The sequence below is a fragment of the Platalea leucorodia genome, assembly GCF_965183815.1.
Source record: "Platalea leucorodia genome assembly, chromosome: 5".
NCBI lineage: Eukaryota > Metazoa > Chordata > Aves > Pelecaniformes > Threskiornithidae > Platalea > Platalea leucorodia.
The window spans coordinates 34,058,755-34,165,491 of NC_138827.1; the positions used below are offsets into that span (position 1 = coordinate 34,058,755).

Genomic DNA, 106,737 nt, shown 5'->3' on the forward strand with positions numbered 1-106,737 from the left:
CTGATTTATCAGACACAAAGTATTCAAATACCTGGTAAAGTTGGTAACATCTTAGTTTCTCACTGTCCTGGTGTACTCTGAGAGCTGTGAAAAACATTTTTAAGACTGCAAACTTCGAGACAGACATAATTTCAATTTTTTTAATAAACCAGGACAAGGAACATATTAGTGATTCCAGTTTTATAAGATAACTTGAATAAAAGGAAAGAAAAAATACTGTCAAGGCTTGTTTGATGAACCCACTAAGATCCAGAATATACAAGGAAAAATATTTGAAGCAAGTGATCGCATTTTCAAATACACAAGAATCAAAATAATATTAAAATTTTATTTTCCTGAACATTTATGAATAAATATGAAAGCTGCAGCCACAGAGTTTGTCGCTTGTACAGCTGTGTCACTGTATAGTAACCTGTCTCTTGAGACAACGAGTTCACATAGGAGCAGAACTTTGTAAGAAGTTCTCCTGAAAACAGCTATCCTTAACAAGCTTCTCCTGAACCCTGCCTTGTGTCATGACTCCAACAGCCAGCCAGGGTGTATTTGCTTTCCAGACCACAACTGCCTCATCTCTGTAGAGAAATTAGTAAGGCAGGGCCAAGCGTCCTGTTCAGCACTGCAGTTGAACAACTACTTAGTTTTATTGGACAGCACGACAGGAAAAAATATGTCTGGGTGATTCAAGAAGTGCTGATGATTATTAGTCATTTTAAACCTTAAAAAGTATTCGGTACCGGGCTCTATCCAATATCAGGCTAAACTGTTTTCTTCCATTTAGCCAAAAGTTTTCAACCCATGCTTTGTTGAATCTGAGTTCAAGTTCAACCATCATATGACAGTTTCATCAACTGCTCTGTTATCTTTGCTAATAAGCCATCTGGCAGGGTGTCATCTTCTACGGAAAACAGGTGTTTGATCCAATTCTCATTTGTTATACTGTCAAGAAAGCATACACTGAAGTTGGTGACTAAATTCAGGCAACGTTCTTGTACGTCAGCAGAAAGTCAGGATGAATTTCGAATTAACATTAAAACATTTCCATGGTTCAAACATTTCCCAGTTCCTCTCATGTTGTCTTTCAACTAATCTTGTGTCTTAAGATGCAATTTCTTTATCTTGTCCTTGTTCTAGATTCTGATTTTATCTAATTATTATGTAATGTGCATATTTTAATCTCTATATATTGCATTCTATTCATTGCGATGCAAGAACAAAAAGTTAAATGGATGAGTTCAAGAACCTTATATCATTGAAAAAGTACTTACTTCAAGCAAAATTAAAATTCTTCCCACAAAAAAAATTGTTCCTTACAATAGAATTCAGAGTTGTGAGCCAATACCTGCCTAAGTTACAGCCTTCCTGGGTTTAGAAAAGTGGGTTTGGACAGTCACGTCCCACTTTATTACGAAATGTGAAAACCAAACAGAGCTTTAGCTGTAAAGAAGCTAAGTTCTTTAACAACAAAACAACAAACACCAGTGGCTGACTGACGTTTTGACAGCTACTGCTTCGTGGCGAACACTGAATACACACTGAATCTGGCCATAGGTGACTCTTCACTTTTTACCCGACCACTACAGTTATTGCCATGATCGCTCTCAACAAGAGCATCTGCCAACATTATTCCATTGTGAATCCTAATTGTAAAAAAATTGCCATGTCACAAAACAAGATTTTTTTTTCTTAACTTCTATTTTATTCTTTGGCATACATGTACAACCTGACCAAAAGGAACAGTACTTTTGTTTGACTACAGTGAAACAAATATCTGTAGTTGTAAATGTCCTATGGGCCCTTTCCTACTTGAAAAAAGCCCAGTCGGGAACCCTTCTTGACTCTAGGTAAAAAAAAAAAAAAAATTATATCAAACTAACTTGCACCTTTTTCCCTATGACTTGACATCACAATGTGTTGCGCCACTATAAAGATGTAAGTATCAAAAAATGTGAAGGTTTCTCAGTGTGAGCAATCCCCGAAATCATGATACGACTCTTTGAAGCCCTTCATATAGGAAGTTGGTATTACTGTCAATTCATTTAGCTTTCTATTAAATAAAAAAATCAAGAGGCTTATCTTTTCAAGAGCTGTACTTTGTATCAAGGTGATCTTCAAGTAGGGAAGATTTTCACTGTATGATTAAATAACAGGTTATAGAAATAGTGTTGTGAGGCACTGGTCCATTATACCACTGAAACAAACCCCAAATGGTAAGTAGCAGAGACTCACACTTACTAACAATCTTATGCTCCCTAGTGTTCCCAGGGCGAGGTCTAACAGCTGTGCTTGAATTCTTTTCTGTTCTCACCACCACCACCCACAAGTCATTATTCAGTTCAAGCCTATTTTATTAACTGAATTTTGCTTTGTTTCTTTGTGTTTTTTTTTTGTTGTTTTTCTTTTTTTCTTACAGCTCCCCAGATTTCCTTAGTTCATAAAGAGTAAACAAGATGAACTGAAATTGCTTTATTGTCAGTATCTATTTGGGGACAATTCATAGATTAGAACCTTAAAATCTGTGGTTGGATCCTTAGGACAAAAAGGCAAGAAAATTAAGACTATATTGGAAAAAAAATAGCACAGCATTTCTAAGTCATTGAAAATTCAGTATCAAATTATTTGGAGTGTTTATTAATCAGTTACTAAGGAAAATAAAATCCTCCCAAAAAGCAATTTCGATAACATTGGGGGGGGGTGTTTGTGTGTGTGTATGCGTGTGTATAGTTTCAGTTTAAGTGGCATAAAACAAAAGCAAAAAGCATCAAGAAGCTGTACTGGATCAGACTGAAAGCCTGTGTAAGCCCCCAGTCCGTGTTCTCACCAGTAGCGACCAGCCGTCTTAGGGACTGAGTTAAGAACAAGGAAAACCTCTACAGGTTCTCCTGCCTTCCATTTCGCTGAGGCCTAAGGACTTCCTGAGGTGGTAACCTTGAATTTATTAAGTTGCATAATGCATGTACAATATCCTCATATTATCTAATTATTAGGAGCCAGATCAAGGATAAGGACTTAAATAGAAAAATATGCATGATAATTGGGAATTATTTAAGAAATGTTGACAGAACAGCCAAAACACTAGCAACCTATGACTGAAAAAAAAAGAAGACAGCACTAATTAAAAAGCAATTTGGCTTGAAAATAAAGATACATAAGAATAAGAAAAACATCTATAACAAATACTAGAAGCTGCAAGAAATATATGTGAGAGATTTAAGAACTGTAAAAAAAATGAGAAGGGAAACAAAATGACATAAAACCCAATGGTCAGACAGGTGGAACAGCATTTGAAAGAGCTGTTTTTCTGAATAGAAGAAAGAAAAGGATCCTAACAATATTATTGGAATATGCTGGCGTAGATATAGCAAAAGCAACTGGAAGCCTTCACTAAATATTTCTGTTCTGTATATAGAGAAATAATCAGATGATGTAATTATACCATAGGAGGATGACGAAATATTCTCCATTCCAGTTGTAGTCAGGTAAGTTTTATAAATCTGATCTGAATTCTCTCAGTGCCAGGAGGCACACAAGGCGCGAACATCGTTCTTCCACTTCGATCGGTCCGCTGCTGCGTGCTCTGGAGTCCCAAGGGCCACAGCGCAGTCTTCCGTCGGTTTCCCCCTCAGGACACGACCGATCCAGCTCCATCTCCTCCTCCTCACTTCGTTACCGATTTTCTCCATCCCCGCCATTTCTGATGCTCGTCGTTTCTGCAACTTTTTTTTTTTTTTTTTTTTCCGGGAGGAGGTAGTTGGCCTCCTGCCCAACCCCCATGACTTGGAGGGCCAGTGGTTTTTCTGTCAGGGTGGCCTTCCCTTAGGCTGCGTTGGTTCGCGGCACCTTCTTCAATTTTATCCGGTGCACCCTCCAGAGAGGGATCCCCTGTCCACCACCCAGGGGACGCGCCTTCCAGCCGTGCAGCCCCAGCCGAAGGAAGTTTTATAAATAGTAGGCACTAAAAACAACTGAGTAAATCTGCATATTTGGATAACTTGTATCGGAGTTTTAAAGCAGCTGGAAAGGACATTTCGGGCCTCTAAGAACCCTTGAAATATTTGCGTTCTGGGAACATGTTAGACCAGTACTTTAAAAGGGTGGTGGCGTAGGGAATTATAGGCCTGTCCATCTAACATGGAACTTAGTAAAATACAGAACTGCTAAGAACATAACAGAATATAGTTTATATGGAATTTAATTAATGGTAGTGAATGCCAGTTTTTGAAAAATAGATCCTCTCAGATCTATCCACAGATACTTGTTCAAGGTTTGTTTTTGCTGATGAAGAAACAAGTGCTGGTCTGAAGGCATTTATGTAGTGCTGCAGGATCATTTGTTTAGGAAACCTGAATGAATCAAAATTAATGCACATGTATTTAATGACTAATTGACTGGTCTCAAAGGTGTAGTGTAAATGGGAAATATTAAGTGAGTTTCTGGTTTGGTCCCATGGGAACTGTGTTTTGGCCATGTGCTGTATAACATTTTTATTGATTACCAAAAAAAAAAACCCCAAAGAAAAGCACTGGTACCACTGGCAGATGACAAAGGCTAGGGAAGTGGTAACTCACAAAGGGAACAGCTCATTGGTACTGAGCAAGCTGATTTCTTGATAAATTGGCTGCAAGCAAATATATGAAGTTATACATCAAAGAATAAAGAGCAGGTGCTGATCCTAGAGTGGAGGAATCTATGTGAGCGAATAGAGTGGAAAGCAGAGCTGCTGGGAGCCTGCTAGATAACCTGCTAGGTAAAGGTGAACCCCATTGCGACCCCAAGGCCAGTGCACAAATTCAGTCCCTCAGTGTGAAAACAACAGAAACTGTGAGGATGTTACAGGCAGGCTGAATCACATCAGTACCTGGCACTGGTGCGACCGTTTCTGGAACAGTGTGTCCTGGTTGATGCCTTGCTGAAGATGCCTGTTGATAAATTGGAAAGAGTTCAGGGAAGGGTCACAGGAATGATTACACTGTAATTGGAAAATAAAAGCTACAGCTATTTAGTTTATCAAACAAAGGTTAAGGAGTGAGTTGATCATAGCATCTTTTTAATTATTTTTTTTCTCAGCAGATTGAAATATGCATCCTCAAACTTTTAAGCAGCACAACCTTCTTTCTTCCCTCCCAGGTTTTATTCATCTTGGCGTCCACAAAAGTTACATAAAATGGCAGTTCTGGGACTCAGTGAAAATTAGATCCAGAGGTTAGATTTTTCTAGGTAGAATTTTCACTACCTTTCAATTAGTGATTTAATTCACTTAAGTAACTTGTTTAGATATCGGTAGAAAAGAAAAAAACGTTTAGTAAAGTGGGAAAGAAAGGGGAGGGAAAAGAGCAGGTTTTAAAAAAATGTTAACAACACTGTAGCAAAAGAGTTCAGAAACAGGTTTCTCATTAAAATGAAAAGGTCGTTTTAGCAATCTTGGATTAATTTACACCACACTAGGCACAATATGAGGCCGCAAGTAACTTCTGCGTTTACATTAAAATGCATATTATTTCTGGATCAGGAGCATATAATTCAGCATATTCTATTAAAAAGGCTGCACATAATTGTTCTGCTTACAGAATCTACAAATTCAAACTATCGACATATCTTGCACCAGCCTGTATAAGCACATCAATCCAAGGACATCAGTTCTGATTTAATAAAGACATCTAGCAGAGCAGCAGCTTCCATGAAAAATGACAGCCACTAGTGCTTGAACAGGCACTAGACAAAAAACTAGAAGACTCTCATAAAATACTGGGGGATTCTGAAGCGATTTTTGAAAACATAGAACCTAATTAAACTTTGACTGAAGGCTATGGGTGTTAGGCAATTGGTTTAACCAAGAAGAAGAGAAGGCCCAGAACAGCATATTCCAGCTGATCCCATACTAATTTCATATTAGTTCAGCTTCCTGTATTTACTGGAGAAACCAATGAGAATGAGAATGGAATCAGCCCAATGGTACAGGATCCACAAGAAGTCTTCAAGATGAATTGCCAGAACTGTTATCATATTGATAGCAAAATTTTGTTCTTTCTACTGTAGCTTCTTCCCCTCCAGAAGAGGTAGGAAGTGGCAGAAGGGTAACCAAAGCAAGCCTTCAGCCTCACCCCAGTACCATGAAGAGCTGCCCGTACCTTCAGGAATGGGCAGTGCTCTGGAGTTCAAATCCATGTTCCCATTTCTGTGAACTTTCTTTGCATCCTGTGTTGTTTTCTAAGGCAGTAAGATCACTTGATTTCCATCCACACTCTTGATCAGGTACTGTTAAATGACAAACAGCTAACGTTCTAACAGCTGCCTTTACGTTACTTGCATACCTGAAATGACAAATAACCCAGCTTTGTATTTGATGTATTCTTAATCCTTTGCTGCCGATGTTCTTCAGAGGCTTTGAGAAGCATCCACCTGTGACCCTGTTTCAATATGGGGATTTTGCCAAAGGCAAACGCGTAACAAATTACTTCTAGAAGGAGGCACCATGTTATTAGATCCAAAAATATCCTTTCCAGATACATTTCACACATTCAGTCTGACAGATTTCCTAAACGGCCATATTTTTTCTGAGGTGGTAGTTTCTGCAACATAGAATTTGATTTTGTGCAACAAAAATCAGATTAGCTCAGAATCACTTTTTTTGTGAACAATAATTTAGATGTGCATAATGATAATAGTTTTACGGCAGAAGAGTCAGAATTTGTATTTTCTGTTAGCATTATCTAACTGAGCAAAATGCCTGGGAGCCTACAGTAAAAACCAAACATCTCAGACAAGACTTTACACAAAAATTTTTCACATTCCCAAGGAAGATGCCATGGAAAGCATGTGAAAGTGAGCATTTTTCCCTATCAATCCAGTACATTGGATGAGCTACTAATTTATCCACAAATGTTGAATATATAAAAATATATACGCTGAAAGCCTATAAATGGAATTTGTCTGAGACAGTGATAACACAGCTGAATTTTTTTTATATAAACTAAAAAAAAATAAAACAACAAACCACAAAATGCCAAACCCACAGCTCTGTCTTCCTAAATAGAATGGCATCTTCCATTAGCCCTCTTTAGGAAAGAGCTTATTTTAAGAAAATACCTATTTAATTTAATTCAGTCTTCCTCTTGTCAAGCTTCATTTAAGGTCTTTTAAAAGCAGTTATATCTCGTATCTTTTCATTAGGAGCCTACTCTATTTTTTACTCAATCAATCAAAATTAAGGTACTGTGCTTTTCAATGTATTTACATTTGGATGTATTAAAATCTTAGCAAGAGAAAGTAGGATTAAAGCCACATCCAGAGTTCATGGGAAGACAGACTGCAGATAAATGCTGATCAAACTCTCCAGCGAAGACTAAGGTCTTCCTTAAACATATGAGAAGTGCCAATTCAGTGACATTACTGCAGCTTCCCTAAACGGCCACCACTGCGTTAATAGAAAATGGAGCTGGAAAGGATCGTAAGCTGTCTAATCTAAACTTCTTTCCAGAGATACTTCAGTTGAAGTGGAGAGCAGGCCATCCATCAGTGGGCTGCTGCAAAGGGACGTTAGTGGCTGCCCTTCAAGTAGAAGCTGCTGGGAGCAACCGGATGACTTGGAAAACCTTCCAGGCCAGTTCATCAGAAGAAGATTATGGGCCTGCCCCTGGGGCAGCGTTTAGCAGTTTGGGGAATGAACAAGGACTGGAAGCCTCTCCAGGAGAAAGGAAAGTGTCTACATAAAAAGCAGGAGGCAGGGCAGAGGAAAAAGAGGGCAGTTTAACTACAGAAGCAACAAAACAAGGAACATGGCCGCAGCTGAGAAAGAGAAGCTTGTCAAACTGATATTGATCCGCAAATCACAGACAAGGGGGAGAACCTTCTTAAAAGACTCCTGAGAAGACCCATCCTATGTCTGAAAAATACTGCGATACGGAAAGCAGTTGCTCGCTGTTGTTCATAAGCTTGCACTTACATAACCTACTTCTGTTAGGGCGTGCGTCAGTGAAACGACATGGATGTTGCATTAGAAAAGATAATCAACAAAATTAAAATCTAATTGGAACATCTGACTTGATATAGGACAATTAAGCAACTGAAATAATCTACTCCGACTTCCAGTATGCTACGGAATATCACAGAAGCTACCCCCTACTTAGCACTCCTCAGAGCACATCTAGAATAATGCATCCCGTTTGGGGCTCCCCAGTAAAAGAGAGATGTTGATAGACTGGAGTGAGTTGAGTGGAGAGCCACAAAGATGGTTGGGGATGAGAGCACCTGCCCTTGAGGAGAGGTTGAGGGAGCTGGGCTTGTTCAGCCTGTGGCAGGCTTAGAGGGGACATAATAGCAGCTCTCCAACGCTTGTGAGGAGGTTATCATAAAGATGGAGCCAGGGTCTTCACAAGGGCGCAATGGCGGGCAAGAGACAAACTGAGACAAGGGAGGTGCTAACCGAATAGAAGAAAACCCTTTTTCACCAGGAGGCCATCCAAACACAGGTTGCCCTCTGAGGCTATGCAGTCTCCATCCCTGGAGGTTTTGCAAGATGAGACTAGATAAAGCCCTGAGCAACCTGGTCTGACCTCAAGAGCTGCCCTTGCTCTGAGCAGGAGTTTGGACCAGAGATGTCTTCAGGTCTCTTCCTGTGACCCGACGATCAGAGATGCTCCCGAGTCATCACAGTTCCTAGCCCAAAGCGCATGAAATGCCTCGCTCTTCGAAACGCCAGAAGACGATGCCAAGGGCAGAGACGGCGGTACAGCGGGAAGCCTCCCCCACCTCTGCGCTCACCCGCGCACAGCCCGCCCCGCACTCGCTGCCACAGCCCTCCCAGCGTGCGGGGCGCGCCTGAGGACGGCAAAGGCAGCCGGTGCCTCCCGGGCAGCCGGGGTCCCGTCTCTCCCGGGGCCCCTGCCCGCGGCTCGCAGCCTGGCACAACCCCTCACCGCCTCCGCGCGGGCGCCTCACCCCAGGCACCCCCGAAACTTTCCTCGGCAGCCTGCGCACGCTCTTCCTCCCCGCCGGGGGAAAAACGTGCTCCCGCTCGCTCCGTGCAGCGGGGACGGGGAGGCGGGCAGCCGGCAGCCGGCAGCCTGCCTCCTGCCTCCCGCCTCCCCCCCGCCCCGGCGCGCCCGCCCGCGGAAGCCTCGCCGAGGCTCCCGCATTGCACCGCCGCGCCGTGCCGTGCGCGGGGCTCGGCGCTGCCCACCCGCGCCCCGCCGGCGCCCCCGTCCCCGGCTGGCGGTATGAGCGCCGGCGAGGCCAAGGAGTATCTGGCCCGCAGGGAGATCCCGCAGCTTTTCGAGGTAGGCGAGGCGGGGGCCGGGAGGGGAGCGTTTTCCGCCCCGTCGGGGGGGGGTGCTCCGCGCTGGGACCCCGCGGCGGGCCGCGGGCTGAAGGTGGCTGGAAGGACGGCGGCTGGGAGGCGCGTACCTTGCGCGGGGAGCCGCGCCGCGGAGGGCCGGCCCCCGCCCCGGGCCGGGAGGCGCTGCCGGCCGAGCGGCGCTCCCGGGGCGGGAGGTGCCGGCCGCGGAGCCGGCGGGGGAGCGGCCGCCCCCGCTGCCCACCTGCCCTCAGCCTCCGCGGGCGCGCAGGCGGCCGGGCGGCCGCGCCCCGCCGCGGCGCTGCGCTGCGGGCGGCCGCGTCTGCCCTCCTGCAGCCGCCGGCGGAGGGAGCGAACTTGGGTGTCCGCAGGGCAGAGCAGCCCCGGGGCCGCTCTGCCGAGGAATTCAGGCGGGGGGGTCTTCCAGGTTCTCATCGGTCTGGGAGGAAGAAAAACCCCGCAACTGTTTAGTGAGGTTTTGTTTAGCTTCCTACAAGTTACCCGCTGCTAAGGGTTGATAATTACTTCTCTGTGAAATGTGGGTTTTCGTTTTTTTTTTTTTCCCGAATCAGACATCCTGCCATCTGTATAAAACACACACACACACAGAGACACATATGTATTTTCCCTGGTCTGTTCTGAAGCTAGGCATTTTTCTAATGTATTTGAAAATTACAGGACATAGACCATGCTAAATGTTTTACTAACGCATTTGTAATGTGAATGGTTTAACAAGAGATGCAAACAAAACTGTTCAGCTGTAGAGGCTCAAAGCTTGAGCTAGCAATTTTTAAAAAATGGTGCATATCTTCTGCAAAAATATATGGCTAGTTGCTGTGATCTGTTAAGTAGTATAAGAAGGGCATAGATGCATATAAATTATAGCCTATTTTATAAATGCAAATGTGTGTAAATACCAATTATCATATAAACTGTAGATAACAAATAACTGAGCAAATCCTGAACTGGAGCTATTTATGTTTATTACTAATATCAACTGTGACCCTCAAGTTTGTTTGCACAAAAATTAGGAAAAGCACAAAGGACCAGAAATCAACCTGAGAGACATTTATTGTTAAGAGAAGGTTGGGTGCAGTTGTCTTGTGGAGAGGTGAAATGATGACTTATGTATCACTTTGTCAAGGAAAATCAATTACCATGCGTCAGAGGAGGGCCTGCCATTCCTTCTTCCACGCTCCCCATAATGCCCGTCGGTACGATGGGTGCAGAATTAATGCTGCAGATAGGGGGTTTCTAATGGCCGGGAATTTCTGAGCAGTTAGATCTGGAAGCACCTAGGAACTTTGGGGTTGGTTTTTTTTTTATTTCCCAATAGTGATCAAGATGATATTTGAGAATTTCTCGTGATTTTTAAAAATCTTTTTTTCATTATTTGTGTAAGCGTTGACTCAAGAATATGAATAAGATACTTGTGGGTGCACTGGTCTGTAAGGAAAAGATACGTTTCAGTGATCTAATAGGCTACACAGAATATGTAACTTGCGGGGCTATCTAGCTTGTGTGTTGCTCTGCGTATATTGGCCAGTGGTAGCTCTAAGAAAAATGTAGGGAACTTTTTTACTATTTTCAGTTTTTATTACCGTGCAAGCAGACAAATATAAAGGCATAGCCACGAGCTTCGTGTTCTGAATCATTTTTGTGACACCGGCAAACCAAAATCATACAATTTTTGCAGGCCTCACTTTCATGCATTGGCTTGAAATGGAGAGTCTGAGTATACAAGGAATATGGGGTTTCTCTGTGTAAAGTAAAATTCAAAGTAAAAGTGCTTGGTTTTTCCTGTCATCTATCATTATAGTGTGTATTTCTGAACTTACGTTGCAGAGCCTGTTGAATGGATTAATGTGTTACAAACCTGATGACCCAATTGAGTATTTGGAAAGCTGTTTGCAGAAAGTGAAAGAGCTTGGAGGGTCAGAAAAAGTGAAATGGGACACTTTTGTCAGCCCAGAAAAGAAGACCCTGCCTCCACTCAATGGAGGCCAATCCAGGAGGTCTTTTTTCAGGAATGGTAATGTATTAAGTATAAAAAGTATTGCATTTCTTGTGCTACGGGTGGTTTTACATCCACTACTGAATTATTTTATACTTACTTCTATAGCAGATCGTGCCTCATTCTGATTTTCCTTAGGCAAAGGACTCAAGGTTTGTTTCCTTGCGTTTTGGCATTTGTTTTTCTCCTTCCATAACGGATACTATGCAGGAGAGGAAATTGTGATCATTTTGCAGCCTAATGACGGATGTTTGCTGTGTAAATGTTTAACACATTAGTGGAGAGATTTCTCGTATCCTACCTAAAACATTTGCAAAGATAGGGGCAAAGTTGCCTCAGTGCACTTGGTTTATATTTTTAGTGGGTCCTTATTGGTAACGTACATAATAACTTCAATGCAGTTACGCTAGGTTGTTTTTCTAGTTTATATTGGAGCTATATGCTAATTTACTAAATACAATGTAAATTATAAACACTTAGAAAAAGGTGCGTCTCATAAAATCTAAGCAAATATCATACCAATACTTGTAATTATTTTATTTGTAATGTTAACAAAGAGTAATTAGCTCATCTTTCAGTTGCTATAGTTATTCTTCCTTGCCATCCAGCATTTCATTAAACTAATTAGCAAGAATACTATCTCTCCGTGTACAACAAACGTGTATCACCAAAAGAGTTCTGCTTAATAGTACAAGTTACCTGCACAATACAACGCTTTTCTTCTCGGAGGCCGCTGCTGAACTCTGGGTGCTATGGGCAGATTCTCACAGAAAAGCTGATGTGCTTGTAAAGAAACACCAAAGAAAACTGACTCCTAGTGGTTCCAATTTAAGAAATCAGCTAACTAGAGGCAAGGACTATTTAATATAGTAACAGCGAGCACATTTTAAAATTAGGAGATATTTATACTTTATTTATTATACTTACTTAAATCTGTGTACACAATAGATTCTGAGTTTTCTGTGCATTTCCACAATTCCCAGTTTATCTTACTATTTTACAGTGATGCCTGATAATTCTAACTTCCCATACCGACGGTATGACCGACTCCCTCCAATCCAACAGTTTTCGATAGAAAGTGACACCGACCTCTCTGAAACTGCTGAGCTAATTGAGGAGTATGATGTATTTGATCCTGCAAGACCTCGACCAAAAATTATCCTTGTCATAGGTATGAAGGCAGAGGCATTTTGACAAGATTTTATCTTCGTTACTTTGCCTTTTTATTTTTACTGCAAATGCACTGAATGCCTGTTTGTATTTAAATATGATTTTTCTATCTGCTGTAGCAAGTGGTGCAGCCCAATTAGAGGGGATCAGAAAGTGAAAATGTTAGTGCTGAGGATATAGCAACCCAACTGTAAGCATTTTAGGAGTTACAGTGAGCACCTGTGATCATGTTCTGTAGACTGGATGCCCGTTAGCAGCTGGAGAGCTCATGGTTTGCTTATGGAGCACATCTGCCAGTTTGATTTCATCTAAAACGAACCCGACTCATGCATTTCAAAACTGCTTCACCATGTGAACCAAAGTGCTCTTCCAAAGCGTGCGCTGGATCTGAACTAAAACGCTATCGTAGATGTACTCAAAACTGCTCACAAAAAAGGATATTTAAAAATATTGGATAAGCCAGCTTAAGAAGGTGAGAGGGAACTGTTGTCCTCTGTATTTAGAACCTTGAAAACGGATCAGTATGCCCAGCTGGAGTGAACGTACACGGTCACTAGTCCCTTGCATTGATAAATTAATCCCTAGATCTATTTGGTGAATGAACCTTGTGCTATCTTCAGGGAGAATGAGTGATCAGTTAGCATTAGTTAATTGTGCTCTCTCCCCAAGTTCTCTCTTGTGTGTTGTTTAGTGTCCTTTCTAAGCAACTTGTACTTTTCAGCCTCAGACAAGCATACTGTTTATTAAGAAACAGCTGCAGTTTAAGTCTAAATCAATGTTTTATTCTGTTTCTGAGTTCAAGTTCTTTGAATTAGTTTCCTTGCCATGTGGGATAGTTGTCTTTTGAAATTTTACCACCAAGCTTAATTCTCTGCTTCTCTGGACTGTTTAAATAGTTACAGCACAGGTGCCAGGTGATGGAGAATCACATTTTGAGTCTATAAAGCCTTATTCATACTCAAGAGAGATATTGCTTCCATAACAGAGATTAGTATGTAGTACAGTGAAAGAGAATAGAAATGTCTTCTCTGTATTATAGAGTGGGATCTCTGAGAACAGCATGTCCTCTAGGCTCTGCATCCAGCAGGTCTCAGAAATGTGATACTGGAATATATTGAAAACAGAAAACCAGGCATTTTTCTAGATATTTGTGGTATGCCAAAAGAATTGCTTAGGCATTTGAATTTTCTTAATCTTTTGTTTCGGAATGACAAATCTCAACATGCAAATCTCTCCACACACTGTTGAACTATAAAGCTTGCATTAGATAGAGAAATAACACACACCTTCCTTTCACCTTAATTAATTAGCTAGCCTTCCTTTTCATAAAGGAGAAAAAATGGCTCCTTTTCAGTGACCACAGCAGGCTCTTAATGCATTGAAATCCATGTAGCTCTATTGCGGTAGAGTGATGAATGAAGGTTTGATCTAGGTGAAATAAAGAGAGACTGACTTACACCTCTGGAACTGAGTGCAGGGGTATTTGAAGTGAAATCCTTGAACACCAGCATATAGTGAAGAGACCATGGATTTTACAGAGCTTTGCTTTTCCCTAATTTGTATAGGGAACATTGTAAACATTCCACAAAGGCTATTTCAGGTTTATTTTCCAACTGAGTTCCTCTGAATCTGCCTATTATAGTGGGATCTGATAGAAACACAATACTGTATGTAGCTCAGCAGCTATTGTCTAATTTTGTACAGTATCAGGAACATTTCTCCCAAATTCAACTTTCTATTGAGAAAGCACATAAAAACACACACTGGAAAGAATAAAGAATAGCTAATATACTGAATGAAAGAGAGAAAATGAAAAAAAAAATGTACTATTCATTTCAAGAGACAAATCTTGTACACAAAAAATGTGTTGCATATTTTTCAGTTTGCATAAAATGCGAAAACTTTGGTTAAGCAAGCTGTTTATGGCTAACTAGTGGTAACTAACCATACTGTGTAGCTCAGATGGTACTGGTCCCATTCATTGTTGGGGACTGAAATGAACAGAAGTTAAAGACCTGTCTTCTGCTTCGCATATTAGGTGAACTTTTCTTTAATAATACATTAGCCCGAGATCTTTTTAATGCTTCCATAAAGGTTTTTACAACTTCTTTGCTTTATGAAATCTATCATCCTCACAATGAACCAGGGAGCTCCAAGGCAAAAGAGAACTCGCTTATAAAGGTGGGGGTTTTGTTCTTTTTCTGTGTTTGCAGAAAAGTCTACCAGTGAAATGTAAAGCTACAAAGCTGCAAAGTGAGTATGTGACTGGATTTTAGAAAAATCAGATGGAACCAGCCAGGATGGCACACATCTGAATCACTGGAAAATTAAGTTTCTAAGGCATTATAACGCTAGGAAACTAGATTGTGTTTAAAAATGTGCTTCCTAACATATTTTGACAAACACATTTTTACTATTGATACAGCCTGAATGATCTTAAAAAATTAATTACCTGGTGTCATTAGCTCCATAGTTCAGTATGTTTTTAAACTGCACTTAATTAAAAATATTAGTTAATATTTAAAGAATACATTTTCCTTTTATAATCAAAGTTTAAAGGATAGATCAAAGATAGTGCTGTCAGCAGTCAGCTGGCCCATTGATTTGTTAAATCCAGTCCACATGTAGATTTTAAAATCATAAGGCTTTTCAGAAATCTTATTATTACATTAATTCGTTTTGAATTTACAACAATATAAGCAAAATTGAAATTTTGAACTTCCATTGACAAAACTAGATTAAAACAACTGCTTTGGTAAAACTTTTTGGGCATACAAATCTTCACTTGAAACCAGTTAGCAAACATAATTTTAGATGCAACAAATGTTCCCTAGTCTAGACATCTTCTAAGAAATATGTAAAATGATCACGCTTTTCTTGAATAATGTATAATCTCAGAATAAGTGAAAAGAATGAAAAACAAAAGTGATTTGATTTTCCTTTCTTGTGAACAGTTTGTCAGTATGATTTATCAGAGAGTCAGGAATAGATACATAGTTCAGTAAATTATAATGATTTTCTGTGGGAAGTAATTTTGTCCTATCACTTTTCTCTTATTTTATTACCTGAATGTTTCCCCTTAGATTGTAAATGGGTAATCCCAGTTTGCTATAAAGGGATATTTTTGGATTGAGAAAAAACAAAATGTATGAGAAGTTTATCAACATTAAAGCAAGTACTTTATTAGTTTTTTTCTGCTTGCAAATCTAAATTGAAAGAACAGAAGTGCCAAACTACGCATTTTTTTTTTCTGCTTCTCTTTAATGGCAAAGTAAAGCTCTCCCTAACAGGAGTGTAAAGTCTATCTACTTTGTTTCAGAAAGGTTTTTTCAGCTGTTTTATGGTTTTACAGAGACTGATGTGTTTTCAAGTAACAGTTCTGTTTTTCTGGCATCGTTTTTATCTCTGCTGGAATAGGGATACTATTTTCCTTGTCAAATTTCCTGTTTCTAATTTTCTACATGTTACCTATATATGTTTTGCATCTTTATTGTTTCTGGGGTGCAAGATAGTCTGTTGCAAACTTGTCTCGAGTATCCAGGGAAATAAACTGAATTTCCTTTCTTGGAAGTTTTATATCTGCAGGAATTAAGCACAGCATTGGCTCCAGTATGTTTTATAAACCCTGTGCTCCGAAGCACAGTCACAACCTACCGCCCCTTTTTTCCAGTAGCTAGGATTATTGCCAGTAAATAAAGCCACATAAATTCATAGTAATAAATGTTACACAGATATATAAACAGACACATATGTAGGATATATTGGTTATATATTATGCTCATTAGATTGCAATATGTGGTTTTATATATAGAGAGAGGGTTGCTTATGGAAATCTTTACACAGAGGGAGTAGACATTCCAGTAACAAGTAATAATCCTATTCATTCACCTGGCAAAATCTGCTCCGTACAAACTGGCAGCAATCATCAAACAATTAGCTGCACTTCTTTATGCTGTTGTTTTCATCTATGTAAGAAAAAAGACACTGGGAATCAGTTACTCCAAACCTACTATCATTCCAGATTCCCAAGAGCCTGTAATAAACTGTAAACTACATGGAATGATCTTGTTTGAACATTTGTATCAGGTACGTTTTTCATACAGGAGTGAAACACAATATAGGGTTTGGTGACGTGCATTTGTCACGGGGAAGGCTGAGCGCGCCATCAAAGGGAGTGGGGAGAGCCGAAGCAGAATTGCTTTGTAGCCGCTTTGGTGGAGGAGATGATTCCTAGTATATCAGATGCTTGCATACCTACAAAAGGGAAACATCCTTTATTCTAACGAAGAGGATAGCTAAACTGAAAGAAAGAGTTCAAGCTGAAAAAACTTAAGCCCATCTAGATCACGTAGAAGAACTGAAATGGAAGAATAGCTGTAAAACCTAACATAATCTGCCGAAAGAAGAAAACGTGCCTTTTTAGGAGAGAAACAGCAAGTGAACTGAATGAGGGAAAAATATTTTTCAGTTGTAACCTTACTATACAGAGATAAGATATAGTTTTTCTTTCATTTCTTTGCTTGTGTGTTTTATGAACCTCTGTGGCTGTATTGACTAGCCGGATATTACAGATAAATGCTTATATTTGGCTTGATTTAAGCATTATTTAAACTAATTGGATAATGGCAAAACCTTTTTTTTTCCCAAGGGTATAACTCAAGTGTGGGCAGGGTATGGGAACACCTTAACAATACGCACGTTTCCCTGTGCATTCTCTTCAAATGGGTCCCGATCTGAGTTGCAAAGGCCAGGTGGAGAGTTACCATCATAGCGTCATGGGTACAGAAGAGTTCCTAGTGACTACTGGTGACACTGACAGCTCTCCGATATGTAATACTGGGGCACAGGTTTGACCTTGGGTACACAGAGAGTGTCATAACCATGTATGTAGCAATATTGTAAAGCTTATCCTGCAGTCAAATCTGTATTAATTATATAAATGCCTAAAAGCTGTTTATGGGAATAACACAGATAATATAAGAAAGAGTTACACGATTACTAATGAGAAGGTTATTGTATTCATATTTACTTTCATTGCATTGCTGTGTTTTTTAAAGTTCATAGAAAATGTGTATTTTTAATAAATCTTAATTCTTTGTCTGTTGAAATAAAATTCAATGTTCTCACACACAATTCCCCAAAATATAGCTACTTAGTGTTGGTAATTAATATCAAAACATTTGTTTTGGTTTTGCTTTGTTATGCTAGTCAGTAACATACACTTTTCTATATATAAACATTTATTTTTATCAAAACAATTCCCTGTTTTTACATATTGGATTCCAGTTTCTCTGTTCTTCGCATCATAATGTGGCCTTTTAGTTCAGACATAGTCTGATTTTTTTTTTTACATGCATTCTTGTTTCTGCTGTCCAGCTGACCTTCACTTCAGCATTCCCTGCTATGTAATGCAGCTGTTTTCTGTGGTTTTGACACCTGTTCTGCCTGTGCTGTATTGAAGGGTCTGTTTATTCTTCAAGTTGTCCGGCAAGCTGAACCTAACAAATTGCTTCTCTATCAGATGCTTCAAGCATCAATACCAGAAGTATGCGTGGTTCAATAAAAGTCCTTGTACCAAATCACTATGGAAACGTCTCAGCTCATTATTTAATATTTTTCTGTATTTTAAAATTAGAAAACCTCAGAAACTCATGCAAGCATATTTAGGAGCAGATTTTATTAGTTCCATTTCATGACTAGTCCATTGATTTCACTGGCTTATTTAACCAAGTATGATTCTTTCTGACGTGAATACACTTCAGACTATCTGGCTCTATCTTTGGATTCACAGAGTTCAAGAAAGGACCAGTTCATTTGTCTCTTCCTCTACTACAAATCAAGAAAAATTCCTGCCCAGGAACAGCTTTAGAATGAGGTCAAGCCTAAAAGAACATGTTTATTTTTAATTCGCAAGTAGATTTGTATGCTTTTTTTTTTTTTACTTCATTTTACAAACTGCTACCTTTATGGTCAGGTAGATGAGACCCATCTGAATGGCTGGTAACAAGTCATGCAACTGCAAGATTTGTTCTAATAATGGTTGGAAAATTGGTGCCGATAGCAAAGATTTCACACAGGATTGGGTACTTCAGATGAGAGGTTAATTTAATGTTTTGCTTATAATTACCAATAGGTGGCCCAGGAAGTGGTAAAGGAACACAGAGTTTGAAAATAGCAGAACGTTATGGATTTAACTACATATCAGTTGGTGAATTGTTAAGGAAGAAGATCCACAGCACAAGCAGCAATAGAAAATGGAGTCTAATTGCCAAAATAATTACTACTGGAGAACTGGCCCCTCAGGTACAGCGTATCCTGTTTTAATGTTTACTTTCAAAGGATTTGTGCATGCGGTATTAATGTGCACGATCAAGAAAACCTCCTTTACAATATTAAAGAAATAACTTCTTTTCTCTGTGAAAGGAAACAACCATAACTGAGATAAAGCAGAGATTAATGCAGATCCCTGATGAAGAGGGCATAGTGATTGATGGATTTCCCAGAGATGTTGCCCAGGCAATCTCCTTTGAGGACCAAGTAAGAGATTGTTTTTATTCTTAAAATAACTTACATATCTCCACAATAGTTAAGCTTCTTGAAATCATCAGTAAGATTCCGAGAGAGATTAGATATTATTTCTAACTGAGCATTGCTCTTTAAATCTTTGCAAGTACATAATTACAGGTTGACAAAAGGTTATTCTTTTGGTTTACGTTATATTATGTTTTGTCTGAAGACAGAATATTTTGTAAAAAGACAATGTGATAATATAACCAATAATCCAAGCCTTTTGTCTCAGTAATGAAAATCCTCTCAAGATGAAGATAACCTCAAATGTAACAATTAATATTTTTCGTATCTTAGTGATCTGGAAAGGGGGAAGACGTTATATTTCCATATCTATTTGTTCAATTTGATCTACTTTAAGAGAAACATACTTAAATCAATGCGTATCTTCGCAACGCTTTTAATCTCAAGTTTATTGCAGTGCATTGAAAAGACTGGAATAAAATAAGCGTTAAAACTGCCCGTGTTTTGCAAGTTTTTGTAAACGAGAAATGATGCTCTTTTTTTAGAAATTTAGATCATTTTGGTTATTCTATAAACTACAATTCTACGGTTTAGTCAGCTAAAACTGTATTCCCGAGTTCTATTCACGTGTTGTTTTCATATGTTGTATATTTTAAACTCATCTAAAAATACTTAAATTCAGTGGAAAAACAAACAGCTTATGTCATTTTCTGATCAAGCGCTGTTAACATAACAGTTATGGTCACAAGTAAAGGTTGCAGTTTCAGTGCTGAATTTTTAGAGCACCCTTCATGCAGAGTGTTTCAAAGTCCTTCACAATTGCTGGTGTACTACCATTTCAGTACTTTGAATTCTAAGTGGCATTGCCAAGACAGAAGTAACAAAAGAAAGCAGCTAATGAGGCATTTCATTAGTGTGCTTTTATAAGGTATTATTCTGGGCAAGATTTAGAAGACTGAATTGAGGAAATTAAAGGAAACAGACAAAATAGTTATTACAGAAAATAGCCAATGACTGCCAGCTATGTCTCCTTATAATTAACAAAAGAGAAGATTAACTATTTTATAAATGAAACAGCAGAAATTTAGGCTTAATGGTCATTTCCTTGCCTCATTTTTTTGTCCAGTATATTGTGTGATAGTGTGACTGAAGTGCATTTCTTGGTGCCATAATTTTGTGCTGATGTTGTGTTTGATGAAAGAATGGGGGATGTGAAACTGGAAGAATTGAGAGGAGTTAAATTGAGAGCTTTGAGTTATTCTAGGGTCAGATTCTCCTACAAAGGAAAACCAGTTAAACAACACTTGAGCACCCATCATAGGGTCCATTAGTAATACCTCTAAGAACAGGAGTCCAGGAGTCCAGCTCAGGCAATACCGTGCTGTAGAAGGAGAGAAAGATGTTCCATGTATGTTTGAACCCTCCCTTTGCACCATTCTAATATGCTTTTGCAGTATTTCCTCATTTAACTTGAAATATTCCCCTCTGCCAGCCTGGTTAGCTCTTGTTGACTATAGAAAACTACATGTAAAAAGACTGACAGAATGACAGATGAGAGAAATCCTAACTTTGACTCCTTTTTAGTATGCGCTGTTGCTTCAAGGATGCTGTAGATTGGTCTCTCTCTCTTTTTTTTTTTTTTTAGAGAAAAGAGAGGATGGATTTAGTAATTTTAGACCTGACTATATTCTCAGAGAGTTCCTTTGTTTTCAGTCTGATGGGATTTGCTAAATCATACTCCTCAAGGCCTGATTCTGCCTGAAAGATAGATGTTTATCTGAGTCTCTCAAAAAATCCTGGAGCACTTCATATAGGGCCGCCTTTCAATCTGATCTGTTTGAAAATAAATATGGGAAAGGAAAGAAGGAATCATAGAGCTTTTATAGGAGCACAGGAAATAAAATTAGATCTGTTTAAGCTCCTGGTTTTTTCACCTTTTTTTGCAGCTGACCTCTTATATGAGCATATCTACGGCCATGGAAATAAATGTACAAAGGATGTACATATTTCAACATACAACATCTGTTTAATCTAGTGGGATATGTTGTGGTTTCTTTAAAATTCTCTATTTAGTAAGCCATAATGCTACACACGTAAGTAGGAAGGTCTTGTGGTAAGGTAAGGGGGCTATCAGCAGACGTGGCACCCATCTTCCTTCACAGGATGAGGCTGACCGTAATCCATAGCATGTCAGGTTATTTACATTAAACATGCTAACAGAACAGAATTGTTCTCATGAGCCAAAAGTAACAAGATGAGAAATAATGAGTTGAAATTTCAGCGAAGAAAGTTCTGATTAAATAGTAAGACACTTTGTAATTAGAAGATCTATTAAGCAATGGAACATTCTTCTGAAGAAAATGGTGAAATCCCACAAAATGCAAATAGTCAAATCACGTTATTCTGTATGCCTTATTCTTACAAAGACATCCCCTGTAGAACACTGAGATCTGTTGATAAAAAGTTCTGACTAAGAACTAATTCTTATTGTTATCATTAATTTTGTCATGGGTGAATACTTATTCTTACAGATGGTCCCTTTAAGACCATTACATGCTTATGTACCTGAGAACAGCAGCAACGGTTGTATGACACAAGCCATTTAAAAGGTTACATTTAGGGGAACTGCCAAAAGATGCATGAAGTAGGAGTTACTATTTATTTAACTGTTTTCCCTCACTCATGATCCCTTCACAGCTGTTAATTGTTTTGATTACAAGTGGTCTAAAAAGCAATTGTGTGCTTTCAACCAGTGACTTTACATTATTATTTGTTCCATAAAGCAGCTAGAACGCTTTTGGGTTTTATGATGTAAATTAAAATAATGATGGTGAGTTTGTATAAGGGTAAATAGAATATGCTGGCTTTCTCAGTTCTTTCAGCCATATAGGATATAGAGTAGATGCCAGTGGGAGGAATGAGCAGAAGGGACAAGGCTGACTGTTCACTTATCCTTCATCATTCGAGTGTGTTGGGACGGGTATTCATCTGTAACCCCATGGAAGCTTGAAATAAAAAAAGCAGCATTCATTTTAAAAGTAGCATTTTCCACTGTATAGCCTTCCTCCTTTGCCCCTTGTTTACACAGACAGAAACAAACTCCAAGGATATATGTAATAATACCAAAAATAAATTGGGGGGGGAGAATGTGAAGGACAAGTTATTAAACTGAGTGGTAATAGAGATGAGTAATATGAGATATTGAGCGAGTATAGGTAAGGCTGGAACAGAGACTGAACAAATGTGAGGAAAATAGGAGGTCTATAAACAAAACAAGCTACGAAAACCTAACGTCACTGTAGGTCAAGAAAGCATGTCTGGTCTTTATTAATCGTAAGAAGTCTGTATTGCTTTGTTACCCATATGTCGTTCCTCTTTGTGAGGCATGATACAGTGGCGTCAAGAAAGTATCTGGACCCAATGTCACATAAAGGACCAGGAAGTCAAAACTTGGACTAAATGTGAGCTGGCCACAGTGGTCAGTGAAAGGTGGACCAGGAGAGAGCCTGTATGGTTTTTAGTCTAAGCCACGTCATCTCCCCTTTCTCCACTAGTGCACGTCGTGGACAGTAGATGACGAACAACTGAAAGGCAAGGCAGAAAAGGCATAAAATCTGTCTTGCTGCCAAACACTAACACTATAGTTCCCTGAACACTGTTTACTGAACCTTTTTGTATATATTATTATATGGCTTCAGTAAGAACTGTGCTGAGTTATTGTAAAGATAAACTAATTTATATTGGAAATGGTTCACCATATTAGTAGAGGAAAAGGAAAAGGTCAGCTAAGGTGGCTGGTTTCTCTTGCAAGCACATGTAAAATCTAACACTGCTGTGTTTGCAGACATCTTTAATGTAACAAATCATTTATGCTAAAATAATCCCTTCATTTTTATGGCTCACATAGCTGTTACTGAGACTTGACATTATTTGAGGTTTCATAATATCTTCATTTTGTGAAAAAAATCAAATGGATACATATATGTCTGAACTCTAGTTACAATATCTGTCCTGCATAATGTTCTGGTATAGAAATACACGAGGATAATGAATTCTTGTTGAAATTTGCTTGTAATTGCTCTTGGTACTACCAGCACATTTTTATCCCTTTGACTAACCCAGAAGCTGAGCTTTTCTCTGGGAAAAAATGTTATTTTTAGTAAACGAGTTAAAGCAAACCAACTTATGCTAACATTCCCAAACATAGGTATAGCTAAAAGATGACTATTTCTTCCTTATTATGTTACCAGGCTCTTGTGTGGACAGTAAGTTCTCAACGTGTTGCTAGGCAGAATTGTCTTAAAACACATTGCATCTCAATGACTAAACTGCCTAAGATAAAGCAATGTATCATTTGCAGCACTCACAGTATTTCTGGTCAGAGCTAGAAACCAGAAGTAACAAACACTGCTTCCAAGCAATAATGTCAATCTGGAATAAGTGGATTAAAAAGCACTTTATGCATCTGAGGAATTTTACATTTGAATTAAAGCTTTTTTCCCCTTTCTTTTATTGAGTTTTGTTAATATGACTGTTCCTATCACCCATATATTTTGAGCAGTAAAGAAGTCTTTAAGATGTCATCAGTGATGTTTTCAGATTTTCAGCAGTGCTTGCCAACCAGCAGCAACTCTGCCATTCTGGTCACTTACTTAGACCAGCTTCATTTCTTAATGGTCAGCTACTCATTGCAGCCTGTAAGAACTCACAGCCATGAGCACTGCACTTCTCTCTGAACTTCTTATCTAAGTTGAAATAAGGCCTCTATTTTTCTCTTTGAAGACTGAATACATGACATATAACATGTCTCACTGGAAGTCTTGGATTGTTGCCAAATCCTGACTCTCCCATTTCTTAATTCCAGAAAGCAGAGTCAATACTGCCAACGCTTTTGACAGGGGTACTTCTAATAAAGCCCTGAAGTCATGCGACTATGAGAATCTCAGCTCTCACTTTAAAACAAAGTTTCGGGCAGTCATGGTTGTGGAGAAAAAATGAAAGCACAAATTTTAATGTCTCAAAAGTAAATAGAACTTCCAGTTTATATATTTGGTTTAAATATATGATAATTTCAGGATTATGATAATTTTGAAATCCTTCTGCGTAGTAGCGCATATTTAATACTGATTTATTTAGCCTTTCAGTTTGAGCCTAGGCATAAAGCTATCCTAAACCACAAATTTCTAAGGTATCCGTGATCTCTGCTGAGTACAAATAGTAGAAGGATGTTTAGATTCCAAGCACACATTTGAAAATGCCAAGGAGAAAATGGTTTATTTACCATTAACCTGTCAGCTTGAAATTCAGCAAGTCACCTACAGTACCAGCATGCTCAAGCATGCTAAATATATTCCTCCCTGGTAACACTGTAATGAAATGCCTCTGACTGGTGTATTGAACTCAAATGACTTGTGAAGAAGAAACTGCAGTTTGACTTTCTGTGTAATCTCTCACATGGCAGTAAGTTTTTACCCTTCCCAGGAGAAACAATTTCTCACTTCAGTATTTTCCAGTTAATTTCAATTACTGCTTTGGTTTGTTTGTTTTTTTTTTTTTCCCACTTTCAGTCATTCATGCATAACTTTCCTTCTGATTTCAGAAATTCCTTCACCAACATTAACCCTGTTAGTTTCAATAAAAATAATAGGTAAAGTTTGCTTAAAATATATTAATTGTAAGTTTTGTTAATAGTGAAATGTGGAACAGATATTAGAATTAATAAATATTCGTTAGTGAATACAATTTAATTCCTTGACAAAAGAGAAAGGCTATTTTTGTAGAAATTATCTTAAAAATATTTTTGTGTTATATGTCCTAGGTGACATAACTATACTTCAAGAAGTAAAATCTTAATTTAAATAATAAACAGAGGCAGTAAATTTTATCTGATTCTTTGTTTAAAATGTCCTTAGGAATATTCATAAATGCACTACACCTACAAAGAATAACTAGTTCATCTTGGCTGTGATTCAAGTTAACTTTTTAACTCCCAAATATATTCCTTATGAAAATTATTATGAGAATTAATTGTGCTAAAGTAGAACAAACTATGTAGATGGCACAATACAGGATACTGGAAAAACTGATTTGTCCTCTCACAGCCTCACAGGCTAAGGACAGCAGTCCTATTCCTCCAAGTTCAATACTTAAACCTCCAAGCAGAAATGGTGCCTGCAGTCCCCTCAAAGTTTGACATAGGTGTTTGCGGCCAGCTGACCTATGGTGGTCCGACTGCCAAGCTCACGCTCTGCAAAGAGCTTCTCATAGAAAACCTGCTCTGTTACTGGCCAACAGTGTGGGCTCCAGAACAACTAGTAAAATGAATGCAACTTTTCTGTGAATCTTCTTAAGGGGAAAGGCTCTGTTCTTTGCAATAGGTTTTTGTTCTGGTAAAGGTATTTTTTCTGCATCATGGTCTATGTGTCTTCTTCATTTCATTGCCTCCTTAACTTCTATCTTCCTTCTCCCAAATCTCCACTTCATTATTCCAGGCTGATAAGCCTCAGGTACAGTCCCCTACTGGCTATATGTACCCAGTCATGTGTTTGAGGAGTGGGAGAGCACATCATCAGTCTACATTACTGTGATTCCTCTCATTCATTCACTTTAGCCCTGTGAGTTTTACATTGCTTTCTTAAAGCTAAGCCTGAGCAGGAAGCCTGTGGAATCATAGAATTGTTTAGGTTGGAAAAGACCTTTAAGATCATCAAGTCCAACAGTTAACCTGGCAATGCCAAGTCTACCACTAAACCATGTCCTTAAGCACTACATCTACTGGGCTTTTAAATATCTCCAGGGATGGGGACTCAACCACTTCCCTGGGCAGCCTGTTCCAGTGCCTGACTACCCTTTTGGTGAAGAATTTTTTCCTGATGTCCAGCCTAAACCTCCCCTGGAGCAGCTTGAGGCCATTTCTTCTAGGCCTAATGGTCTTATCATTGTCTGTCTTCTTCCCTGGAAGCCAGAGCACTCTCCTGGGAAAGGCAAGCAATGGTTCAATTTTCTGCTGGGTAAGAGACCCTAGACCTCAGGTTTTCTGTTTTTCTGGGCAAGGGCTCTTCTCTGCTAGCCAGACTAGCGAAAGGAGAGCTCATCCGTTGCTGGTCCTTAACCCTCAGGAGAGGATGTGATGTTCTGAACTCACAGTGGATGGAGGTGCCTGCTGAGCAGTTCTGAACCAGAGGTCTGCTTAGACCTTTCTTTGTAGCATTAGTGTTTACAGCTAGGGATTCCTATCAACTAGCTGTCCTACACAGGTGAAAATCTGAATCAGTTCTCCCTAAAGACACTTGCCTCTCTCAATCAATTATTAGGGGGCCTAATTGTGTAGTCTGGGCAAGTTACTGGAAGCTTATTTCTTGGGCAGTGTGAATATGGTTCAAAAGCAGTTCCCAGAAAAAATTCTGTCAGCGGGATTCATTCTTTGACAACATGATTCACGATTTTGCTTTTTTAAAACAAGAAAAAACTATGCAAACAGTCTAGTAACCCAGCAGAGCTGAAACTGTAAAAAACAAATCAGGAAGTACAAGCGAGAGCACCCATACAAGGGACATAAACTAGCTTGTTAATAACCTTTACCAGTTAGAATAAAATGCACTGTTAAATTAATGACAATTATTCACGAGCTGTCAGTTAAGTTTTATCAGGAGTATCTAGTAGAACATACCAGGAATTAAGAAACAGAGCGTTTTCATCTTTTGCCTAATGAGGAATAATGAGAGTGATTGTAATCATCTAATTTCTAGCAAACCACTACACTACTCTCACTAACAAGGGGAGGTGTAGAAAATATCCCCAGAGAGAAGAGAGCATCTTTCCACTTATACTGGTTTACGTCAATAACACCACCGACTTGCGTGGAATTACTCGGTTTATTCCCTGTTCCAGTTTAGGAAGGAGATTCAGACCCAAAGAGAGTAGGATTTACTTACTAGTAAATACTATTCTAAAAAATTAGAGGATGTACCCAGCAGTTTTATTCTGAGTTGATGCCATACGCTCTTTGTCTTATTTAAAATTCAGAAGGTTGTGAATAACCAGAAACCTGTCTGTTCCTGCAGGCAAAGATTCTCCCTTCTGCTGCGTTCCAGTTAGTAAGTAGTCAAATTTACTTCCTTGAGTCCCACAGTCCTTCCTCACATGCACTTCTGGACCTGAATAAGACGCTCTGCCTTCAGCACAAGATGAGCGTGTTATGGGAAATCAGCATGAAGGAATCCAGTTCTTCTGTCTGTGCTGGTTCTGCATGCCTTTTCTACAAGCTGAGTCTCAGAATAAAACTTATTCCCTAGTCATAAAACTCAACAAGTTAGTTCTGAGTTAAAAAAATAGGTTTGTTTTCAAATGAGTCATAAAAAAAACTTTTCCTTTGTTAGAAAAAAGCAACTTGTACTCATATTTACGTAGGAGAACTAGATATGTTTCCAGAGAAGTAATCCCAGATGTCCATATGTTCACACTAGCCTGTTACATTCCAACTTAAAGTATTTATAAGCACGTCTTGCAGGCAGTTGAAGTAAGTGGAAGCAGAATGGTTCATAAAAACAGGAGTGAAATATCAATACCATTTCAAGGGTTTACCCTGAAGGCTGTAAATGCGTGTAGGAAAAATATATTAAGTGCTATTAGGTCTGTATACCTATGGATATAGAAGAGATGTTACCCTTTTGTGCATCTAAAACCAAGCAGAGGCTTGTGTTTATGAAATGGTTTTCAGCTGCTTTGTGATGATAAAGATGCATATTCTGCAGGTAAAAGGTAAATTCATAGAGGCATCACATAATCAGAATCTGCTGTGTATTCCTACCTCAAATATGCTTGAATTACTTCCTTTTCCCACTTCAAAAAGCCTTTCAGACAATACTTCGTTTGAAACTAGGCTTCTTGAACTGAGAATTTTAAGCCATTGTTTTCATTGACATTTTATTTCTGTGAGTGAAATGTATGTCCAATTACAAACTCCAGAGTGTCAGAAAAAATAGTTGTAGTTCCTGGGATTCTGATACTGTCTTTTGTATTGTTGCTGTTACTAGTCAAAAAATTAAGAACAACAACACTACTCAGCTCCTGTAGAGAACTTTTCATTTTAAAAAGCAATAGGAAATAATTAAAACCTAGTTAATTAATTTTCCACAGTAATTAGTGTGTTGTACCTCGTTATTATCCTCATTTTACAACTAGAAAAAAAAAATATTAGGCCCAGGGCATGCTTTTCCATTTTCTTAAAAAGGAACTGACCTCTGAAGCCAGTGCAGTTTGTGGGAATTAAGCAGATGAGAACCTGCACACCTGATGGTGTCATGGTGGCTTTCAGATCCTTCCCTTGCTGTGGGGCTGCACTTACTCAGCCACAGTTTCTTTAAAGAACTGAGATTGACCGTGGAAAGCTGCACTTTCATGTTTGTGTGAAACAGACAGAGACCTTCCCTTTGTCTCCTTCCTCTTCTTCCTTTAGGGCTAATAATTTAATGAGAGAAATATTTATTGTAAGTACTCTCTGTAGGGTTTGATGCTATGCATGAAGTTATGTGATATGCAAAAGCTTAGGTCTTGAGGAGGTCTGGTATGACTTCACAGATCTGAGTACATGGTAGATGCTAGTCCTGAAGATGTTTGGGAGTGAGCATTGAAAGTGAGGAGAAGGCCAGCTACAGCTTGGAGCATCTAAAGATTTCTTACCGACTTTCTTCACTATTATTAGGATCCACAGAAATGGAAATATTAAATAAAACTACTCACTTGTATAAATTCCTTTTGTCCTTCATTTTACTGGATCCCTGATTTGCAGTTATAATTTGTGAGTCCCTGTGCAATGTATGTTAGGAAGCTCTGATCAGCCGGATATCCACACTGGGACTTGAGATGTCGCTGTGCTCAGTCTGCTGCAATGTGCATCAGCCATTCCCTTTCATGAGATAGTGTTCCACGACCTAAAAGGCTTTGAAATCTGTAGCTTTTTTTTTTTTCTGAATCTGTGTTATAATTTGGATTTCTTTACTACTGTATGCTTTTTAAATTCCCAACTTCTGCTTCCTCATTATGCTTCTACTACTAATGAAGCAACCTTAATTTAACAGAGCTACTTTTAATAATGTCCATATTGCATGGAAGTCTAACACAGAAACTTACTTTCGTAGTCTTTCATATGAATAATTATATACCTTAAAGCTATTATGTGCTAGTAAAATTAACTGTCGTAATTAATTCATCCCATGAAAGGACAGAATCATTCTGTCAATTATGTATTTAAAATGGTCTGAAAAGGGGAGGGAGGTTACTCTGTTTTTGTTGACATTAAGGTACATATGTTAGAGGTATGAGAGAGCTTCTCTCCCACTGGCAGTTATTTAAAAAAAAAATATTACAAGGTTAATTGTTTTAAAATCTAATAGATACTCATTAAAAATTACCAGAATTCATATTTTGGGGGTTTGGTTTGTAGTTTGTGTCCTCATGTCTCCAGTCATCTACAACGTGCATGAAAATAATTTGATTTTCTTTAAAACCCTATTTAATTTTCTGTAATGATAAAGAGGCCACCATCCTGCTTGGTCATACTGCGTATCAGACTGTCCTTTATTGTTTGAAAATGGCTCTGCTTTTTAGCTACTTTCTGCTTCCTCATCTCCATATCCTACTCTGTCAGTGACCTCCTTTGGAAAGGCTAATGACCATCACCCCAGTTTTGAAAAGTTGTATTTGTTTCTTTTGACTTCAGAAGAACTGTTTTGTCCTCAGACTGCCAGGAGAAAAGGCCAGACTGTACTTCAGGTTGTATTCCCTCAAATGAGAGAAACCCAGCTAGACGGGATTTTTTTTTTTTTAAACTTGGTTATTAATTTTCCAGATTGTCCACCTGTGAAGTCTTGACTATTCAGTCTAGTATATGGGTGTCTTTAGGCAATTTAACATCCTTGGGTAGAGGGACCTAGATATAGAGAGTATTCAGAGGCATAATTGGTTTGTTCTGGCCCTCAATAGCAATGTATTAATAACAACTGTATAACGAACATAAAGATATAAATCAGTTCCTTCTTTACACAGTAGTAGTTAGATGTAGATATTTTGGTGATACTTCTGTGTAGCTCAAATTTGACTATCAAATTTACATAGTATCAACTGAACAAAATTATTCCGTAGATAGGAGACATCATGAGAAAAGTGTCTATCTAGCATTCTTGAGCATCCACCATCATTTGTAATGTAACTAAATTATATCATTTCTAGAATAATAAGCTAATTTTTTTACCAATATTAGTTAAAGTGTGAACTTTTTTGTTCAGGTAAGTAAAGACAGCGGAAATAACTTTGTGTTTGTATGTGAGAACAAATAAACCCTTTCTAATCTGTAATCAGATAAAAATGTGCACAGTACCGTAGGGTTTGTTTTTATCTCAAATGCTTCTTACAGAGAATTCTAATATGTTTCAAAAGGCAACACTAAGCTAGTGAGAAAAAGATTTTTAGGTGAGTCTTTAAAGAGAGGTAGAATTCTTTATAACAATCAGGTAGAGGAAAGAACGAAATCAGATCTTATGAATATAGTTAATGTATACTTGTAGCCCCGTTTTTAAAATCCTGCGAATTCAGGTGTCTGAGTGACTTCTGTTTTTTCCACCACATGTACTTCAGAGTGGTGACCTCTGAAGATTGCTTGTGAACATTTAGCAGCATTCCTAAGAAAGTGGGGCTATCATTGCTTCCCCCCCTCGAGCACCAGAAGTATCTCTTCTATAACTGTTTGATAGCATGAGTAACCAAAAGTTATGAAGAACACTGAAAGCCATAAGGGCAACTTGAATTTAACTGGGAAAGAGCTAAACTTCAAAAATATTTTTTCTCATTGCCGTAAGGCTGTACTTCATGAACTTTAGTGCAGGGATGGGTATGAGATAAAACAGTACTTACCACACAGACCAAAAAGGACAGGAGAAATTCAAATCCTCTTAGCGGCCACACCCAACCTCTTGAAAAGTGTACTGAAGCTTGGGTGAGATTTAGAGAAACAGAGAAAGTGTTATAAGAAACTGTGGATCTTGGAACAGGTCTGTTTTCACCTGGTCCTAGGCATCAGTTAGCTTCATAGTGGCTGCTGGATTTTAAATACGATCTTACTTAAAGGCTTTTTAGATGGAAACCATACAGCCATTTTCCTGCATAATACGAGACACTTATATTTTGCTCTTTTTAAAGATTTTAATTTTAGCTAAGGGAACATTCTGGTAATAAAAACGATGAACATAGTCTAGAGAAGGTTTCTGGGGTGAGGTAAAAATTTTTCATTAAACTCTTTCCTTAACATTTCAGGTGAAACAAATTGGCTAACCTTCACAAGAGACAAACAAGCCTGTCCTTGAGCCTATGAATTTCCCTTAAAAAAAAAAAAAACAGAAACTGAATGACTTCATCAAGTTACAATTTACGCAAATGTAGCATATCTGAGCCTCACCTAATAATGGAATTACTGAATCCTGTAGTTCTGGATACTCAACTTAATCACAGGCTTCTTGAATTGATCTTTCCACAGATCTGTACCCCAGATTTGGTGGTGTTTCTGGCATGTTCCAGTCAAAGGCTGAAAGAAAGGTTACTGAAGCGTGCTGAACAGCAAGGGAGACCTGATGATAACCTGAAAGCCACTCAAAGAAGACTAATGAATTTCAAGCAGAATGCTGTCCCGTTGGTTAAATATTTCCAGGAAAAAGGGCTAATCATCACAGTAAGTCCTTTAGTATATACCTCTGAAAACTTATTTGTTATCATGCTTACACTTGGCTTCTTGGACCTTTTGCTTTAAGATAGGCCGGATGAGTCAAATTATGTTTTAGGTATACACCGTGGTTACTGAAAGCAAACTTTCAGTTTGCCGAGAGAGTATTTTCTGCAAAATGCAGTAACGCAGAGCAAAATTCATGTGCATGTAGATGGCACAGTAAGCATCCTGTCAGTTCTTTGCTGCAGGCATAAATTGCTTCGCCAACTAGTTGCAAACCCTTTGCTAAGAAATTATTTGCATGAAAGAAGAGCTTGCTTCGAAACACTAGTTGCTATTCCAGTGCCAGCAGTTTCATACCTTGCAAATAGTCATACTTTTTGGATGGTAGTCTTGAGAGGAGAGGAAAGCAGAAAAAAAATTCCATTCTAACAGAAAGTATATCTTGAGTTGGATTAAATCAATACAGGTTTGTCAAGAAATAAATATATCTGGCTGTTGATTGACTCCAGTAAATAAAAAGTCTTTAGATTATCTTATCATGGGTTAAATATGCCTTATTACGTGGTCTCCTACAAGCTTTAAAACTTCAGGTAAAAATTTTGATGACAAGAAAATTACAATGTAAATAGACTACTTGGATATTAGTAAGAATACTGATTTTCTGCAATATTTGGGGCAAGAGAAAATATCTCTAAACACAGAACATACCAAAAGCTGCATTCATAAATAAAGCCAGAAGTACTTTATGGAAGCAGGGCTAGCAAGTACTACTGAAGTATTTAAGTGCCTAATGATGACTAATTCAATGAGCAGTTGACAATGGTTGAATTACTGACATGTTCTAAATGACAGACTGTGTCTAGTTGTAATAGTGCACAGAACTTGGTACCACATATGGTACCACGAGAGCACAGATGGCCTATTTTGTTTCTTTTGGTAGCCTAAATAACCTAGGTAGTTCACATTGGTATGTTCTCCTTGTGGCAAATACAGCTAATTCTGTGTGCTGGTCAGATTCAAGAAGGGCCAAAGCATCCTTAATCGCAAAGTCATCTAATGATGTTAGTAGCCTTAATAATGCACTTCAACATCTTTCTGAATTTCAAAAATTAAAATCCCAGGAAATTATTACGTTGTTTTTTCCAGAGAGTATCTTTTCTGTTTGAGGATTTTGATTATCTCTGTTTGGAAAGATGAGAGGACTGGAATTCTTGGAAGTTGTTCTTCATTATTGAGGAAGTGTCTATTTTGTGACATTTCTAGAGCTTTTACAAGTGCTCCTCCTATAGAAAGCATACTTAGCTCTTCAGGGAAAATGTGCCTTTGTAGATAAAGCATGTGAGGCATCTGGATAGAATTCCTTTTCTGTGATGAGACCTGTAAGACAGAGGATGTTTCTTCTGTTGAGGTTTTGTCTTCTACTTTTTAGCTTTGTTTCTTAAGAGTTCTAAAGATAATTTAAGTTGCAATGTTCACCTTAGATTTCTCTCCTCTTTTTGAAGAAAGCAGATGTTTGTGATGGGTATAGAAATGGTTATTTGGCATGTGAATATTATATTACTGTCCACTACAGGACAAGGAAACAGCATATGCAGAAAATACTGACTTGGCAACATGTCAAAGAAGTCTTTAATATGAAAAAAATCTGTAAGATTTGAATTTACTCCTTAACTATATAGTATCTACTCAAAGTGTGTTAATATCATTTCATAGAGATCCAGAAATTACTCTAGATTTACATCAGCGTAGAAGTGAAGAGAATTACACTTTGGAAGGCAGACTCTCTTCTTCACCTGTCATTAGAGCTGCTACAGCGCAGTTGCTTTTCCCTTGTTGCAAAACCAGGATGCATTAGTAAAGCCAAGCCCTGAGTGTTAGATGTGTGAGTAATTTCATGGCCAGTGGATAAAAGGATCCCTTTCTGCAGATGATAAAAATATTTATGGCAGACCTCATTTCGATAGAATTTCATCGCATATGGAAGATGCATTTTGCAGTTGCTTAAGGCATCTAAGTTAGTGGGGGATAAATGAGAAAGAGGAGTAGCTGGGAAAGGAGTAATAAAAAGAGATTAAGCATGCATACCCAAGCAAGTAAGCAACTGAAGATTTGTACAAAGGGGCATTTTTTAAAACCACGTGACCTTGAAACAGGAAACGTATGCTAAATCCACATAGAAAACTACATACTACTAGAGCAAGTTGTAAATTTTAAAATAGTGTTTCTAAAAAATTGTTATTTTGTCACCATTTGTTCCTTTTCTTAGTGTTCAATTTATACATCAGCATTATCTATAGAGTTTTGACATTCTTCTGACAACATAATTTCTTTTCATATGTTCATTTTGCTGGAAATTCATTTGTCCAATGGAATGTATGTTTCTGCCAACTTCCTGTCCTATTCCTTTAAGTAAACATCAATGGAGATAACAGATGTTTTCTTACTCCAAATGGCTTTGATCCCATTGTCTTCTTCACAGATGAACTTGAGTTTTCTTTTGGTTTTGAAAAAAAAAAAAAACAAATCATATAATTTTTCATAGCCTTCCATGAGTGGAAAAGACAGAGTTTTCTTAGAAAGCCATAGGATCCGAGAACCATTGCAGTCTTCATCACCATCTTCTCCTGGCGGAAGTCTTGTATCTTCAACTTGCCTTTACTAGTATGTATCTGTATAATACACATGTAATATTAACACTTCTACATACATTTGATGCACTTGGGCATGATATTTCCTTACAGAAGAAGGAAGCAAGAAAGAAAATAGCATTTATCCTGCTGATTATAACATTGAACCTGGAAGGCACTGAAATATTACGCGATTGAGAGCAGTGTAAGAACTAGAACAGCATAAAATAGAGCTACACTAGCCTAATTCCTAGAGGAATGAATCCTTGAGGCAAGGTCAGGCAAGGTCAATGTTGACCAGGAGGAAAAAAAAAAAAGATTTACATTTTTCTTAAATCCCTACCTGCACCTTGTCACTGCTATTCAGAGCTCTAAATCTCAGACATTTCTTCTACCCAGCATCACGATTCTACTCAGGGAAAAGAAACAGAACCATTGGTCTTATGGAGAGTTATAATTTTAGAACCACAACTCAAATTTTAAACATCTACTTAAATATGTTGTTCTTCATCAATAAACAGACCAAAAGAGAAAAGCAAAATTCACTGAAATCTAACTAAATATGATTAATGAGCAGACATTTGATATAGTCTACTGTTGGACACTGTATGAGAAAGAAAATAAAAAATCTAAATTTCCCAAAAATATTAATTTTCCTGCTCCTACAGTTGTTCCATACTGTTTTTAACATACTTTGGTTAATAGAATTAAAAATCACTTTCTTCATTTCAGATCTTACTGGTTAGGTTGCTTAGGTGTGATTCTTTCCCTTCATCTTTTTTTTTTCCCCCTTGATTCTGAAAAATGTACTGTGAGTTACAGATAAGAAAAAGTTAATCCTTCTCCCTGCCCCTACCCCTGGCACCCCAGCCTAGATAAACCATGTTTCAGGAGAAAACCGGTTTGTGTTAGCTGAAGTTCTAGTCCAGCACATTTTTGTTGTCTGGTGAGAACTTACTGTTAAAGGAGATTACTATTAAAAGAGTTCCTTAAGAATCAGCTGGAAAATTAAACTGAAAACTGTTTTATTGTTTTGTTAATTTCAAAATACATTTCACTTCTGGACATTATATTGATGTTTCATCATTATTAGACCTGCTGCTACGAACTACCTCATCCTTAAGAATCATAGGATAAAGCTTAAGAAAATCACATTCACTGACCTTTGAATAAATTGCTACGATGTAAAATTATTCTAACGAGGAAACTTTTTCGTTTACATCCCATCAGATGTAATTCATCCTTCGGCAGGGAAGTTTAAAGAACACACCAATACAGCATGGTAGACAATAATGAACAAACCGTTGTGGCACTTGTATCATAATGTCCCTAACTCTAAGTCATAAACCAAATCTCCCACAGAAAGCAGCCTCTTTGCCTACAAGAAATGTTTTTTTTTCCGCTCAACTGACTTGCTTAAGTTGTTCTCAGTCATAGGGATGAGCTATATTCTGGAGAGGAAGGAATGAGAATTCAGAGAATAGTAGATTGTGCCCACACAGTGAAAAATACCAGAGTTGTACTTTCTTTACTGCTAATTCACTGAGGAAAATGCAATAAAAAATTATAGCTACTTATTTTTATAAAATGAAGCCATGGGTAGCAATCAGCCATATTCAGTTACGTAAAAATTTTGACCGTGCTATGGTTATTGCTGTTATGTTTTTATCAGAGGAAAAAATTATCAGAAGTGAGGAGGGCAAGATAATATGCAGGATTTGTATCTCCAGATAATCTGTATTTCAGAAACTAGTTATTTGTATCAAACCAAAACTAATTGTGGGAAGATGATAGGATAGAGGAGAGGTTGGGTAGAAAGGAAAAGGCAATTAATCTTCAAGTCTCTGCTCTACATTGTTCAGATACATTTTAAATCTCTGGTATTTGCACTCCAGTGATACTCATCACCCAGCTATTGGTTATTTTGAAAAGGGTCTCTAAATCTCCACTTTATCTGGACTCTAATCTGGTATAGATATTGGTGTAGTCATTGGAGAGAAGATCATCGGGTTACAAAAGTCTTTCAGTCACAGTTATTAAAGCTGTTCTCAGAGAGCTTAGCTGTTGTTTGTAGAACATATCCGTTGGTCTAGACAGAAAAAAAAATTTACGGAGCTCATCATCATAGCAGTGGAAGTTTCCCTTACTGGAGACAGGATTAGGCCCAGTCTGCCTTATTTATAATAAGTCTATGTAAGCATAGTGCTTCAGTGTCAACCTTGTTATGTTAGTAAGTCTGTGTGTATTTAAAAAAAAAAAAAGAAAAATGGCTTTAGTGAGACAAAAATGCTAAACATTAAAAAAAAGCTCTGGACCTTATTTAAACAGCCAGGACGGGAGAGCATCCTGTGGCATAAAATGCTGATTTCACTGACATCTTCATTGTCTCACTTGTCCTTTTAGGGAATTTACCAGGCCTATGCAAAACATTAAAATGACATTCAGATTAGTCAGAGAAGTAAAGGGAACCCAGAAAAAGCAGCTGAAGCTGGAAATGGATTTTGAACACAAATTTGGAAGTTAAATAGTTGCGGGTGAGGGAACTAGCTTATATAGCTGTCTGCCCTCATTAGCATCAAACAAGCCTAATGGCTGTCAACTGTCACAGAAAAATTCCCCACGGAACTGTTATATAAATTTTTCTCTTGATTTGGTTAAAAAAGGGATTTTGCTATAGCATTGCACACTGACATGAACTTTAGCTACAGACTGTGACTTACCAATACCCTCATGAAAATATCAGTTATAATCCATTTCTGTGCTATCATATACCTGTCCAAATTGAGGTTCTGGTTTGGGCTGTTTATTTATTTATTTAGATGTGAATGCTGATTCCAAAGGACTTTCAATTACTCATTTCTCCTTTAATTCCGGGCCCCTCCCTGGAGAAATGTGGGTCCTGCAGTCCTTTCAGCAACTCTCAAGGTCAATCCAGATCTTACTGATAGCAAACTGTTAAGTAAAGGCATGATCTGAACTTCCACCCTGCTTGCAGGTCCTGATGGCAACCACTGCCAGGCACCTCTCCCAAACTAGAATCCAGCTCCAAGAATCTTCTGCTCAGTGGAGGAATGCGCATTTGGTTTGGCAGAACGCAGAATGGCTAGCTGCTCTGGTTTTTATGGTGGTGATATTTGCTCTCATCCATGCAGTTTTGCATTAAACAATTCTTAAAAAGAAAATAAAAAAAAAAATCCCACACCCCCTTCCCTGAAGCAATGCTAGGAATAGAGGCTGTTAGCCACCACCTCCCCCGCGTGCTCTCACTTCTCCGCTGCAGGCTCAGGATCTCATTTACATGCCATCTGATGCCTCGGATGTTGCATTTTTGGCTGCAAAGTGATACAGACTTGGCCGGAACGGTTTCACTCAAACCTAGCCTCATCTGTATCTGAGCATAGCCTTTCTCCCCACAAGGCATGGATGCGGGTTTGAACTTACTTTGCTTTGTAGAGGGTACTGAACTGAGATTTCCCATTGATTGGCTCAACGCCACCAATATATTCTCAAATGCCTCTCAGTTGTTTTAAAAATACAGCAGTCATGAGCACGGTCTTGTAGGAACATGTTAGACGTGCTTTTAACATGACTACTACACTGGCTTTTCAGGGTACTTCTGGTTTCTTGGGCATGACCAAGTCGGGGTGCGAAGAGGAACCCAGATAGCTTTGAGTGTCAGCTGGAGCAAAACTTCGATGTTGTAGGAACTTTTCAAATCAAGCAAATGTAGCAGCTATTTGTGGGAACCTCGAGACCAGGAGTTTTGTTTGAGATTCAGAAGTCTTCCTCTGTTTTGCTGCATGGTTCCTAAACCTTTATCTGGCTCCATGAATGTATATGCTTATATAATAATAATAAAAAAATTCTATACAGGCAAAATGAGATGTGGGATGGGAAATAATTACTATCACTTTTTCATTTTTTGATGATTCAAAGCAACGAAAGGTAAGTTGAAGCCTAGAACAAGTAACCAGATCTCTGCAGTCACAGAAAGTCAGCTAGCTGTCATTGCAAATTAAGGGTTTCTGTGTCTCTCCGATGTTTGATAGCTCTTTTGCAGAAAAATAGGAATATGAGAAAGAACCTGGAACTGTTTCCTGTGGAACTGCTGAACTAGAGAAAGTTTATGCATGCTCTCATCACTGCTAGAGTTTACGCTGTATCTCAACACTATTTATGTTGCCTCTTTGTGAGATATTTTGAAGAACATACAAAAGAAGGTATATAAATGAAATTTATGTAGAAATGTGTCTAAACAAACTGTTTGTACATATATATGCACATTTTATGTGGGAAAGATAGATGAGTAATTTGTGCATATGTGGAAGCATGTGCACCATACACACTTTCCAAGCTTCAAAATATTTTCAGCCTCTGATTATATGATTTATGTCAACAAGTTAAGTATATCAGAAATACTAATGTCTGCCAGAGAATGACCAAGCTTGGAAACTTGCTGTCTGTGTATACATGCAAGCATGCAGAGAAACCTTGAGGGTGGAAATTCTTTGCTGAGGTGAACAGCATTGGTGCAACACTCTGTTCTTTTTTAACTTTGGAAGCATGTAAATAAATACCAGCTTTTTGAAATCTGCCCCGCACCCTGTACACCCAGTAGTTTGCATGAAGAAGTAGACTTTGAAAAAAGAAATAAACTTTGACAAGTCTGGCTATAGAATTAGCCCTTGATGAGTACATGGGCCAAGCTGATTTAGGAACTCCAGAAGGAGAGAGTGAATGCTGTTTCTGACAGCCATACTGTCCCAGATTTATCCATTTCTGGCACTGTGAAAGCTGATACATGTTTAAAATTAACAGAGGTTTTTTTACAGATCTGAAGCTAAAGCTGAGATAAGTAATTAAGCCAAGTTATCATGCAGAGAAATGAACTGTTAGAGATATTTAAAATAACATGCCCTACATATTCTTCAAGTTATTTTAAACAGTTCATCTTAAGGTAATTAAGCTGTGTCCTTTGGGTAAGTATTAGTTTCTACTTTCCTTTTTGTAGTTAGTGAGGCTTAAAGGTTAGTTTTTCTTATTTAGAGGAAACTTATATTAAGAAACCAGCTTGGAAAAAATACCTTGTCTCTGGGAAGTCCTTTTGTATTGAATCAGGAATACTTGGCATCCATAAGCAAACTTTCCTATCCTAAACCACACCTGATTTTGTGAACATCCAGCAGAAGAACCAAAACTGCATTTCAGCCATGCTTTGCTGTAAATGTTAAAATACCACTTTCTTGCCAAAAGTTCCATTAGCAATTTCCAGCTCTGATTACCACTGGTAGATCTTCCCTGCGAAAGGTTTATAGTCAGTGACTTCCTGATTTTATGGCAAAACCATTTTGCTGCTATTTGGTGGAAAAATTTTGGATATCAACTCACGCAAGTTGCTACATCAGTAGAATCAGGATGGTGTTTCAGCTCTCACTCTCACAGTCCTATTAAAATGTTACTACGTCTGGTGGCTTGTGCCCTATGATTCCAGTATTTAACATCGTTATTTCCTGAATCTTAAGTTGGTATCATTAGCTATTGTTAAATATTTCTATTTCCTTATCCACATGGCAACTGAATGTTTGTTCTGATATCAACCATACTCAACTTTGATTCAAATGGGTGAAGTGAGACTGAGTGGACTGGCCTCCAGTCATGCAGTCTAGTATCATCCTGTAATAATTCGAGCATTTGCTCCTGTGTCTTCTTTCCTGTAGACGTACTGCATGAAAGAGAGGGAAGATGTAAAATATTACACTTTCTTGTTTTTTAATGCATCATAAAGATAAATTTATTCACATTTGTGAATGCTCAGGTATTGTAATGATAGAAGCCATTTAAGCGTCAAAATGGAGAAAAGATGCTCAGACTGTCAGCAGAAAGTGATGCAGTTAATCTTCTGGATCTGTTCTGGCAATTTTCTCTAGCATTCTGGAGTCTTATTTCAGCATTTAGGCTTAACAAGACAGGGTTAGATGCAGCTACGATGTTGGTGGAGAACTGAGAAAGCTGAAGAGCTACTCATCCCTTGTGTGACTCAGAGAACACACCATACTAGACAGTACTAAAGTAGAGAACTATAGCCTTCCCATAGTACACCTTCCCCTTTGCAGAATATCCTTATGAATGTTTCTGATAGCTCTTTGGAGGATTTTTTTTTCCTAATACAACTAAAGAATATCTACCGAACAGTGCTTTGAAGAACTGTATGAAATACTTTAGAATTAGGAAACACTGGTATTGTGTTCACTCAGCACTTCACTGAAGTAATATATCCTTGCTTCTTAAATTCACTGATACTTAGACATCGGGTAGCCACTAATATGGCTATTTTGTTCCTTGAAACTGTGGTACTTCATTTAGTGCTAGCAGAAACATCTCTGCACGGCGTTGCCTTGTATCATGTAGTCATAACCTAAAATTCTTGGCAAAGACTCTCTTGTGAATCCTCTGCAGTTTGTCTTTGCTATAACTAAACATGTTTCCTTTATCCTCTTGCACAGTTATCATCCTTCCTACTCCCAAGGTTAACATTTGTGCCTTTCCATCTGATACAGGACTGCAATGTTTCGTTAATGGCCAGTGAATGTATCTGTTCACTTTGTTGTCACCATGTCACATTCTGCAATTCAGTAGTCTACTTATAAAACAGGAAAAGAAGCCTCACAAGACATGGCTATAACACTGCAATCACAATTATCATTGTAATTTTCTGTGAAGGAAGAACTGTTGTCTCCATTCTCAATGGTTAATCTCTTCTTACACCAACAAAATGGTCATTCATGCCAGTCACAGTATAGCAAATAAAGAACTTAATGTGTAAAATGTGGCATCTTTTCACTGTCACTTGCTATGATCAGTTATTTATATATGTAGGATTGTTCATATATATGTTACCCCTTGATCCATTTTGTTAAAAATATAATTGCTAAAATTACATTGTTTTTAGGCGAATCTTAACATTTTTTCATTATGTCCTCCACTGGATTTCTCCTCCCAGCTTTAACCAGAATGTCAAATTGAAGCTTCACATTCACGTTTTCAATACCAGTACTTCAAAATTCTCTGCTCTGTGTAGCATGTCTTGTCTTTTCTTGCATTCTACCATCCATTGTGTTTTGATAATAATATAGTTTTTGTAATCCCGAGGTCATCTCCCTCTCCTACCACTGCAAGATGCCAATTAAGCAACTTAAAAATATACTTTTCACTAGTTTCCTACTGTGTCCTGCCTTCTGTGCATTTTTGGTGGGCTCTACAGAAAAGAACAGACTTCTGTATAAAAGCAGAGTCCTTACTAAAAGGGAACCTAGAATGTGGGCAATACAGTTTTTAGTCAAGTTGCTTATTAAATTTATCAGTCCTTAATACATTGAAAAAAAAGCCAGTAATCCTCTCTGTATCTGCACCTTATTGCAAGAATTTCACTATATAGGTTCTGCATAATATAGATTCACATAAACCCAAGGCAGCTCATTTCTGTTTCTTTTACGAGAACATTATCTCTGCTGTCCTTCAGGCTATGTATGTCACCTCAGTCTGCTGTAATGGCCATTAAAGGTTTTGTGGGTACTTTAGCTTTCATCTCTGACCCTGTTCATGGGGTACAAGACACAAATGAGCTCAATTCCAGTACTGTGAACAGAAGCTTTTTCTTCATTTATGCAATTCATGTTCTCTCGTATCTCTTGAACTTTAGAAAGAGGGTCAGGAGCCATGTGAATTTTGAAATGAGTTTGGTTTTAAGAACTATTCATTATATCCTTGAACTACAGCCAGGAGACCACTCGACAGAAAAATCATTAAATTTAGTAGGGTGAGTGTAATACAGAATAAGTTAAACATATCTGGATATTCTTTCATAGGTTAGGTTAGGACTTAACAGAAACTATGTCAGTGTTTCGTGGAAAGATGTCTCTACTAAAACCCTTAGCTTAACAACCAGTTATGTTAGAGAGAACTTTCAATAGAATTTATTTGATAGCTTCTCGTTATGGCTGCACAACAATTTGTTATAACCCCATTCTGATAGCATACCTTGAATATAGTAATTCTTTAAGTTAAAGGTTACAGTTGCTCTTTTTACATGGAGCAAAGTTCAAACAAAATTGTAAAATTCCTTTTTTTCCCCATGAATTGCACAAGCATGGTGAACTTTGCTGATATTAAAAAAAAAAAAAAAAAAGTGCCCTGAAAAAAGATTTACTAGAAAATGACTGACATTTGAGGCATGAAACAAGACCTAAATCTAACCTTTTTTGAGTGCACAGTTTGGCTTGAGGATGAAAAAAGACAAATAAAAAAAGTCTTAAGCAGATACAGAAGCTTGCAATAATTTATTCACTGGAGTAAGGATGGGACATAAGTACGTAGAGAGTCACTCTACCTCAGTGACTATTTATGTCACTTTTAGGGTGAGTCTGAGTATTGATACTTCCTGCTTAACATTTATCATGTTCATTGGAGAAGACTGTGTCCCTTAGAATGAAAAAAATAATTTACCTTTGATATAATACTCCATAAGAGTTAGAAGATCCAATAAGATTTATGATATGCAAAAGGAAGGAATTGGAATTGTATTCATGATTATTAATTAGGTTATGCTTGATGAGACCCACCAACTGCATTTGACTGTCTGCACAGTGCAATGTCATATATTGTATTACTTAAAAGTGGGACAGGTAGCCAAAGAATGCCAGAAAACTGAGTTAACATAACAGGTTCAGGCTTAAGATCATCTGAAATTAGTTTTTGTTTAAAAAAATTTTTACTATCAGATTATCCAAGTCATCTTATTCAGAATTAAAACAAAAAAGTTATAGAAAGAGAAAGGACTATATAAAATACTTTGTTTTCTATCTCACTACAACTTAAACCACGTGAAAGGAGAGTGGGAACCTAAAATCTCCCCCAATTCCTTTTGTAAGCAAAAAAAATTGGGATGTATTCACACTGTCTTTTTTTCTACTTTTAAGTAATTTCACTGCAAAGGTAAAAAAAATCTTAATTTTCTTGAATGTCTTTTCTTTAATTAGAATCTTAAACAGAAAAAAATGCAGTAAAAGATATCTTTAAGCCTAGTATCAAATGAATTGAAACTAAACATCACAAAATAATAAACTTCTTGTACCCTTATAAATTGCATCTTAACACTTCCTTCATATACTAAAAATAAAGACTAAATTGCTTATACCCATTCACACTGCAACTTTTCAGAGTATCTTGACCAATATAAACGACAGATATTTTTAGAATTTGTCATATATATCTCATTTCTTATATTTTTGTGTCTTAGAAGCATGCAAGAATACCCGTTTACACTTTGAGTTGCTTTTAACAGTGCTTCCATAAGCTTATACTGAAGTAACTTTCAATCGCTAACATAAACATGCATTAATTCTTAGTCATAATTGTATAGCTGTTCCTTAACTGTTCAGAAGCGGAAAATACAATCAAATCAATGTTTTCTCCTAAAGCCTATGCTAAATCCAAACCAAACCTGTTTTCCAGGGTCCATAAGGGTCAGAGCCTTTTCCATTCACTCTGTCTGGATAACATGAATTATTTTAATAATAATTTTATCAATAGTAAAATTTAAAAGATTTAAATAAAAGAAAGGCAAACAGAAATCAAACATATATTATATTAAGGTAAATAAAAAAACAATGGATAATTGTTAAATGTTCTAAATAAAAATTATTTCTAGTCACCGTTTGGGTTCTAGTCAATACTACAACACTGGTGAAGGTTGAAAGAAAGAGGTACACCTTCGGTATACTTTGAGCTAACATATTACAAAAGCAGGCACTTTGAAAACACTTAATTTTATAATTCTCTGCCCATGTTTTGCCAGAATCCCAGTAGAAATTAATATCACTGTACAGCTGTAAAATTAAGATTATTCTGCTAAAATAATTAGGGGTTGAAACAGTCAGAAAAAAACCCATGCAGCGCTAGGCAGCAAATGAAAAGGTAGAAGCTTCACAGATATTCATCTGCCATTTTGCAAGATGACATTGAAAACAACCATAGCGTGAGAAACGCCATGATGTAGTCTTATCCAACAGAACAATATAGCAATGGTGAAGGAGCTGCAGTGATGGAGAATACTAGCCAGAAGCTACTTTAATACAGAGAAAACCCCCAGTTTATAAAATAATTACTGTTTAGTAAGTGTAAAGTAGTGGATTCTCCTTCATATCAAAAGTTCTGGTTTTCTGTGTAAATTGAAGCAATGGTCAGTTATATTAGTTTTTACAGATAATGCATAAATACTCAATATAGGCTGTTTGGCTTGCTTTTGCAATAAATTATTGATATTTCAGCAATGTATTAATACTATGGTATTAGACCTCAAGTGTTAGAGTTTCAGGTATTCTGTAATTCACTGAGCTTAAATGAACAGGTAGTAGACAGCCAAAGGTAAAATTATGAAATTATATTAAAAGAAAGATTGTGGAGTCTTCATTTTGATTTTTGTTTTTTTTTCATCTTTGTCCTGAAACACACACTGTTGTTGCATTACATGCATTTCTTGACAATATCGCTATCCCATCTCAGACTTCATTTCCCTAGTTGGGGTAAGTGAGCTGCCCTCGTTTTTCGATTTGTGCTTTCTATTTCTATGATCAATATAGTGGCCATTTTCTGTACTACTTGTTGGCAACACATCCCTTGGACGTTTCTCATGTTTTGTTTTTTTTTTTTTTTAAATAAACCCATTATATTACTTAGTGCTTCCCTAAAATTATGTTTCATTTAATAGCTTCTGGGTGGAAATATCGTGAAAAGCTTTTGAAAAGTTAAACAAATTATGTCAATCAGTTCCACTTCATCCACTTTTTTGTTATGATATCTAAAAAATGTTTTCAGCCTACATAATCACGTGGGATTTTGTCCTGTATTTGTTTCCAAAAAATAAATGCTGGATGCAAGAATGTCATATTCTATGATGACTAAAGCAATAGTTTCTGTCAGTATCTCCTTAGCTTGCCAGCTTTCATTTATAAATCAAATGGTCTCCTTCGTGCTCTGAAACAACATGCTCCAATAATTTAGACAGCTAAAGAGAACTTTCTGGTACAGAAATTAAAATAGCAGTGCACTCACTTCTTGCTGCAGGAAACAAATTCTTTCCTGAGGCAGCGCAATTGGAAGTTGGTTTTATGAGCCCATCCTGAACTCAAACTGACATTTGCTGAATATTATCCTAAGTTTGGTATGAGTCATGCTTCTAGAGATAAATAATTTATTTCATCGAAATTTAGCACTCTTCAGCTCAAGATGACCAAGGGAGGACTTATTATCAAGGATTCCAATGCCATTTACGAAGTTTATTACTATAGAGACCACCACTGGAAACGCTGCTTATCCTGGGTCAGAATTTATTTAAATACACAGGAACTGTTTAGCTAGGAAGTAAAATTTATTTTTGTCTTCCAAGGAAAATAGAAAAGCTAATAATTTTAAAATGTTCTAGTTCTTAGAGTCTAAATTTCCACTTCAAATAACTACAACTATTTCAGATGAAACAATCTATATTGCTGAGGTCTTAGACACCTAAAAATGTCAAATTATTTCCTGAATTAAATGCAGATTTTGCATATAAAAACCCCAGAGCCGCTAATGTTGAAGCCTGCGTTTGTTATTGCATCCGAGTCATGAGTTCTCATGCTTAATTAACTAGTTAAATTTGCAGTTGAAATTAATGCAGGACTTTCCTTGTTAGCTTTCCGTTGGTAGCATTCTTAGAAAACTGTGATGATACATAGGCAAAAATCATATTTTTGGTAATAGTTGCTATGACATTATCTAATGGCAAAAGACCAGCCTACAATATTTTGGTATTTTTCATTCAGAATCTCTCTAGAAAAGCAACAGGAGAAATGCTATTAATCTTGAAAGGGAAATATTGCAGGTGTATTTGGCAGCAGTATCAATGCATTTCATTGAAGCAAAGTGCAAACTATCACTGGAAGAAAATAGTATTTTCAGGAAGTATAAGGAAGTATACATTTAAGTATTTTTAGTCTTATTTCTGAGTTGTTCTAAAATTTGTTTTAGTTGCCTTATTTGAATTAGTTATTTTTGCATGGACCTTTTCTGGGAAACCAGTGTTGCTATATCTTTATTTGGGGTGCCTCTCTGTGATCTGTACATGCTGTGGGAGCTGATGCTAGAAAACGATTTGGTTTTGTTTTAAGCAGAAGGGACAGTGACATGGGAGCTCTAGGAGAACTACAGGCAGGAGAAAACATACATTTTTAAACTTCATTCAGGAAAAGTCTCTCTATACACAATCATATTTGTTAATGTCTTGTAGCTTTAGGGCTCGTTCTCTCTGAGAAGTACTGTTGCATGCAGTATTAAAAAATTAAAGGTATTGAGGAAAGCATTTATTTGAACATACTAGTAATCAGAGCTGTTTCACTGAACTGGGTGCTCTGGGTATGGGAACATTTCAGTACTCATCTCATGTGGTACTGGAGGAAATGGGGGAATTACGCCGTAGCAACTGGTCCTTAACTGGTTTATTCCCATAGACTCTCTTGGTTTATATGAAATAGGGTGAGCTCCCAGGAACTTCTGAAGAACGAGGACACATCCAAGCCCCATCAGCAGTCTTCCTAGGTAATAATGGAAGAAGAACTACTGGAGGACAAGCGTTATTGCTGTGGAATGAAAACACAAAGGCATTTGGGGAAGAGTCGGGTGATTCTAGATCTTCCTGTAATGTCACTGAGCTGTATATAGCAAAGTGACAACTACAGCTGTTATTGACTGAGCTTCATGCAACTTTTTTGTACTGCTCTGCCCTTTGCTAGGTTTCAAAATACTGAATTTTACATTAATACTTCATAATTTGCAGCATCACTGTGAGCTCCAGTAATGCAAGAGGAAAGAAAGGATATTGCAAGCTAAGATACAGAGGGCTGTTAAAGCTGTATGAGGACTTGGACACCATCCAGTCATACCTGACTCTCTGTAATCAATAATGTCTTTCCCCTTCCTTTAGGGTTAGGTGCATTACAGTAAAAATCAAACAATTTATTCTAGAGCCAGTGGAGGTGAGAGTAAGATGATCGCTCCCTCAGGCTGAATGTTTTCCTGGGTTCTGCAGGAACAGAGTAACAAATAAATCACAGAACATCTCCTAACTCAGACTGTAATTCAGTTTTCCATTCAAGCTCTTCAGCAGTGATCTGTTCTGGTGCTTGACACCACTGTTCTGTTTCTTCGTAATACCATTTGCCTCTTTAAAGGCAATTTCCTTTAAAAAGTAAACGCATAGTGAAAATTACTCCACAGTGGAATGCATATATTTTAAAATAAGAAGTAATTGTTTGTGCTTTCGAGGTAGAAAAGGTCTCTATATATGCATGTGCTAAAGCATCTCTTTGTTTTTACTTAATCTTCAAAAATAATTAATATAGTTGACTTTGCTATAGAAGCTGCTGGACAGATGTAATACATGTCAAGGTGCAAGTTTTCAATCATTTGCAAAGTGAATATGCATAAAGAGTTTATATGTAGAGATGCTGGCTGTATTTATAGCTTGAAAAGCTACTTCTAGAAGTCGACAAGTCAGATAATCCAAAACATACACATGCAAATCATGTCCTTAAATACTACGTGAATCAATGCATATGCTTCCTAATTCAGTTCTGATTCCTGATGACAACTTCAGAGAGAAATAGAATATTTATTGTAGGGGTCATAGTAGTGTAGAGAAATAGCTGAAACATTTTGAATTACTGACTACGTTGAACTGACTTCAGCTTAAAAAAGTTAAAGAGATACAAATATAGTGGAGGACAATGCCTATTGGAAGCTCAGAGCCCCTCTGAGGAAAGGAAAACATGATGCAAAAATTATTTCAGAAATATATTTGCTTTCCACATAACAGTCACCAGCCATGCAGATGAACATCCTTGTTGGGAAAAAAATTAACCAGCCAGTGCTCTTAAATATCTGCTCAGACAGAAAGGCTTTACATCTTAGTGTTATGAAAAGTATGTGTGTTCCAAAACCACTCTGTGGCACCAGTCTCTGCCTCCATCAGCTTCCCTACCAAACAAGTAATTGCTTTTCCCCCAGTTCATTAATTTCCTACCTACCATGCCACCAAATTATTGATTTCTCCCCTTACCCCCAATCAAATCTAGCTCTCCTTCAGTTTGCCCATTTTCTGCTCTACAAGGGCCCATAATTGCATGGTGTCTTTCCCATCAGCTCTCGCTGCCGCATTGCCTGAGGCACTCATTTTTAACAGCTGAAAAACGATATAAGCCAGAGTGTTGCTCAACATGATCACAGCATAAAGATGGGACTTCTCCCTCTTTTGGCCTGTCAAAAGCTATTACTCTGCATAAACCTACAAAGACAGGCTATTACTTCTGCTTACTGTTAATTGTTTCTTCAGATAAGACATACCATTTACTTGGCGTCATACTGTTCCATATTACAAGTATGGATGCTGGCTTAACAGAGTTTTACCGTGAAGGGAATTAAACTATCAGAACATCTACACACCTGCATGCCGTGGCACTAAGTTCTTGAGTTTAGCATGAAATAGCGGAAAATCACTTTATGAACAAAAAAACCCAAAGCCTCTCTTTTGTAGTAATTGCATTGTTTATGTACTGCCAAATTAATAGAAAAGGGAGATTATTAGCAATCAAACTACAAGTGTCCCAAGATACCCTCTTTTTTACTAATGTGGGAACGGGCCAGAATCTGACATAATTTTTGCATTTCATATCAGTTGTAACAAAATCCCTAAATCTATTCAGGGTCCATCTCTCTGTTTTTAGAGGAGCAGAACAGGTTTGATCTGCCTGTGTGCATGGGTGCGCATGTTTGTATTTTCACATTTTGTGGTATAAGGCAGTTAAATTAGCTCATAGTTTCCATTATAACTGTGTCTTTACTCATTTTGAGGGTCATTTCAGTTCTCACTTATGTTACTGGAAGATGTTATTTGAATTTGATGGTTTAGTTTTAATTTTTTTGTACCATACTAAATTCTGTCTATGCACCTAATGTGTTCAAAAAGTACATAGCTAGTGCCTTCAAATTACACCTGTTTTGAGTAAATTAGTTTGGGATATACAAAAGCTAGCAGCAGCCCCTACAGAACCATTAGCTCCACTCATGGCTGGTGAATGTGCACCCTCGTGCTTGTTTACAAGTAGCACTCATAGCAGCAGACACTTGGATGACAAGTGGAACTTGAGAAACTCTAATGATAGAAGTATGGGGACTTTGCAATGATTTATGAATCCTCTGTGGAACTCCTGTGGTAAAAAATAAGGTATTAAGTAGTTTATTTTAGATAACCCAGAGTATTCCTTGGGATTTTAATAATGGTGATAAAATCTCCAATTCAATTTCTTTTCTAAATTTCTGTCTGATACCAATTTATGACCGCTGCTAATTACATAGTTTTTTATAAATCACTGGTGAGCTCTAGTGTAATTTCAGTTGTAGTTTTTCTTCTGTACATGATACAATATCATATAAAAAATTAATCTGAGATTTCAGAGTATTTGATGTAAGAGATAGAAAATATTAGAACTAGAGAATGGATTACAGAGAAATATCTCTCCCCTATGTCCCCCCCCTCCCATTTTGTGGTGTTCTGGAGGTTTGTTTTTTGTTTTGTTTTGTTTTTTGTTTTTTTGTTTGTTTGTTTGGGTTTTTTTGTTGTTTTTTAAGGAGTGCCATTGAAAGTACTTTATAATAGGGAAATGTTCCTTGAGCTCCCAGTCTGCACATTCCAGCTTCATTCTTCAGTTCCTCTACATATTATTTTTCCTGTACAAGGCTTCAACTCTTTTTTCTGGTCCTCCCTTCCCAATGGTTATTATCATACCTTATATATTTTTCCTCACATACTTCTTTACTGTTTTCCCGTGTTGCGGATTTTTTTTTATTTTGCTTTTTCCACAGTTCTCTAGAAGTAACTGCACAAGTCAATGAGCTTGTAATTATTATGAGAAGCAAAGTAGGGATGGAACAACAATAATAAAGGGATTTCTGTGTGTGTGTCCAAAAATTGTAAAGCAGCACCTATACACTCGAGTGTGTATCTCACTTCACCTTTTAGTATTACCAAGGGCAAAATAAAACTAAATTCTTATTGTTTTCATTCCTTCAGGAGCAAACCCTTGCCTAAACCAGTCTGAATAAAAATAGTGAGTTCTTCTTGTCACAGTTGTACCCACTACCACCTGAAAATTATTATAACTTGCTCAATCTTATGACTCTCTTTATGTTACTAGCTAAAGGATTGTTAACTTTTCAACCAAAAAATACCATCACTTCAAGGACAGTGGTACAATCTGACTTCTAAACTAGGTATCTCTTTTAAAAGCATAGGATAACTGTGATACAAGAATCCATGTTCTCTTTTTTTGTTGCTTACCCTCCTTTTTTTTAATTTAAAAAGAAATTATTCCTGCATTGCAGGTGATAATACATGGATGATTTGTCCACTTCCTAAACAATGATTGTGTTTCACTTCCACGTGTAGCTGGTTAATGGAATATAAAGCCCGAAGTGACAGCTATGGCTATGTAGAGTGATTTTTAGACTGCAGACTTCCCTGAATTAATTCCTGTTTGAGTTGGAATGTATTACTATTTTTCTTTTTAGGAACAATCTTTAAAATTTTCAAATCATGGGGAATCCATTGCCAATTACAATTCCTTAAGCAGTAAAGAAACTGGCATCAGAATGAATTTTGCTGCTTGCTTCAATTCTAAATTTGTCTCACTTGCTCTTCATCCTTGCATCTTACAGTTTTGTCTGCTGGATATAACAACTTCTAAAATTTCTCTTTCCCATAGAAAGGTACAGGTAACAGATTCATTTTTCAACCTTCTCTGATCTCAGCCCTAATTCTTCCCTTATTAGACATGGTAGTCAAGTAATCATTCTCATAGCCCATCTGGAAGTCCCGCCAGTTTATCAGCTGTGGATACTAGCACTGCACTGAGCATCCAGGAGCTATCACCCCTGCACCAAACACCACAATGTTATGTTATCACTTGGCTTACATGCAGCGTTCCTGTTCATACATCTAATTAGACCCTCTGACTAAGCAGCACAACCCAACTCCTGTTCACTTAATTGTTCGCTATAAATCCCCCTTCAGAAGTTGCTTTGCCTGAGAAAAAAAATCCCCTATCCTATTTATATGACTGGAAGTCTGATGGCCCATTTTCCACAGCCAAAGATCAGTCAAACACCACAGAAATGTCCGTACCTGAGGATGTGACTGAAAACAACAACTCAAAGCAACTCCGTTGAGTTTTTTTCCTGACCAGCATTGACTGCAATGGTCAGAGGCTTAGCACTCTGTACTCACTCCTGCTCTTGAAGACCAGCGACAAATAACTTCCTACTGAGGCAAGACCAAAAAGTCAAAAGAGCACATATGAATACCATCTTGCATTGCAGCAAGTGGGTCTGATAATCAGATCACCTGTACCTTTAAATGTACAATATTCTGGGCATTTCTTCAAGTGACATAATATATGTTTCAATGACTGAGAAAAGACTCAGACATCTATGAATTACACTTATAATTGGAGTCTTTGCCTGCAAAGAGAGCAAATAGAGCATTCATCATCCGATTCCTGTAATCCTATTTGATTTTGAGGTGAATGGGAATATTGCCATAGAGCAATTAGCCCAGTGTTGTTATTTTAATTTGGACAAGGCTTATTTTCTTTTCATTGATGTCCATCATGTTCTAAAATAGAGGACATTTTCATCTACTGTTGCAAATGCTATTTAACTACACCTATTTGCTTGGGGTTTTTTTTTGTGCTTTCTCCATTTTTAACTTTATTTCAAAGTGCACAAACAAGAATTCCCTGCAAGTCTGCTGCAACTAGATTTCTTTCTAATTTTCCTGTACTCCAATTTGAAAGGCTATTATGATCTCCCCCTCTATTGAGGCTGTCATTTTGCATAAACCACCTGCAAGGACCAGCAGTGTCATTGGAGGTGAATCAGTCCGTAGGGGGCAATGACAGGCTGAATGACTTCACCCTCACCCAAAATTCTAGCTAACTGCAGTTTCCTTGATGCTTGCTCCTGCTAGACGTGAGGAAAGAGCTGTGCACTTTTTTCTTTAACTCAATAGGTGGTATTACCAAACTTCCATTTATCATCATTGACCAGTGAGATTTGCAATGTTCAAGAATTCGGACAATTTTTCTGTGAAGCCCCTTCTGTCGGCTAGGATTTGTTGGGTGCTTATTTAGAAACACTAATCATTTTCTCTCTGAGAGCAGCAAGTACAACCTGCTTTCCCTAGAACAATTATTTACAATGCAGAAGATCTAGAAAATATTTTCTATCATTTCTATATATAACGCTGTGCCAGCATCAAATCCTTCAATTCAACAATGTTCACGTGAAACTGGGATAAACTTTCCGGGAAATTCATCGTTATGCCAGTCATCATTTATTAAAAACAAACAAACAAACAAAACAACAATATATACTGAGGTACATGACTTCTACTAGTCATTTCTTTGCTGAATCACGATGTCAGAGCAAAGCAAAAGTATCTGAAACTCAACTAAAAGGAAACCTTGGAGACTTGAGAGATCTCTTTCTTGTTCCTGCTTTAATCCTTGGGATGTGTTCTGCTGAACCAGCTGGGAGCAGAACAGCGTGTGGTGTAACTACAGTGTGTGGGTGTGGTAAATTCACATCCTCCCAAATGATGCTCTATTACCTCTTCCTCCCACATAAACACCGTTATTGAGCTGACTGAGGAGAGAGAAGGTAGAAAAAGTTTCTTCTACTTTCCTCCATCACAGGGAGATAAATCTTGGAAGCAGGACCACTCATAGAAGCAACGTGGAGATTGCTGCCCTGCAGCTTCCACATGTATGTGTTGGGCAGGGGAAAGACTTTACTAGATTCTTACCAAGCATGGCCCCCAAACGTACTTCAGAAAGGTCTGTGAAACCTTTCTTGACTCAGAGATTGAGGCTGGTTTCTTAAAGAAATGTGATTCTCTTGTCCTCTGAGGTCCTCCCTCATCTTCTGCTGCCCCAACAAAACAGAGATAGCGAAGTACAAAATCCTCATTAGTGCCTCATTGAGGGAAACACTGTAGACTCAGTTCAGACCTCAAACCTCACTGACTTCACAGGGAAGAGATACATTGCTTCTTCCTGCATCACTGGTAAAGATTGTACCAATTCAGATAACAACAGAGTTAATATGTCTTATATATTGCAAATGCTTTCAGTGGCATGTTCAATAAAATTATATTTCTATAAAACATAGGCCTTGACAAAATTAAACTGAGCCATCCATAAAGATACCAATAGATAATTTAGTTGCAAAGAGCTATGTTTTGAAGAAAGTAGGGATTTGTTTTCAGTAGGGAAAGCAACCTATTGATTTAGACATGTCCTGCTAAAAATACAGGTTTTACTGCTGTTTGTTCTTTGTGAACAGGGCTGTTTGAGTACCTTTTATGTTTTATTCAAGCCTCCAATAATTATCAAAGGATTTCATTTTAAAATGTTTAGCAATTCAATGAAGTACAGAACTCACATGGTTACTTAGTTTCTTTCAAAAATATTTTCTCTGTGAAAGCTACCTTACCTTTCTGTGGCTCAGGGTATTACAATTCTCATTTTGTGAGGGGAAAACTGAGTCTATGTGCAAGCTTCAGATAATTGGTTTTCTTTGGGTGACAATATAGGCTTTTATTACAAAGCCCAGATTTTTCAAAGTACTGAAGCACAGCTGGTGTTCTTTGAATGGGGGAAGTTGATGTTTCAAATTCTTGGAACCTTCAGAACGTTTTGAGATTGATCATGTGTTTTTTCATGGTAAACTGGATTATTCAGAGGAATGCTACTAATGAGAAAGCAAGCCTCTCATCTCTCCAAGTGTGGTGTGACCTACACAGTAACGATCAGACACAACCTGATTACAGTTCACTGGGTTTTATGCAGACACATACCCACAAACATCATATTATATGATATGCCTTCCCTAGCATATCTAATGAAATGCGTACAGTTTTTCCTGAGAAGCGACAGAAGAAAAGCATATCCCCACACTTCCTCGGAGACAGACCAGTGCAGAAGAATTCACAGAGATCAGTACTCTTTTCTTATCAACAAGAAAATTCCAAAGCTGCTCTTCGTGCATGGATAATAAATTACCTAACAGTAGCCCAAGAGCTTCATTTAAGACCTGTATGTGATTTTCTGCAAGCCTCAGTTTTGACACAAGTTAAGATGTAATCCTTCTAATAGGTAAACACAAACGAATTTCTGCTTTATAAATAAAAAATAATGCTTTGAGTTTTGATTAACACTGAATGGCAGAAGAACTCCTCAAGAATAGATCAATGTCTGCCCAGATAGATGGACAACTGTGCTGCATCACAGGATGATCTTCTGAGTGGTCCTCGGGGTCAGAGCCAGAAACTCCATTTCAAGAACCAGTCAGAAAACTCCATGTATTGATAATTATAGTAGGCTCATCTATGATGGAAATGAACTCTAGGGCTGAGCTAAGCATAAAGCTAAATATTAAGACCTTAAAGATCTAAATCGGGACTAATAACGATTAAGATTTGAACACTTGAACAGGTGTTGAGAGTTAAGCTTGTTGGCAGCAAACTTTCTACAATGGTTGCCTCTTTCTAGTATACTCTGGCTTCCCACAAGCTTCCATTTTCTGTCGTTCACACAGGCCCAGTTTGGAGAATCATTCTTTGTCTCTTTAATGTTCTTTCCCTATTTTTGAACTATTTCTGACACCTGCCACTCTAAATAATTATTCTTGGGCTGATATTTGCCTCTGAGTTTATCTTGAGGTGCTGATGGAAAATTCCATAAGAAAGCAAATTTCATTACCAGTGACAGAACAGCTTAAGTAATATAGATAATACAGAAGTCATCATAAAGCATAATGAAAAGAGTGATACTGATTTTGCAAGGGTGGGTGTTAGACAAGCAATTCAGTATCTCTCTAAAATTAACTCATTAAGTATCATGCTTTGTTCTGTGATAGATATTTGGAAAACAACTTCATCTCTAGAAATGTTAGATTCTGCAGCAAAGTTCATAGTAGGGTTTGAACTTCTCTCTCCAAGGCTTTTCCCTGCCTATTATTTTTACCGTGAGAGAGGCAGGTATTGGGTGAGACACCTGAAAAGATGCTCAACAGTCTTGTACTTGGAAGAAAGAGCCCATTGAAGTTCATGAGCTTGCAATTGCTAGTGTAATGCTGGGGTTCATTCTGCATCCTGAAACATATTACACTGAAGATAAAGAATGATTGAAAATAGTGACTCTCATACAGGGGGCATGCACTGAATGACAGTCATCTGATGTGACCATTATTTGCTTGCTCCTGTACCTTGAGGTTACAGTATCCCCTTTTTCCATAGTAATGTACCTGGCCTCACTTCAAGAAATAAGAAAAAATCCACAGCAACAGTAATAAAATATCCTTTCTTTTCCCCCAAAGAAAGCCTCAATAAGTGATAATCTAAATGAATGAAGCTTGATAAATATGATAAGAAAAAACACAAACCCACTGTCAAGCATGTCATCTGGCCATAAAAAGAACCTGTCAGACAGAGCTGAGAAAAAAACTTGGGAGAATCAGTATCAAAATTCAGGCAAAAGACAGAATAAATGAAAAAAGTTTAAAATGGTAAGAAATTAATTATTTGCCATTTTAAAGGAGCTTTGCTTTCCTCATTTTATTAATTTATCACTGGGCCAATACACTTGCTGCTAGTGTGGGAGCAAGGAAAGCTTTCTTTTCTATAGAATAGGGGACTTTCAAAAATACTTTACTTTTTCCTAAAAATGTTGCTCAACTAGTTGAAGGAATCGTACATGCATCCACATCACAAAAATTGGTTTCAGACAACTCAGAAGTTGCTGAAAATTTTTCACTTGCAAATTAAATAGTTAATTATGCCAATCTCTGAAAAGAAGTGACAATAAAGTAATCACATTTCTGGTCTGTATGCTGTCATTTGTTTCAACCATCCAATGGCTGAAAAAGTAATATGCATTACTAGCTATACTTTCTGCTTTGGAACCTCATTCTCTGAGAGCAAGTCAATTTTACCGTAGCTTCTGTTCCTGACAAGCTATTAAAAATAGGCAAAATGGTTTACAAAATTGATTTAGTTTTCAGTCAAAATTAAAATGATTCATACCTAAAGCAATGGGCAGCACACAGAAAAATAGAAAGGTTCCTATCAAGAAGGCTTGGGATGAGAATTCATGTTACATGTTGATGTTCAGCCAAGTAGTAAGCAGTGTGATTGCCAACTTTTTTTCCCTTTTTTTTTTTTTTTTTTAATAGTTTGATGCAGACAGAGATGAAGAAGAAGTGTTCTTTGACATAAGTTCGGCAGTTGACAATAAACTATTTGCAAACAAAGAGGCTGCAGCAGGTGAGTTAATGTAAGATTTAAAGAACCACGTTTTTTATACTGCATTTGTCATTGGTGCAATGCCTTTTTCATATTCCTCAAGTATGGATGTATGTACTGTAGCAAAGTCTTGACCGACCTTCAAACATTTGCACAACGAAGGGCATAAAAATCTCTTTGCACTTGGAAACTTCATACAACCCACCCAACCTTTTGTTTATATACAAGCTCACCTTAAAATACTATGGATAGTCCACCTAAACAACTATATCATTAATACAAAAACTTTATAAGTGGATCGATTCCAGTTGCCAGCTGTTTCAGTTCCAGATAATGCCTCAGTGTTCACCAGAAAACCAGTCCTATGAGATCACACTTCCTCCCTAATAATTGGTACTAATTCTCAAACTGTGTGTGAATATGTCAGGCGTTTGGGGGTTTTATTTATTTATATATTTATTACTTGTGCTTACTGAGGCTTGAATGTCTTCAAAGAAAAAGCCTTTGAGGGACAAAGGACTGCCAAAGAACTGAAGCTAAAAATCAAAGCACTGAAAATCCATAACATCTGTCAGAAATATTTTGCTTGAGGGGAACAGGAAAATATTCCTTGGTAACTTCACAACTTTTTCTTTTTACAGATGGCATCCCTGGCTGCCTTCCAAGTAGACCATGAGGGTTATATAGGTAGATGAGGTCATAAATGTCTTGTGAAACAGCACACAAAAAGAAAGTTCTTTGTGTGAAATATTTTTCTGTAAAATTTACTAGCTTTATTAAAACAAAGATTAGATATGTATAGTAGAGAAAATGGTGTATCTGATCTCTCCTCTGTTTAAGGGAAAACTCACATGGCATAAATTGGCAGACAGGGTAGCTTCAGTTATTTGTAATTGTGAACAATCATCTGGGAGCTGCCAAGGAAGGAGGAATTGATGAAGCACAATGAAGTCTAGTAGTAGCAATACATCTATTATCTCTTTTTGACAAAGGGGGGATTACTTTTTTCTACTAGCAAGACATTTGCAAAGAGCAGTGCTTCAGAAGAAAGATTAGGTCATATTTTGAAGATTTGAAAGGGGGTTCCAAGCTAGCTAGTCTACAAACCCCACCCATAAGGCTATTTTTGATAATGTTCAAAGTGAGATAAAGATGAATTATCAAGGCGAGGGGGTGGGGAGGTTGAGAATGATAAAAAGTGCATTAGCTAAAAAAAAAAAACCAGGTTTCCAGTGGTCAAGCTTCGAGATAAGATGCACACAAGAATAAAGACTACTAGCTTTCCCCGTTAAGTGGCACACTTACCTCTTTTGTGCTTAGCCTTATTCCTAAAGGCAAGAGGTTGATTCCAAACCTAAAATGGCATTCCCACTGCATAGCATTGTATTGATAATTACCTGTGGATTCCCTAATTAAATGAGCTAAGTACTGAATAGCAAGAGGAGGAAAGAAGTGGCATAAAGGTGCTAGCTCTGACAAACAGATTGACAAAAGCTAAACAATTTGCACCAACTGGTTGTGATTCTGGATAAGTTCCAGTCAGTTCCGTGAAAGGCTGATCTACTTAATAAATTCCTCACCAAAATAATTGGAGAGCTATGAGCTTCATCAGAAGCCATGCCACAATCATCTAATTGGTGCCTAACCTGAGGACCAATAATAGTAAGGAAATGTGAAGTAGGATTTCTAGAGATCCTACGAGACCAGATATTTAATTTCTAGAGGTTGTAATTCCAGTATTGCCTTGATCTCACTTTTTGTCTTTTAATCTTGTTAGTGGTATTGCAAGATATTTTGGTTCCTGGTGGCTTATGTAAACATTCTAATACTTTCATGCCTTCACATCAATCTAATTCATATGTTGTACCTTTAAAATCCCGTTGTAATCAACTGTGTAACAATATAGGCTGAAAGAAAACAACTGAATATTTTTATAGATTAAAATACAGTTTCCTCACTGTTGCCTTCTATGACATATTAAGACTGTTGCTAGGAGCAACAACCTGTCATGAAACTCAACAGTGTAAGATTGCAATAAAATTTGTATTAGAAACATCTTACTGAGAGCAAAATTAAAATGTAATCATTCTAATGCTAATCAGTCCTTCAGTAAATTATTTCTGTTGTATTCCACTTGAAATTTATCTTCTAAGCATTTGTCTTGCCCAAGTGGTTATATGCAACATGTATTAATTGAGTTATTAAACGGTGCTTCAGAGCATGTTCCATAACACAAAAAGACATTTTTATTTTGTTAAGCTTAAACATGCTATTAAGAGAAGGAACATATTTCACAGGATAGTCTTAGATTACTTTTATGACAGTCGGTGTTGAACAGTGCAAATACTGTAGTTGTTAAAATATGAGTATGGGCATATTGGAGCCAATGAACCATATTGAGTAGAATTGCTACCAGGATTTGAAATAAGTAACGGATTTAAGCAAGGATTGGAAATACATTAGCTGATTTGCCAAAACACAAACGGTCCAAGAAGCAGACTTAATTAACTCACATGATGGGGTATAGCTACCTTGTAATGGGAAGTTAAATCAGCGGCAGATAAATTTAGACAGATCAGTACAATTTAGTTTCATTGTATAAATGAATTTAGTGAACTGTGAAAAAGCAACGCTTGACATTTGCATTCATGAAAACTTAAGGATGAACACACTCTCAGAGAAAGTGACACGCACCCAGGCTCAGAACACTGAAATGTTTTATAGGACCAGAGGCATTTTCAGCCATGATGCCCTGGGTTCCGGGGTGCATTTCTGTGGTAGGAATCAACACCTGTCCATAACAGCCATACCCTCTCAGCTTTCCATGACCAATCCTGTGCAACTCAGCTTAGGAGCAACAAACAACATGTAAAATACAGCATAAAATTTAAAAGTACAGCCTCATGGCGAAGGAAGCGACTGAGCACGGCCCCGCACCCCTCCAGGGGCAGAGGAGTCATTCTCCCTGCCTGTCCGACCTGGCAGGGATAGCTCCTGTCAGCACACCCTTGTAGAACTGCAGCCACCCATTAATTCAACTTGTCCCTCAGTGCTGTATCATTGGATCCTCTTGGGCTCCTAGCAAGACAAATCTCTATGAATGATGCCTTCAGTGTCAAGATACACAGCCTAGCAAAAAAAGGGAATGCATTCTAGCTGATCTGCTGTTTCTTTTTTCAGCAGCCTGCTCCTCCCTGGAGAGCTGATTATTCAGTTAACAGGGATTTAATAAAAACTTCCAACTGATTTATTTTTTAATTGTGCAGTACTATGCCTAATAAAATCCTCTCTCTTTTTTCCCCTAAGGAAAACACAGGGCACAGGAAAATGACCAGGTTTCCGTTACCTCAACTTTATGCACACACTGAAATTGAGGAAGCATATTTTAAGTCATAGGTGTACCTTTTCAGATCAGGTGGTTGCAAGCTATTGCTCCATGGCAGTAGAGCTTTCATGCATTTTCTTTTTTTAACTATTGAGTTTCGTATTTTGAAATTGATACAGTTACTCAGATTGTTTGCAATAGGTTCATATAAGCACACGAGGGCTCTAAGTTAACCAAGAGCTGAGATTATCTGGTGGAATGGGGCATCCCTTCAAAACGAATTTGGACAATTCAGACTGTGAGACTTTCCTAATGGTAAACAAGTATTATAGCCTAGTTCTCAGTGTACCAACTTATCAAAGGAAAAACAACACAACTTAGAAAAGGCAATGAAACTTACTTATGATGAGCTTGTTGTCAGAGCATGAGATGTGCAGCCTGCAGACTCATTGAAAGCAGCAGGGCATGCTTGCTTCCAAACGCTTTAACCAATCCTCCTCTTTTCCTTAAGCCAACATTTTGTGTTTGTCCTTTAATAGCTGAACATTGCCACAAGTTTTACATAAAATGTTGCTGATTCAAACTTGGTGTTAGAAAACCTGAGCTGAGTTTTGAGTTATCCACTTTTTCTAACACTCTCCCCTTGGCTTTAGCCTTGTCAGTAGCTTTGCCTACCACCAAAATTACTGACTCCCAGTACCTTGCAACGTGGCTGTCTGGTACGCTTCTACTGCCACACGTACTAGCAATTAGCTAGTGAGCCTGTTGTCCTCCCCTAGAAGACCTGTTTTAGCAAGATTTAGTCCAAACTCAGCAAAATATGCTCCCTCCAGCAACAAACTGAGCTGGAGGACAGCAAACTCCTCATGCTTATCCATACTGCACCAGGGATAACACAAGTACTCTTATACATCCCCTCGTTCCTATATCTTGTCTTGGGAGTAGTCATTTGCTTCAGTTCATTTCTGGTAGGTTTGCTTTAGGCAATTTGAGAAGGATAGAGAAGTTTGTATACTGTTCAGTGATAGATTTTGGATTTTGTTAGTTTTCATTGAACTAACAAAGACAAGACACATATTTTCAATTTTCCTGACCTTCCTTGAATATACCCAGAAAGGAGCTGTGCTTCCCCAAGGAAACTGGTGTCCTAGTTCAAGAAAAAAGGCTTTAAGACGCTTGACCATATTAAAATTATATGGCTGTTATCACTTCAGATACATTATGCATAAGTATTCATTTTCAGCCTGACCTTTAAGTTCGCAGCACCATATTTCATATTAAGGTTTCTAGCTAAGGATACATACTACTTTTGGTAGTTAAGTGACCGTTAATCAAATACTTGCACACAAGTGCCTTTAAAAGTGATTGATGTGTCAAGGTAGGCCAATGCTAGTGATAACTGAGGCTTAGTTAAATTATATTATCAACAATGACACAATGGTAAGAGTGAGATGTCAGCTGTGTAGAATAAATAAAAAAAAGTAAGATTCTCTCAGCAGTTGTAAATCTATTTGGTTGCCTATATCTTTCACAGATGGGTATTTTCAAGAGACCATAAAGTGTATATGCCAGAGAACATGCTGCATATATACATGTGACATTCTACGGTAGCAAGAGTATAATCCCTTTCTGGTTTGGGGTTTTTTTTATAGCAATCTGATAAAGTATACATGAACATTAGGGGGGAAAAAAGACAAAACAAAACAAAAACCAAAAACACCAGCAGATGGTAGACCCAAGTCTTTCCCTGGTATCTTTTACGTAGCCCAAAGGGTTGCATCAAAGATGAATTTGGCAGCAACTGTAATATGGATAGCGAATTAAGACACCCTGGAATCATCGTCTCTACCAAGCAGTTATGGTTTTAGTCATCATGACATCCAGTTCCTCTCCTTTGTTCTCTTAGTGATGTTTATTTAGTTCACCACCTACACAGATTATTACTATGTAAACTTTAAAAGCAAACCAAAGCAGATAATACGTAAATGCATCTGGCACAAATTGAACTGCGAAATCTGTTATTGATAGTGCTTGTTACAGAGAGCCACCCATACAAACATCTCTAATGGTAAGAAAACAACTCCAGGTCAGCAATAGTCTTAAAACTATGTATCCTCAATGCCACTGCTTGCAGGAACATCATGCCAGGTAGAGACACCTGTAACCCAGGCGGGAGGGAGTCGTTTTCCTCATCAGTGATCTTATCTGACTGCGGACATGAGGGCACAAAACAGAGCACATCTTATACTTCCCCTGGTGTTACCTGTTGCTCCCCACATGAAGAGAGTGATTGGACTCACCTGTGGCTACTGGCTGGTTACAATTTTTAGATCTCTGTGTGTCATTACATCATTTTGGTTATTCTCATTTTAATACTACTGTGAAAAATACTCCTGTAGTCACACACCTATTGACATTTTAATGTGTGTTGAATATGCGCAGGATTGGGTTTAGGGCTGCACCATCTGGAGGGCACAGGAGACTGACTGCTTCCTCATTGCCCTGGAGTGAGATTATCTGAATGGGGTGATAATGCCAGAATATGATATCCATGCTACACCCTGTGTTTATATAGAAAAATGATTGGTGGTTTATCCTCCCATTCTGGTTTAGCAATGACTGCTCCCCTACATGACTTCTTGAAATACCAAGCCCAGTTTCTGTTATCCGGCACCTTCAGCAGTTCAGCTGAAGCTAAACTGTAAAGCTCACCCCGGTCAAGGCTTCTCAGCAACAGAATTTTGTCATCCCAAGTGCAGGAAACTGCATGACTTGCTGATCCTGCCACACGAAGATGACAGGGAGAAGGGACAGAGCCACACTGTTGCCTTGGAAAGGGGTAGGGTAGGAATGGGGACTGCTGCTGCTGGAAGCATGCTGCTTTGGTCCCCCATCAACATCACTCCAGGATCCTGATGTGCTAATCACCAATTAGTCAGTATCTCCTTTCTCTTTCCTAAACATGGTTTGTATTCTCCCCCGAGCCAAAATCCCTGTGGCAATTTTGCAATTGCAAGTCATGGCACACAGAACACCCTGCCCAAGGAATTTGCAATCTAGCTGAAACAATTCATTTATTGTAACCATTCCTTATTAAGAGTTGTGGTAGCTTTTATGGATGCTCTGAAGGCTTTGTTGATGGAACAGCATTCATCCGGATACTCTAGCACATCTGAATGGTTCCTTGGATCACAGTTTTTGCGTACATACAGAAAATTGGGAATATAGTGTTCCATCACAAAGTGAAAATTTCCAATCCATTTCTGAAGTCTGATTTTCTTTCCTTATTTCAGGGCCAAATGAACTTCAGTGCAGTCTGATTATGGATTCTAGAGATCCTGATTATACAGAATTTGACTTTGAAGACCAGGTAACTTTATGTTATATGGCCTCTCTCTAGACAGTCTTCTAGTTTATGTACGTACTGTGCTATACGATTTGTCTGAACAAGGTGGCAGAACTTTAAGGGTACCTAAGCCAAAAGGCTTTTAAAGTGCAGTATAAGTAAATTTGTGATACACAGAGGTTGCTTTCTGGTTATATGAAAAGAGTGAATATTATTGTGGTATTAAGAGTCCATATCTTCTATTACTGTACACTGCTGAGTTTCCTCCATAAATTTTAAAATGTTGGCAAACATGGCAAATAGAATTGTTGGAATGCACTGTAAGTCTACTGTATATTTAAGAAGAGGGAGTAAAACATTTTTCAAAAGAGAAGCATGAAAGTACAAAAAGTGTGAAATGTAACTAAAACCAAATCAAACATTCTCCCCTTGAAAAAGAAAAGTGCTTTTAAGAATAAAACAACAACAAATGCTTACAGTGTGTTGAAACCAGCCTTTCTACTGATGCTATTCTGTCCACATCTAAACTAAATTTTGGTGGTGTTTTCCTTGTACATAGGAAGAAAGAAAGTTTGAGGGGGGGAAAAAGGTTGTATATGTCTTTCCCCTCTAATCTTCACCTCAGCAGTGGTAAGGCCACATCTGGAGTACTGTGCCCGGTTCTGGGCTCACCGATATAACATATGGAGCTACTTAAGAGTCGGCCACTAAGATGGTTAAGGGACTAGGCCATCTCTCCTACAAGGAAAGGCTGAGAGAGCTGGGAGTGCTCAGCTGGGAAAACAGAAGGCTCAGGGGGGATCTCATCAATGTGTATAGAAATCTGAAGGGAAGGTGCAAAGAAGATGGAGCCAGGCTCTTTTCAGTGGTGCCCAATGACAGGACAAGAGGCAGTGTGCACAAACTGAAACACAGGAGGTTCCTGTGGCTTGGATACTGTGCTAAGGATAAGCGTTATTGTTCTCGTTAATGTGTTGTGGATAATCATTAAAAAAATAACTTAAAATTAAAAAAATATTTTTAAAGCCATCTGCCTATCACACTGCCATATTTAAGGCTGGTGTTTTTGTATGTTTTACTTTCTGCCTTTCACTTTTGCACGGCTCTGCTTGCATTTTCTTCACAAATACCACAAACACTTCTCTAGATTTGTGAGCAGCTTGGCAAAGAATGTTATTTTGTGTTTCTGTTATCATTCAACTAAATGCAATTGCGAATGTTCTCACCTCTTTCCTCATTATTCGCAAAACATCTTTTCTTGTGAAATTTTAAAGCTAGTGACAAAATCAGGACCAACAAAACTGAATTTTCATTCAGTATCATCTGTTCATTCATTGGTTTTCTTTCACAGTATTCAGTGCAACACTTTATCCTCACCTGCAAGATGTTATGTATTCTAGCCCTATTCATTTCTGTTGATTTCTGATCCTTTTACTGTTCTTTTTGGCTCAGTTATTTCAGTTTGGCTTTTTTTTGAAGCAGACAGCTCGCCTCTGTCTCCAAATCCCATTTTAAATACCGTTCTTTCATAAATCCTTCTTTAAAACATTCTCTACCCCAGGAAACTCTCTTAAGTTTCTCATCATCTTTGTCTTGACTGTACTACTTCTTTACTGCAGGGTTTAGGCCTTTATGCCCTATAAAGTAGAATGTATATTTAAATCATGTTTGGATTATGTTGCTGTTAAATTTTGGATTTTAATGACATTCTAAATACATTCCTTTGGCAGAGTATGAATGCTGAAGAAATTATACTCTTTGTTCATAATGTTTGAAATGCTGTTCAAATAATAAGCACAAGTTTTATAGTTACAAAGTAAAAGTAACAGAAAGAAATATATGAAAATTATACTAATTTATAATTTCAAACTATATGGTTCCCTAATGATACATTGCACAGTCCATAAAAGCACAGACTGTAGTTTTGAATGAAGTTGCTTGTGGTTCTTACGTGACACTAACCAAAACGACTACAATGGGACCTTATTGTCTTTGTCCCTAGCAAATATTCTTTCTGCCAGATGTGGCGGTTAGCTTTTCTCATTATTTTGCCAGACCGACACATTGCCATTCTGGCAAGAGTGTAATACTGTTATCAAACAGAGAAGGAGAAATGAAGTAAAAGCAGTGCTAAAAACCCTTCAGTCAAAGACAGAGATAAATTTGAAGTGGCTGGCAATGAATCTCTTCAACTGCAAGTTGATATCTTTGATACTTATTAGTGTAATTTTAAAAAACATAAATATTTCTATTACTAATAAATATTTTTATACCCAGTTCATATGAGATGCCTTGTACAAATATAAAGAAAATACAAAGGAGAAAACAATCGCAACCAAAAGCCCTTACCATCTAAATTTTGAAATGGTGCAAGCAAGTATTATATACAGAAGCAAAGAAGGGAGTGGAGATTACCATGAAGCCATAATACCATCTAGCTACCCAGTCTGAAAAACAAAATTAGAAATTACTCTCAGGAAGAAAAGATCAATAACTAAATTCAGGAGTGAGGAACTGCTCGCGTTTGAAGCTTGAGCTCATTTTGACTGTGGCAGTGATTTAATACTCCAGTGATTTACCACATGCTGTTTATGAATTGCACAAAGCACCAACAACCTTTACTTAGAGAATCTCAAGTGGAAAAGGAATGCATGTCTGGATACAAATGTGTCATGCAGTGTTGTTATTGCATAGGAAATCTGTCATGAGAATGTGGGGGATAAGAAGGCTGGTTTCTAAGCAACCTTACACAGCTGAGCTGCTAAAAACGGCTGAATTTCAGCAGAACATCTTGGTAGTCACTGAACAAGAGGAGCTGAGGGTTAGAGCAGTACACAACATGTATTGAAGACAAAGCCACAGCTGGGAATGAGTATCACTTGGCAGAGCTGAAATGGACATACACAGATACCTTTGCATTTTCTCATTCTCGGAATGAGCCAAGAAAATCTCCAGTGTAAACTAAGCCAACAGAGAAGTATCGAGTTCTTCAGATGTACGCTACTTCTTCCAGAATAACCTCTCTTACTGGCAGGCAGGAGCAAGGAGAATGAGTGGTGTGGTTCCAACTACCGACATAGTCATCAGCTCATCTAGGAGTGCTCCAAAATACAGCGAAGTGCTTCGAGAAACACTTGGTACCTGTTGCTGAAAAAGTGCAAAGCAATGCTAATGCAGGCTAAGATCTGGCTTTTCTGGAGGAGTACAGAGGGAAATTGAATTAAAAATAACCCAGAAAAAGCTTGAGCTTCATATTGTACATTTTATAAATGAACGTTCAATTACATTTATGTAACTAAATTAAAAGTAAGCTGATTGTTTTCTACCAGCTATGTGCGAATGCTTCAAGAACTAGAACACTTGTCATCAGTAAGTCCCTACAGCATTGAAAGACAGGAGGGAAATACACACGATTTAAAAAAAACAAACAAAAAAAACCAACCAAACAATTTTTTTCTCCAAATCACTAATAACTATTTTTCGGTTTCTCAGATATGTAGCTGTCAGATCCTGTATTACAGAAGGAATAATCTAGGTTTTTAGAATGACTTCTCAAAAGATATTCTTCCAAAAAAAAAAAAAAAAAAGCCCAAACAAACAACCTGCCAAAACAAAACAAAACCAAACCAGACAGTACCTCTCATTGAGAATGCCTTGTGGAAGAATCAGCCAAAGTTTCACGTGGCAGCAATCTTTATAGCATTTTCTGGAGTAATGATTACACTGCTCATGACTTGATTGAAAAACATAAAAAGCACAGTAAACTGATAAATTTCAGATATTTTCATCCATATTAAGACATCAGGAATATGTTTTGGGCCACTCATTTTTGGGTGCAACAGCATAGCTTCTAATGAGGGAAGACCTGTGCTTTATAGAATATTCTCAATTTGCAGAACTCACTGTCACGGCTAGCATCTGGTTTAATAAGGATCGTCTTTTGCTGCTGGAATGCTCTCAAGTGTGATACAGGTTTTCACTGCTCACTGTGTTCATTTATACCCGCCATTCAATTTCTCAACTTTGCCAGAGAGGCTGTCAATATAATGCCACTTGTTTCCAGAGACCAGACAAGTTTTATCTTTAAGAATTGGATTTTTAATTGGAAACCTACCATTTGGCTTATTTCAAGTGCAATCAGGCCAAAAGGGAGTATTGAAAAATTGGCATCAGTGAATCCTATCAAAGGGCTCCAGAAGAAAAGAGCATCCAATTATTTTCTTGTGAAAACAAGGCTTTCAAGACAACCTTAGCTAGTCTGAGGAATATTTAGACTAATTAGAGAAAAAGTTAAAACATACAGTCAAACAACTGTAGAGTGAATACACTCCTGGGCAAGTGCTTATAGAATTGATAACTTGAAAATTTAGGAAACGTGAAAATCAGGTAAACTTCAAGTAAAAACCTTAAAAATATACTTAGCCTCTTCTAATATTTGGAGGTGGGGGAATATATTGAACATCTGCAAAACGTGGAAACACATTTTTACTCCTCAAAGGAAGCTGCCAGTTCTTAACTGAGGCATTTCCATGTCCTTCCAGTGTCAGACTGCATTTACTTATGCAATGGCTCATGCAAAGGAGAGATTGCCTCCCCCCCCCCCCCCCCCCCAAGTGTGTCAAAGACCTAGGAAAAGTAGATGTAAAAAAGACTGAAAGATAATAAAAGGTTTTCTGTTCAGCAGTGACAAGCAATCTATTGAATTAAGAAAATTGCATAACCCAATCTTTGCTGCAAGTGCAGAATGTTTTATAATTAGAAAATGTGACAGCTCACTTGAAAAGCAAGCAGCAAAACCAAAATGAAGTGGAGGAAAAAAGCCCTCAAAGAGACTTACTCTCATTCTAACGAGAGGAAACAAGCTCTTGATTAAAAGTTGTTGCCATGTAGTGACAGTTCTTACAGCTCGCTGTCATTTCCCACCCAGAGCACATACGAATCTAGGCTTTAGGGGAGCAGGAGGAAGCTTTAAGCGAACTGATGAAAAACAGACACCATTGCTACCAAGACTATAACAATATTTCCAGCCTGACTGGTTATCATAGCTTGAAACTTAAATATTCAAGAGAGATAATGAAAACACCCTGAAAGTCTTTTCAATGCAGAACACCAATATTCCTAAAACTGATGGGCAACAGCAAATTGAAAGCCTCATTTAACTAAAGATCTGTGGATTAAACCAAAGACCATTTTCCTTCATTTACTGTGTTTCATATCAGTTGTCACTGTGTTTTGACTCCATTTTCTCTACATCAAGGATTCAATTGAAGTAATTTATTTAACCCTTCAGACACAGTGCTCCAGGGGTTGACATTACAATACGACAAAGAGCAAATTGCACATCTCCATTAGCAGGAGAAATTTTCGCTGGGACTTCTAAAGCTACCTTTCAAAATTAGATAAACATTGATTAAATTATTTAAGGGGTCAGATCTAGAATGCACTATATTAATCATGTGCTTTCTCTTTACTTGAGAACATAAGGAACTCCTGGTATAACAGCAGTTTTATTTGTATATGCTGCACAGCATTAATCATTACAGGTCTTAGTAAAATGACCAAGAGTACCCAGAAGCCATTTGGGCTTTTAATGCTGAACATTTCTACAGTGTCCATTTCTCTTTCGCTGATAGGCAGCAGTATCAATTTGAATTACAGATTCCGGTTCTACAGGGAAACTGATTAAAACAGGAGTATGAGATAGAAAAGAAAATGGACTCTAGGAAACTCAGAGAATCATTGTGAAACTCTGTTCCCTCAACATTTGTTTTTGTTAAAGAGCACAGAAAGGTGGAGTCCAATCTAGTTTAAGGATATCTGCAAAAGGAGATAATGCATAAGCATCCAAAGAGATGAAAGAGCTGGAGAGGCAGGCCTAACTACAGAGAAAAGATGTTTAATAGAAATGTACTGAAGTCAATGAACAATCTGTTCAGTTCAAGTTGCCATGGAAACTGTCCTATTAAATGCTTAGTTCTAGAAACAAAGTACTACAGTTTGCCGGTTACAAAGTGCTCCCTTAATAAGCTCAAACCAAGTGTATTTTGGTGCTTCTATATCATTTTGTAAGCCTGAAGAATTATTTTTCTCTTTCAAAATCACCATTGTACACTGTAGTAAAGGCACGTAAAAGAAAGCCTAGTGCCCTGTTTTCCCCCATGCAAACCATGGCGAAACAGGCAAGAAAAATTGCCGTAGACTCAATCTGTATTTTTTTCTTTGGAATGCCAGAAACAGTTATTTGCTCCTCCTTTCACAGACATTATTTGGATTTACTTTCTGATGATGCATACATTAGGGGGGACAGAACTGCCAAGGTTAGATGAAGTCTTTGCATCCCCATTTCTTTTGTGATTTTGAACCAAAAGTTGCTGCCTGCAGCTCTGGTGAGCAGTACAGGGCACGAGGACTCGGTTACAAGGATGGTGAGCTCATGTGAGTTACTCAAGATTTAAACAACAGCGACAGCATCATTCTTCAAGATGTGCTGCATTTACGCTCCACTGAATACCTTTGCAGTAACTTAGGAAGCTCTTCTCTGTGGGTTGTGGAAGGTGTCTGTAGAAAAACGCGTTACAATTTACAGTATCTCACCCTCATTTTTCTAGGCAGTAGCACTATGGTACTGTACGTCCTTTCGTCATACCAGCTTGCCCCTCCACTGGCAAACTGAGGCCTCATCCTTTCATGCACAAAATATAACTTTGCAGCTAAATTTATGAGTTCTGCTTTTTGCATGGCCACCTTTACAGCCCAGAGAACCTGCATGATTCTTGGGAAATATCAGGCATCCCACACAGTTGATGCAAATAGGATCCATATCAGAACATTTCATATTGCACCTAAAGCTGATAATGAAATGCAAAGGTGTATTTTAAATCCCCCCCCCGCCTCCTAGATTTAGACACCTTACTCAGGGCTGTGCATGAGTTCTGTTCACATAGCCCAGCATCACTAAAGACAGCTGCCAAAGCCCTTTCTTAAAAATATTTGTAGCAACAATTTCTATATTTTAAAGCATTGAAGAAGAAACAGCTTTTTATAAAACATATTAATATTTCTTAATCACTGTCAAAGTATATACTGTAGATTTTTACATTTACATATTAAACTGTCATCATTGCAAGGATGCTGTTTTACTATATGGGATACAAAACTGCTCTTTAAATAACTTATTTGTATTGTATTGAAGCAGAAGAGTGGTTTCTCTGGGTACATTGGAAACACTTAAAAAAATCCTCTATGTATTTTCAGGAGGCCATATGTTTCCTATTTGGTGTCTTTTTACTCCTTATGTATCCCATGATCGCGCAGTCAACTTCAGTCAATTTGGGCTTAAATATCAGTCATAAGGAGTGGGAAGTGGCCTAGTTTTAGAATTCCTTCACAGTAGTGCATCTCAGATCAGGGGACTGTTTCTTCCCATCATTAAATTCCTTCTTAACAGAGAAGTTCTTTATAAAAACTGTAAGAGTTCCTTATTGAAAGTTATAAAACTACCTAATAAAACATAAATAGGTGTTTTAGTAACCTAGAATATGCTTGGTGAAACGTTAAGCAGAGAAGGTCTTTACAACATAAAATTTGAACAACTTTTATCTTAATAACAGCAAATCATAGGATCTGAGGCCATACGCTGGTCTTATTTTTACAACACCCTATTCTTGTCTTTCTCTATGCCAAGATCTTTCAGACGATGCTCTACTTCCATATTTTAAGAGGTCTGTTCTCATTAGCTACATTTCCTGGGTCTACATTTCTTCCCTCTTTCTCTCTGCTGCAATCCTGTGTATCATGTGTCTGTAAATTATGTATCTGTACATACGTCTTTTTTGTAGATGTGGCTAATGTGATCAGGGCATAGCAATGCCAGCAGTCTTTACTCGCTGTCTCAAGACCTGATCATCTGCCACACAAGGGAAAGGCATCTACTCATTTTTGTGGTGCCATCCTGAAACTAGACTACCTCTCTTTTTTCACTGGCAGTGCTAAATTATGACTGGTAAGGTAAAGAACAGAGCTTTATATCAAACACATTACTAAACAGAATCTTGGGTTTGGGCTAGAAAGAGCTTGGAAGGGGAGCAGGTGAGATAAAAGACATTTTTGAGCATACTGCCCTTTGTAGACATATATGATAGAGGACAAATACTTTCATCTTAAAGAAGGAAATAAAATACCTGTATGTTAAAGAAAATTAAATGTCCTTAGAAAATTGAAATTAGAAGTGAAAGTTACATTCTGCCCTTGACTCCTTTGCTATTTATATTCCTAAAGACAGTTTGAAATCCTGTAACAAATCTTTAAAATTAATGACAGATTACTACTTACAGGTTACTGCACCTGTCATTGAATTTGATTTTCATAAAGTAATGGAGCTCATGTTAACAAAATAAATGGGTGGTACCATGGTGATGCATGGAAGCAGAAGCATAACATTTTCTAGGTTATCTATGGAAAGTAACACCTTGGCCTTTAAGTTCTTCCAAGAGAAGCCATTACCGAGTTCCACCACAACTGAATCTTATCAAAGCATTGGTATCTTTTTTTCTTTTTGGAAGTTGAGACTTGCCTGCAGAAAAGCATTTTTCATCTAAAGTTAAAAAAAAAAAAACCAAAAACAAAACAAACAACCAAACAACCCAAACCACTGAATTCCAGCCCTCAGAAGGCAAAGTAATCATTCAGGGCAGAGAGACTGCATATAGTGCCAATGGTGTATGATTTGAGGGATCCATTCATTAGCGTTGTCATTAACAGTCTAAGAAAAGGAGCTAAGCAGCACTGAGTTTGCAGTTTGAATGCACTGGAAGGTCCCCTGCTGCATTGGCTTGATGTAACAAAAAGCACCTGCGAGAATTTATACCAAGCAGCATAAATACTCCACATAGAGGAGAATAATTTAAGGAGAGAGGGCTATTTACAGAAAAGAAGAATGCTAAAGGAAAAATAGTGACAACTTCTGGGAAGAATTTTGTAGGCACTGGGAACTTTCTATAAATATAGAACTACTGAAAAGTAACTGAATACTATATGTGACAGAAGTATTTTAAAATGAGCAATAGATAATAACTATGGGTGTTGAGTGTCTCAAGTGTCTTCAAAACACAAAGATATTTAAAAAAAAAATAAAAATAAATCAAGCCCCAGTTCTTCTTCAAGTTAGATACAATGCTGTCCCCTCTAACTCAGCCTTTAAAATCCAATATAAAAATTGCAAACAAAGTGTTTGGTTTACCAGAACACTCTTATGCTGCTCTGATCATGCAAAATGCTGCTACCATGCTGGGAGGGGTGTTCTTATTACCAACCAAGGTATGCAAGTTTGCCCTTAAAAGTTAATTTCTTTGAATTTTTTTCCAGTTTTCTAGTGTCTGGAAATCAATATGAAACTAAATAAATTTTGCTTTCATTTTCATGCTTAATAATGACATATATTCATTGTCATTTAAAAAAAAAAACCCTATAGAACTTCAAAAAAATCCCAACCCCCACACACTATAGCAAACAGATTTTTATTTTTCCCCTCTAAACTACTGGTAGGTACTCTTCTTTATGCTATTGAAGAACAAGAATGAAAAATTTGAAAAAAATCTTGCCTATCTTTAAAAGCCAGATAACTTGATCTTGGTTTACAAGTGTTAAAAACAAGTTAATCTCTACCTCTGTATAGGTATAAATTTGTTTTATTTTCAAAACTGATAGTAAGGTTTATTTTAAAAGAATGGCATAGAGATTCTTGTCTTTGCTAGAAACGCAAAAGTAAAAGAGATTCATAGCAATCTAATAATCTGTCAGCATTTTGTAGATGCTATTACAAACACTTTTTTTTTTTTTGGCACTTTCTAGTTGTATGCACTCCAAACAAACAAAAAGCACCTCAAATAACATTAGCACCGTTCTCTCATCTGAATTACTAATAGTCCTTTTTGACACAAATAATTCCACTCCGCTGAGCAGTATGAACCATATAAGAAGATATGCCTTTTGGGGGGAAAAAAGCCTTGAAGTCTGAATTTATTCATACTGTTTCTTATCTTATTTACACATATTCATTAGTTCTGGACAGAGGAGGTCAAAGCACAGCCACCCCTGCTTTCCAGAGGTAGACTTTAACACTCAGCTTGCAGAAACCAGCTCAGCCTCAAAAAGCAGTTTGAATCATAAATCAAATTTAATGGCAAGTGACTGTATGGCTTATAAAATCCATTCCCAGGGACCATTGCCCATACATAAAACCTGAAGCTAACCCAGCATATCTCATAAAAACCAAACATTCGCTCTTACAGTAAGAAAACAGGAATTTAAAAGACAAATTCTACAGCTGAGCTCTGACTAGCCCAAATTTCTTCCACCACTTAACTTTGCCTAGCTAAAGCTTGCTCAGGGTCTTTACGTTTTGCAATATATGTAAAGACACCACCCAGTGATAACTACATTTTTGTAAATAGAGGCTGCATAATTCTAATTTGAAAGACCATCCTCTGTGATTAGGTATACGCCTATTAAGTCCAGTTGCAAACGCATGTGAAACTCTAAAACCACATAGATTGTGACAGACTGGACTGTGCTGAAGCAGATGAATTGCATATGCAGGCAGTGCTCAACAGACATCTCATACTCCTTTCTGATTCCCTAAACTATTATTAAGCAGTGAGAGAGTTTATTTAATTGAGAGCTAAAGTTGATTTTAAGGATAGTAGATGTAGAAGAATCATCTACAAACATTTGAGATTTCATTTAATATTACTTTATTAAGGACTAAGAATTCAAAGTAAATATACTATAGGCTAAAGAGATGAAAGTGGAAAGTCCTAAACCTAGTTCTGCTTCCATATATAACTGTGTTTACATCAACAAGTCACCTAATATCTCTGCTAAAATGGAAATAATGCCCTTACCTCTATTCCCAAGGGAAGTACAGGGAAGATTCGTGTGGAACTGTAGTGTTCTTTGAAGAAATAAAATGCTAGAGTACAAGTGTTTTGCATACCTAACAACAGCAAAGAGAGAATTGTACAACTACAGCGTGCTGAGAAGTTGATGGTTATGTACCTACATTGCCATCAAAGGCATGCTGATGAGATTGCCATGAGAAATCTACATCGTCAGTTCTTGCCTGTACTTTCTACTTTTCTGTACATTCTACATTATGTCATTCTGTATTAAAGTTATGTTTGTCTATGCTGCTATTTTTTTTTGCTTACACTTTAAGTCCAATTCTCAACAAATATTTTTAGGCAGAGAAACATGTAGTTTTTATTTGTTTAAATAATTTGTGCCTGATGTGTTCCTTTGAATATTTACATTCTCAAATTCAATCTTGAAAACTGAGTATAATTTTAGGCCACAATCATGCTGTATTTTAAATTCAGTCTCACTTTACTGCCTCTTTTCTTCTTAATCCATGATTATTTATCCTCTTCAGTAAATTTCTAGGAGGAACTCTTGTTATATCTGTTAGAAGTCTGAATAAAATGTATCAGGCACTTTTCACCACTATTTTCTTGAAGCATTCAAGCAACAAGGTGGTAAGGGAGAGCTGTTTTTCTTTTCTATGTTACCAAAAAAAAAAAAAAACAAACCCAAAAAAACCTGAGGACTGGAGCACAGGTTATTAATGGGTAACAGAAAAGCTTTCTCATTTCATCAGGTAACAAGCATTCACAACGGTTGTCGTTAAATCCTAATGAAGAAGATGTCCCATCATTAGATTAAAAAAAAGGCATTTTATTGCTTTTTAAAGTGATATGACTTAAGACTCCTAATTAATGAGTAGCAAAACTCAAAGATCTGGAGAATTCTGTATCATTTCCTTATTATATGCTGTGACTTACTGTCAGTTTGTTTTATTATGGAAATTACTTCACAACCTAGCAATGACAGGCAGTAACTTAAACTCATTAACCTATGAAGTACCTACTACTAGTCAGATATTTACTAATAATGAGCTAAATGACAGGAAGTCAGAATACAGTCAGAAGCCGGCATTTTCCAACTCTAAAGGCAAATGTCAGATAAGACATTCTTTACAGGTAGCAAACTTCTCTATTTAACAATCATTTTAATGTACTGTTGATATTGTTTAAGCAGTTACACGGTCAGCTATGCCCCACTAATTGATATTTCCAGATAATATTTGTAGCTATAACCTGGCTCTAAAGGCATCTGAAATTACAGACTACCCACCTTTCTTCAGAGCTCAGTACATACAAGTTTATAATCTTCTCACCTGGCTTTCAACTAAATGAAAACAGCTATACCAAGAACACAGAGACTGTTCTGCTTCTAAATCACTGTATTCCTGGTGGCAGTGTGGTGTAAAATACTACTAGCAATTTAGTAATTGGTGGGACTTTTCTTCATGTGATCACTTGCTAAATCCAACAGTTATTTTCCAAAGCACTTTGGTAACCAGGCAGAACAATGCTGCCAGGCCAATATAGGTTAAGCCATTCACAGTTTGGAGACCTACTTACTAGAAAGACACAATTAGAAATAGGTATTGTCAAATGTAAATATGAGGGGACTGGTATCAACCAGGATGGCAGTCTCTGTCACTCTCTACAAGGGACAAACAGCAAATCTAGCTCTTCACCCAGATCAACAGAAAAACATTGTACTTTTGAGGAGATGGGGAGGACAGTGGTGAAGGGAGATGGTTCCAAGTCAAGTTTAAGTGTAGAATAGTGAAAACTGTATGAATACCTTGTCGTCAAAACCAAATTAATTGTAGCCCAACTGTCTAATTTGTTCCTCCTGACTTTTCTTACAGCTCCCTTAGAGACCAGGCATTCAGGACCTCTTTACACTCCAGCTGGCTGCTGTTCTATTGTGTCTGAAAAAAATGTTTTTATGGAATAACTTATTCTCTGAAATATGGGGAAGCTTATTTTGTCATGGAAGTTCAGCAGGGCTGGTGGTCCCACTCACATCAAGCTCTGTGCTGAGTTGTCTTATAGAATCAAGAAACAGATGTCCTTTGAAAAAAAAAGTGGAGAAAAAAACAATTCTTTTCAAAACAGTATTTCTGCACCTGAAAAGTGAGCAGTTACAGATAAGAACAGAATTTATTATTTTGATGTTCTGGGTTCTGATCAATACCATACTTCCTGTTTATCTGCTTTGGGTTGTAATTAGAATTCACTTTAATGGCTTTTCATGGCACTTGTTCCTTATGTGAACATGGCTTGTTGGTTAGTTAACCTGTTGTTCTATTAAAGCAGATATAGTTGGTCAAATAAAAGCAACTTATAGCTTATTTAGCTTCAGTTCTGTCTCTAGTTTTTACATATTTCAGCTCTACAAAATTAGAGCTGTTCCTGACTTAAACTGACCTTTATTATCACCTGCTGCTCTGAGCAGCCCACCAGTGTTACGGAGGCAGTTTCATTCTGCAGCTGTAGGGGAGAACAAAGCAGTACTTGAAAGAAATAATGCCTCTTTTATTTGATCAACTTGATACTGTGATCTTGATTTTAAAGAAACTTTACTCTAAACTTTGTGTGTAAAATGATTTTGATCCATAAACATTCAAAGGCATGATAAGAAGCTGAAGCTAAACCCAGGCCTTTTATATGCAATATATCCTTTGCAGGGTCAAATATTTTATTGTATTATTATATCAAAGAAAAAGCATGTAAGGTTAATACTGTCAGTTGAATTGTAGGAAAGATTAATCTCTTATTTGAAAATGGTTTTTGGTTTTTTGTGTGGCTCCCCCCCCCCCCCCCCCCCCCCAATACTCTCCTGCAAACTTAGTGGATCCAGTTACTTTTTTAATTTTGCCCCCCCCCCCCCTTTTTTTTTTTTTTTAAGATGGCAGTTCTTCTGCTACAGTGTAATAGGCTGAAAATTACCGTGAATCAAAAAACTAAAGTGTTCTGTGGAGCCAGTGTAGTGGTACTTCAGCCTAATGAAGAGTCCTTCTATTTCATTGGTAATGGGAACACAAAGAGAAACCTGCAAGGGTAGTGCAAGAGCCTTGCAAATTATGGTTTACCGGCTGTATTCACCATAGTGTTCGTTTCACTTCATCTATTCATGCAGCTATACAAATTTCTGACAGTGGCTATTTCTGACAGCATACTGAAGCAGAACTGTAAGAAACTACAGCTTGATAACCCTATCCTTTTGAGAGGACTAGCATAATGTATTCCATGCTGATATTACACACTGGTGATGTAATACATGCATGTTATTGTCAGTGCTATCATTGATATTTTATAGACTAAAACACTGATGGTGTGAGTATATTCACACTACATAACCTAGACTATATTCAGCACATATATAATTCTGATTTATAAGAACAGCAAAGAATTCCCACTCTGACACTCTTGCTGGCCTGTACTTGTAATTCCTCATTGGCTGTACTATACAGTACGTGACAAAATAATTCTAAGTGGCCAAGTATCAGGAAAAAAACCCACCCCAAGTTTCCCATTTCCCTGGTGTAATTCCTCTTTGTAGTTCAGCATCCTCTGTAACAACTTGCAGCTTGTGTTGCGTTCTGAAGGTAAACACATTCAAGTCGTTTTAGACCAAAGACTAATTTCATCTTTATGTTGTAGCTCACATCTAGAACTTACTCCAATATTGTCTTTCCACTACTAACAGCTTATCATACCATATTTACTTCAGAAACAATCCAGCATGCACACTGGTTGTTTACGTATCATGCTGGAACTGTGCAGCTGGACACCGAAGGAGCTGTTCTTCACAAGAAACAATATGGGCCAGTTAATCATCTCAAGTTGTCTTGGGTTCTCCATGCTCATGTTCTACCAGCCAAAACAGTACTAACAGCATTTCTGTGACATTGTTAACTATATCTCAACATAGATTAAAAGCGAGAGATTAGAATATGGAGAAGATATTAAGATATACATGTAAGCAGATATAAGAAAAAATGCAAACTATGCAGAATATGCATTTCAATTTGTTAATTGCTCAATCAACAGGAGGAGGATCAGTCAAGTTTTTCTGGTTATGAGAGCACAGGAGGTGAGTTTCTTTTTCAGTATCATTTGCCATTTAATTTTGAAACCTTTGATTTCCCCTTGTATTTAAATAGTTACTTAGATGGTAAAGTTAATTCAGGTTATTTATATTGTGAAAGATCTGTCTCCAAGGATTTTATCATGTGAATTCTCTTTGAATGCAAATTAAAGCTTGTAAAAGACATTTCTACACTCTTTAGGCCAGTGGATCCAAAATTATTAGAAAATATTACTGTTAATCAGCAAAAGATCTTATAGGTGTTTTCAGAAATTGGCAGTTATGAAAAGCTTGGTGGAAAGTATGAGCTGCTAAGAGTCTAAGAGGAATGAAAGGATTAATCAAAACCTTTTACAGCTAATGGTATTATGTCATAAGAGATGTACATGCCACATAATAAAAAACAAAATTTTGTGTGGTAAATGAATGTGTCTTATAAGTGATTAAGTCAAGATATAATAAAATTCCAGCAGGCTCAGATGGTGCAAGATCTCCTTCTGTACTGGTATAACCAGGCTGATGACAGGGACTCAGACTAGAAAGAACTGCTTTTTTAAAAAATACAATTTCAGTAAAAGGCAAAGCTGTAGTACATATAGTAGTTTTGGTGCTAAAATGAGAGTAATACCTGGATTTCATTTAAGATTATTATTATTTGGCTGAATTTGAGGCTCAGGGGAATTTAAGACTACATCTCAGATGTAGTGCACTGACTATAAAATCTGAATGGGATGTGGACAAACTTCTATAGCAATTATAATGCAATAACATATTCAGAGAAAAGTGCAATGGCTCAGGAGGCACGTTATTACACCAAGATGCATCTGCTGCTCTTTTTTTCCCCCCCTTCTTTTTTAAAGAACTGACAGGTATGTGCAAGGTCTAGTTTTCAGGTAAAATATTTTTATATTGGCAGTGAGACCTATGAAACAGAGATAAATAGGCTTGTGGATAATAGCTCCTTTTGGAATGCAGAGCTTTATAGCAGAAAGTAAATCTAGTCACCTTACATGAGCGTTACACAATTCAGCGTGGAAAGAATTCTACCAAAAATTCTTTAGTTGGCAAGAGCTACTAATTTTAATCTTAAAATTTTTGTTTTCATTTTAGACTTTTCAGAAGATCTGAGGAAAACAAACATAATTTTTGTAGTTGGTAAGTAGGATTCCTAATTTAACTGCTACATTTGAAAATCCCTATGTTCTTTAGTTTTGATTACAAGTATATGATTTCTTTTAAAGTTTAGCAGAACAGTTAGATAAAAAGTATTTACACTACAATGGTTGTTTAGTCATTTGAAAGAGAGTTAGGATTTAATATCATGTTATTAATAACAGTTGTGTAAAGCTCAGAGCAGGAGGTACGTTTAAGTGTGAACATATTCAAAATGACCTTAGTTCTTGTGCAGTTAGAGTAATGCTATGTGATCTACCACAGCAAAGCTGCCTCACCAGCATTAGTTAAAGTGCTAGTTGATTGGAGTTTAACTCAGAATTTTAAGGTTTAGGTGAAGAAAAAAAAAAAAAAAAAAAATCAGGTCTCTTCACCTCTTCATTTATGAAACAACTTTTGTAAATACAGGTTTCAATGTGCATTATGCACCATGCATGCTAGTCAGCACACAATGAGGCTTTGCAGGTTCAAGATTTATGTTATATTTGCTTTCTGGAAGTCCACAGAGGAAAAGCACCATGTTAATACCTGTTATTAAATAAATGTGACTAATGTAATTAGCATAAACTTTTAACAGCCTTTTAAAACAAATTATAACCAGAAGATTTACAAGTTTCAGCTTGAAGCTTGGTACTAGTTACTTGGAAAGAATAACTGCTTTTTCATCAGCAGAATTTTTCAGAACTGCTTTACAATACAGAGCAGGAACACCACATTTCCAAGGACCTAAGGATAGATATGCAAACACAGGTAATTTTACATAAGAGCAAGTCACTTTGTGCATTCTTTTTCCTAAGGAAAAAAGTGACTTCTGAAATTAGTCATAGATGAATGGAAGTTTCATTCAGAAGGCATCAAAAAACCACATTCCAATACCAGCAGGTTGAGTGAGGTGATCCTTCCTCCCTGTTCAGCACTGGCAAGGCTGCATCTGGAATACTATGTCCACTTCTGGGCTCCCCAGTACAAGACAGGTAATGACTTACTGGAGCGGGTCCAGTGCAGGACCACAAAGATGTTTGAGGGACAAGAGCATTTTTCATACAAGGAGAGGCTGGGAGAGCTGGGACTCCTCAGCCTGGAGAAGAGAAGGCTCCAGGGGACCTTATCAATATGTATAAATACCTGATGGAGGGGAACAAAGATGAGGAAGCCAGAATCTTCTCAGTATTGCCCAGTGACAGGACAAGAGAAAATGAGGACAACCTAAAAACCATGAAATTCCATCTGAACACAAGAAAACACTTTGTTGTGAGGCTGTTCAAACACTAGAACAGGTTGTCCGGAGAGACTGGAGTCCTGAACAACCTGCTCTAGGTGACCCTGCTGTAACAAAGGTCTTGGACTAGGTGATCCCAAAAGGTTCCTTCCAACCTAAAGCATTTTGTGAAAGGATAGCATGTTTATGTGTTGTACTTTTATCTCACCCTATCTTACACCAAATACACATTGACTCAATTTATTGCAAACTTATGGTGGATATTATGTTTGAAAAAGTAAAATTAGGTTGCTGAAGAGTTCATTGGAGACTTTTCTTAAGGGGAAGGTGCACAACACTTAATTTTCAGTCTTTAAGCAAATTATAATTCCATGCTTACTGAAGTACATCTTCCTGCTGATCGCTACAGTGACAAATTTTCATTCTCTCTGCCTTACATATCTTATTGGAAAATTATGTTTGGGTTTATACAAACACAGATTTTTAAGAGAGGTGAAGATGCTCAAAGAATTTTGCTTCTGAAATTGTCCATGGTAAGGCAAATTTTTCATTTACCTCTGGACTGCTTTTTCTTTTTCAAACAGTGGTTTTTAATTTTCATTTATAATTTTTATAGGCCATCTTCCAGTTTAAAACTGAAAACACATCTCCCTATTTATTCCCGCTCTTAAATCCATCTCAGACTTTCTAGTAAATGCTTTCTAGGAATAGAGGAAAATTCTGCTTAACCAAAAGTCTAAGTTTTCTTTGTTGAAAATGTTATAATGAAAAGTTTGGCTAAGTCCAAACATGGGTTACTTGTCAACAAGTTATGTAGAATGATTTATACTTTTTCCCGAAGTATCTCCTTCCCCACCCCCCATCCTCCCACCCCTGAAAAAGCTTCTTGAAGCCTGATGTGAAGAGTGAGGGTATATTTTTCTGGATTTTTTTTTTTTGGTGACCAACATGTGATCTTCACAGTTGCTCATTTGGCTGCAAAATCTTGCTTTTACTCCATCTAGGTAGTGAAGGTAAATGGTATTTCCCAGAGATAGATTTCTTGCTGGTGCTAGGTTGGAGTGGCCACAAGTTTTTTTTACTTATGGCCTTCTCAGGCAGTTAAATCTGCCTGAATCACTTGTTGACCCATGTGCACTCCAGGTTTAACATTATACACAGTAGCCAAATGCATACCATTTGCCTAGGTGGTAAAGTTGTCTTACATGTCAGTCAAGAGTGGAAGTCTGATCACTGTGAATTGTACAATGACAAAAGAAAACTTTGAAGAAGCCTCACAGGAGCAGAACAAAACTGTCAGGCTAAGGGGGGAGAAAGGAAAAAAAAAAAAGGCACCACAAATCCTCAGTGTCTAAGTACTCCATTGCAGTGGACAGCGCTAGAAATGTTCAGCCTACAATACCTTGACTAGAAAGAAAGCCGACGGGATGGGTTGGAGTATGCTGCTGTAGATACTTGAATGAGAAAAACTGTCTCAGTCTCAGGTGTCAGTAAGAATCTTTACTCATTACATAGATGTATTCATGAGGAAATAATAAGACACTTATAAAGATATTTTAAAATCAGAGTTCTAAAGATGCGCATTTGAAGTAGCTTACAAACTAACCAAAATAAATACACCACCTGCCAGAGCTGACAAATTGAGATAGTGTTTATAAGACAAAGGGAAAAAAGCAGACAATTCCCTCCCCCACTAATTTCCTTCGAAAATTGTCCAAAAAGAAAAAAAAAATCTAATTAGCAAAGATTTATATTAGAGCTAATGTAGGAATTAATTGGAATAACAGTCAACTGGGATTAATTAAGGAACAATGTCAATGTTTTATCCAGACAGCAAAGCAGAGACTTAGAACCAGCAAGTCAAAAATATGGGAGATAACAAGGTAATAAAAGAGGCAAAACCAAGTTAAATTTGGCCTGTAAAGTAAAATTCAGGAGAAAAATAAAAAATTAAACAGATGCAAAGATAAATTTGGAGAATGCTGATATTCGAAACATTAATTATTGCCAGTCACTAAAAAAAAACCCACCAACCAAAAAACCTTTTTCATCAGAGTAACATGAAAAGTAAAACCTTAACCACAATGAACAACGTATGAAATTATGATTCTTAACTAATGCGGTACTCTACATCACATCCAGAAAATGGTCATACATAACAAAGTTACTGGGAGCATTATCCCTCCCCATCCTCCGCAGGAGTTCATAAAACGTAGCCACGTTTGGCTTTGGTTGAGGCTGAAACTGAAGCAGAAAGTTTTCAGGAATCTTTCTGCACTTTGGATCAGAGACAAACTCCCTGCTTACTCTTAAATGTAGCATTTAAAACTGTGTCAGTGTGACCAATTTTCTCTGCAGAATCCTTGTCGTACTCTTGTTGATGAACCAAAGCTGATAATGGTTTAAGCTCAATGTAAATAAGACCAGCTTTTCAGCTGACACTCTGAAGATATTATCAAGACCTATATTTACAGGTAAAACATTATCAGCTGCAGACACTAGCTGCTTGTGCATACAAAAAAAACCCCAAAACAGCCCACAGAGAACACAAAACCCAAACCTCTTTATTTGTCCAAGGTATGTCAGACCTTGAACGACTTGCTCTAACCTTGAATTTAGCCCTGCTTTGAGTAGAGAGTTTTACCAGATGAGATCCCTTCCAACGTAAATTATTCTACAGTACCTGTTTTACAGCTCCTTCTACAAAATCTACAAAAGACAGGCATAGCACGAGCAGTGCTGATAATTAAAACCCCAGCCAGTCCAAGCGCTAACTGTAGAAGCTGATGAAAGCTGCTTTCTCTGACTTTACATAAAATGAACTCATTTTCTTCATGAGGAATGAAAACTCAGTGATGTCCCAGGACATCACATCACTCTGCCAATATGTGCTCTAGGTTGGTTTTCTTTGATTAAAATAATCTTTCAGAAAAAAAAAAAAATAGAGGGTTTTTTGTTGTTATTGTTAAAAAGCAGCATCAGTCCTATATGGTTTCACTCAGACTAAAATCGTACATGAACAACAGATGAGGTGCTTATTGAGAAGGTTCAAATGCCATATTCTGAAGCTAAAGCTTATTTTTATTTGTATAAATAATCCAAGTAGCATTGATAGAATTGGCAAACTAATCAAGTCCTCCAAAATCATAGCTTGAATATAGGGATAGCTTGACTAGGGTTATTTTGATTTCAGTTCTGACTTATGAGGTTCCACTGTGCAGCTAGGTTTCCCCTGCAAGCACTTTTCCATGATACAGGGATGATACACATTATGAAAATAAGGTCTAGAAATTGAAACATTTTAAAATGAATGGTGGAACTCTCTTGTAAATCCTGCTGCTGGCATTTTATGTAAATGTTCATAGCATTTTGGTATATGAAAAACTCATAAGATTTGTCAAGTTTAAAATAGAGACATCCCAGCCCGTCTGTATGACACTTCGGCTTTATTAATATTTCTGGCAGCAAAGCTGGTTCATGAACTCCTCGCATTGCTTGTTCGTGTCCGTGCTCACTCCCAGTGGCAGTCCCAGCTCCCGCTAGCATCATTAATTCATCTGCCTGTGATGTTGTGCTCGAGGCCAGACCAGTACATTTGAATCACATGCCGAGGCTTGTGGTCTTTCATAGTCTAGGGGGGGACTGGGGCATGAGGAAGAGCAGGTGTAAGAGGCTCGATTTCTTAAACTGAGATCTTTCACTGATCTAAGGCAGACTGCGGTTAAACATTCAGAAGTGCTGCTTGGGCAGTTGTCATTTCTCCCTACCCACTGAGACCGCTCTTTCTCTCTGCTTGAAGTGCTCTCTGTGAAGCATTTCTGCATTCAATAATTAAATGGGGAAAGGTGACCACCTAAGTGAGCAGTGCTGCCAGAAAGTTATTTGCCAGAAGATCCCCTTACACAGTTTCACAGGCAGCTGAATCAACATAATGGAAGGGAAAACTGCACTAAGGGAGCGCATAGACCTTTTAATCCAGCCTTGTCTACAGAAAAGCAATATGCAGAACTGCATTTAATTTTTATGCTCTGTCTAGTACCCTGGTTCCAGACACTTGCTTACTGTTTGTATCAGAAAGCACAAAGGGACACACAAAGGATTCAGTTTCCAAGAATAATCTTACTGAGTGATACAATGTGCTTAATTCCTGAACCTGCAACTTTTTCTTTTTATGAAGTTAATGAATGAGCTTTAAAGCAAGGTGTACTGCACTTAGCAATACTAGCATAATACAAAAGCATGCTAACATTGAAGAACTGCTGGTAGTTCTTCTACGTTCTCCTACAGGTCACAGCATACTCATAATTCCTCTGGCCATTTTCTAGGCTTTAACTCTTTATCTTCACATCATACATGACAATCGGAAGACAACATGATTAATCTTGAATAGCAAGTTACCATGAATCAGTCTGTCACCAGTTAATACAATTTTTTTCCAAAATATACATAGGCAGAGTCAAAGATGACAGCATACAGTAAAAAATGACAGTATTCACAAAGAATCTTATGCCTTCACAACAAAAGTGGGGACATATTTTCCTCTTCCTAACAATTGAGCCATTAGGAAAACTCCGCTACCTTTTTCAACCTCTGAATTTTTTTCTGTTTGAAAAACAGCATAACAAATTGCAGTAAAGGCTTCCTAACTGAAAATATCTTTTTGCTAGCTTTTGTTATATTTAATATGCAGCTGTTGTTCCTTATAAGCTTTCTTCAATTAAATTATTAAATTTTTCTCTTTTTTTAGAAAGATGCATAGATTTAATAAAGAGACCCTCTAAAAAGAATGAAATGCAAATTTTGCAACACTACAAATTGATAATAAGCCTCGTGACTGCAGGGTTAATTTGCCGTTAAAGCCTATGAGTATATACCCTGAGCCAGAAGGAAGTATCCAATGAGTAAGGAAATGCACTTTCTCATTCTTTCCCACCTAAATAGCTCTTTTTCAGTCACCTTAAATACTGGCCTTCAGAGGGAGACAAGACATTAACTAATACTTGAACTTTAGGCATGTAAATTAATACTGGCGTAAATGCCGAGTATGCGTTCAGCCCTCAATGCTGATTTTCCTGGGGGCATTCAGCCTCTTCTCAGATAAGGCCAAGCAAGAACTGCCGTCTCATTTGTTGATAGGAAAGCACAAGACTTTGTAAAGTGAGTCATATACATTTGCCAAGCAGTAGGATGCTTTGCTACTCATCAAATGATACTAGATTAATAGCAGTGGCCATAAAAACTACCATTTTCAGGAGATAACTTATGTAATTATGTCTTTTCCTCTTCAAAGAGATCAGCATTTTAATCTCAGCTTTGTTGGAACTCTTCTATTAAAAAAATAAACATGGTCAATTTTAATTAATGTTTTGGAAGCACGGTAATGCTCATTATGGTGTATGCCCTACATAACGGGTCATTCTGACAGCGTTCTCTTTTAAAATACTAACAGATAAAGGTGCTATAGAAACACATCAACTTTTCCGAATATTTATCTGCTAGCTAAAAAAACCAAAAACCGTCCTTGTATTGTTATTTCTAAAGAGAGCTCTAGTTTACTTAGTATATGAAAGGACATTAGGAAATTTCTGTTTTGGCTCTACATTCAGAGGAGAAACAGTTATATAAGAAACAATAAAGTAGTCTTTATTGGTGTTTTTTTCTAATACTGTGTACATACACCAAATAAACAGGATTAAATTACTGCACTGCTAGCAAGTTCAAGGCCAAGAGAGAATGTGTAAACAAGCACATGCACACACAAACTTACTAATCTAAAAAACCAAACAAGACCAGAAATAAAATTAATTGCCACTACAGATGTTTAACAGTGTCATTATAGATAATTTGCCTTTAATTTCTCTGTACCTATTTCTCTGTAGCCACGCTTATTTAGTCCTTGTTTTCTTTCAATCAGTGCGTTTACAAAAGAATCATTTTCTTCTTATTAAAGCAACAGAAAAACAACATGCAACCCACACTGGAAAGAAAAAGAGACTGTGACAAAGATATTTCTAGCTAAAATTGTAGCACAAGTGTGATTCTTACACCATAGGTTGATAATTGTCTTTGTGAAGCTGAAGTAAAAGACTCCAGGTTACAGTAGACAAAACTGTTGCTTTGATGCTACTGCCTTACGACCCAATTTTTATTCGCAGCTACAGTACTCTAATTTCTCTGAAAATTATATGCTTGGAGCAATTATTTCCTAAATTGAATGCAAAAGTTAGAAGAAAGTTTAAATCAGGAGGAGATAGTGCCAGATTCACTCTATTGTGAGCATGTTATTCTTATGTTTGTTCATGGAAATATAAACAAAAAGGAAAATCAGGTATTTTCTAACATCTTAAATCCACATAATAGAGCTCTGTAGTCATATTTGCAAGTCCCAACAGTTGATAAATACACAAGTCACATGCTTAAAAAAACTTTATTGAAAAGAGGGGGTTTGGTGTTTTTTTTTTTTTGCCTTGCCTCTTCTTTTGATTTTTGAGCACTGCCTCCTTCCAAGGGTATAATTAGCTCCTACTGCAGTAGGTCTTCTGAATAGATCCATCAAAGATTGTAAAAATGCTGCTACACACCTTGAACTTTCTCCCCAAATCCCCATATTATCACAACAGGAATTTGCTTTCCCGGCCTCCCCCAGCACCAACAAGGCCACTCAGCCCTCCCCACCCAGTTCAGCCCTCATGGGGTGCTCACCTCAGCTCTGCCAACAGCTCTGGAGGCCACAGCCACAGGAGCGGGATCCCCAAGAAGTAGCTTCCAGCAATTTCCATGGACTGCCCGTCACTCCAGCTGGGCTGGGGTGGCTGCTGCTGCTCAGCGAGTGGCCGAAGAGGCATTTGGCATTTTACAGGGTCAGCCTTCGGGGTGAGGAGGGAAAAGCAGCCACCTCCATTGAGGAGGTGGGACAGGGCAATGTCAGCACCTGCACAGCAAGGAGGTGTCCAGAGCCTCTGAGACAGCCCCAGAAGAAGGGCACTTGCCAGAGAGGCATCCAAGAGAGACAGAGTTTTGGGACACTTAAGGTGGTGGCAGCCCTGCTGCCAAAGGAAGCAGGAACGCTTGAGGTGCCATTTCTAACAGGAGGACACCTGCAGCATTTGCCTGAGTCACTGCCCCTCCCCTCCCGCCCTCTCTGTCTCCCCGCAGGCCCCCGGGAGATGCCGGCACCCAGCCTGCAGCTGTGGTGAGCTGGGGGCCGGCCACAGCTGCCTTCCCTTCAGCCTGTGGAAAAATCACTGGAGCAGCTTCACCTGAGCGCCCTGTCAGCTGAGGCTGCCCTTCATCCCTCTGGTTGGTTGACTCTGGGCCTGGTTCAGATACGGTTTTCCAGCTCCTGCCTGAGTACAGTTGTGAATGTAGAAGAGCAGGTGGTGGCAAGGTCTCCATATGCCCTTCATTGCTGAGCACTTTATTCTTACATTTCCCTGCAGCATGCATGAAGAGCAAGCCAGTACCGCAGCTGCAGGGAGCGGCATGACCGAGCCTTCGTCAGCATTTAGCAGCTTCAGTACCTGGCTCTCGGTTATCGGCAGACATACTAGCACGTGAGAGCTTTCCAGCTCGAACGGAAAGGGCGCAAGCACAGTGAAATCTTGCTCTTGTGTTTACCACGGTGCAAAAGGGTTTAGTTACTGTACACCCATGTGCATCCCACAGAACAGAGGCAGGTTTCACCATCTCTTTGCCTATACCTTTTCATTCCATAAATGGGGGCAAAATATTTCCCTCGCAAGGATGCAGTGAAGATTTTTTTGCTAACATCTGTTGCAGCTATCAAGCTGAACATATACTGAGTCAAATGCCCTTCCCCACTGGCTGGCTGTTTCGTATTTTTCCTATACATGGTAAAGGTGTTTTAGGAACAGGTTCTCTTCTGCAAGACATTTCACACTGTTGTCACTCCTTCAACTTTGGTACACATTTTTGAGTTAGTTAGCAGTGTAGTGTATCAGAAGGGAAGTATATGACTTGTTTACTGTATAGAGTGTCTTTGCAAAAAAAAAAAAATTGCAAAATAGGCAGTCTCATCAATTTCTTCCCATTTTCTTGGTTGCTATAGTTTGAGAAAAGGCAGATATTTATTCTTTTCTAATTCTAGATATTTTTCCCTCGCAAAGGTGGCCCTGGCTCTGGCAAAGGTAGCCAATGCGAACAGTTAGCCAAGAAATACGGATTTACTCACCTGTCCATTGGTGGCCTTCTCCAAAATGAATTATCATCATTATCAGAGAGAAGTAAATTCATCAAAGACATCATGGAATGTGGTGAACCTGTGCCTGGCGTAAGTGACAGTTTTATTTGGGGTCCTAATGGTTAAACAAAGGCAGTGGTGGGTAGATTGTCTAAAAGGGTAGAAATAAGAGACTAGAGCTGATGATTCCCACTTAAGTAAAATTAATCTGTAACTTGAAGGAGAAGTTTTCTCATTGCCAGATCTGTGGCACTTCTTTCCCCTTTCTCTGCCAGTATTTCCCTACATTTCAGACTCACATAGGCAACAAATTAGTCATGAAATACAGTGAGACAGATGCTGCACTATGCATTGCAAAATGTAAGAATAAGTACAGGAAACAGAAACTTTATGTCCATTTTATAGCTTCACATTTCAGATTCAGAGCTGGTCCTCCTGGCAGCTATTCTTAATTTACAATACCTGCGGCAGTTCCCTGCAGAGCTGGCTGACATCCCAGAGTAGCTGGACTGCAGTTTAATGGAGACTATGAAGACAGAGTATGTTGTTCTCAGCTGGACTTGACTTTTACATGGCAGGTCCGCAGCTGCAACTCTTGGTGGGTCTTCAGCAAGTGCAGCTAGACCATACGATGTGTTTGTTAATGAAAGATACTGGGAAGTGCTGCTCAGGGGAAACTAAAAGCTGTGCTGAGGCGTGATTTTGATTGCTTTGCTCTTCAGTGCGTTTGGTCAGATGGGTCTCTTATCACTTCCCATGTAATATAATGATATCAATGACATAGCAAAATGCAATCAGATTGGAAAATGCTGCAGCAGTACTCCAAAGTTTCACAAGTATTAACATAAATTTTGAAACTATGAAATATTCCCAGCTATCTAGTGGACACTTTGGGAACTCTTGGATGGGTTGCCACACTAGATTTGTGTAGCATAGCTGGTCCTGAGAGAAGAAAAAGTAGGGTGCCTTGCTACCTGCAGGACAAAAAAACCACCTGCGTTCACAGGACCTGCTTTTAGCAGAACAAGGCAGTTCTTAAGGGTATAGGACTAAAGTCAGTGTAACAAACAAAGGTATTAATCTTTCTTATTAATTAACCAAGTAATTCCCTTTCTTTCCAATGCAGGCTATTGTCCTAGAGCTACTGAAGGAAGCCATGGTTTCCAGGTTAGGGGACACAAAAGGATTCCTGATCGATGGGTATCCCCGGGAGCTGAAAGAAGCAGAAGAGTTTGAGAGCAAGGTGACCATATCATTGTAATGCTGTTATAACGCTTATTAAGATACGACTGTACTTCTGATGCTGCTTGGGTCTCCATCTTTAGCTGATTGCAAGGGGGATGTGTAAAGAGCCAATCCAACAGTGTTATGCTGCTGATCGCTGAAACTTTGGCACCCCATCAGTATAGCAACTCCAGCTCTTGCCCTCACCTACACAGACTCTCTAATACCAGGAGAAGTAAAGGTTGATTTTACCCAAATTTAATATAAACCAGGAACAATTCACATTTACTGGAAAGCACCATTTTTGGAACCAGTTTTCTAATTCTAGTGGATGGCTGCTGTACTTCTGATGAAAAATCTCATCAAGCACTGTTTGATGTAGGTTCATGAAAGCATGTATCTTCACAGTTAATATCTCTTACCATTGAGCCAGCTCTGCTAAAGCTTGCTCCCACTTTGAAACAGGAAAACACAGATTAAATTTTTGTGATGAGTAACAGGTGGCATAGACATAAAAAGAGCGTTTTGCAAGTGACTGCGTGGCAGTTCAGAGCGTTATCAATTTCCTCAGTATGTGCTAAGACCTACTGAGAAGTCTCAGCTGTACATTTCTCAATCTGCAGAGAATACTCTATAAAAGCCCTGTGAATGAATTTGCCAGGGTTTAGGAGAAAAGAAGTGGTGAACTAGGGGAAATAGTTCAGTATATATTACAGTCCACAAATGTCCTGTACAAGTTTGAAAGGTAATAAAACTTTAGTGAATAATCTATTTTCTCCCTGAACCTTTAGCTGCTTTATTTAGTTGATTACCACAAAAGCCTAGGAAGATTTAGGCATCAGAAGCTGGACAAAATAATAGGCAATAGGGTTTGCTATAGAAGCCATTCACAGAAATGTTGATCTGTTAATTCCTTTACTAAAATGCCAGAGTATTAAAAAGACATTGGAGATTTCTTTCATTTTGTGTAGAAGGAGGAACTATTTCAGCAGTGCTGCTTTTCTGGCAGGGGTATGTGTCATGTGCTGTGAACACTAGTGTATGCTATAAAGTAGGACTTAGAGATTGGAGTGTCCTGGACTGAGGCATGGCCAGGCAAACAAGTCTTGATGCATCCAGTGCAAAAGCAGATCCCCTTTCAGTTCCCGTAGACATTGTAGCAGCAAAAGATCCTGGAGTCCTGAGCTGCCTTTGACATTTGGATTAAAATACAAGGACCCCAAGCGGTAATTTTGAATGTGCTAAGTCATCCTTATTGTATCCATGTATCCACTTCAGTTTTCACAGGGTGAACTTGGCTGGCTGTAAGCTGCTCGGTAAGCCTGTGAAGTTTTTTTAAATGAGTCATTATTAAGATAAAGCTTTCCCGTTCTTTATAAAGGGTGATAAGAAGTTCTTCCTACATTATAATTGAATGAAAAGAGGTGGACATCAGGCTTTATTAATTAACGGCAACAAACTGCAAATGAATAATGCTACACATCTACATGATGTGTAAAAAGCATTATAATTGTTAACAAAAAGCTGTTCTATTTAGAAGGCATCGGGAATAGTGTTTATATTTAAAAGCTTGACAGCCCTAAATAAAATTAGCGATGTAGAAAAAGCTGCTTCTTTGGCCAGTTTTGCCCAATTCATTTCTATGATATAATTGTGCTTTTACCTAGCCATAATTCTAGAGAAGCGCATGTCTCTGTTCCCTCCTCGGTCTTTCTGCTAGGTGAGAAGTAGAAAACAATATTAAATTATAAGTTCCACATTACCAGGTGGAAGATACCCAGTAAGACAGAGTAAAGACCCAATATATTAGGCTCGTTTGGCTTCCTGCAGATGTCCCCACAGCAGGTATTATTTAAGCTAAATTGTGTCAGGAAACCAGTAATTTGAAAAAAAAAAAAAGCAACAGTAGTAAAAGATTGCTGTAATATCCAATAGGGGCGTTACTTTTACTTTTTGCAGTTTTTAACTCAGAAGAATGACATTTCTGTAACGTTTTAAATTCCAGAGAACAGCAACATTGAAGCTTTTAAGAGAGCCACATAGATTTTTCAAAAGCAAATCAGACCCGGTCTGTCAAACAAGATACTATTATCTGATCCTACCAGTCAGTAGACTCCTTCATATCCTCATTGTAAGGTGATGATATAACTGATGAAAGGAAACATTCCTCATTTATTGTATTGTAATTTAGAACAGGCCATGGAATTCCTCCTGTGGAGCTCGGAAGAAACAACTTCTCACCATCCTAGTCCAATTATACAAAAAGGACATTTGTTTTAATCATTGATTAAGCCCACATCTTTTTTAACTTCTGATCTAAGTCTCTTGCACTGTTAAAACTGCCTTGTTGGCTTTTTTTAATCCCTAAACCCAATACTGCTGCTAATAGCATTAATGTTTTCTGAGCTGTGTGGAAAAAATGGATGGATAGAAGCCTGTCATTGAACTGTCCGACATAATCCCTTGACTTCAGCTGTCTCTTAGAAAGTCATTAAGGTAGCAGAAGGGTCAACATAATCCAGACATAGTCAGTCAAATGCAGAAGGCCTAACATGACATATTTACCTTTAGAATATTTCTTCCTTTAAGGGCTGTCAACAAAGGTAGCAATGGCAATTTCCATATATCAGTCATTCAGACTTTCTTTGCTGTGACCATGATAAAAGCATGAATTTCTAATGGTCACTAGTGTGAAGAACAGTCGTCTTTTCTCAAGACTTCTCACTCTTTCCTAAAAGGTGTTCTCCAAATCCCTATTAGAAAGGGAAGGAGTGAGAAAAAGCCTGAGAGCATCATTGAAGAATTTAATACCTATCTGCATGGAAAAATTACCACATTACTTTTCTCTGATCCTGTAACACCTTTATTTTACTTGGTAGAGTGAGGTTTATCCCCTTAGACTCAGCCCAACAGTTGTTGCTCGGACAAAACCTTGTGTCAGAGCGAGCTGTGCTTGAGCAGGGTGCATGACAGTCATGACAGTGTATTGCAAGATTTATGCTAAATGACACGCATATTTTTCAGCATCTCGGGGAAAGAACGATGGGGATTTGTGTTTAGAACTTTTGGCTCTCTCCTAAAATACTATAAAGAACATTTTGCACTTTCTTGCCAGTTCTTTTTCACCCATAAAATACTGCAATATCTACTATCAATTGTAGATAGAGACAATTATTTACTATCTTTGCCAAGGCCTGGGAATAAAAATAAATAAATCCATATTTATTTTGTTTATAGAAACGGGCAGACTCTCCCTTCCAACTAGTTTGGCACTATCCAAGAAGCACCAAGTGGCGGGCTTCTCATAGAATTCAGAAATTACTCACCAATTTGAAAATAGAGAAATTTATGACATCCTTCCGTTATGCCATGGGTAGTAATGATGTAGAGTTACACTGCAGATATTGACATAAAATAGTCTGTGACATTCCTGTGAATACGTCCAATAACAAGGGTTTGATGGTGTCCCTGAGCCTGTCTGTTGCTACTCATTTCCGTTTCAAGTGGGCACACTTTAATTTGGACATTTCCCTCTATTGCCTCTTGAAATTCTAAGCTATAGTTTAGTGCTCCCTGGATGAAAATATGCTCTTCACAGATTGAACAAAGCAAAGGCTAAAAAATTAACTGTTTCGAGCATTCCATGAGTCCAGTGCTGTTTGCGTCAACCTTTTATCAAACTGCAAATAATGAACAAACTGACTATCTTCAGTCCAAGTAGCCAGAATTTTTCAGATCATATCTCTTTTTCTCTGTATGTGGAGAGCCCAATCAAGCACAGCCTTGATCCTGAATACTGGGATCTCTAAGTGCTTCTACAATAAGAGGTGTTTGTTAATAAGCATAATTTCTGCACAGACAAATAGGAAAGTAATTTGCTAATAAATTCCTAGATGACTCTTTCGGTAGCATTTGGTTTTAAAGTTATCCAAACAAAATCAGTTTTACCAAGCTAGTGGTTTGAATTCGTATTGTTTTTCTTTGTCTCTAGATTGGGGAACCAAAACTTGTGTTCTGCCTGGACTGCTCTGCAGAAACCATGAGCAGTCGCCTTCTGATGAGAAATCAGAGCAGTCTGCACTCTGATAATGCCGAAACCATCAAGGAAGGAATCGAAAGCTATTACCAAGCATCAAAACCTGTGATTGCATACTATGAAAGGAAGACACAGTTATGCAAGGTAAATTGCTTGACCTTTTGAATTAAATTATTGCTTTTTACTTCCATTATATGAGCAATATTTGGAAAATACTGACACGACATGATTTATGAACTGTATTAGTTTCTGCACTTTGCAGTTTGTTCTTATCTTATGCTTCCCTGGTTTATTTGCAGCTTCTACAAACTTCTGAGTTCCACAATGCAATTTGAAAGAATAAAAACACAGATTTATCTTGAGTCTGAGAACATATCCTGAATCGCTACCTCATCTGTATAGAATCTCTTATTAAACATTAATGCTGGAAAGCTTTTCTTTAAGTATTAGGATTTATTTCTCTATAAGGGCTTTCAGAGTTAGGATGAAAGATTATGTTAATCCAAAGCCCTTTAGTTAAATTTACAAAACTGACAGTGTATATCCTGAAATAAACCAGACATGAATAACAGAAAGATCTTTCTGCTGAAACAAATGACATATATTAATTTCAATGAATTCCCTCAGTTTACACCTGCTGAGGATGTGATATTTAAAACATTCTTTTTATTCTCTAATCAATACTTTACAGAGAAGCAAGAAAAGTTCCATCAGTGCAATTAACTGATGTATATGCTGGCACATCTGTAAACTCATTTACGTGGGATATTTATATTTCTGTTTATATATTTCTCTGCTCCGTCGTGGCAAACTATCCCTTATGTTCACCTATAGAAAGATCTAGTCCTCCTGATCCTTCTTGTTCTAAAAGGGAAAGTATCCAATAATAGTTTCTGGAAATATTATGGGAGCTTTTTTCTAAAGGCTGTAGCAAACATGCAAATCACATATCCCAAACCTTTCTCCTCTGCAAAGTTCCCAGAAGAGAAACATGCAGCTAATTTATGCACCCATATCCTGACCTGAGAACAGAGTAAATGACATAGTCCTGAGAAAAATGATACTCAAAGAGAAAGTCCTGACTTATGTCCTTTGCTAACCCCACAGTAAGTGGACAGAAGGCAAACTCCAGAGTGGCAGAAAAAAAATCCCCAATTACTTTTCTTTTTTAAGCTTAAGAATGATTATCTGGTTTTATTTATATTTTCTTTGACGAGCTACCTTGCCAACATTGCAAGGATGCATCTAATTAAGAGTTCAGTACAATACACAATACACCAACACAGTGCCATGCAAAGGAAAACAGAGCTCCCTGTATCTCTAAGATCTTATTTCAGTGAGCTGTGCCTACCCCAGTGTTTCCCTTTTTGAAGCATCAGGGAAGTGACAGCCCCAAAGAGAATGAAAATACACTAAATACTTTCACACAGATTTTGCATTCACTTGATGTGAAATAAGATGTCTGCTCTATTTCACTTGTCCTTCCTTAATACTTCTGCTGCAAGTTTCTGCTCTATCTGCTATGCAATCTATGCAATGGCAAAACATGCAGTCTTTTCTTGAAAGCTTATAGCTCATTAGCTCCTTAAGGGACTTGCCTAGCCTATGGGTCAGAACTGGATATGTGCTTTGCACTCTTTTATCATTACTTTTTGGGGGAACTGACATTGTGCGTTTGCTTGTTAGAAAATATTCATGCATTGCTGGAACAGTGTGTACACTGTTTTTCTTACACTGTCTGTACAGTGTCTGTTCTTGCTTCTGATGAATGTAGGTGTTCAACGTACTTCCATCTTCTGGATGGAACTATTGGGTATGAAAGTTCTGTAAGATCAGCTTTATAAACATTACCATGTCAAATGTCCTTTTAAGGTTGAAAAACATGTTCTGTTTTTCTTGAACACAGGTACTCTGTATTGAAATGTCTACCCCATCGACTTTTTACTGAACTGATAAAATACACCTCTGCTATCAAAGATGTGATTCCATTACGGACTTAAGTAGGGAGATGCCCCTTCCCCAACCGTTATGATGTAGACAAGTACATGTTCAGTTATTTATCAGCATTTAGAGAACATTGCCAAAATACTCAGCAGATGTAGGCTTTTAGAATTAATCCTCCCAGGCTGTCCCTGTCACCCTCAGCCAGCCTCGGGTACAAGCCTGCAGCCCTGGTGCCCGTACAGCAAGGAGCAGAAGCCAATGTAGTTTTCATACAAGAAGTACGTTAACGTTTTATTGTTCATGGGTGAGAGAACTGATTTTTTTTAACCAAGTGATGTTGAACAGTTGTGGGAATCTATTTTAAAGTTTACTTTGCACCTACAGTCAAAGTAGAAAAGTAGGTCTGAGCACTTTTTTGCCCAGGGCAATTGACTGCAATAGCTATTCTGATCCAAATATTCCCTATCCGTTCTGCAGTGGACAGTGCAGGAATTAAAAAAAAAAAAATCCGTATTGGAAATACACTAAATACTGTGAAACAAAGTAATTTCTTTTCTGGAAGGAATGCTTGTTTAGGAACTTTTTCTAGGCAATTTTCCTGGATAAGTGAACTCAAAGAGTTTCATCCCGTCTGATTTGGTGAATGACACAAGTCAAGCATAGTGCCTGGCGTAGCAGCATCCTTCCAGTGCCCAGTCCTGCTTTGAACAGGAGGCTGGACTAGATGACCCACTGAGGTTCTTTCCAACCTGTATTATTATCCTATAAATGCACATCTTACAAACGTATACATTATTTGGCTCAACAATTTGCAGAATAAAGACAAAGCAAAAACAGTTAAGATGGTCAACAGCTGTTTTGAAACAAAGAGAACTAGCTAACACAAAATGTGTAACCGTTAGCTGTGTGGGAAATTAAGAGAAAATAGACATTTAGGTTTACAGTTTTAAAACTATTTTAGCGGTGAATATGTTTAGGCTGCATGTGTTGAAGAGAGCAGAGAGTAAGGGGGGAAGTTTGCAATTCCCAGGACACAGGGTTAGTTTCTTATTTATAGCAACGTATTTTACAGACTGCTAAGCACTGACATGAGCAGCCACTCTGATGTTCTCTGAACAAAGAAAGGAAATTCAGGTGGAAAGCAGAAAAACTATCAGTAATACTGACTGCAGGTTTTTTTGTGTGGGCTAGGCTAAAATAGTCCTCGTTTTTTTGTTATTTGTAGTATCATACACATACACAGAAGACTGAGGCTTTACCTAGAGGCAGTCTAACACGTTTAATATTTTTCTTCCTGATTTTCATTATAACACCACATGGTTTCAGCTTTGGGAATCTGTTCATTCCTAAGTGGGTTTTATTACTCTCCAGCATTGACCAATGCTGGTGGAAGATGTTGATGCTCCCATTAAGATGCTGCTGCCTCTATAATTCTGCTCACTGAAAGAACTGTGTATACATTTTCTAATCCATTTCACGCAAAGGCACCAAAGTTAATTTACAAGTGTTGATTCGAAGACTCCTTAAAATAAATGATCTCATCTACATTAATGGATTTTTTAAAATAATCCATGGACTGTCATGTAAATACAGACCAGAGGCTTGTGTACTCTTTTTGTCAGGCAAAGCTGGTGGGATCCAATAGCTTCAGGGAAGTGATGCCTTACCTGAAGGTGCTGTTTGCAGATCCAGATCAGTCTGTGATCCCAGGATAAGCGATGGCCAAAGCATCTGAAGAGAAGCTATTTAAGAGAGGAAGAGAAGAAGGCTCTAAAAGAATCTTTAGTTGCCTTCTTCTGGAAAGTTATTCCTGCCCAGGCTTGTTATTTCAACAGAAGCAGCTCTTCAGTGGAAGGCCCATGTGAGCTTTATGTCCCTTGGGATGCCAGCCATGCACTTTCTTAAGAATTCAGAGGAGTGGAGCTGAGATTTTAAGAGGAATATTAGAGTCTAAATCCCACCTAACTGCCATGAAGACTCAGCATTAACCTTTTCTAGCTTATTGCAATGTGTGACTAAGCACGACTAATAATTGTAGGTGAAATAGTGTTTAATTATATAAGTGATAATGTCTCGTAGGGCTTAACTGTAGCACCCAGTCCCTGCTTTGCCACAGAAAAGAAAATAAAAATTGTTAAACAGACTTCTTTAACAAGAAAATAGGGTTGGCATATTGGTATTATTTGATTTCTCCATTTTCAGTGTATTTAGGGCTAGACAAAGTTTTCCACAGATTGGGAACAGCACGTGGCAACAGTGCTACGCGTTTAACTTGTCCCATCCAGCCTAAAAGTTTTGAGTCCTGAAACAAGCAGATTATATGCAAATGTAAAATTCAGTCCTGGGCATAAGGCCAGCAGAAGGTCTGGTGTGGGAATTAGATGTTGGATGAGCACTCAGTGGAGGAGGAACTGATCTGTTGTGCCATATCAAAGCCTGCTTGAGACTGTGTTGAAAAGGACCTGGGGGTGTTTGTTGACAGCCGCCTGAACATGAGCCAGCAGTGTGCCCAGGTGGCCAAGAGGGCCAATGGCATCCTGGCTTGTATCAAGAATAGTGTGGCCAGCAGGACCAGGGAGGTGATAGTGCCCCTGTACTCGGCACTGGTGAGGCCGCCCCTCGAGTACTGTGTTCAGTTTTGGGCCCCTCACTACACGGAGGACATCGAGGTGCTGGAGCGTGTCCAGAGAAGGGCAACGAAGTTGGTGAAGGGTCTAGAGCACAAGTCTTATGAGGAGCAGCTGAGGGAACTGGGGTTGTTTAGTCTGGAGAAGAGGAGGCTGAGGGGAGACCTTATCGCTCTCTACAACTACCTGAAAGGAGGTTGTAGCGAGCTGGGGGTCAGTCTCTTCTCCCTAGTAACAAGTCACAGGACGAGAGGAAACGGCCTCAAGCTGCGCCAGGGGAGGTTTAAGTTGGATATTAGGAAATGTTTCTTCACTGAAAGGGCTATCAAGCATTGGAACAGGCTGCCCAGGGAAGTGGTTGAGTCTCCATCCCTGGAGGTATTTAAAAGACGGGTAGATGTGGTGCTTGAGGACATGGTTTAGTGGTAGACTTGGCAGTGCTAGGTTAACGGTTGGACTCGATGATCTTAAGGGTCTTTTCCAACCTTAAGGATTCTATGCTGTCAAATTAGCTTTCTCATTCTCTGCATTGGAACGGGTGTTACGGCACGGATGGAAGGAGCCTAATAAACACAGTAGAGACAGAAAAAAAGCTTGAGTCTGACCTAGCTTCCTCTGCAGTCATTAGGAATTCTCTTTGCTTTACTTGCACGGAAGAGACAAAGGTAAATGGTTGTAACAGCATTCCCATTTTAATCAATGAGAATTTTATGACCTTCTCTAAACCTAGAGTTATTGTGCATAGGTGCATTCATAAATGACTAATATAATATTTGGAAATGGAACATTTTTCCATTCTGCTGACCTCTGAACAAGAACAGGGACCTAATGAAGCTGCCGAAGATCAGGACTTGGTTTGAAATTTCCCTTTGACTAAGATTACCTGTCAGTGTTTCTGCTCAGCAATAGAAGCGTGCGGCATGCACAAAGGGTGGAAAATTTGGGTGCAGATGAAACATCTGTGAACCTGACAGAAATAAATAATGGTGATCCTTCCAGCCACCCAGCTGAGATGAAGAACTGTGATATAAGTCACGAGGATGTATTTACAAGGGAAGATAAACTGACTGAAGAATGAAGGGCAAAGAATGACAGTGTCCTCTGCTCACTTTTCTGCTAAGGCATTAATTTTCTAAATTGTGTTCTGGAAGGTAAAGTTGTTGTAACAGTAAGTTAGAAATTTTCCAATTAATTTTTAAAAAATCATGTTTTGGGGATATAGTTTAATATTCCGTAATTTCTTTCATAGTCAGTTAGAGAACACCCACCTGCCGCGAAGGACAGCAAGCGGGTGCTTTTTAACAAAGACCTCATACTGGAAATGCAAGGACTGAAAGCCCTACTCACAAAAACAACAGTTGCAAGCTGCCTGATTCTGTGGGAATCAGATGTTTCAGATGAATGGTATTAACCATGCGCTATGGTAGTTGTAGTAAGCAGGTAGATACTGTTGGTTTTAAATTTATTTCTCAGCAATTTCCAAGGCAGCTGTACAGAAAAGTGCATCTGAAAATTTAGTAGGCACCTACTTGTGTTTTAACGTGGCTAAATGTGAATACCTTTGAATATATGTCCCTCTGTCAATTGAGAAGAAAGGGAGAAAAAAAAATGATTGTTTTTAATATCTGACTCATCCTTTAAAGCTTTTTTCAAGTGACAGTATGTAGGAGGGTAATAAGTAATGAAGAGCAATGCATTGGTAGTCAAGCAAGACAAAACTGATCCTACCCAGCTAACGTAAGACACCTAGCAGGTGTCTTAGATACAAGTTTCCTATTCAAAGTCATCTGAGGACAAGGGGCATGAGTGTAACAAATAAGGTAGGCAGTCCAGAGCAGAGGATTTTCAAGGATGTCCAAAAACCTTCACTATTTCAGATCACATACTACGGAAGCTTAGCCTACAAAGTTCAACCAAAATGCATTTCTTTTCCTTTTTTTCCTTTTCCTTTTCCTTTTTTTCCTTTTCCTTTTCCTTTTCCTTTCTTTTTTTCCTTCTTTTTTCACAGTGGTGTTCTACTGTTTCTTTCTAAAATCAGTTGCAGTCACAGGCTGGGTAAGCAGTAGTTATTAGATTCTTACCACAAACATTTTCCAGAACCATTATGACAGAAGGAGTGACCATCCACCCTCTCACGATCTTCCACTTCTGAGCCGCCTTGTGCTGATCCCCTGTTAGAGGTTTCTCCAGGGAGGGGCAGATGTGTACTTTCCCCTTTAGAGAAGGGATAATCAATGGTAGAAGTGATAGCAGGTACGTAATTTATTTCTGTCTTTTGAAAGGTTGTCAGAGAATCATTAACCCTGATAGGTAAGTAGGTGGGGAACAAAGGAACAAGTGTTTCTGTGTCATCTCCCTTGGTGGCTTGTGACCCATTAGATGAGACACCAGTCTAGAAAGATACATCGGAAACATTAGCAGGTGATTATAGATGAAACACAATGGTAAATTCATGCCAAATGTGAATAGGTACCAGGGCAGCACGTTTCCACTGGATTCCCAGACAGCTTGATCCATTGCTCTGAGAACCAGGTACTGCACTGTCTCAGAGAGGTTTTTAACACTCTTTTTAATGACAAAGATATAAAAGTTAGTGACAACACAGCTGAGCTTGACTGGCCTTCCTTAAGAAGCTTCTAACTAGTGAGTTTATTCCAGAGTCTCAGTCTGTCTTTCTGAAAAGGGTGGTCCTCAGCCATCCTCTCTACAGACAGTCGTTTTTTTCTCAGTGGCAGTATACGTTTAAGGTTCTAAATCCCAAAACTTACAAGAAATGGAGACTTGATGACAGAAAATTTAATTGGCTGATTTTAATGCCAAAGGGAGCAACATTGTACTATGAAGATGGTTACTCCAGTCATTTTTCATATGCGCTCATTAAATTTCTCTGTATTTGAAGTTACCTAAAGCCATAGTGGCATTTCAAAACTGGAAGCACTATGGAAAACTGTATCTGGATCTTGCTTTTATGAGGAGACAGTAGCCTTGAATAACCTCAAAAACAGTCCTAATATATGAGCTTTGTTATAATATGAGAAAGAGAAATACACAATTCTCTCTCCTGGAGCTGCAGAGAGTGTCATTGAATTACTGTGGTACTAGCTGTGAATTATTGTCACATTAAGTTAGTTTTGTGCCACGACTTTAAGTTCGTTTTATGAATTGTACCTTTGTTATTTAGGAGGCCAGCATGGGAAGCACTGGGGCTGTCATTAGTCACGCTCATCCATATTTTACTGTGACTGTTAGGAAGGCAGCGTTCCAGCCAGTCACAAAGGGCGGCGATTTCCACGCTCACAAACCTCATTCTTCATCACAACTGCCTACATCTAGACTTGAGTATCAGTCCCAGTTCTAGAAGAGGTCGCCAAAAAGCCAATGGCAATCAGCTGTGCTGATTAGGTTAGATTGGTTATCCAGTGCAGATGTATTTATGGAATAAAGAGATAATAAAAATACATATTAAGACAAGAGAGCTTTGAAATGGCTGTGGCCTTCACCCTGTGTGAAGTCTATTTCCTGTGGGATAGCCGTATCAAAATAGGTGTCTTGGCAGTTGAGACGGACAAAACAAGCTGCTTTATAGCAGCTGAGATGGGAGTTGCTAGTTTTATTCTAACTGGAGATGGTAGGCGTTTGGTCCAGAATGGTTCACCATTCCCCTCTTCTCTTTGCTACTAGTAAGTAAGCCCCTCCTAAGCCCTTTGTTTCTGTGGCATAGAAAGCTTCTGAAAGACATGCAGCCCTTGTCTGAGAACTGACCTTTCTGAGGCACCACCTGCTGCTTCACAAACTATTCCAGCATGTGCGTGCTTCAGCATGACATAACGCAGCAATGTGAGCAAACACCAATGTGACAGAGAGCAAGGGAAGCAAGAGAACCGTGCTTCTGAAAGCTTACCAGGAGGGGAGAGGGTAGTTCAGCTCAGACTGTGAGATACGTTTGCGGTGAGTCCGAGGGGACTGAACCCAGTCAGGCATGGCTCCTTAAAGGTTGGCCAGGCCGGTCGTTTCCAGTGCTGGAACTGCTGTGTGTGGAGGCAGACTGCCTGCGTGTGCCAGCACTTCCCACAGGATGCAACAAGGGACCAAACTTTGCAGCATCGGTGGATGCCACCAAGAGCGAAGCCAAGCTACGGAGTGTGAATGCAATCCCTTGCTGGATCTCTGCGAGGAGCAGCTGCTGACTCCCACACAAGACTTAGCACCGAGGGACTTAAATGTACATTGAGTGCACTCCGACTGTGCAGGAGCTGGCTGCCAGCCAACACCGTATCTGAGAATAATTTCACGGCCTATTTTAAAAAGGCATTTTTTGGAATTTGAAATTCCTTTTATTCTCCTGCAAAACAAAGAGGTGGCAGAAAGTATGACGGTCAGGAATGTCCCCTTGAAACATTATAATTGTCTGGCATCCTAATCAGCAACTTGCAGATGAAAATGCAGCACATACATAGTTCAGAAAAACAGGCTTTAGCAAAGTTGTCATGGGTCCAGTTAAGTGTGTGCAAACTCCATGGTATGCATGCGTGAAAGACTACGCATGGAGAAGCAGAGAGGAAGCTTGCTTTTGAGTAAGGAATCAAGGCTCTCACCAGGCATTTGAGAGGAACTGAATAATCATCAGGTGCAATCTGCGTGGTGTACACAGCCAGCAGGAAAGCCGCTTCTGTCGCTACTGTGACGGCAGAAGATAGCTCTCCTTCCTCAAGTAATGACCTGCACGACAGTCACTGCATGGGATGGACGTGAAACTCATTGCTCAGAAAAGCTCAGTGCTACTTACGTTTTCTAGGGAATAAACAGAAGTATTACTGGCTACAAACATCATGCCTCTCTGCTAAAATGCAGCTCTCTTTTCCTCAGCATAGGAGAATAAATTGGTCTTGTTTTTGCTGAAGATCAGTCATGAAAAATACACTTGAGCAGCCTGGACAACCTGTGGCCAAAACAGAATCTTTGGGGTGTTTAAGAAACAAATGTCTTCAATGAAAGCGAGTTCTTGCACGACAAAACCAGTGCCACTGTAAAACATGCGTTGCCCAAAGGTCGTCATAAAACCAGAACCAGTTCGCCAAGCTTGCAAATACCAATGTGCAGAAACACACAGCCTTGCTAAGCTACTGCCATTTGCAGGCTTTTAGGTCAGCCACAGCATTACAGACTCTGACACTTTTGATGACAAGAAACAAATGAACAAGTCAGTGCTATTCATCTCATTAATGGTATGATATCGAAGATATTCTATTAGGTTTCTTTTGGAGTTTCTAAAAATCTTTAGAAACTGTGCTGTATATCAAAAGTGTAATGTTACGTTAAAACATGAGTACTTAGGAGAAGCAGCTTAAGCTCCCTCATTTGACTAAGGTACTTTGCTCCAGACGATGGAGCCTACAGAATCTTCTCACATAAATCTGTGGAAACACAGTGAATAATTTGGTTTATGGAAGCTTCTCCTCTACATTAGCACACTTATAACATGAAACAGAACAACTTCTATTTTATATTGGACCAGTTTTTTGTGCCATTGTTTAGATTCTGAGATAATTCTTTGTCACATAATCAAGACTACTGTTTTTTGCCTGCTTCACAGGTTGATGCAGAAGGAAGGCAGGAGGATGTTTTTCTGGAAGTCTGCAAGACAATGGACTCTTTTCTGAAAAAGGAGGAGGCAGCGTTTTCTTTTTCAACAGAAACGCAGTAATGGTGTGTACGCAGCCTCGCCTCACGTGCACGTGGCAGTCACGGTTAAAATGCTGTTCAAAGCAATACTGCTTTCTTGAGAGGCATCTGGAATTTGTGCATGTGGTCTGTTATCTTAGGTGAAATCTTTTTTCTCTGTTCTGACAATACACTCAATAGAAAGTGGTCTGTATGCTAACTCCGCACTAAGAACTATGTATTGTTTTATCGGGTGTTTGCTCTTCACGGGTTAAAAGCAGCATGGTGAACAGCAGCTCTGGTTTGTATTTCATGGTCTCATACACTTGATTGGAAGCCAGACAGTGCCTGGCCAGCAGTCAGCTCTTCAACCACATCATTCACCATTTAGCATATTAACTTTAAGATTACTGCGTACAAGTTTCCCATTGGTTACGATTTTCTTTTAATTAACAGTATTAATTTTTGTGGTATCTATGTTGTTCTTGGGTTTTAGTGACTGAAGTCTATTCTCTGTTACATGCAGCTGTAAGACAGCTGGAATTAGTCAAGCTAGAAGTTAAAATAAACTTTTCACATGTCCCCCGAACATGATTACAACAAGAAGCAGAAAAATTAATTGAAGGTGAAGATACGGTTGAATATTGTGGAAGTCTGTCAATCCATTATCTTGGAGCAAACACCATTTTTGAGACAGCCTTGTCTTCTGCTGGGAATTGTAGGATATTATAAATGACGACTTCCCAGTTTTGTGAGCTGAGGTGAAAACAAGGATTGTATTGTATAGTTAAATGTGCAATCCAGTAATGATCCATATTAACAGCAGTTTTACTATTATTAGTCTACTTATAAAGTTGACCATGAGCCAGAATGTATGAAGGTGTCTTTAAATCATACTTCGGAAGTATTTCAAATGCAAAATTCAGATCATCATCTGTTGTCTTGTACTGGCATTGCCTAAACTTGGGGGGGGGGGGAGAAAAAAAAGGAAAGAAAAAAAAAAGGGAAATGTCAGGGATTATTTGATTCATATTGCTTGCATCTTTAGTAAGCCATTTATCTGTAATATCTGCAAAAGTCTGTAAAAATCATATCGTATCTCCATTAGGTTAACCAAAATATTGTGGAGTTTCTTTGGTATTCTGATAGCTAAATAAAAGCTTGTTTGACATTCCTGTAAAGTAATTGCATCCTCTTACTGGAACTACTGGATGAATTCACAGCTGAAGTGGGTTGCATGATTGCTCTTACTGTCAAAGTTGTACTTTCTGCGGCAGATTTGTATTTTTAAAGTTACCTTTCTTGTAATGAAGACATAATACAAATAAAACATACAAAAATGAGGAGTAATGATTTCTGTTACAGTATATGTGGGTTTAATCCTTTTTAAAGCACAGTACATGACTTGAAAATATAGCTCAAATCAGCATGCTTACAGAATATGTCCTTTCTCCATTCAGGGCGGATTCTTCTGTTTCCTTTTTCTTCCTTGGCATGTGCCCTGTAAACGCTAATTCAATTATTTTTTAAGGGACTGTTTTAGGTATGTTCTTATCCTTCATATCCTGGATGTTCCTTCTGTCCTGGGTCCTTTTACAGCCTACATTTTACCTCTGATGCTCTAGGAGGTGCTTCTCCAGCTCCAGCCCAGTGCCATTAAGCGACCAGTAACGTCTGCAGTACAGCAGCTTTAAGCGAGAGACTTTCGTAACACATCAGCTTGAGAAGGCAGGTTTTTCTAAACCGAGCCTTGAAGCACTAGCAGCTGTCTGGTGTAGTATTTTTCCAAAAGAAAAAAAAGTAAAATACTCTGGAGTTACCATGAAGTTGCAAATTCATCTGGGTAGGTTTTCTGGAGTATTTTTTATTACTTCTAATTACAATAGAAGTTAAAAAGTGTGGAGTATCATACTTGTGCGGGATGGGAACAAAGGCAACAATCAGCTGCTATTTCTTTTTTTAAATCAAATTACAAAAATTATTTAACAGACAGTTTCAGTTTAATTTTTCCTTCTGCTTCTTCTGGTCTTTTCTGTGGAACAAAACAAAAAATTTACCATGCTTGATTGGGCGTATGTGCATTAGAGATCTATTTGCATATGTTCATAATGTATGCAAGAGAAATAGCTGTATATGCATGCATATGGAAATATAAATATTTATACATATTCAATAAAAAGAGGACT

The 106,737-nt window shown here is 38.1% G+C and overlaps 1 protein-coding gene across 1 annotated transcript; it reads left to right on the top strand.

Moving 5' to 3' along the window:
• The first annotated feature begins 9,198 nt into the window (after positions 1 to 9,198).
• On the top strand, positions 9,199 to 105,858 carry AK5 (adenylate kinase 5). The gene is made up of 14 exons (XM_082311522.1): positions 9,199 to 9,272; positions 11,135 to 11,321; positions 12,307 to 12,474; positions 18,607 to 18,776; positions 18,897 to 19,010; positions 31,534 to 31,725; positions 56,727 to 56,817; positions 63,415 to 63,491; positions 78,431 to 78,473; positions 79,578 to 79,622; positions 88,986 to 89,149; positions 90,186 to 90,302; positions 94,275 to 94,463; positions 104,484 to 105,858. The coding sequence occupies exons 1-14, from the start codon at positions 9,213 to 9,215 to the stop codon at positions 104,592 to 104,594; spliced, it is 1,728 nt and encodes a 575-aa protein (XP_082167648.1). The 5' UTR covers positions 9,199 to 9,212; the 3' UTR covers positions 104,595 to 105,858.
• Positions 105,859 to 106,737: the final 879 nt, after the last annotated feature.

Bases quoted from the DNA above. Each gene is read 5' to 3' on its own strand.
- AK5 (XM_082311522.1), top strand. From the start codon at position 9,213: ATGAGCGCCGGCGAGGCCAAGGAGTATCTGGCCCGCAGGGAGATCCCG. The intron at 11,322-12,306 runs GTAATGTATTAA...ACTATTTTACAG, and splicing joins GAGGTCTTTTTTCAGGAATG to TGATGCCTGATAATTCTAAC. The intron at 78,474-79,577 runs GTGAGTTTCTTT...TTTTCATTTTAG, and splicing joins TGGTTATGAGAGCACAGGAG to ACTTTTCAGAAGATCTGAGG.